This window comes from Eptesicus fuscus, chromosome 8 (assembly GCF_027574615.1).
Source record: "Eptesicus fuscus isolate TK198812 chromosome 8, DD_ASM_mEF_20220401, whole genome shotgun sequence".
Classification (NCBI taxonomy): domain Eukaryota; kingdom Metazoa; phylum Chordata; class Mammalia; order Chiroptera; family Vespertilionidae; genus Eptesicus; species Eptesicus fuscus.
Genome location: NC_072480.1, coordinates 79947074 through 80091252, shown reverse-complemented (window position 1 = coordinate 80091252; position 144179 = coordinate 79947074). Strand labels below are relative to the sequence as shown.

Genomic DNA, 144179 nt, shown 5'->3' with positions numbered 1-144179 from the left:
ATTATAACACGATTTTCCACAGTGCTACATGAGTAGACTTTCTGAAATGTGGATCTCAATTTTATTGCCTTACCAGATACTTAATAACATGTTTGTGGAGAAAAGGTATTAATAAATAAATGAATGGTTGAATCAATAAATAGTTTATGGCACTTGTGTCTATTCATGGGAACAAGAGAAAGTATAAAATGTGATTTGGTATTATTTTTTAAATAAATATATGTATTTATATTTTGCCAAATGTTATTTTCAAAATGTAATCCAGAATAAACATCTTATGCTTTGGTTGTTTTTTAATAACCTACAATTTTTTATATTTTAGAATGCAAATCATTTGTGTGGTGCTTGTTCTTCCATATTTGAATTTATTTTGAATTCATATTATTATATTTATTGAAATTTAATAATACAATATTCTAACTAATTTTACTAAGATTATTAAAATTCAGTGTCTCTGAAAAAAATTCTCATCACAAATTTTGTTTGACAATAATTTAATTAAAGCCACTCTTCATGATAACTTTTAATTACTCAGAAGATAATGAAAGATATGACTTGGCAGTACATTTCTTTATTTCATAAAAGAAAATTCTATTTTTGTTTTCAAAGTTTAATTTTTACTCACCAGATTTCTGAACATTTCCATCATCAATACTTCCTCCTGGTGAACCTATTTGAAATTCACAATCTGGAGGCCGATAGCCAGGAAAGCAATGGCAATTGCCCAAATTATTACATATCTGAAATATAAAAACATATAACCACTATAAATTATGTTAGGCTGTATATATTAGTATCATGTTAGTATATGTATATGCCTAAGTTCAAAAGAGTAAAATCATTATTTTTTAAAGTTTATTAAGAATATATTCTGTCCTATTCTTTTAATAAGGATACATTCTGAGAAATGCATGGTTAAATGATTTTGTCATTGGTTAACATCATAGAGTACACTTACATGATCATAGATGGTAGATAACGTAGTACACATCTAGGCTATATGGTATAGCCCATTGCTGTTAGTCTACAAGCCTATACAGCATGTTAATGTGCAAAACTACACAAGATCAAATCAGGCACAAGAGAAAATGATGCGATCAAGAAATGTGATAAACACAAGATGCATGAGGCTGCTGCCAGTATGTATGGCATACTGTTTTACAGCACACAATTTTTAATAAGTAGAAAGAGTACTGTCTAACATCATGATAAAAAGTACAGTGTAATAAATATATGTCAGTAATGTAGTTGTTTATTATGATTCTCAAACATTATGTACTGTATGTAATTGTGGTATTCTTTTATACAACTATCAACACATTAGATTTCTTTATACCAGCAACACTACAACATGTGAGTAATGCACTATGCTATGAAGCTCCCATGGCTAAGACAGCTGCAATGTCATGGGTAATAGTAATTTTTCAGCTCCATTTAATCTTATGGTACCACTGTCTCAGATGCTGTCATTGACAGAAATGTTGTTATGTGGTACATGACTGTAATATAAAAAATAGGTTAGAAAAAGTAGTGACAATTTTGACAACATAATAATGAATGACATCACTACCTACATGATAGTATATTTCTGGCCTCTACATTTTGATTGTTTTTAATAAGTACTTTATTAACATCTTATAAGTACTTTAATTAACATCTTTAATAAGTACTTTAATAAATATCTTATGCTTTGGTTGTTTTTTAATAACCTACAATTTTTTATATTTTAGAATGCAAATCATTTGTGTGGTGCTTGTTCTTCCATATTTGAATTTATTTTGAATTCATATTATGATATTTATTGAAATTTAATAATACAATATTCTAACTAATTTTACTAAGATTATTAAAATTCAGTGTCTCTGAAAAAAATTCTCATCACAAATTTTGTTTGACAATAATTTAATTAAAGCCACTCTTCATGATAACTTTTAATTACTCAGAAGATAATGATCTTCCTGATCATTTTAAAAAATTATTTTTATTTAACTATAGTCCTCCTACCTAATAATAGATAAATATGCAAATTGACCGTACCTTAGCTATGCCCACAATTGGCCAGGAGGCACGGGGTGGCAGGACTCAGGGTGGCCGGGGTAGCCGATTGGGCCGGCAGGACGCTGAGCTCGTGTCGCCAGCGGCGGTGCGAGCTCAGCCTCTGCGCCATGGCTGTGCTGCAGCATAGAAGGGGCCTCTGGGGCAGCGAGCTCACATCCCGCTGTGAACCATCAAAAGCAGGGGAGCTGTGTGCCTGTCCGCTCTGGCACCATGCCTTTCAGAAGCCTCCAACACTCCGGAGGCCTCTGAAAGGCCTGGTGCACCAGCGGACAGGCACCCAGCTCCCCCGTGATCGAAAGCGAGAGCGTGTAGGGAACCCTACACGTGCATGATTTAATCATGCACAGGGCCTCTAGTTGGTATATAATCTTATATTGGTCATATTAGTTTCAGGTGTACAATAGAGTGATTCGACACATTTTTAAACCTTACAATGTGACTACCCCACTAATCCCAGTAATCATCTGATTCAACAAAATTATGTGCATGGCATTCACAGAAGAAAGCATATCATTGGGTGATGTTAGAATTTTTCACAAATATTTATCAATTTATTTTCAAAATACTTGCTTTCCCCACTTCCATATTTAATTTCTTTAATTTCTACACAAAATATTGTGATAAAGTTACCATCAATTGACTTGACCACTTTAATTTCTTATCCCAGCCCTTTTTAGAAATTCAACACTATTATGAAACCATGTGTATTTCATTTTAAGTGAATATATTTTCCAAACTAACATAGATGCAAAAACTTTTTCAAATGAACTATAAAATAAAACTTTATGATAAGCTTGCATCACTAACAGTTTACATTCTGTGCAGTTTACATGTTATTTATGCTTTTCTGTTTGAATGGTTTACTACTAATTTTCATTTTAAAGTAAAATTTTGTGAAATTAAAAAATTAAAATACATAGACCTGAAAGAGTCCTCACTAACTTCCACCCCTGACTGTAAGCATTTTCTGCATTTCATTCATATATATTCATATATAAACATTGATACCCACATCCACAAACATACATCAACACACATTCCACACATTCATGGTTTTTTGCCAAACTAATATCACTAATATTATACCATGAACCTATTTTCCTATCTTTCTGTATAGACATAGGACTGGCATATTTAAAAAATAGACTCATAATATTAAATTGTATAGATATTTAATATAATTCTACAGATTCTGTGTCCTGTCCATTTACAGTCATACTGATAAATTGTTTGTATTTGAAGGTTATCCAAATTTTAAAACCTTTCCTCCTACATATAAAAAGTGATTTCAATAAAATGAGTTGGAATTACACCCTTGAATTACACAAAGCATTTTAAATATCCATACCTCTATCGTGGGATAATTAGTACACTGATTACAAATCTTTTAATATAAAGTTTTGAAATTAGGGTTGTAATATGATTTACTTATTTTAATTCTAATCCATAATTGTTTTCCCTCCCTGAATTAATTTGTGATTATAATACAGAGGTTTCAACCATTGTATTTTGACTAATTTAATGGAAGAAAAATGTGGTCAGCTAGAGCAGAAGCAATAACCAATAAATAATATTTTATAAATATTCCTAGATAAAAAATGACTTGACATATCAGACTGAATGTGAAAATTGACATTCTAATAGAAGAAATGAAAGAAAAACCACAAACCTTAGGTACTTGTCAGGTCAGCGACATTCTGCAGAAAGTAAGGGGAATTAAACTCGCATCACATTACTTACTCTCTGAAAGGACTGAAAGCAACAGAACAGTACAACAGAATTTACAAGTTTGGGAGAAGGGACCTGAAATGTCATAATCCTATGACAAGAAGGGGACATCTTTTGTAAGGTGGCAAAAATATTTGCATTGTTGATATGCAACATTTCTAAATGTATAACCTCTCACATACATTTTCTTTCTACTTTTTGAAAAAAATATTCCAGCACCCCACCCCTCCCATTAAATAGAAAAGCAATGTCATATTAGAAAGAACATATTTTCTAGAATAACAAATTGTATTATAATTTCATCTCTAACAATTTTTAGGAAAAAAAAAAAAAAAGCTGCCCTAGCTGGTTTGGCTCAATGGATAGAGTGTTTGCCTGTGGACTTAAGGGTCCTGGGTTCAATTGCGGTAAAAGGCATATGCCCAGGGTTGTGAGCTTAATCCCCAGGATGGGGCGTGCAGGAGGCAGCCAATCAATGATTCTTTCATCATTGATGACACTATCTTTCTCTCTCTCCCTCTCCCTTCCTCTCTGAAATCAATGAAAATATATATTTTTTTTAAAATAAGCTAATGCATAGAATCCCTCAGGGATCTCAAAGTCAAAGTAGCTACACAAAACACAAGTTAGAAGTGAAAGGTGAACAGTATGGAAAAGTACAAAAATGGGCAAGACTTAATTGTGTGTGCAGGATTAAATGCTTTTACATAAGTTTGGTACAAGGATAGAGGAATAAGGACAATAAAAAATGTTAGAATTGCAAGATAACTAGTTATAAAAAACAAAACAGAACAAAACAAAAAACACAAAACAAAACAGTAATACCCTAGAATTTCTTTTTTATTTGAGCAAGGAAAAATAAGGGAAGGAATTTAATAGTCATTCATTTAAAATGAAAGGAAATATATAAAGGGGTAATGCAGGAAATAAATAATAGGTGAAAGAATAAATAAACCATAATAAATCTAGACAACATAGATTTACATGGTTTAAACCATGATAAAAATGAATGAGCTATTAAGCTATGAAAAGACATAAAGAAACCTTAGATGCATACTGTTAATTGAAAGAAGCCACTCTGAGAAGGCTACATACCAAATGTTTCCAACTAAATGACATTCTAGGAAAGACAAAATTGTGAAGACAGTGAAAAGATTAGTGGCTGCCATAGGTTAACATGGGGGAGGTACAAAAAGGGGGAGCATGGAAAAATTTTAGTGAAAATAATCTGATGATAGGCACATGAAATTAAACAGTTGTCCAAACTCATAGCATATACAATACCAAAGGTGAACTGTAATGTAAACTATGGACTTTAGGTGATTATGATGTGTCAATGTAGGACCATCAATTGCAACAAATGCAGCACTTTACTGTAGAATGTTGATAATAAGAAAAGCAATGCATGTGTGGGACCAAGAGATATACGTAAAATCTCTGATACTTTCCCCTCAATTTTTCTATGAACCTAAAACTGCTCTAAAAATATAGTTATTTTTTGTTTTTTAATCCTTAACTGAGAATATTTTTTCCCATTGATTTCCAGAGAGAATAGAAGAGAGAGAGAAACATTGATGTGAGACACACATCAATTGGTTGCCTTCTGCATGCATTGAACCTGCAACCCAGCTACGTGCCCTTGACTGGGAATCAAACTCAGGGTCCTTTGGTCTGGGGGCAGACACTCTAACCACTCCTCAGTATTGAATTTTCAGCAGGGCTAAAAATATAATTTTGGTAATAAAAAAGGTAGTTCATGAATGAAAAATGAACAACACGAATTAACTGCCAACATATCACAATTAATGAAATTTCTGAACAACTACATGCTCATAAAATTGAACTGTAATCCTATATAATAAAAGCGTAGGTGGCATCACACCCTCATGTGATGCCCTCACATGACGTTGCCACAAGATGGATGACAGGGGAGGGCAGTTGGGGGCAACGAGGCCTGCAGGGGAGGAAAGTTGGGAGCAACCAGGCAGGCAGGAGAAGACAGTTGGGGGTGATCGGGCTGGCAGGGGAGGGCAGTTGGGGGTGATCAGGCCGGCAGGGGAGCAGTTAGGCATCAATCAGGCTGGCAGGGGAGTGGTTAGGGAGCAATCAGATTGGCAGGCAGAAGTGGTTAGGGGCAATCAGGCAGGCAGGCAGGTGAGCAGTTAGGAGCCAGCAGTCCCAAATTGTGAGAGGGATGTCCAACTGCCGGTTTAGGCTGGATCCTGCAATCAGACATCCCCTAAGGGGTCCCAGATTGGAGAGAGTACAGGCCAGGCTGAGGGACACCCACCCCATTCACGAATTTCATGCACTGGGACTTTACTTGTAAATACTAGAGTTGTTGAGATTCATTGAGATTTAAACACTGCTTCCCCTAGATTCAGTTAAATTTTATTTGACATTTTCATTACTTTTAAATAGTTTTCTTTTTAAAACATTTTAATTGTGAAATATAACATGTAGAAAAGTAAAAAATATAGAAATGTTGTTTTATTTATTTCTTATATGTCTTATTTCACAGTAAAAAACTTTAACAAAAGAAAAAATACATTAAAATCTAATATAAAAATTGAGCTTAAATAGTGATAAATTAAGAAAAATTTATATCCTGTAAAACAAAGTATCAATAATCTATAACTTTGTTTTGAGATCTTATGACAGATATTAAAGCTGAGGCTGACAACAGTTCATTGAACAAAGGAAAGCAAAACATCAGGCCAACAATTTTAACTGTAGAAAAACAAAACATAGCCCAGACAGGAGATCACAGTTAGATACCTGGTCAGGGCACATGGCCGGGTTGTGGGCTTGATCCCCAGTAGGGGGCATGCAGGAAGGAGGCAGCTGATCAGTGATTCTCATCATTGATGTTTTTATCTCTCTCCCCCTCTCCCTTCTTCTCTGAAATCAATAAAATGATTTTTTGTTTTGGGTTTAATATATATATTAAACATTATAAATGTTAACATTTATATATGATTTAACTTATATGACACTCTGGAAATGACAAAAATTATAAGACAGGAGAATATATTAGCGGTTTTAAGCCCTGGGGGGGGGGTGTGCAGGGAGGAAGAGTTAGTGTGACTATAAAGAGATAGAATGAGAATTTTGTAATGATGGTATAGCTCTGTATCTGTATTGCAGTGGTTGTTATACATTCTACACTTGTGATAACAGGGGCATGGAACTATGTGAACAAACTATACTCATGTTAATTTCATAGTTTTGATATTGTACTACAATTATTTAAGATGTAACCATTGGGGGAAACTAGGAGAAAGGTACATGGCACATCTCTATAATCTTTGCAGTTTCCTGTGTATATATAATTACCTCAAAATAAACAGTAAAAAGGAAAAAAAGATAACCAGTAAGATAAAAAAACAAAAACAAAACAACACACAAAGAATATAGCTACCCTTTTTGTTAACAGCCCATAAAAAAAAAAAAAAAAAAAAAAACCCTGAAGACAATGTAGTGGCATTTTATATCTTCTAAATCAATCACCTTTAAATTTATAAGTTGAATATTGACAAATTTGGTAAATATCGGATCATTCATATAATGTTGACTACATACAAAAGACCAAAATTATAAATTTTAAGAAGTGAAAATAAGATTAAATATGAAATAATGACAAATTTGTATTACCAGATTAACATAGATAAAGCAGTTGAGAAGAAATAAAATGTCAAATATTATTATTCAGCCATAAATTTTAGTTATGAAGAGTATGAGGATGAACAAAATATGTTAACAATATAAAATATGCATTTATTTGCATTAGGAAAGAATAAATGTTTTTAATTTAAACATGATACTAATTTATAAGTTGAGGGTGCTTACAATAAACTCAATACACAATTGGTGTATAATTGGTTTAATAGTGTTTGAATTTTCTTAGCTGATTTTCTTTATATTAGCTAGTTCTAGACAAGCTCAGTTTAAAAGTAATGTAGTCTCTCAATTCTCTCAAGCAGGATATACTTTTTACTTTGAATTATCCAGAAAAATAACATGCAGTTTAGAACTACAAAAAGAAAAGTCACTTACCCCATTTCCTTTGCATTTTGTAGTGGGATTACAGTTATATCTCTTTGAATGAATTTCTCTGCAGGTTTTATTTTCACAATACTGAAAAAAAAAATCCAAACATAGTATTTTGTAATCATTTGCAAATTTGATATGGAAAAAATTGTTATCTATGCATAACACATGCTCAAGTTGAGATTTTTTATTCCATATCTGATTTTAGTACAATGATACTGGCATACCAATACAAAATTCAAAACAATATTAAATTTAAGAAAAAAATATGAGGGTGTTTACTTTAACATGGCTTATGTAATGATGTAATATAATTTTGATTTTGGCTTTTACAATTGTTAATGTTTTGTTATAAATAATTGGTTAGATTAATGTTAATGATTTGCCCCTCAAAAATTGGAAGAAAATTTATTAACTTTGTTTGGCTTTCAAACATGAATTAATATTTTGGATTATAAATTATCATGAATCTTTGTTATAATAGTGATCAGAGTTATCTGGCAAGATAAATATTTTAACTTAATTTGTATCCATCCTAAAATCCTTGTTATGTCTAAGTGGTTAATCCAGTGGTAATTAGTCATGTGGACATGTGACTCTTTGCCTCCTTTATTTATTTTTTTATTAATTATCCTACTAGTTTATTTTCTTTTGATTTCCCTAAAAATACACAGGGAAAAATACCAGGACGTGGGATCATTAGAGCCATGTTAGAAGCTGCCTACAGAAATAAGTCAGTCAGAAAAAGTTAAGAACCATGTGATTTCACTCTTATGCGGGCTAAAAAATTAAAAGCAACTAATGAACAAACAAGAAAAACAAACAAAAACTCATAGACTTCAGTATGGAGGTTACCAGAGGGGAGGGTGGGGTGGGGCAGTAGCAAAGGGTAAAGGGGGTCAAATATATGGTAACGGAAGATGATCTGCATCATAAAAATGTACCGTTGAAACCTATATAATCTTATAAACCAGTGTCATCCCAATAAAAAATAAAAAAGAAGCTGCTTACCACAGCAAACAAGTTTTCCAAGGGGATAGGATTGTTGAGCCCAGATATAAGAATTGGCTAATTGATTCACCATGTCAAGGTTTCATTTTATTTTTAATTCAGCAAGTGTTGAATGCCATTTACATGCAACATACTGACTTACAATTGCTTTAACTCTCAGAGGCCTTGTGTTTTCTGAAATGTGTGCCCTCATACTTCCAGGCTAACTAATCCTCAGGACCATTTTTGTTCTCCCTTTATTTTATGCTCTTATGTATGTATAGATGATGCATGTATACATAAGCTTGTACATCATCACTGTAACAATGCTTTCCCAGAACAGGCTTCTTGTTTGCTTCTTCCAGTCCTCTCCCATTTACATTTTGGTCGAACAATAAGAAGATGATTTAAGAAATATGAAAGCTCAATTATGTTTCTTTGTGAAGCAGGGAAAATTGAAAACTCAAAATTAGAATTTTATGATTTAACACTGTTAGAATTCAAAGATGTAAAATTAAGTCACCTGTCAGTGCAATCTTATGCTTAAAACACATACATATTTCCTCAGATAAGGACTGATGACAGGTTAACTGAACAAGAGTTATTGGATAACTGAGATTTAGTTTAATTACCTTTTCAATATCATATGGGAAATAAGTGACAGTACCAGGTTGAAATCCATTCATTATAATTGTGATAGTCATCACTGAATATAGTATCAGATAATTACATACTTTATTAAAGCTAAAATATACAAACATGTTTTGTTACCATTTGTGTGCCACACACAGTACCGTCAGCCACATAGCCATAATCTCTTGTATCTGATCTCATTGATAATCCAGTAGGGATGGATAAGCATACATGCCCTTGAGTATATGAATAAACTGCATACTGAATATTATTTTTATAATTATTTTTCTGTGGCCAAACACAAGCTAATTTTCCACAGAGAACATCCCTAGAAATGAAAAGCAGAAAATTTCTCATAATGTCTTCTTTTAATGATACCAAGTTCCAAATAAGTGTGATATTACATGGGCAGTAGCATAAATGTTATTTAATTGATGGTATAAAGCCAAAAAAAAAAAGTCAAAATAACATCTTTGGTGTAAAACTTAATGCAATTTAACTAATTAGTTTTGTAGCTGAATTGAAAAGTACACACAGCTCAAATGTATAGACATGATGTTATTTCCTATTTCAGAAATAAAATTTGTTGGCTAGCCTCCAGTTGTATTAGAGCAATCCGATTTCAATACCCTTCCTTCCTTCTCTTTCATCATATTTTATTACATTTTGGGGTGAAATTCATCACCTGTCCTCACTTTACTGTAGATTGCCCAGTCTGGTCATTTGTTACTCAAGATTTTCTAAGAGTAGCTGATTGCCTTTATATACTCTTTGTATATCATTAGAGCCTCCTCTGATTATCATCTTTACTCAGGACAGCTCTGTAATATACAGACTTTTTATTTTTATCTCAAGATTATTCCAACATGTTGATATTTTCAATAGTTCTGTACTCCTCTCTTGAGAATTAAGAAATGTTTAAATCTCCTTTATACCACAGCATACCAAAGGATGTCCCATAAACAGTTTATTTTGCAATTTATAATCTATCATTGGATAGAACAATGGCTTCTCTAAGAGGCTTATAAAATTTTTAGTCTGTGGCTTGGAAATAATCTATGTTATTTCTTGCTCTTGGAATCACTCAGCTCTATCAACTCTCATCCTCAATGGAAACAACCATTTCTTAGGTATTGGTATGATCTGTTGAACATTTCATGATTATTTTTCCAAAAGTCTCCCCTTAGGAAATTTATCCACTTAGGAAATTAATTAATTTGTCTTAAAAGATCATTCTGGGTTCTTTAATATTGCAGGAATTAGCTTAACGACATCATTAAGTGAAGATTGAAATGAGCTTGAGAGACAAAAACCTAAATCTCTTTCCAAGCTTCTCTCCCTACCACATAATTTTTCTAGTTTCTCAGATCTAGATATTGACATAGTTTAATTGTGGCTCCATTCTATTTCTATGAATTACATCTTAAACCAGCTTTGCATGGCAGGTCTCTTTCTAGTGTGGCCATGGGGTACACAAAACTCTTTCTCCAAAGTCCACTCACTCAAATTTTGCATTTGTGGTTGAATTCTTGGTACTGCCTTTTCTTTTCTGTAAAGGGATCACAATCCACTTAGAGCAGATAGATTATGCTATTGACTTCCAGTCTCTTCTAGTGATTTTATTTCAGGAAAATTAATGTACTATCTTCAGCTCAGATGAAGTCCAGATAAATCATGCTTGCTAAATTTTATGGCACCTTCCACCTTTCTTTTTCATTCTTTCATAGGTAATCTTAGACCCAGGGCAATAGACATGCCCCTGGTCACCCAGGAGAGAGATGAAGTGTGGCTGGTTTACCACCATCTCCTGTCCCTGTTGGCATCCACTGTAGTGTAGCAGATCTGCCTGATCACTGGTGTTCTGTATTGTTATCTACAACAGGTATGGCTGATTATTCCTTGTCTTTTAGAGACTATACAGGGCCTCCTCATGAGATTTCCCCTCATCAGCACTCACTTTATGATTCCAGACCTTCTCTTTCAATGCATTATTCTTCTTGTGCTGAGGTATTTGGAAAATTCTTCATTCTCTACATGCCATACTTAATATAAATTTATGTGGTGACAGGTGAATGCTATCTTAGTCCCATCCAACTAGACACCTTCTCCAGACATTTATAATCTTCAAAAATCTCCTCAAAGGAACCAAATTGTTTTTAACCATGTTGAGTGTGGTTCTTACCTAAGAATTCAACAATTTTTTTCTGACTATGTCTTGTACGTTAAAAGAAAGTCCTGCTTCTCCCTGTATCACTTGACTGTATCTGAGTGTTTGTATATTCTGTCCTCCTCTCTTAGTTCTTGAATTGGGCTCTTTTTCTATTTTTAAGCCACGTTTTGGTATAACTGATCTCTAAAAATCTGTACACACTTAATGTATACAACTTGATGAGTTTGGGGTCAAGTACACACTCTGAAGCCATCAGTACCATCAGGGAAATAAACATACCAATCACTTTCCAAAGTTTCCTCCACCCTTTGTATTATAACAATTATTATTTTTTGTTGTAAGAACATTCAACATAAGATCTACCTTCATAGCAAATTTTAAGTATAGAATAACAAAGGTTTAGCCATAGAAACTATGTTAATAGTAGACCTCCATAACATATTTGCTACTATTTTTTCCAGTTTTATTGAGGTACTAGAGGCTTGATGCATGAAATTCATGCAAGGGGCTCAGCCCTCGCAGCCCCAGCTTGTCCAGAAGGTCGTTCCGCTGTCTGGTCTAATTAGCATATTATGCTTTTATTATTATAGACAGTTGACAAAATTATAAGATAGTTATTAAAGTGTAAAAAGTGATGATTTGATATGGATATACATTGTGAAAGAATTCCACACATCTAGTTAATTAACACATTCATCACTTTACATTTTATCCTATTTGTGTGTGTGTGTGTGAGAGAGAGAGAACATTTTTCTATTCTCTTAGCAAATTTCTAATATATAACATACAGTGTTGTCAATTATAGTCACAATGTTGTATATTAGATCCTCAGACCTTATTCATCTTTAGCTGAAAATTTGTATCATTTTACCAACCTCTTTTTATTTTCCTTTGGCAACCACTTTTCTATTCTCTGTTTCTATGCATTTGACTTATTCTTTTTAAGATTCTACATGTAAGTGATACTAACCAGTATTTGTCTTTCTCTATCTGGCTATTTCGCTAAGAATACTGGTTGATCTATGTTGCCACAAATCACATGATTTTCTCCCTTTTACAAGCTGAGTAATATTCTGCTAGAAAGATACCAATTTTGTTTTTATCCATTCATCCATTAATGGACACTTAGATTGTTTTCATACCTTGGCTACTGCGAATAAAGCTGCATTAAAATATCTTTGAAATGCTGATTTCATTTCCTTTGGGTAAATAGCTAGAAATGGAATTGCTGAATCAATTGCTGATAGCTATATTTCAATTTCCTCAACAAACTCTTATTTGTTTGTTTTTTAGGGGCTATACCAGTTTACATTTCCACAAGCAGTATACAAGGATTCTCTTTTCTCCACATTCTTGCTAATATTTGTTATCTAATGTCTTTTTATAATATCCATTCTAACAGGTGTGAACTGATATCTCATTGTGGTTGATCTGCATTTTACAGATGATTTGTTGAGCACCGTTTTTCTCTTCAAAGTTTCTACTTAAAAATCTGACTGTCTTATGTGTGCTGTCTTGTTGATCTTAAGATCTTCTTCTTGTTTTGAACCCTTAAAATTTTAATTTTAATGTGTCTTGATTTGGTTGACTTTGAATTCCTCTTATTTGGTTTCTCTAGTATTCCTGGGGATTATTATCCCCAGGTTAGGAATGTTAATGCTTTCAATCATGATGTCTTTGATAAGCTTTCTGTCCTGTTCACTCTTTCTTCTTCTGGTACTCTTATAATGAGTATTGTGCTCTTATTGATGGTGTTCCATAAATTCCTTAAGCTATCTTCACTCTCCACCTCCCTCCCTCCCTCCCTCCCTCCCCTTCCTTCCTTCCTTCCTTCCTTCCTTCCTTCCTTCCTTCCTTCCTTTCTTCCTTCCTTCCTTCCTTCTTTCCTTTTCTTTTTTTCTCTTTCTTTCCTTCCCCACTTCCTCTTTTTATTATTTCTCTTTCTTTCTTTCCTCTTGTCTCCTCTCATTTCCTCTCCTCTTCTCTTTTCCTCTCTCTCTCCCTCTCTCTCTCTCCCTCTGATTGTTTGAATTTTACTCTCCTGACTCCTAGTCATTAACCCTTTCTTCTGCTTGATCAAGTCTTTTGTTGAACCTCTTTATTGAATACTAGAGGCCCGATGCATGAATTTGTGCATTGGTAAGGTTTGGCCAGCTCACCCTGATGGGGGCCGGGCTGGCCAGGGGGAGGGGCCATGGAGTGGGCGGGGCAATCGGGGGCAGGGTCAGCTGGCTGCCTCAGTGCACATCATAGTGACTGGTCATTCCATCATTCTGGTCACTTGGCTTTTATATATATAGATTTCATTTTAGTTATTACATTACTCAGCTTGGTCAACCTCCTATCTGTTACTAATTTTGCAATTCTTTTATTTTTAATACTCCTGTGTAATTCAGGAAGTGTTGTTGTGGGGTAGGCACTTTCTTTCTTAGATTTCATAATTCCTTTTATTCTATAGCTTATTCCAGAACTACATATTCAGCTATTCATATGTATTGCAATATTTTATATGTCAGTAATGTGGAAAGAAACAAACAAACAAACAAGCTATTGTTCACACAATCATGTATTTTTAGTCAAAGCACTTGCTTTATGATCACTATCATGCATTGACTTAATAAAAATGCCATTTTAATTCTCAACATGTAGCATCAATTCCTGTTTTTTTGTTTGTTTTTGGCAGTTTGCATCCACTTCCCTCCTCTGATAATAAGCATCAGCCCTCTTTTAATCTAGACTCGTTAATTGAACAGTATCAGGGAAAAAATAAGGGAAATAGAAAAGTAAATTATATAGAAGGAAAATACATATGTTATTTCAAAATATTCTCCTGCCATATGATTTACTGTCCATTTACTATTTGGTGTCTCTTGATAAGAAATACAGAATTTAATGAAACAATCATTTTTATATACATACTTTGGTTCACAAGGTAATGGTTGTGAATTTTTAAAACCACAGTTTCCAAAGCTATCACGAAAAGAATTAATTTCTTCAAAACAGGCAAATGGAGCACCTTGAGCACCTTAAAATGCAAACACATTGGTTAAGTTATTATTTTTAATCCAAATTTAAAATTTTGTCAATAAAAAGCTAATGAATTGCTTATTGAATAATCAAAATATCATGATCTTGATTATACTTTCCCCCTATATTTACCTTATCAATTGTTTTACCTAATAGAAAGCAAAGAGATTTTATCTATTGCAGTAAATTATATTGTTAAAAATAATTTGCTTCTCCTCCCTGCAGTAAATTATATTGTTAAAAACAATTTGCTTCTCCTCTCTGTGGTCATGCATACTTCCTTGTCCAAAGGGTTTCAGACTTGATAATTTCTCTGCTTAATGAAATGAGATATTTGAAACATGTCACTTATGAGCAAAAACCTGTGACACAGCACCATACAATTGAAAGGGAACTTCCAACTCCCAGATTTTCCCCAAGAAACAAAGGATTTGTACTTCTTCCATTGTCCTAGTACATACAAGATACAGTTTGTCTTCTACCTTGTAGGGGATGTCAAATCATGCCTCTGACAACTGGATTCCTGCAAAGTTTACTGATATGACTGTTCCTGAATATTTCCAGGGTTAACTTACTGCTCTTTGTAGCACATGTCTGAGACCACCCACATACTAGTTATACTTTGCTTATTTAACCAGGTTAGTACAAAATCATTGTTGGACTGGATTAATGTAATACTTTCTGGGATGTCCAAATGTCTTCAACTACATTATGACTGAATAAACATTGTCCTGGAGTAAAACTCAAAATTAATACCATTATCTATTGCAAGCAAACTTTTTCTAATTCTCTTTTCAAATAGGCATAGATAAGAATATTTTTGCAAAGTTAATGACTATCCTAATATCACATATCTAAGGCCATGCTAATCTGCTCGAGCATACATATCACATCTGGCACAGTGGATACAATTACTTAATCTACCACTTTACGCATTTTCAGTAGATTACTATTATCTTTCAAGGAACATCTGGTTTATGCAGGTATCAGATTGAGTAATTAAATGTAGCTATTATATAGCCAATCACCTCTGCATCCTTTAGATCTTTGAAGGTAGCACTAATTTCTGAAAAAGGACAGTTACAGAGGCTTTCTCCTATAAAATTCTAGGACTGAGAAATAATTACCAAATTAATTTGTGGGGCTAGTAGACCCAATGTAAACTGAAACTTGGTAAGAACTCTATTCCCTGACCCCTATAAGTCCTCACTCTCATAGAGAGACCATGATGACACTGAGTTTCTGGGTATCCACATCAATTCAGACTCTTTGTCCACCAGTTTCCAAAATGTTTGGGTATTTCTCTTTCCCCAGTGAACAGATAAGCCAATTAAATGATTGTAGGTCATTTGTGGATACACTAGAAGCGTTGTTAACATGAATATTATCTAAGGTGTTGTAGAGTTTTCCTTTGGGGCCCTTAACCTCCCCTTAAGTCAATGAGTTTTGGTTTTGAAAATAGTCTTAGCTTCAGAATTTGGACATAAAATTATGGCATTAATTAAGGTAACTCTCTTCAGTCTCCTAATCATCTATCCTTTATTTCTTTTGATGGTACAAACTGGGTAATATTATTGTTGGTTGCCCACAGAACATATAGAATAGAAATCATATTCTATGAAGTATCTTCCTAACTATCTATAGACCAGGTATATATGTTTGATATTCTGTTCTTCCTTCTTATTAAAATAACTAGAGGCCCGGTGCATGAAATTTGTGCACTCGGGGGAGAGGGGGTGTCTCTCAGCTGGGCCTGCACCCTCTTGCAATCTGGGAGCCCTTGGGGGATGTTTGACTGCTGGTTTAGGCCCATTCCCTGAAAGGAGTGGGCCTAAGCCGGCAGTCGGACATCCTTAGTGCTGCTGTGGAGGCAGGAGAGGCTCCTGCCACCGCCACTGCGCTGGCCAGCCATGAGCCTGGCTTCTGGCTGAGTGTCACTCCCCCTGTGGGAGTGCACTGACCACCAGGGGACAGCTCCTGCATTGAGTGTCTTCCCCCTGGTGGTTAGTGTGTGTCATAGCGACCAGTCGTTCAGCAGTTTGGTCTATTTACATATTAGCCTTTTATTATATAGGATTTTATCTATCTTATTTCTAGAAGTCAAACACTACTATCTGGCCTTGTGTTGTCGTTTTAATTTATTTTTATTGATTTCAGAAAGAGGAAGGAGAGGAAAAGAGATAGAAACATCAATGATGAGAGAGAATCATTGATCGGCTGCCTTTTGCATGCCCCCTACTGGGAATCAAGCCTGCAACCTGGGCATGTTCCCTGACCAGGAATTGAACTGGTGACCTCCTGGTTCATAGGTTGACACTCAACCACTGAGCCATGCCAGCCAGGCTGTTTTTTGTTGTTGTTGTTTTTAAAAATCTTGTAATACATACTGATGTCAGTCATCCTCTTGGGGTAGTTGACTAATCTCATGTGTAGCTATGGAGCATAAGTAGCCTATTAGAGTGTGAAATGGGCCTCATTTGTGCCTGATTGGGCCAAAATGTCTAGTCCTGGATGTGTGTTGCTCTGGGAAGTGTGTGCCCAGGTGTGTGAGGTGTGTCTTTGCAGTTGAGACAATTCTGAAGGATTAAGGAGATAGCTGAAGAATAATGACACCTGGAAATATTTTCCTTGTCCACTGCACCTTATTTTTCTTTTAGCGTTCTTTTTTGTTTTTAACTTTAAACTATACTTAGCGAAATAATTTTTATATTTGTTTTGTGTTTACATATTCACTGTCTTTATCTCTTCATCATAAGCACCATGAGTACATTAACCAGGTGACTATGTTCCTCTTGTTGAAAATTACCAACTCTCTGCACACACACATTCAATATATATATATAGTGGAAAAATATGATTAATTTAATTAAACGTCTACAATTCCTTTAAAGGTCTAAATTAACTTAAAATAAAGCACAATTTAAATTAAACTATTTGTTAATTCATATAACTCATATATTAGACTGATTTAGAACAACCTTCTGTCATATAATTTTTGGTAAAATAAGAACAAGAAACAATGCGAACCAGAGGAAAAGGAAAATGGGGGAATGTGAAAGGGGACAAAAGGGGGGAATGGAAAGAGGCTTGACTTGGGGTGGTGAGCACACAATGCAGTATATAGATGATGTTTTATTGAGTTGTACACTTGAAATATATATGGTTTTATTAACCAAGTCACCCCACTAAATGCAATTTAAAAAAGAAGAAAAAATGCTTGCTCTGGATAGGAACCAAATAAATGAATAAAAGAGGAAGGAACTGCATCACCAGGTCAAATTTTTTACCGATTTGGGTAAGTTTTGTGAAGAGATCAGAGCATATATAGGAGGAGTAAACACACACAAAAGGCTAAGTCTTACCTAAACATCTTTATTTTAATTAGAACTAAAAATATGTCAAATGTCAACTAACTCATTTCTGGGTCAAATATTTATTTGTTTATTAAAATAAGGAGTATGCCCTTTTTATAGTAAAAATTCATGATTTACTGACTTGCCATTCTAAGCTCCATGTAAATTAGGAGTTGTAAACACAATTTTCACTCTGGCAGTTAATTACCAAATACAAAAATAAAACCATGAGGAAAAAAATAGTACAACACTACCCTGGAAAAACCTCAAACATTTCTACAAAAAATAACCTTATTTAATTCAAATTTAATTTTTACTGAGATTGTGATTCAGATTTTTCCACTTCTTGAGTTGTCTGACATGTATTATATCTAACAAAAAGATCCGATTTTGAAGTAATATATATATACAAGAAAGAGCAACACCTTTTCCAAATATGTTGGCACACTGATAATCAGTATTTTGGCATCGTCCCTTATAACAGAATGCAGTTCCCAAACTGCACAAGTGGCCATTCAATGCGTAAGTGTCAGGAACACAATCACTAGAAGTTCCATTGCAGTACTCTGTAAAATCACACTCTTGATCGGTACTCTTTCTACATGGAGTGCCTGCTACTGATATCTAGGAGAAAACAGAAAAAGAATACCATGTTCTGTAAATGACTATCTTCAATTATTTACTGAAGAGTTTTATCAGATTAGATGTGCCTGATCATTGATACTTGAGGGAGTCACAGAGTTAGTTAACCAAGGCAGTTAGTTCTCAGAAGGAAATAGGAGGTACAGTACTGGTATTCATTATGAAGCATGCAGAAAAGTAACTGTCTCAAAAGGATCCTTTGCAAACTGCTTTGTGTTCTACTTTGGGAGGTGATGACAGAAAATTGATATCTACTAGGTGTTTTGTCACCAAAAAGGTTTATTTGGTAAAGAGAATGGATTGCAACCCAGCACCTGCAGACATGACAAGCCATGTGCACACACTTTACCCAGTAAGACAAATTGGAGAGGTATTTATCCAAAGGAAGAGGAAGTTAAGGCCAAGTTAAAACCATAGAGCTTTATTATGAGCATAGAGTTCTTCCTAGAGCGTTAGTTCTTGCATAGTCTTGTGAATATGTACATGACTTCCATAGCCTTAGCTCCTCCCATAAACACTCCGGACTGATTATATTTTCTTTTTCTTCTTAAAATTGTTAAATGTTTTAAAATATTTATTGGTGAAAGTCTTACATATATCCTCTTTTCCCCCCACTGACCTCTTCTAGCTGGCCCCTGTCCCCGCCCCAGGCCTTCACCACCCTATTGTCTGTGTCCATGGGTTATGCATACATGCACTATTCAGCAACAAAAGAAGCAGTGAACTACACCACAATGTGGTTGAATCTCAAATGTTTTATACGAAGATGCCTAATGACAATGTTTACACATATTGTATGATTAATTTATGTTATATTCTTGCAAAATCAAAATTAGAGATGTGGAAAACAGATCTGTAGTTACAAGATTTCATTATAATAATTTCATCGTTGCCAACAATTCTATGGGTGAAGGTATGGATTAACTATCAAATGACACAAGGATTTTTGGAAAGTGATGATGAAATCTCTCATCTCTTGATTGTGGTGCTAGACTGCATATGTTTATAATAATAACTTAGAAGTATTCATTAAAATAACTTTAAGACATTGTATCTTAATTTAAAAGGTGGATAAAACTATATGAAATATTTATGATACAATTTATCAGAATTGGAATTATAAAATATTTTTCATTATGGAACTTTTTAATTCAAACATGTATCTTGAAATATCATATTAGTGCATGTATATTTTGCTTGCACTTATTAACTCTTGCACAATGTAAAGTAATTTATGTAACCATTCCAATACTAATAAATATTAAATTTGCCTTTATGAATTGCTATTGCCAACAGTCCTGTAATTAATATTTTTCCCTCAGCTTTCCATACATGTGTATGATTCTAGAATAGATAAATAAATAAAAGAGATAATGATGGTGATCACTTAATTTGACAACTTATACTCTATTCAGAGATATGAAAATATTCATAAAGGAATTATAGAAATCCAAAATTCCACAAACAATATCCAAGAATACCTGTTCCCATTCCTTAGCCAATATCTGACATTCCTAAATTTAAGATTGCTGTTTGAATGTCTGCTTTATGATACGGCATTATTATTTTTATTTAGGTTCACCTTAGTTTCTAAAAAAAGAGCAATGTACACATTAAACAATTATATTTACATTGTTGTAAATTACCTGGGCCCTCTATTTGCCTCTCTCTCTCTCTCTCTCTCTCTCTCTCTCTCTCTCTCTCTCTCTCTCTCTGTGTGTCTGTGTGTATGTGTGTATGTGTGTGATTTGCCTTTTACTTATCAATATGTGAGCATTCTTTGCATATTCTCTATGCTACACACTTGTCTGCTATTCATGTTACAATTTTTCACAATTAATAATTTACTATTTGTTTGACTTTATAATTTTCTTGAGTTGAGGTTTTGATATAGTAACGTATATGATTATACTACCGTTTATATAATTAATTTAGAAATTGGTAAACTGTGTTTTCAACACAAGAGAATAATCAGTACCAATCTGAGATGCTTTCTTTATTTCACAGAAGTTTTCTTTACATGCTTGTGGTTGTTTATGCATTATTTTGTTCCACTGAATTACTTTGACATTCTTTCATCAATTCTACATTAATTTAATCAACATAGCTTGCTATTATCACATTCAATTTCCTTTTTATAAATATTGGAAAGTTACCTGACATTCTGGTGTACAGCATAGTCCAGAACCACATTTTACTGAGCCTTTCAGTTTGCATGTGTTATAATCACAGCAATTCTTAAACTGACATTCCTAAAATATCAGAAGAAGAAATAGTATTCTAGTTCAGCCATTTAATAGCTCTTTTTTCTTAATCTCAACTTCTATTTAATACTCCTGCTGTGTTCAATTTTTTTAATAATACACTATACTATAGCTAAGAATATCCAAAGTCATATCCAACTATAAGAACTAAATACATAACATCTAAAATAGCAGTTGATCAGTGATATTAGTAAAATGTTTTATAGTTAAGTATTTATAATTATTAATAAATTGGTAAGTAATTAAGTTGGTAATTAATTTAACTGTCAACATGGAAATATATCTTTGGAGGGAAAAGGGTGAGTTTTCAAAAGAAAACTTGTCCCAATTGCCTTTTTAGTAATTTGTTTACTAAAGTTTCCCTTTGTGAATAAAGTTAGTAGAGGTAGACAATATATATAATAAAAATATATTTAGTATATTAACCAGAAGTTATGTTTTACTATAATGCAAATAAACAAAATAGGATATGTTGATACATACATATTTTTACAAGGTAAAATGGCAGTCAATTGTCATTGAAATTAGGTAATAATTAAAATAATGTTAAAAACTATTTTTCCATGTAAATGCATTGTATTTATAAAATTTTGAAGCATGATTACATTCTTAACACTTTTTTCTAATTTATTATTTGTTAGAATATTAATATGTTGACAGCACATTTTAGGTGTCTTTACTTATTTCATCATTAAGTACAAAATATCAGGACAGTAATTTGATTTTATCTTTTTTAACTTAAAACCATATATATATATACACATATATATACATATATATATTTTTTAAATGTATTTGTTATTCAAGTATAGTCAACATATACTATCATAATTGTTTCAGTCATACAACATAGTGATTTGACATATAACTTCATATGTGATCACCATAATAAATTTAGTAATCTTCTATCACCATACATGATTGTTAAAATACTGACTGTTTTTCCTATCTACATCCCCATATTATTTTGGGGGAATAGAGATAGTTAAAAAGTTTAATAGTATGAAAACAAGTGGTGGTCAGTTATTTTTGTAGGTCAACACAAAATTGAAGTAACTTCTGGGGAGTAATCATGGAAAAACTTTATTATATTTAAGTAGAGGGGGATTGTTAAATATTATACATTAATGATATTAAAGTAGACAAAATATGTGGTCCTATATGTTGAAAATAGCATGCTTTGAATATTTGGTTGATGGAACTAGAGTAGCCTGCATACCTATATTCAGAAGTGAGCAAATAGAAAATCATCCTGAAACTTGAAAATATAGGAATATTTGTGAATGATTGAAAAGAAATATTACAATGTTTCGACATTCTTGCAACCCACAAGAGATGGAAAAATGTGAACCAAATTCAGGAAAAGTTTGTAAAGAAAAAAGAGAGTGAGGTCATATGAGTTAGGCATTAAATTGTGTGGAAAAATAAATTTATTTAGCCAATATATTTAAAATCTCTCTGCTGGGATAATCAAACAGTGTGTGCAAACCAAGTTTTCATGACTTATCTTTGCAATTGAAGAGATGTGGGAAAGTGATTCATATATCTAATTTGTCCCCATTTTCATATCTTAGTTCTATATTGAATATATAATACTAGAGGCCTGGTGCACAAAATTCGTGCATGGGGTGTGTGTGTGTATGTCCCTCAGTGCAGCCTGCACCCTCTCCAAAATGGGACATCCCTCTCACAATCCAGAACTGCTGGCTCCCAACTGCTCTCTTGCCTGCCTGCCTGGTTGCCCCTAACTGCTTCTGCCTGCCAGCCTGATTACCCCTTAACCACTCCCCTGTCAGCCTGATTGATGCCTAACTGCTCCCCTGCCAGCGTGTTTGCCCCTAACTACCCTCCCCTGCCAGCCTGGTCACTAACTGCCCTCCTCTGCCAGCCTGATTGCCCCTAACTGCCCTCCATGCCGGCCTGGTCACCCCTAACTGTCATCCCCTGCAGGCCTGGTTGCCCCCAACTGCCCTCCTCTGCTGGCCATCTTGTGGTGACCATCTGTGTCCACATGGGGGCAGCCATCTTTGACCACATGGGATGACGGTCAATTTGCATATTTCCTCTTTATTATATAAGATACTTGCATATATAATCCCATATATACCAAGATAATCACTTATTAGAAACACAAGAAGTTGTGCTCAAATTTCAATCTTCATTACTCACCTCTTCACTGCCACAGTCACATTCTTCATTAAGTTCCAAAATCCCATTACCACACACTGATTGATTTTTATATAATGGTTGAAAATTTGGAAATTTCTGAAGACATTTAGCATCAAATTTTGAAACAAGATATCTATAGGCATGCATGCTACAGTTGCTAAAAATCTTTACACCACTGGAACCCCTAAAATGAAATTCCTCAGGTAAATAAACCAGGTTAATAAAACCACATCTAAACAATACTCCATATATACTGACATGCATTCCAAAATAGCTCAAATGAAATACTTGTACCTTAGCAGAGATTAAAGTCAACCAAGATTAAATTTTAATTTATCATTGCTTGTCTTTAACATTGTAAAATTACATTAAAAATGTATCTTCCCAAGAAAGAAATATGGTATAATAGTTAAATCTATCTATTATCCATCCATCCATATATACATACATCATACACCTTTCTCTCCACCTGATATGCTCTTCTCTTCTATACACAAAACTTCCTCCATTATTTCAGTCAGATGTTTGCTCAAATGTCACTTTCTAAAGAGGTCTTTCTTAACAACATTATCTAAAACTAGTGGCCCAGTACACGGATTTGTGCACATTGAAAGAAAATTAATTAGAAGTTGGCCAGCAGGACAGGACTGGACAAGAAGGGTCGGACATGCCCTGGAGCCAACCTCCCGTGGTTTCTCCCCAGTATCCATGGAGTGAGTGGGCTCCCTCCGGCAGGTGGGGTCCCTTGGCCTGGCCTGTGGGGATTGGGCTGAAACCAGCTCTCCAACATCCCCCAAAGGGTCCTGGAATTGCTGTCATACAGGATGTAGAATGCAAACGCAAGTGTGCAGTAAACCAGATTCGGGCTGACAGTCCCTCAGCAACAACATAACCCATGGCCGAAAGTGTAATCGCATGGCCCAGAAATGAACTGGCTCCCTCCTCTCTGGTTTCAGGGTGCATCACCTGAGAACCGCTGCTGCTAAGTCACTGCTGCTTGGAAGCTCCTGAGTTGAGCGTCTGCCCCTTGGTGGTCAGTGTACATCATAGTGACCAGTTGGATGGGGGAGGAACATTTAGCATATTAGCCTTTTATATGTAGACTAGAGGCCCAGTGCACAAAATCGGTGCACTGGGGAGGGGGGTGTGTCCCTCAGGCCAGTCTGCACCTCTCTAGTCTGGGACCCCTTGGGGGATATCCCAGGATCGGGCCTAAACTGGCAGTCAGACATCCCTGTCACAATCTGGGATAGATGGCTCCTAACCGCTCACCTGCCTGCCTGCCTGATTTCCCCTAATAGCTTCTGCCTGCCAGCCTCATCATCCCATAACCGCTCCCCTGTTGGCGTGATTCACACCTAACTGCTCCCCTGCTGACCTGATCACCCCCAAATTCCCTCCTCTGCTGGCCTGGTTACCCCCAACTGCCCTCTCCTTCAGGCCTGGTTGCCCCCAACTGCCCTCCCCTGATGGCCTGATCACCCACAACTGCCTTCCCCTGCCGGCCATCTTGTGGTGGCCATCTTGTGATGACGTGGGGCGGCCATCTTGTGATGACATGGGGGTGGCCATCTTGTGACAACATGGGGGCAGTCATCTTGTGATGATGTGAGAGCATGATGGTCACCTAGGCTTTTATTGGTATAGATTATGTCCCCTCTCACACTCTAATTCCCTTCAGTGAGATTTACCACTTTCTGGAGTTTTATATCACTTTGAAAAATTTGTTACTGAGATATTTCATCATGTACAACATACCTTTCCTATTTATGATGTGGAGTTGAACATAAAGAATAAAAAATTCATCACATCTATAAACAACCTCACAAATATATAATGTGAAATTAAATAGGAATAAAAAATGGCTTACACTGCTTCATGGTTCATTATGCATGTAGCTCTTGGACAAGAACACTCATTGTTGTTGTTATATGTTAGGCCTATTTTAAGGCCAAGTAATTGAGCTATGATAACTGAAAATCCTTCCAAAGTTATTGCATCTGTATACTAAAATAAAGAATATTGAAGAGAAAACCACTTTATAAGAAGAAAACAAAAGCAGGTAATAAATTAATACATTTTTATTCCTATGAAAATTGATATTTGATATCTTCTTTTCAGCATATTTTACAACACTTTATTTTGATATGTCATTGATATGAATATTCATACTAGTTAATTGATTATGAAACATAATATTATGTAAAACTACCAATATTCTCTGGTTTAAAAACTGGCATACCCAAATTCTGTAGACTTAAGCACTTAGAATTCTGATGCAATCAATATAAAACACATTGGGCTCAACCAGCGTGGCTCAGTGGTTGAGAGTAGACCTATGAACCAGGAGGTCATGGTTCAATTCTGGTCAGGGCATATGCCCAGGTTGCGGGCTCAATCCCCAGTGTGGGACATGCAGGAGGCAGCAGCTGATCAATGATTCTTTCTCATCATTGATGTTTCTATCTCTCGCTCTCTTTCCCTTACTCTCTAAAATCAATAAAAATATATTTTAAAAATATATAAAACACATTTATCTTCCTCACTAAAGCAATTAATCTAATTAATGAATATTAATTAATTCAGCATACACATGTGTCAAATACTAAGATAGAAGATGGGACTATAGTTGCACTCAAAAAATGGACTATGCTCACACCTGAAGCTTATATTATAGAAGAGGAGAAAGACAATAAACAGGAAATTCACAATAAACTTTCCAAATATAAAGAGATAATGAAAAGTACTCTGAAGGAATAGAAGTGTTCCCATAGAGAATTTTAAGGAGGAGTGTAACTATTTAGTTAAGGTAATGAGGAAAATGTATATGTGGAATGATATTTAGGCTGAGATACAAAACTTGGAAAATGATCCAGCTATATGAATAGGGGTAGGGTGATTATATGAGAACCTATTCAAAGGTTGTAGTATAATGAGTGAAGTAAAGAAATAACAAACACTAAAAGGAATAACAGAAGTTAGAGATATAGGGAAACCATGGTAAAATGATTAGGAATGAGAAGTTATTTAAAAAGGTTGGTTGCAGTGCATATTATTTTATTTTAATAAACTGTGACACCTTTCTCATCCCTTTAATGATTACAAGCAAAATTCTTAAAACTTCCCTAATTTTTCCACACCAGCTGAAATTTATACTAACATTTAAGTAACTCATATCTAAAAGGAAAAGAAAAAGATTGTGTGTACGTATGTGCCTATATGTGAATGGAAACATGGAATATCATCTAGGAAAGTAGAAAAACGAGTTAATAGGCTTCCTGTTATCCTGTAAGAGGAAAGCTTGAAAGAAAGAGGAAAATCTCAGTATCAGAATTTGATGGAAGGTTAAAGCCAGAACAGAACACAGATGCTCAACCAACTGAGCCACACTGACCTTGGCAGCACAGTGGTTTTCTTTGGTGTGGGTGGTCCGTGGGAGGAGGCATGATTCATAGGTGTCTTCTGAAGTGTCGATAATATTTTATTTCTTGATCTCTGTGATGTCTGTACCTAAGTATTAACTGTGTTATATACTATGACTTGTGCAATGTTCCCTCTATATGATGCACTTCAATAAAGCTTAGAAATGAACATGAAGTTATGTGCCAGGAGGAAAAGTTAAAAAAAGGAGAAAGAAGATTCAAGGGGTCTAGTTTATGCAAGGAACTGTTTAATTTTATTCAGTCTGTAAAACAATTTGTATTTATAATAAGTACATGTGCATTACTTGATAAAAATAAACATTTTAAGTAAAAGTAATTGTAGTAAAGTTATATGTTTCAATGTGTATCTGTCCTTTAAAAAGCTGTTGAAATGGTTCTGAAATGCTACATAAAATAAGAACAATTCAGAAAAACATGTAGTTAATGGGTAGACATACTTTTAACAATAGTATGAAATATATATGTAAATGGCAAACATAAATTCATAATTTTTTCTATTTCTTGAATTTGAAAGAGGCATACAAGAGGCTTTCAATTTGATCAAATGATTTGTCCTTAGAAAATCTAATGCAAATGTTAGTATCCCTTTATGCCTACCTGGCGAATGGATATATTAATGCTTGCTAATAATATTTTCTTATGTTTGAAATCTATACTTAAATAAGCTTCCTGAGATTAAAATAATGTGCCAACAAAATAATAATACATAGAGAAAAAATCAAATTATTATACACTACTTAACTATATATAATAAAACTTATAAAATATAATAGAAAGAACAAATATTACATACCACAGCAATATCAGCATCATAGCTTTTATTGCATATCATGCCAGAAAATGTTGCTCCCATATATTTAGGATGTATCCTGTAACTACATCATTATAACATAGATTTTTTATTAAAATAGTTATTCAGAAAAATGTATTTATTTATTTATTAAAATCTTCCATAAAATTTAAAATAATTTTTCAAATATAACTTTTTGATGTGGATAATATGTATTATACAAAATGCTCAAATCTATACAAATTATAATTTACTTCATTTTTTAAATACATTTTTATTGATTTCATAGAGGAAGGGAGAGGATGAGAGAGATAGGAACATCAATGATGAGAGAATCAATGATTGGCTGCCTCCTGCTGGGGATTGAGCCCACAACCCAGGCATGTGCTCTTGGCCGGAATCACACCTGGGACTCTTCAGTCTGCAGGCCAATGCTCTATCCACCAAGCCAAACTGGGTAGGGCTACAGTTTAATACAAATTATCTTTCTTAACCTAACTCCTAGTCTTGAGATAATTTTATTATCTCAAATTCTCCTCAGTTTTCCTTATTTTGTATTCATTGTTTTGATCACTAAAAGTTAAAACAAAAAGGACTTTTAATTTATGGAAGAAAAACATCTTGCCTCTCCTAAAGATAAGCATTTTTTAAAATTATATATTACCAAAAAACAAGTTCCTCTTTGCCAAACAGTACACACCAAGTGTGTTAACATATTTTAGGTAATATTAACAGAATAGTGTCACTCTTTGCATCATTAATAAGCTAAGGCTTACATGTATATATTTTGTGGTATAGTTGATATCATAAAAAATATGAAAGAAAAAACTTTTCATACCCCAAAATATACTGTTATGTAATTGATTCATTTAAAAAAATAATCATTTTCTAATTACACTATCACCTCCATTTTAACAGCCATGTTTTATTTAATGTTTTCAAAGGGACCTACGGGATGTTGAAAAAACAATAAATGCATTCAGTTATCAAATTAATAGAATTATTTATGTATATATTTTATTAATGTAGAACATTATGCTTACATAAGTAAGAATGTTATGTCATGGGGCCGTAGGATAAGATAATCCCTTTTCCATGCCAAAAATCTTTTTGATAATTCATCAACATCCCCGTTGGTAGAAATTTGGTTTTTATCTGACCACAATTCCAAGGAGGACAGTATCACAGTCAATTTTAATTGAGTAAACATCTAGAAATAAAATGTATGTTATATTTATTTAAGTAACAAATTATTACATCAGAATTAATAAAAATAAAGGAAAAGTTTAGTGGGTTATTTGTGATATTAAAGGCGTTTGAGACTTTTATTTGTTACAATAGAATGGAAATTATTTTTTTAATTTTTTCATAAAATTATAAATGTAAGAAAGTTAAAACTTACAGTGTTCACAAGGCCAATAATTTGGATAATTTTCTGGGTTACAGCCATCATTTCAGACCCCATATAATCATACTGAAAAACAAATTTTTTTGCAGTTTCTTTAAAATGTGAGTGATAGCAACTTTTTAGATGATTGTATCGTGATAATATCAGGAAGAAAAAACAGAACTTTTCAAACAATTTAAAGCATACTAATATAAAGAAGATAACATTTACAATAAAAGAAAACAACTAAAAACTGTACTTGGACATTCAAAAGACATTCTCACTTGTTACATATTTTATCTATCTATCTATCTATCTATCTATCTATCTATCTATCTATCTATCTATCTATTTGCACTTGTGCCCCATTTCCTCCCACTTTATCTATCTCCACCCAGCCTCTGAACCCCTGCCTCTGGCCATCACCACACTGTTGTCTGTGTTCATGGACTATGCCTATACATTCTTTGGCTAATCTCTTCACCTTCTTTCATCTGTTCCCACCATCCTCTATGTTATATATTTAAAAGACACTCTTGAAATCCTCAAGAGGTACTAAAGTGACTTTACATATTCTTAGTTACTATAAAGGGACTTCTTGAACTAGAAACTTTCTATTGACACAAGTGGCATCATATTTCTGGTTGTATGTTTACTAAATAAAAAGGAGCAAGTAAAGAAACATTAAAAATAATTGAAAAGCTCAAATATATCTATAGGAAAAAGACAAATTATAATGATGGAAAGCAAGAATTATGTGGATTGAAAGATTCAAAAAAGTTTGATAAGTAATAAAATGAAATAATGTAAAGGAAAAGTGGAAAGTTGATCTCCATAAATACTAAATTATTGAGAAGACATATACACCTTTTTTGAAGCTCAATGAATACATCTGGTCTTTGAAGTCATATTTGGAAAAAGCTTAACACCTCCATACAAGTTGCCAATTAGACAAATACAAAATACAGAATTCTACCAAATCTGAAAAATCTGTATATTTTGCTCATTCACAATTATCATGGTTATTAAAACTGATGTACTGCTTATAAATGTTGATAAAAGAAATAATGTAAAATTAATTACACATTTCTATTTGATGAATTAAAAATTGAGTGTATTTTAGACAAAATATTTTCCTTGTATTATCAAAATATTGTATTAGGAAAGTACTATAAAGGGGGTTGGCAAAAGTAGGTTTATAGTTGTGAGTATGGGAAAAACAGAGTTTATTATTGTATTATTATTATCATAACCTGCATGTATTTTTCCATATGAACAACTGTAAACCTACTTTTCCCACCCCTGTACATGTGAAATATAAAACACACAAATAAGAAAAATCCTTATTTATGACTGTTTGTGAATACTCAAGATCATCAAATGGTAGTAGAATTTTTTTTATACTAAAGGTCATCATACTTTGTAATACATCACTAGTTCCAAATGTTTATTTTATAAGGACAACATTCTGACTATATAAGGAAGAAGACATAGTAATGCTGAATTAGTATAAACTAATACATATCATCAAAATATGGAAAACAAAATTGGCACAATTTAAAAGAAAAATATAACCCCTCACAATAATAATACAAGATATTGACACAACTCTTTCCATAACTGATGGAATTAGAGGCCAAAAACAAAACAACATAGTAAAATATCTCATTCATTAACATGTATAGAGTACTGCATCCAACTAGGACAGACTATAATTAATCTTTTGCAAATCTTTTGAAACTTTAACAAAATTAGCCATATACTGAGTCGTAAAGAAGTAACAAAGCATTTCAAAGAATTTACATCATTCAGATCATGCTCTTTTACCCATATGGAATAAAATAAAATATGAACAACAAAAATATAATTTGAAAATCCTCAAATACCTTAAATCTAACCAATACAAATCTAAATTACCCAAGACTCCAACACACACACGCAAACACACACACACACACGCACACACACACACACACACACACACACACACTTCTTACACCAATTTGAAAATTATTTTTAAGAACACAGTATAGTTTTCTCAAAAAATGTTTGCCGTATGATCCAGGGATCCCACTTTTGGGCATATATAAAAAAAAACCCAGAAAATGAAATACTAGTTTGAAAAAATAATTCACCCCTATGTTCATTACAGTATTATTTACAACTAGAGGCCTGAAGCACAAAATTTGTGCAAGGCTGCCTCAAGCCCTCCCAGCCCCAATTTTGTTCGGAAGATCGTCAGGACATTGTTCTGCTGTTTGGTCTAATTAGCATATTAGCTCTTTATTATATAGGATACCCAAGATCTGGAAACAGCCCAAGTGCCCATCCAGAGATGAGTGGATGAAAAAGCTGGGGTACATTTACACAATGGAATAATACTCAGCCATTAAAAGAAAAGAAGAGAAAAAGAAGGAAAAGAAAACCTTACTTTTGCACCAGCATGGATAGACCTGGAGATTATTATGCTAACTGAAATAAGACAGAGAAAGACAAATACCATATGATCTCACTTATATGTGGAAACTAATAAACTGACAAACAAAACAGTTATGACTACATGGGACAGATTGACAGCTATCAGAGGGGAGTGGGGTTGGGAAGCTGGATGAAAGAATTTGAAGGGATTAGCCAAAGAACATATATGCATAACCCATGGACACAGACCACAGTGTGATGTTAGCTAGAGGGAAAGGGGTGTGGTAGGTGGGGAGGTGGGGTAAGGTGGGGTGGGGGGGTGGAATCGTGATGGAAAGAGACTCTACTTGGAGCAATGGGTGCACAATGCAGTGTTCAGATGTTGTTTTGTTAAGTTGTACACCTGAAATCTGCATGAAGTTTTGTGAACTGATGATGTCATCCTAACAAATTTAGTAAAAAAAAAAATACCTCTATTAGAAAATTTTAAATGAAAAAAACAAACACATAAATATTGATGGAAATAGACATATCAAAACTTATGTAACTACAAACAAAAACGTATATTTGTAGATCAAAAAATAAAAAAATTCAATTATAAGAAGAATAAGTTGTGAGGATCTAATGTATAGAATGGTGACTAGAGTTAATTATATGGTATTATATACTTGAAAGGAACTGAGAGTAGATCTTTTCTTAAAATATACTTTTGTCGATTTTAGAGAGACAGAAACATCGATGAGAGAGAAACATCAATTGGATGCCTCCTGCACGCCCCTACTGGGGATCAAGCCCACAACCAAGGCATGTGCCATGACCTGGAATTGAACTGGTGACCTCTTGGTTGATGGGTCAATGCTCAACCACTGGGCTGCACTGGCTGGGCTGAGAGTAGGTCTTAAGTGTTCTCACCATACACATACATAGACACACAAAAAAAAAAAGAAGGAAGAAAGGAAGGAAGGAAGGAAGGAAGGAAGGAAGGAAGGAAGGAAGGAAGGAAGGAAGGGAGGGAGGGAGGGAGGGAGGGAGGGAGGGAGGGAGGGAGGGAGGGAGGGAGGGAGGGAGGGAGGGAGGAAGAAAAAGAAAGAAAGAAAGAAAGAAGAAAGAAAGAAAGAAAGAAAGAAAGAAAGAAAGAAAGAAAGAAAGAAAGAAAGAAAGAAAAAGAAAGCTAACTATGTGAGGTGATAGATGGATTTATTATATTGATCTTGGTAATTATTCCACAATATATGTGTATATCAAATCATCATGTACACTTTCAATATATACAATTACATATTACAACTATTTGTGATAAAGTTGAAAAAGTATTAAGTAAATTTGTAAGATCGTAAATACCTCGTATGTTCAAAGAAAACATAAGACCAAAGAGGCTACAGCAAGGCAAGACTGTTAGAAAATGGGGTTAAAGAGATACTGGGCTGAGCTGGGGATGAAGCATGGAATAGACAGTGTAACACATTCTAGGGTAGTTTTAGCGTTTAGTAATAATACCTAAAACAAAGAATCTTTATTTGGAAATAATAAAACAATTCCAAATTTTTAATTTTGTGCTTTGAAATTAAGAAAAATTTCATTAAGTTTAAAGAAAGAAAAAGTGAGTGAGAGAGTGAGAGAAAAAAAGAGAGACAGGATTGAGGGTTGGAGAAAAGAAAAGAGGGAGGGGAGGAGGAGATGGTTTGACTTACCAAAGCTTTTTCCACTATAATATGCATTTCTAGATATTGGGGTAATAGTTTTGAAAGAGTTATTTCCTGGGGAAAAAAATGGATTGAGCAAATGATAACATACATTAAATTTGTTAAATACAAGAAGTAGTATGTAAAGAAGGCAAACAGAATGCATAAAATATCTTCATAAGGACTTTTTTTTGAGATTCAATTTTTTATTTGCATATATTGTAATAGATGGCAAGGGAATGCTCACTTTGATTTTAAGAAAACAAAAACAAGTACTTTAAAAAACTAATAATTCAGAGAAAATTTACAAATTATTCTTATTACAGAGTCACATGGACTTAAATATAAAAATTAGTTACAAACAAAAAAATTCACTTGAAAATATATTCTAAATTTAAATAATGCCAGTGAGCCTGTGAGAGTGATGAAGGAGTCTAGGTACTCTGTTTTCATACTAAATGAGAAAGAAAATGAGTAGAAATATACACATTCTATTGTCTTCAACTCATGCAAATCTACATTATTAAAAGAACTTTTGAGAATTTTTCATGAATTGTCCTCCTAAAGATTATGGGAACACCAACTGTGTCACAATAAAAATATTTCATTTATTCAGCAAAAAAAAATATGGGAAAATTTTGAGAACTCACAGTCTACACAGGAATTCAGGTATGTGACTTGTACTATCAACCACATGGGTGCACAGGAAAGAACAGAATGCACAATAGCAGAAATAATTCTGTAGTTCCAGGGCATAGGCTTTAAGTTCCTTCTGATGTGATCATATAATTCTTGACTGTGCCAGCAGTCAGCTATAGATCACCAGCTTATTACATCATCATTTGGCACTTTAATGGTAATTTTTATGTGAGCTACTAGTATATCTTAAACATATTAAAATGCTATTTCACATATATAAATTTCAAAGAAACCAAAATTTCATTCTTGACCCAAGCATATCATTCACTAAATGTAAGAGTAAGAAAGGTACAAATATTGGGTCTGTTACAAAATAGCCTAGGTTAAAACAAATAAACAAGCAAACTGGACTCAATGGGTAGAGCCTACGTTTAAATGTTTGCTTATACTTCCATAGGAAATTAAAATATGCTGGCATTCCATACACAAGGTGGGGCAAAAGTAATTTACAATTGTTCACATGGAAAATAATACAATATTTAATAAATAATAATACAAAAATAAACTGTGTTTTGCATACTAACAACTCTAAGCTTACTTTTGCCCAAATGTATAGGTTGTTGTCATTCCCTGTCAGTCTGTATGACTACATGTATATATGCAGTATTGTAGGAAAAAAAGTTCTCTTTATTTTTATCAACCCTTATTAGGCTTATAATAATGGTGATCATAAGATTTGTTATTTAAACTGAAATAATGTGCAGCAGGAATGGGGGCATTAAAATAATTTAAATTATTAAAATTGATATTTAGTTAAATTTTATTAGTTCAAATCTTTCTACTCAAAGTTATTTCTAAAACTATATATATGAGTATACAAAGCCAAAACTTTTTAAACCTTTTCATTAAAAATAACATATCCACATGGACAGCAACATCATGGCAGAATCAACATCAACAAGTTGGATAATTATAATGAAACAAAGGATCCCCTGTTCAATGCAGAGACATCTGAAAGAACCACACATCAGTCCATCTGAAAGTGGGCACATTGGAACAGTAAGGGAGGCAGGTTGGGGGAAGCAACACTCCTGCCTACAAGTCCATTGTGGTGAAACCTGGTGGCAGTAGTAGAGATGTAGAGGATTTATGATGGTCATTGCTGACAGAGAGAGAAAGCTGTGGTCTTGTGGTAGCCATTACTGATTTAAAGGCAAAACTTCAAATCCACATACCTACATCCTCTAGCCCACCCATCGCAGCAGAACCCAGTAGAGGTGGGACCTATTGAAGAAGCAGAGACACACATTGGTAATAGGAGGCAGTGCTGGGAGCTCCCAGGCCCAGAGCCTCACTACCCTCTATATCCCACCATAAGATGGCGCCCCACGACAGCAGCAACCCAGACACAGAGTGGACATCCAAGACACAGAGAAATACAGGGTATTTTCCATGACTGAGGTCACACCACGTCACCAAGATTCCAGTGCTATTAAGAGAAAACAAAAACTTGCACTATAGCATCATCTACTGAAAAACAAATGAAGGACCTCTGTTTAGAAGCCTGCTGAATTGTTAAAAGCAAAGAGTAACTAAAAAAGACTTCATTATCTCAAATGTACAGGAACAGAAGTAATCCATCAAGTATCATGAATAACCAATGTAAAAAGTTAACAAAGAAAGAAAATAAAGTCTCCAGAAACCAAACTCAAAGACAGGGAAGATTGTGATTCAAATGACAGAATCCAAGAATGCAGTTATTAAACAAACAAACAAACAAACAAACCTCAACAAGATATCAAAACACTCATAAAGGCAGTTCAGTGATCTCAGAAACAAAATTAATGACCAAAATATATACTTTACCAAAGCGATTGAAAGTATTATATATAAAAAAAAGAAACAGAAATTCTTGAGCTAAAGAACTCAATAAATGAGATGAATAATTAAAGCACGAGAAATAAAGCAGATCACATGAAAGATGTAATTAGTGCTCTTGATGATTGAAACAGAAATGGCTCAGGAGGAAGAAGAGAGACAACAAAAAGAAAAAAAGAAAAGAGTTCTACAAAAACTATCTGACTCCATTAGAAACAACAAAGTAAGGATAATGGGTATATCCAGAGAAGTAGAGAGGGAGAAGGGAACATAAAATGTATTCAAAGAAATAATTGATAAGAACTTCCCAAACCTATGGAAAGTGTTCAAATACAAAAGCCAAAAGAACACCTAATTAGTTCAATGCAAAAAAAAAAAATCTTCTTCAAGATTCATTATATGAAAACTGTCAAAAGTTAATGACAAAGAAAGAATTCTTAAGGCATCCAGGGTGTAAAACACTGTACCCTGCCAAGGAAATCCCATTAGGCTATCATCAGTTTTTTTTTAGTGAAAACATCGCAAGGCAGGAGAGAGTGGACAAAAATATTCAAAATATTGAAAGAGAGAACCAACCAGCCAAAAATAATATATCCAGCAAAGCCACCCTTTAGATATGAAGGAGAAATAAGTGCTTTCCCAGGCCAGAAAAATTGAGAGAATTCACCACCAGAGGACCTATATTGCAAGAAATGTTAAAAGAAGTTCTTCTAGCAGAATCATAAAGAAAAAATGGTACACAAACTTTGAGTAAATGACAGACAGAAACTTACAACTCTACTTCAAAAAGAGAGCATTAAACACTTAATTATAACATAAAATTTAAAGGGGGGAAAGCATTAAAAGTAACCTACTGCAATTTGGCAATGAACACACAACATAAAAAGGGATAATTTATGTATGTGTGTGTGTGGGGGGGGGATAGGAGGAGTGAAGGACACAAGTACAGGTGAATGGATATGAGGCAATAAGAAGAAAAAGGACTATGGTATGTATGAAACATTTTACAAAAACCTAATAGTAACCATAAAACAAAAATGCAGAGCTTAGACATGAAACGTAAACAAAAGAGGAAACAGAGAAAAAAGTCATAGGAAACCACCCAACTAAAGTTAACAGACAAAATCCCAAGAAGCTAGAAACATCAATCAGAAAGGATATATGCACCCCATATGTTCATAGCAGCACAATTTACCATAGCTAAGATTTGGAAACAGCCTAAGTGCCCATCAGCAGATGAGTGGATTAAAAAACTGTGGTATATCTACACAATGGAATACTATGCTGTGGTAAAATAGAAGGAATTCTTACCATTTGCAACAACATGGATGGAACTGGAGAGCATTATGCTAAGTGAAGTAAGTCAGTCAGAGAAAGATAAATATCACATGATCTCACTCATCTATGGGAAATAATGAACAACATAAACTGATGAACAAAAACTGATCCAGAGACAGGGAAGCATCGATCAGACTGTCAAACCTCAGAGGGAAGGTAGGGGAGGGTGGGGATAAGGAGGAGAGATCAACCAAAGGACTTGTATGCATGCATATAAGCCTAACCAGTGGACACAGACAACAGGGGGGTGAGGGCATGAGGGGGGAGGGGTTGGGAAGGTAATGGGGGGATGAGGACAAATATGTAATACCTTAATCAATAAAGAAATTAAAAAAAATAAACAGAAGAAAACACAAGAGGAAAAAAACAATGGAGATACAGAGCAACCAGAAAATAAAAGATAAAATGGCTGCAGTAAGTCTTCATCTATACTAATAAAAGGGTAATATGCTAATTAGACCAGGTCAACCAGACATCTTCTGGATGTCTGACTTCCTTCCGGACAAAGCCATGGTGGCTGGGGCTGAGGCAGAGGCAGTTAGGGGCAATCAGGCTGTCAGGGGAGGGCAGTTAGGGGGCGACCAGGCCAGCAGGGGGCCAGTTAGGGTGTGGCCAGGCCAGCAGGGAGGGCAGTTTGGGGGTGACCAGGCCAGCAGGAGACCATTTAGGGGACTACCAGGCCAGCAGGGGATCAGTTAGGGGGCAATCAGGCCAGCAAGCAGAGGCAGTTAGGGGCAATTAGGCAGGCAGGTAGAGTGGTTAGGGGCAATCAAACTGACAGGCAGGCAAGCGGTTAGGAGCCAGAGGTCCTAGATTGCAAGAGGGTGAAGGCTGGGCTGAGGGCCCCCCCCCCCCCATTCATGAATTTCATGCACTGGGCCTCTAGTATGTCAATAATCATGCTAAATAGAAATAGTTTGAACTCACAAATCAAAAGGCACAGAATAGCGGGATGGATAAAAAAACAATTTAAGACCCAATTATATGTGCCTTCAAGAGACTTATCTCAGCTCCAAAAACAAACATAGGCTCAAAGTGAAGAGGTGGAAGATGATACGCTAAACAAATGGCATTCAGAGGAAAGCAGAAACAATAGTACTTATATCAGACAAAGGAGATTTCAAAACAAAAAAGGTACCATGAGACAAAGATGGACATTTTAGAATGGTAAAGGGGACAATTCTTCAAGAAGACATAATCTCTCTCTCTCTCTCTCTCTCTCTCTCTCTCTCTCTCTCTCTCTAGGGGAAAATTTTTCAAGAAGACATAATACTTATCTCTTCCTCCCTCCCTTCCTTCTTCCCTCCCTCCCTCCCTCTCTCCCTCCACTTTGGCAGTGCCAAAATATAGAAATCAATTACTAACAGACCTAAAACAAAAATATGACACCAATACAATTATAATATGAAATGTGAATACCCCATGGCCAACAATATCTTCCAAACAGAAAGTCAGTAAGGAAATATTGGCCTTAAATGATACATTAGAGCAAATGAACTTAATTAATATTACTATAACTTTCCATCTCAAAAAGACAGAATACACATTTTTCTCAAGGGCACTATAGTCAGGAGTAAACTATATGTAGGTGTACACAACTAGTTTCAATAAATTTAAGAAAGTTGAAATTGTACTAGTATTTTCTGACTATAATGATATGAAATGAAAACCAACTACAAGAAAAGAGCTGGAAAAACCACAAATATATAGAGATTAAACAACATGTTAGTGAACAACTTTTGGATCAAAGAAAAACAAGGTATCAAAAGTTACATAGAGACAAATGAAGCTAAAAGTATAATATATAAAAAACTTGGGGGAGTCATCAAAAGCAGTACTAAGAGGAAAGTTTATAGCATTACAGGCCTACCTCGAGAAATAAACACAAAAAATCTCAAATAAGAAATCTAACATTATAACTTAAAGAATCAGAAAAAGAATAACAAATTAAGCCCAAAATCAGGAGAGGGAAGGAAATAATAAAGATCAAAATAAAAATAAATGAAATTGAGAACAAAAAGACAGTAGAAAAAAAATAATAAAATGAAGAGCTGGCAATTTAAAAAGATAAACAAAATTGACAGACCTCTAGTTAGACTCACTAAGAAAAAAGAAGGAAGACTCAAATTAATGAAATCTAAAATAAAGAGAAGATGCTACAATGGACACCAGAGTGGATAACCTATAAGAAATTGACAGATTTTTAAAGGGAAACAAGCTTCCTAGACTGAACAAAAAAGCATTAGAAAACCAAAAGACACCAATCTCTAGTAAGAAAATTGAAACAGTAATCAAAAACCTCCCAATAAACAAAAATCCAGGATTAGATGCCTTCACTGGTGAATTCTACCAAACATTAAAAGAAGATTTAATACCAATTATTTTCAACCTCATCCAAAAAATTAAGGAAGAAAGAATATTTTATAACTCATTTTGTGAGGCCAACATTACCCTATTGAAGATGGATAAAGCGGTAGAAAGAATTCATGGCCAGAAATTTCTCAAATTTAGTGAAACATATTTATTTAAACATCCAGGAAGCTCTATGAATTCCAGCTAGGATCAACTCAAAGAGATCCACTCAAAGACACATCATAACAAAACTGGTATAAAGCAAAAGAGAGAGAGAGAGAGAGAGAGAGAGAGAGAGAGAGAGAGAGAGAGAGAGAGAGACTTAAAAGAAGCAACAGAGAAGGGAATCATCAACAGAGAAGGGACTCATCATATATAAGAATCCTTAATATGTTTAATAACACCTGACTTTTCATCATAAAACTTGGAGTCCATAAGATAGCAAGTTAAAATATTCAAAGTGATGAAAAGAAAACACCTGTCAACCAAAAATTATATTCCAGCCTATAGATAAATTAATAGAGTTTAATGTAGACAAATGATTATTTGTTTTAGAAAGATATGTTTTGGTAGTAAAGTTATGTAACAAAAATATGTAAAAATATTAAAAAGTATTTTTCCCATGGAACAGTGATAACTGTTAGTAATAACTAACAGTGGTTCTATTCTTCCCCTATTTTTAAATTTTATTTAATAATATGCATTTTATTTAAATACAAGAATGAGAAATGCTACATAATACATCATAAAGCAATAAGTTTGCAATATATTATTGTATAATTTTTCATATTTTAGGTAGAATATGGGTGTTTTGTTTAAAGATATAGAAAAAAAGATACCAAATTTAATATTTCTACTCAACTGCTAAGCAGTTCTTTTTCATAATTAAAAAAATCTACAGAAGTAATTTCATGGTATGTCATAACTTCAGAATTATTATAGTTACCTGTGAGCTTAAATAATCTTTATAGGTCTGTTTTTTCTGCCAAATATTGCTGTAATTTTCTACTAACATTGGTATATCTGTATTGTTATTTTTTACTTGATAAATTATGTGCTCAAATCTTGCTGAAGATTCCAATGGTTCAATTCCATAGCTGATATTTTCAAACTGAAGGAATCCCCTGTATATTTAGAAAGCAATGGCAAAAAAAAAAAATCCTAAAAATGATCATATCAAAACTATAATATAAAATGTAAGAAATTATGAACTAGAGTAAGTAACATGTTTTAAAGCCACTTTTCCCTCTATTGTTTTTGTCTACCATTAATAACTTAACCACATTTGCCTTAATTTTTTTCTCACAGGTTAAAGAACTAAATAAATGCAAGTGTATTTTGTATTTTCTGTATAGAAATCACATTCATTCAAAATATATTACTTAAGGACAAGTAATAGCTGGGGAATAAGATGTTTGTTGGATATTTCAAGAAGAAAGTTTCCGTTCTTACAGAGGTTAGGATAAGGGAAAACAGGAATACAGAGTGAATATTTAAAAAGGTTGATATAAATGAAAACCACATTCAGAGAATGCCAATTTTCTGAGTTGACATGAGTAAATTTTATAAATTAGGCAAACTAAAACTAAAAGGCAGTTAAAGTGTATTATCTGTTCTGGACTCATCTTCCTCTGATAAACTTACCACCTTCCTCTTTCATCATTAACGATGAAAATCACTTTTCTTGACCCTTTACTTCCACCTCCCTTTCATTTGGCAACCATTAGCTTGTTATCTCTAGCTATGGGTCTGTTTGTTTTGCTTTGTTTATTTATTTTTGTTTTAGAATCCAAATATAAATAAAATCATGATATTTGTGTTTCTCTGTCAGACTGATTTCACTTAGCATAATACCCTCTAGGTCTATCTATGTTGTCACAAATGGAAAGATTTCATTCTTTTTTATTGAGTAATATTCCATTGTATATGTACCACATCTTCTTTAACCATTCACTAGAGGCTCGGTGCATGAAATTCATCCACTGGGGGCGGAGAGGGCGCTCAGCCTGGCCCGTGCCCTCTCCCAGTCCAGGACCCCTTGGGGGATGTTCAACTGCCGGCTTCAGTCAGACATCCCTCTCACAGTCTGGGGCTCTCGCAGTCTGGGACCCTTGCTCCTTACTGCCCGCCTGCAGCAGAGGCAGGGGAGGCTCCCGCCACCGCCACTGTGCTCACCAGCCATGAGCCCAGCTTTTGGCTGAGCAACGTTCCCCCTGTGGGAGTGCACTTACCACTAGGGAGCAGCTCCTGCATTGAGCGTCTGCCCCCTGGTAGTCAGTGCACATCATAGCAACTGGCTATTGTGGCGTTCGTTCTGCTGTTCGTTCTGCTGTTAGGTCATTTTGCATACTAGGGTTTTATTATATAGGATTGACTGATGGACACTTAGATTGCTTCTATTAATGCTGAAGTAAACATAGGAGGACATATATCTTTTCAAGTTGGTGTTTGTTTGTTTTTTTGTTTTGTTTTTTTCTGTGGATGAATACCCTTAAGTGAAATTGCTGGGTCATGTGGCAGCTCTGTGTTTAATTTTTTAAATTAAATTTATTGTGGTAATATTGGTTAATAACATTATATAGGATTCAAGTATACATTTCTATGATACATGATCTGTATGTTGCATTGTGTGCCCACAACCCAAAGTCAAATCTTGTACTGCCACCATATATTTGACCCCTTCACCCTTCACTGCCTCCCCCTTCACTCTGGTAAGCCACCATACTATTATCTGTGTCTATGAGTTTTTCTTTGTTTTTCTTGCTCATCTGTTCCTTTCAGTTTATATCCCACATATGAGTGAAATCATATGGCTCTTAACTTTTAAGAAATGTATATTTTTATTGATATCAGAAAGGAAGGGAGAGGGAGAGAGAGAGATGGAAACATCAGTGATAAGAGAGAATCATTGATCTGCTGCCTCTTGCATGTCCCCTACTGGGGACTGAGCCTGCAATCCGGGCATGTTCCCTGACCAGGAATCAAACCCTAACCTCCTGGTTCATAGGTTGATACTCAACCACTGAGCCAAACCAGCCTGGCTTGTTCTTAAAATTTCTCAAGATCCATCCATGTTGTCGCAAATGGCAGTATTTCATCTTTTCTTACTACTGACTATATTCCATTGTATAGATGTACCACATCTTCTTTTTCCAATCATCTATTGAAGGACACTTTGAGTTGAATAATACTGCAATGAACATATGGGTACATATATCTTTGAGAACAAATGTTTATTTTTTTGAGGCATATTCATATTGTTTTTCATAGCAGATGTACCAATTTATAATCCCACCAACAGTGTGCAAGGGTTCCCTTTTCTCCACATGCTCACCAGGACTTGATATTTGCCAATTTTTTTTTTTATGATAGCCATTCTAACAATTATGAAGTGATATCTTACTTTGGTTTTGATTTTCATTCCCCTGATGATTAGTAATGTTGAGCATCTTTTCATATGTCTGTTGACCACCTATATGTCTTCTTTGGAGAAATATCTAAGTCCTCTGAGGTACCTTCTTAATTGGTTGTTTTATGTCTGATACTGAGAGCACCTTAACTGTGAGCACAATATGTTCCTGTTTAAGTAACTAATTAATGTCATTTTCCATAACTATTTAAGATAATTGATAAATAACTCAGCTATAATGTTTAGGAAAATGTTCTAAACTTTCCTTTACTGAAATTGTCTTTTTCTGCACAGTATATTCAAAATACCTCCAGTCAGGTTTTCCTGGGGTGATTTCATTTGAAAAGGCAGTAACCACTAGCTACTAATACTTACATTTTTTAAAAAAAGAAGGTAATCAGAAAGAAAACTTTCATATATGGATTCCTCTTAAACCTTACTATATTTGTGTTTGCTAGCCACTAAGTTTCATTTTGAAGTACATCCTAAGTTTTCCATGTGTAAATATTCATATATATATATTACAGGCCCGGTGCACAAAATTTGTGGGGGTGGGGGTGTCCCTCAGGCCAGCCTGCACCCTCTCCAATCTGGGACCCCTCGAGGGATGTCCGACTGCCCATTTAGGCCCGATCCTGTTGGGATCGGGCCAAAACGGGCAGTCGGACATCCCTCTCACAATCCAGGACTGCTGGCTCCCAACTGTTCCCCTGCCTGCCTTCCTGATTGCCCCTAACCACTTCTGCCTGTCAGCATGATCACCCCCTAACCACTCCCTGCCAGCCTGATTGATGCCTAACTGCTCCCCTGCCAGCGTGTTTGCCCCTAACTGCCCTCCCCTTCAGGCCTGGTCACCCCTAACTGCCCTCCTCTGCAGGCCTGTTCCCCCCCAACTGCTCTCCCCTGCAGGCCTGGGTTCCACCCAACTGACCTTCCCTGCAGGCCCAGTCACCCCCAACTTCCCTCCTATGCCAGCCTGGTCACCCCTAACTGCCATCCCCTGAGGGCTTGATTGCCCCCAACTGCTCTCCCTTGCAGGCCTGGTCCCTCCCAACTGCCCTCCCCTGCTGGCCATCTTGTGCTGGCCATCTTATGTCCACATGAGGGCAGGATCTTTGACCACATGGGGGCAGCCATCTTGTGTGTTGGAGTGATGGTCAATCGGCATATTACTCTTTTATTAAATGGGATAGAGGCCTGGTGCATGAGTGGGGGCCAGGTGGTTTGCCCTGAAAGGTATCCCGGATCAGGGTGGGGGTTCCCTTGAGGTGTGGGGCGGCCTGGGTGAAAGGCCTGTGGTGGTTTGCAGGCAGGCCACGCCCCCTGGCGACCCAAGCAGAGGCCCTGGTATCTGGAATTTATTTACCTTCTACAATTGAAACTTTGTAGCCTGGAGCAGAGCCAAGCCTCCTGCTTGCTCTGTGGTGGCAGCGATTTCTGTTGGAATTTATGTATATCTATAATTGAAACTTTGTAGCCTGGAGTGGAGGCCTAGGCCAGCCAGGGCTGCAGAAGCTTTGCTTCCTCCATTGCCAGGGGCAACCCTTGTCTCCTGCTCTTTCCAGCTCTGTAGCTGCAGCCATTTCTGTTTGGATTTATTTACCTTCTATAATTGAAACTTTGTAGCCTTGAGTGGAGGCTTAGACCAGCAAAGGCAGGCGGAAAGCTTGGCTTCCTCTGTTGCCGGGGAAACCCAAGCCTCCCTCCTGCTCTCTGTGGCTGTAGCCATCTTGGTTGGGTTTATTTGCATATTTGCTCCAGATTGGCTGGTGGGCGTGGCTGGTGGGTGTGGCTTGTGGGTGTAGCAGAGTTAGGGTCAATTTGCATATTATGCTTTTATTAGGTAGGATATTTTATTGATTCTTTACAGAGAGGAAGAGAGAGATAGACAGTTAGAAACATTGATGAGAGAGAAACATCTATCACCTGCCTCCTGCACACCCTCCACTGGGGATATGCCTGCAACCAAGGTACATGCCCTTGACCAGAATCGAACCTGGGACCTTTCAGTCTGCAGGCCGACACTCTATCTATTGAGCCAAACCGGTTAGGGCTCCATGTGTAAATATTCTCTAAGATGTTATTACCTGAGACCAGAACATATGCTGAGTGTTGCAGCTGAATTTGGAAAGTTTGCAGCATATCCTTGGTAATGGCAATGCATCTGAAAGACAGTATGGAAAGGCAAATAAATTAATTCTTTATGAATAATATATGTATGGTAAAATATTATAGATGATTCAAAATGTTAGAAGATTATATATTATACAAATTTATTTATACATATTTTTAGGGAAAAACATTTTTTACTACTCTTCTTACTTTGTACCACCTAAGTATCCATGAATATTACCTCAACATTTTATCTTATTTCTATGTATAACAATTAACCTTTTAACATGTCATAATTATATGGAATAAAATATTTATTTAAACTGTAAACATAGAACAAACATATCTCAATGGTAATATGTCCATTTCAATAAAGCAACATCCTATATAATAAAGATATGCAAATGGTTGTTATGCCGTGAAGTGTAATGACCAACAGTGTAACAACCAGTTCACGGATCAGCAGGCGGGTGGGGCAGCTAGCTACAAGCAGGTGGTGGAGAGCTACAGGAGGGGGCAGGGCAGCAAACTAAGAGGGGGAGATTGGGGGTCAGAGGGACTACAGGAGGGTGGGGCAGTGGGCGGAGAGCTACAGAAAGGTGGCAGCAAGCTACTGGCTACAAGCAGGCAGCAGAGAGCTATAGGTGGGAGCAGGGCAGCAAGCTATGAAGGGGAGGTTGGGGGGCAAAGGGAGCTATAGGAGGACGGGGCAGCGGGCGGAGAGCTACTGGAGGGTGGCAGCGAGCTACTGGTGAGCTACTGGTGCACAGATTCATGCGCAGGGCTACAAGTATAATAATAAATGTCTAAGACATCTTACCTTAAAATATGAAGAATCAGTATGCAAAGATCCAGTTTCATTAAATGTATAAACCAAAAAGTCCTGGGATAAGAATGAGCTAAGAAACAACAAAATGTTTGAACAATGAATTTAATATGAATTAAACATTACACTAATAAAAGTAAATGTGAAGTTTATTAGGATCATATAATAATACTAAAGGACTGGTGCACAAAAATTCATGCACTGTGGGGGGGTCCCTCAGCCTGGTCTGCCCCCTCTCACAGACTGGGAGCCTTCAGGGGATGTCCTTGGAGTGGGCCTAAGCCACAGTCTGGCCTCCCTCTGCGGGAGGCAACAGGGCCAATCATGGGAAGGCGCTGCCCCCATCACCCTGCTGCTGCTGCCACTGCTGGCCACCGCGGCTGCCAGCCCTTGGCCCTCGCTTCTTGGCGCTGACCCCGCCACACACCCACTGATGGGTAGGGGGTGATCTGGAGCCAGGCCTGCTGGGGGAGGGGCTGTGGGAGGTTGAGGCACAGCCGGTCACACCCCATCCAGCCTCTGCAGAGGTGTGGCACTGAGTCTGAGCTTGTGCCACTGCCTCTGTGGCTGCCTCTGCAGAAGGGGCAGCACTGGGACCCGGACCAAGCAGCCCGTGCCGTGGTTTCTCCCGCACTACCTCTGGGAAAGGGGTGGTGGCAGCACCACCTCTGCTCCTGCTCCCGCGGAGGCACCACCTCCACTCCTGCTCCCGCAGCGGCACTGCCACCACTGCCGCTCCTGCAGCTGCACCTCTCCTGCACTGCAGGCCCTCGGCCTTCGCAGCTGCTGTGGCTTTGTCTGGATGGATGTCCGGAAGATGTCCGGTCTAATTAGCATATTACCCTTTTATTAGTGTAGATGTTTCAGTTAGAGTAATTTTAGTGTGGTGTATCAGGCTTTCTTAACACTGAAATAAACTCTGTGAATCCTCTGTATCAGATATCTATGTGTGTGCCTGTGTATGTCTTTATTCAACGAATTAGTTTTTGAGTGCCTACTATCTGACAGATCCTCTATTAGGCACTGGGATACAGCAATAAATAAAAGACAAAGCAATGGTCTTCATCATAGTGAGGGACATATTCTGCCAGCATGTTAGATGATGATAAATAAGAACTGGGTGACAGAGGTTTGTTGCAAAATGTGATAGGATGGCATGGGAGGCTCACAGATATTATGATACAGTAGATTATTAAAAATTAAAAACAAGCCTATGGATTTTCACAGAAATGTTATTCCAGAGAGAGTTAAGAGAAAATGCAAAGGCCTTGAGGCATAAGTATGTTTTGTGCATACAAAGAACAGCCTAGAGTGGAATGTGGATTAAAGACAAGAGATAGCAATAAGAGACAGTGCTAATGAGATAAGAAGTCACTGGAAGATTTTGAGCAGTAAATGAAAGATCAGACCAACATTTTAATAGAAATAGACTGAATGCTATATTGAGAATCATCTGCACAAAGAGAGATACCAGTTAGGCTGTTACAGTCATCCAGGCAAGATGTGTTGGTGGCTTGAAATAGGACGGTAGCAGTGATGGAGGTCCAATTCTGAATATAATTTGAAGTTTTGAAGGTGGAACACATGGGACTTAATCCATTGACTATGGGAGAGGGGGAAGAAAGATGTCAAGGATCACTCCAAGGTTTTTGTTCTGAGAAACTGGAAGAATAAAGTTGCCATTGACTGAAATGATTGTGGAAAGGATACATTTTGGGTGGATCAGAAGTACAGTTTAAATATGTTAAGTAAGATAACTCTATTAAACACTTGGTTATCAAATAACTAGTCAGGTAATTGAATATGGTGTTCACTGGAAAGGAAACAATTAATACATAAATTGTACTTGAAGCCCTGGGGCTGGATGAAATAGGCAGGTAATTGAATATAGCTAGGGGAAAGCAATGAGACTTAATAATTGCTCTCTGAGTTCTCTGAGATTGGAGACATAAAAAAAATCTGAAAACAGACAAACAAATACTGTTAAAGAGTAAGCAGAATGGTGTAAGAGTTAAACAAGGAATTGATAGTAATGAAGATATTTGTGGAGGAGACACTGATCAATTATACAAAATGTTGCCAAATTGGTTAAGAAAAACGAAGACTGGCATTCAGAAACATGAAGATCATTGATTCTCTTATCAAAAAACAATTTCAATGGAGTTATAGAGGCATTAAAGACCAACATGAGATTAATGGTCCTAGATTAGGTGAGAAGAGTCATGAATTAAATGAGGCTAATTTTCTCCAGACTTGGTCAACTATAAAGATGCAGGTGGACAAAATGCAGTTGTTATAAGTATATATTTTTTAAAAGGCAGGTGGAGAGAAGGCTCTTTGATTCAATTGATATGAAATGTTGAGAAAATACACTGACAGAAAGTATATGGATTGTTACTTGGAATGTAGTAGGGAATGGGATTAAATGTGAAATGGCATGAGAGGTTTTATGTGGAGAATGAAATGTTCTAAAAATGGTTTATGGTTCATGGTTGCAATACTACATAAAATTATTAAAAACTAGAGGCCCGTTGCATGAAATTCATGCATGGGGGTGTCCCTCAATCTGGCCTTCACCCTCTCCAATCTGGGACCCCTCAGGATCAGGCCTAAACTGGCAGTTGGACATCCCTCTCACAATCTGGGACCGCTGGAGCCTAACTGCTTGCCTGCCTGCCTGCCTGATTGCCCCTAACTGCTTCTGACTGCCAGCCTGATTGCCCCTACCTGCCCTCCCCTACCAGCCTGATGGCCCACAACTGCCCTCCCCTGCTGGTCTGGTCAACCACAGCTGCCCTCCCCTTCCATCCTGATTGCCTCCAACTGCCCTCCCCTGCCGGCCTGGTCACCCACAACGTCCCTCCCCTGCTGTGATCTGCCTCCTCTGCCAGGACACGCCTCCTCCACGCCACACAGAGCTGCGGGACCACTAGGCCTCACTGCGCAGAGCAGCCGCTGGGCCCCGACTCCACTGTGCATGTGGCCATCTTGTGGCGGCCATCTTGTGACAATGCACGAGGCCGTGACGCCACCTAGGCTTTTATTATATAGTTTTATTTACTTATGCACCTGGCCGAGTTTTATGATATATAAACTGTACCCTATACAATTCAAAATAAATACATATATAATTAATACATTCATAAGATATATGCTACTAGTTGAATTTACCACCAATAACCATTTGATGTGTTAACTATGTTTGAGAAACCATGAGACATATTTATTATCTGTCACAATTATTGGGTTCAGTGACTTTATACTCAATTAAAGATTTATAAATATACTAGAGGCCCGGTCACGGATTTGTGCACCAGTGGGGTCCCTCAGCCTGGCCTGTGCCCTCTCGCAATCTGGGACCTCTCAAGGGATTGCAGACTGCCAGTTTTGGCCTAATGACCAAAGGTCTGGCCAAAAACGGCAGTCTGAGATTCCCCAAGGGATGTAGCAGTAGCAGTGCGTGAAGTGGCTCCCACTCAGCCTGGCCCCGCTGTGCCTGCCACCGCTGCCACTCAGTAGCACTGCAGCAGAGGTGGGAGAAGCTCCTGCCACTGCTGCAGCTGTGCTCACCAGCCATGAGCCTGGCTTCTGGCTGAGCAGCGCTCCCACTATGGGAGTGCACTGACCACCAGGGGCAGCTCCTGTGTTGAGCATCTGCCCCCTACTGGTCAGTGCACATCATAATGACTGGTCAACTGGTTGAGCAGTCGACGGGTTGTAACAGTTGCTTAGGCTTTTATATATATAGATAGCTTATTTCTAAATTTGAAAATAAAAGCTGAATAATTTAATGCAACAATCATATAGATCTAAGATTCAAGGCATAATAAATCCTACATTGAAAATGGATTGATTAAACTTTCTTTATTTTTTCTTCATTATTATATTTAAACTAGAGGCTTGATGCATGAAATTTGTGCAAGGGGCTCAGACCTCACAGCCCCGGCTGCCTCGGCCCTCATGGCTGCCTTGGCCCTCGCAGCCACTGCAGCCCTAGCTTCGTCTGGAAGGTTGTCCAGAAGGCTGTCCAGATGGTCATTCTGCTATTTGGCTGTCCAGTCTAATTAGCATCTTATGATTTACTAGAGGCCCGGTGCACGAAATTCATGCACAGGGGCGGGGGACTGTACCTCAGCCCAGGTTGCACCCTCTCCAATCTGGGACCCCTTGAGGGATGTCCAACTGCCCGTTTAGGCCCGATCCCACCAGACATCCCTCTGACAATCCAGGACTGCTGGCTCCCAACTGCTCGCCTGCCTGCCTTCCTGATTTCCCTTAACCGCTTCTGCCTGCCAGCCTGATCACCCCCTAACCACTCCCATGCCAGCCTGATTGATGTCTATCTGCTCCCCTGCCAGCCTGTTTGTCCCCAACTTCCCTCCTCTGCTGGCCTGGTCACCCCTAACTGCCCTCCTCTACAGGGTTGATCGCCTCCAACTGTCCTCCCTTGCAGGCCTGGTACCTCTCAACTGCCCTCCCTTGCAGGCCTGGTCCCTCTCAACTGCCCTCCCCTGCTGGCCATCTTGTGGTGGCCATCTTGTGTCCACATGGGGGCAGGATCTTTGACCACATAGGGGCAGCTATCTTGATCTTGTGTGTTGGAGTGATGGTCAATCTGCATATTACTCTTTCATTAGATAGGATAGAGGCCTGGTGCACGGGTGGGGACCAGCTGGTTTGCTCTGAAGGGTGTCCTGGATCAGGGTGGGGTTCCTTTGGGGCGTGGAGAGGTCTGGGCAAGGGGCCTGTGGTGGTTTGCAGGCCAGCCATGCCCCTGGCGACCCAAGCAGAGGCCCTGGTATCTGGAATTTATTTACCTTCTACAATTGAAACTTTGTAGTCTGGACCAGAGCCAAGCCTCCTGCTCGATCTGTGGCTGCTGCCATTTCTGTTTGGATTTGTTTACCTTCTATAATTGAAACTTTGTATCCTTGAGTGGAGGCCTGGGCCTGCCAGAGTGTGTGGAAAGGTTGGCTTCCTCTGTTGCCAGGGAAACCTAAGCCTCCCTTCTGGCAGCCATCTTGGTTGGGGTTAATTTGCATACTCGCCCTGATTGGCTGATGGGCGTGGCTTTGGCTGGTGGGCATGGCTTATGTATTGGAGTGATGGTTAATTTGCATATTACTCTTTTATTAGCGAGGATTATTATAGATGGTAACAAAAAAATTTTTAAAGTAAAATCTAAGCTTTAAGGAAAAATTATATCTTACCTTTTTGTGAGATGCAGAGTATATGATTTTTTATCAATTGTAATGATATAAATCACCTAAAACAAAGCAAATCAATAAAAAAGGTTTAGTAAATAAAAAATATACAAAGTAAAACTTTTTCACTCATGTCAAAAAAAGACTAAATCCATTTTAACAATTTATATATTCTTAAGAATTTATTATTCTAAATAAAAGGACTTTATTATTATAATATATTCAGGATTAGGGAATTTAATCTGTAGGAATGGCTTTTTGAAAAGAAAAAAAACTGAAGGTCACATTTTGAAAAAAGTATAAGTTTAGCCTTACTATTACTGCAGATTAATCATTTCTATGTGAAAAAATATATACATTTTCTAGTGAAGATGAATGAGACATGGCTGCAGACTAACATTCTATGCTAAGTACAATGAAACAAAAACATATTTATAAATGCATAGGTACATACCACTGATGCCATTGTAATTAACGTTAACCTATATAATAAAGAGGTAATATGAAAATTGACCATCACTCCAACACACAAGATGGGCGTCCCCATAAGGTCAAAGATGGCTGCCCCCATGTGGACATATGATGGTCAGCAGGGGAGGGCAGTTGTGGGTGATCAGGCCAGCAGGGGAGGAAAGTTGGGAGGGACCAGGCCTGCAGGAGAGGGCAGTTGTGGGGGACCAAGGCCTGCAGGGGAGGGCAGTTGGGGTGACCAGGCCAGCAGGGAAGGACAGTTGGGAGGGACCAGGCCTGCAGGGGAGGGCAGTTGGGGGTGACCAGGCCTTTAGGGGAGGGCAGTTGGGGGAGGGGCCAAGCCTTCAGGGAGGGCAGTTGGGGGGGACCAGGCCTTCAGGGGAGGGTAGTTGGTGAGACCAGACCTGCAGGGAGGGCAGTTGGGGGTGACCAGGCCAGCAGGGGAGGGAAGTTAGGGGCAACTGGGCCTGCAGGGGAGCAGTTATGCATTGATCAGGCTGGCAGGGGAGTGGTTAGGGGGTGATCAGGCTGGCAGGCAGAAGTGGTTAGGGGCAATCAGGCAGGCTGGCTGGTGAGCAGTTGGGAGCCAGCAGTCCTGGATTGTGAGAGGGCAGTCAGACATCCCTCAAGGGGTCCCAGATTGGAGATGATATACTGAGGGACATACTCCCCGTGCATAAATTTCATGCACTGGGCCTCTTGTTATTAATAATAAGGAAGGAACGCAGGGAAGCTAAATATTATAGGCATGCCATTTGTATAGCTTTGCTAGGAAGCTACAGTTTAACACTCTTCAGGGAGCCACCAGGCTTTTTCCCACAGATCCCTGGGGTAAGGGACTAGAGGGCGAGAATGGACACATCCGCAGTAAAGTCTGGGTGACACAGGGAAGGCACTTGTCTGTCAGTCACACCTGGGAACAGGTCATTGGCCAGAGTAGATGTGGCCACTGCAAGTGCAGGAAGATTTGAGATATTTAGTCTATTAAACAAAGATGTTTACTCTCTTGGCTCCTGGGTCTCTTGGTTTGTGCTCTTGGTCACTCTTGGTTCTCTTGCATTCACCCACATTGGCCACAGCCATGTGGACCCCATACAATGGACAGATGGACTGCAACTAACCTAACGCTAAATTGGACACAATTCCAACATGGAACAGAGACTGGACAGTGGCTTTGCTTCTAGCTCCAATGAATCCACAGCTGCCCTTCTTCCAGGACTGGATTAAGGGAAATGGGACTTTGGAAACCCAGGGAAGTAAGTGGACACAAATGAAAAATCACGCATCCTCCCATGGGAGTCTCAGAAAAGTCTTTTTCTGGAGGTAGCATAAAGACCCCACTCTCAGCATTCAGTGGGGAAAGGGATACCCCATTTCTACGATAACACTACCAAATATACCTAGAGCCACTTCATAATCCTCTCCATATATAAACCACAAGGGGAAAAATATCTGAGAGAATGATGCTAGTGAGACATGCTGCAGCTTCAGGAATAAGAGCTTTAAAACAACATAGACTGAGTATAAATGTTCTCATCATCCTAATGTGGTGACATCCAGGAATAGGAGTGGCTCTAAGGATGTTTACAGAGTGAGTCAGTGGACTGTCTCCACAAAGGCAGACAGACCCCTCTGCTGGAAAATCCAAAATTTCTTTTCAAGACAAACTAATTTTAAGGAAGTTCTCTGGTTTTAAGGGAAGGCAGTCTGTGAGCTTGAGAGAGGGGAAACTCCCAGGAAGTACAAGAAGCCCACAAACTCAGAGACCAGATATCAAATAACCCAGAACTGAAAATGTGGGCATAGTAAGAAGCTAGGAAAATTCCTTGGCAAATAGAATGGGGAAACTGCAACAGTTCAGCAGAAGGACATCTCCTTAGAGATAACATCAGAGATAACATCTAGGCCTCAGTTGTATTTCAGCTTCAGGCTTAGAAAAGTAGCAAAACCAGGTGGGTGACTCCAGGACCAGCTATAATAACAAATGACCCCCTGCCCTAGTGCTGACCAATCCGTAGAGATCAGTTCCCTGAAAGAGTACACCTTGGAAACTGAAAATATTCTGGAACCCTCCCCTAAGATTCCCACCCACAAGAGAGAGAAAAAAACCCTCAAGACACAGATCCTGAGTGTGCTCTGCCTCGGGGGAGCATGCACATGCCCCTCCCAGACCCTTTCTTCCCCCACAGGCACAAATCTCCTAAACTCTAAGGTCCTCAGGAGACTTGCAACTAAGGGAGCAATGGGCAGCAGCACCTGGTCCCAGGCTAACCCCCTGAACCTATCTCCAAGGTCCCCTTTTTTTCTGACTTCCCAGTGAGCTAAAGCAGCCCTGTCTATGCTCATTTCTTTCCTATAATATTTTTAGAGAACCAAAGTAGCCCAGCCTAGGCTCTCCTATTGCATCTTCTATGCTAAGTCCCTTGCTTCATTGTCCCCAGCTTTAATAAACATACCCTCAATGTCACCTAGACTCATGTTGTGAAATCTTTTCTGCATGAAGTCAAGAACCCACACACTACCTGCTGGCTCTAGACAGACACACTCAGGGCCAAGTCCATTATCTGTTAACAGTCCTAGCAAGTATACCTTAGTCTTCCTTCAGAATTAGACCTTTTCCCCTCTTCTCTTTCCCAATTATAGAGGGTTTCATCAGTGCCCTCAGGCCACAGGCCTCTTTACCCTTTTTCCAAGAAACTAAAGATTTTGCATCATAAAGGAGGTAGAAGAGATGAGTTTGGGTAGAGTTTCTGAAGTGGCAGATATTCCTCCAAATGCTCAGAGTGAAATCTGTTATTATGATTTTCTACAAACTCCTAGACAAAATCAAGGAGTGTCTGAAAGTTAATAACAAAGGTTTGCAAAATTTATCCTGCATTACTTTAATATAACAATTAATAATGACATATTACTTAAAAATAAAAAAATACAGAACCAATCTCAGATATTTCCTCAGGAGGATGCTGTGACAACACACAGAAATGACAAAATCCCTACAAGAAAAAAATATGTGGAAAACATAAGCTTTAAATGCAAACAAATCATCTTAATATACATCTATAGTACACTGCATAATAAATATATAGAAACATACACACTGGAGTCAAATGCATTACCTGAACATAGTGAAGTTCAATTAAAAATCAGGCCCAAAAGATATCTAGAAAAAGCCCAAATATGCACACTTCAAAATTTCCCATGGGTCAATGGAGAAACAACAAGGAAAATTAAAAAAACATGTTATATTAAAATACTATAAATGCAGATTACATAACAGTTATGTAATAAAATGACATCAGTGTAAATCAGAGTAAGAACCACCCAAAATTCTCTTCTACATAAAATCAACATGAGAACTGAAAAAAATTGTTAGATCAATTCTCTAGAAATTAACTGAAGGTTTACAATATTCTGGGGCGTATTTATTCAATAAAAATAACTGATCTTAGTAAAAATATTAATATTTGGGAAATTTGAATTTGCTCTAGTCTCTTCTTTTATCAATTGAAAAATAAGAGAATGCATTTGCAGTGAATACCAGCAGACTAGCAACCTCTGAGAAAAGCAGAATGTGGCTGGAGCATTTTCAAAATCTCATTTCCAGAGAAATGCCAGAATTTGAGCTGCTTTGTGGTTCTTAGAAGATACACTTCAAGCTTGTATATATGACATAAATCAGATATCACCTACTGTCAAAATTCTTTTCCCAAAAGCATTTGCTGAAAACAACTACAGAATTTTTTTTTAACTTCACAGTTGCCTCATGCAATGAATCAATAGGGCAAACAATGGACCAACCAAAAAACTTAAAAGGACCATATAATTTCACCTATAAGTAGAACCTAATGAGCAAAATGACAAACAAATAGCAACAGACTCACAGATATAAAGAACAAACTGAGATCTGTCAGAGGAGAGGGTGATTGGGGAACTGGGTGAAAAAGGTGAGGAATTAAGCCAAGGGAAAAAAAAATAAAAAACAACCTTATAGACACAGATAATAGTATGGTGTTTACCAAAAGATTGGGGAAGGATGAAGAGGGTAAAGGGGGTATAAATGTTGCTGGAAGGCGACTTGACTTGGGATGGTAAACACACAATGTAATATACAGATGATATACTATAGAATTATATACCTGAAACCTATATAATTTTTTTAACCAATGTCACCCCAATAAATTCAATAAAAAAATTTTTAAAAAAGAAAAGCTTTATAATCAAACTAGAGGCCCAGTGCATGATTTTGTGCACAGGTTGGGTTCTCCTGGCCTGGCCCCAATTGGGGCAGATTGGGGCTTGGCCTGTTGGGAGGAGGAGACAGCGGGAGGTTGGCTGGCTGGCTTGCCCCAGTTGGGGCCTGATCAGGTATGGGCCAGTGGGAGGAGTGAGCAAAAGGCCTGCAGACCCTGCCCCTTGTTGGGGATGAGGGGGTTGATCAGGGGTCAGTGGCTGGGGGAGGTTGGCCAACCTCCCCTCCCCGATCAGGGTGGGAGAGGTTGTTCAGGGGCGTGGCCAGCTGGGGGGAGGGGCTGCAAGAGGTTGGCGGGCTGGCCCCACCCCTGATGGGCCTGGTTCGCATCATAGCAACCGGTCATCCCAGTTGTTCCAGTGGTCCAGTCGCTGGCTATATATATATATATATATATATATATATATATAGTCGCTGCATGTGAACATTTATATATATACTAGCGTTCCCGTTGCAGGAAAAATCCTGCAATAGGGTTTCCTGCTGCACTCTACCCCGCCCTGCCTGCTCTCCTCCCTTGTCCCCCGCCCGCCTTCTCCACCAGCCCCCCTGCTTTTCTCCCTTCTCCGCCAGCCCGCCCACTCTTCTTCCTTCTCCCCTGGCTCTGCCTCTGCTCCTCCCTTCTCCCCCGGCCCCGCCTCCACTACTCCCTTCTCCTCCCCCCGGCTTGCTTGCTTCTCCGCAGCTTTGCTCCCTTCTGCAGCTCTTGGCTTCTTTCTACGCTGTCCTGATATGCAAATTAGCCACCATCTTTGTTGGGGTAATTTGCATACTCGTCCTGATTGGTTGGTGGGCGTGGCTTGGCTGATGGGCGTGGGTTGGGCGTAGCGAAGGTGCGGTCAATTTGCATATTTGTCTATTATTAGGTAGGATATATATATATATATATATATATATATATATATATATATATATATAAATGTTCACATGCAGCTTTGGAAAGTTATGTCAAATGTTAAAAGGCCTCACACACTATGTGCATGCCCAAGGTTATGCACATGAATGATTAAGACAGACCTGAGAAGACCCTAAACTCTCACCTCTGGCTGACCTTGAGACTCTGTGCAAACAGGAACTGAAATGATAAGCGTAGTTGTGAAACTTCCTGGCTGAGTGACAAAATGCAGTGACAGAGCCTCAGCAAAACTGAGAGACTTATTGGCCATGCATTTGAAGAACTCTCTATCTTATCATTAGACAACCAATAAGATAACAGAATAGAGATATCAGTGGCTACACACACCAAAGAATACAGATATTAGAGAAACAGTGGAAAAATTCACAAAATAAACAACTAAAACAAATAACTAACAATAATATTTGAAGGGGGAAGAAAAATCTGATTTTGAGTTACTACAACATATTATTTGAAGTGATCAATTTCAGTTGTTAAAAAATTACCAGACATGAAAAAGACCATGAGAGTGTGGCCCAGGAAAAAGGCCACCAGTGAAAACTATATTGGGGGAAGATTAGATGTTGAATTTACAAAAAATTACTTGAAATTTGGTATTTTAAATAATTTCAAAGAGCTAAAGAAACATTGTGTGAATAAAGGAAGTATAATAATTTCTCATTAAATACAGAGTACCTATAAAGGCAAATAACTCATTAAAATAAATAAATAGAGGAGAACAAAATGGCGGTGGAATAGACAGACTTGTCCCGAGCCTTGTCCCGGAGCAGATAGAATGAGCAGCTGAAACAAATATCACCCACCCAGAATTGGCAAAGGAGACTCAGCTGGTGAGACAATTTGCAGTTGGAAAGGGCAGAGGACCCCTGGAGAAAGAGAAAACCAAGGATCTGGGCAGGAGAAAGCTGCCAAACCTCTGTACCCAGAGGGTCAGAGGGAAACTGCATGGCATTGAGCTGTGTCCCTTGGGACAGGCACAGCGTTTGACTGTGGAAAGGAGGTCTGAGGGACTGCTGGTGGCAAGGGATTCTAGATCTGGGCCCACAGTCACAAAAGACTGAGCCCAGAGGGGGCTGGCCAGAACGCATAGTCCTGGCAGGAGAGGAGCTCACAGAGCCATAGTCTTTCCCTGCTCTGTGGCCTGTGCTTTGCCTCACTGAACCTAGTTCATACGACCTTTTGGATATGGACACTCACCCGTGGCTGGGGTGCAGGAGAAAGTGCAGACTTGTGGAGTCAGGGGAGAGGCTGGGGAGAGGAAGGGTCCTGAAGAAGTGGCAGTGAGTCTGGCGTTGAGTTATGCCTGAGGCCCGGACTTGGACAGCCATTTTCTCCCGAAGAGATAGCCCCTCCCTCCAGTCTCCAGGCAAACAATACAGCCACACCCACAATACACCCTATTTGGTACAAAAAATTTTAAAAAATCTGAATAGTCCCTGAGAGTCCAAAGAGACTGGTCTAAAGAGAGGCCTTCAGTCCCAGCCACAGGAAACAGAAACCGCAGATAGTACAGAAGACTGTGGGATCTTAAGCCAGCCAAAGGAACAACACTTCAATTTTTCATTTTTATTTTATTTTATTATTATTTTGTTATCTCTCTTTTTTTCTTTTTTTTTTCCTTTTTCTGTTTCCTTTTTCTACTTTATTTTCTATTTCTTTTCACAATATTTTCCCATCATTTTATTTTATTTGCTATTTTTTATACCATTTTTAAATCAATTTTGATGTAAATTTATTATTATTATTATTTTCTTCTCATTCTCTTTCTTCTTATCCACTCATCCCCTTTGTACTTCCTCTATACTGAACTGAGGGCCTCCCCATATTCATCCAATTCTTAACCTTATTTTCTGTATATAAGCTCAGCCTCTACAGATTCTGCCCCCACCCTCTTTGCTGGGTATTTGGTGTTTGCATTTTTTTGGTTTATCTGTTTGTTCTGTGGTGTTTTCTCCATATGTATTTTTTCCCCTTTTTATTCCTTTTTATTTTTTCTCTTATCTATTTTTTTCTCTCTTCAATATTATTTGTGCTCTCTTTTCTCTCCCCTAATTCTCTTTTCTCAGGCGGTCACTTATATTGGGGTTATCAGTGTCATGACTACATTCGTGTTTTGTTCCCTTTCTGTCTTGTCTTGTCAAGGAGAATTTTATCCTGTTCTGCCAATTTGCTAGACAGCGAGCCACATAACCAGACACCTGGAGAGGAAATTCCATCCACGAACAGATCAATAACACCCCAGGCCCAACTACAGAGGCAGGAAGAAGGCAGGAGTGAAGGAGAGAGCATGAGTGAGTGAGGGAGCAAAAGAGGAGTGTGTGGTCATGGTGTGTGTGTGTGTGTGTGTGTGTGTGTGTGTGTCACAGTTAGATCCTGCAGGACCTTCAGGAGCAGGCTAACTTGGCTCGCCTAACTAGGCAGCCTCTGCTACCATTGCAAACAGTACCGGGAGGCCGGCTCTTTCTTAGAGGCCTCGTCTTTTTGAAGGGGAGAGCTGCTGTAACTGGGAGCCCAGTCTCACCTCCACCCAGGGTGCCCTCAGATAACACCTGGGACTCTACAGCCACCCCTGCCAGGGACCTGCTACATTGACTATAGTCCCACGATCACTGAGACTCTAGTCACCTTGGGTGCAGGCTCCTGTGAGTTCCAAAGCATGCTCCCCTCTGACCGTCATAACGCTTTAGCCAAGGGCACTATGACCACGTAAGCACCAGAATATGAGCAGCCTGCTCCTATCATGGGGGCAGCAGCCCCACAAGCAGCCTGTCACAGGCCAAAGAGCAGCAGCCTCACGTGGCCTACCCCTGTCCAAGGAGCAGCAGCTGTGTGAGTGGCACGCTCCCTTGTCCGAGGAGCAGAAACCACACGAGCAGCCTGCCCCGTCTGAGGAGCAGCAGCCACATGAGCAGCCTGCCCATGAATGAGTGGCAGCCCTGTGAAGCCCGCCCCTGTCTGAGGAGCAGCATCTGTGCACAGACCACGCCCTGCCCTTGTCCGAGGAGAAGCAGCCACATGAGTATCCTGCCCACATCCAAGGAGCATCAGCTGTGTGAGCAGCTCGCACCCATCCGAGGAGCAGCAGCTCCACAAGCAGTCCACTACCATTCGAGGAGCAGCAGCCACTGTGCAGCCCACACCTGTCCGAGGAGCAGCAGCCACATGCATCTCGCACCCATCTGACAAACAGCAGCCAGGTGATCAGCCTGCCCCCATATGAGGAGCAGCAGCCCTGCGAGTAACCTGCCCCTGTCCAAGGAGCAGCAACCTCATGAGCAACCCACCCCGTCTGAAGAGCAGCAGCTGCAAACAGCTAGCCCCTATCCAAGGAGCAACAGCCATGTGAGCAGTCCGCCTCCATCAGAGGAGCAGCAGCCTCATGATCAGTCATCCATGGAGCCGCAGCTGTGCGAGTAGCCCCGCCCCCAACAGGCAGAGGAGCCACCATTGCTGCAAAGAGCAACCACCAGAGGAGCCACTGCCAACTGAGGAGCAGCTGCTACTGCGACTGCCTGAGGAACACCTGCAGCCTGAGGAGCCACTGCCACCCAAGGATTAGCCCTTGCACGACTTGACATCTAGATCCATTGGTGAGATCAAAAATAGGTAGACAAAGAAACCCCCAAAGGAAAGAAAAGGAGGAATTGACAGAAAGTCATCTAGGTGAAACAGAGGCATGAAATATGTCAGAAAAAGAATTCAGAATCAGGGTCACACAGTTCATAAACTGGATGGATGAAAAAAACCAACAACTTATGTAAGAATCAAGAAGAAATGAAGAGTGATATAGCTGTAATAAAAAACACCATGGAAATTTTCAACAGTAGACTAGGAGAAGCAGAGGACCAAATTAGAAAATTAGAAGACAAGGAAGCAAAAAACACCCAAACTGAACTGCAATTGAGAAAAAAATTAAAAGACAGGAGAAGAGCCTAAGGGAGCTATAGGACAACATGAAACGAAGCAACATACAAATAATAAGGGTGCCGGAACAACAGAAAGAGGAACAAGAGTTAGAAAACCTATTTGAAGAAATAATGTCAGAAAACTTCCCTGATGTGGGGAAGAAAAAAGTCACACAAGCACAGAGAATGCCAAACAAGATGAACCCTAAAAGACCCACACCAAGACACATTATGATTATGATGGCAAATGTTCAAGACAAAGAAAGAATCTTAAAGGCTTCAAGAGAGAGACAGAAAGTTAGGTGCAAGGGATATCCAATTATATTATTAAATGATTTCTCAACAGAAACACATCAGGCCAGAAGGGAATGGAAGAAAATTTACAAAGTGATGCAAAGCAAGGGACTGAATCCAATACTTCCCTATCCAGCAAGGCTATCATTCAAAATTGAAGGAGAAATAAGGAGCTTCACAGACAAAAAAAAAGGCTTAGAGAGTTTATCACTACCAAGCCAGCAATGCAAGAAATGCTAAAGGGACTGGTATAAAAAGAAGAAATAAAAAGGTAAGAAGGAACACAGGCACAAAAAGTAAAAATGGATACAAGTACCTATCAATAATAACTTTAAACATAAATGGACTAAATGCTCCAATCAAGACATCTGGTGAGTGAATAGATAAAAAAAAAAAAAAAAAAAAAAAACATGACTCATCTATATGCTGTCTGCAAGAGACCCACTTCAGAACAAGGGACTCACACAGACTAAAAGTGAAGGGATGGAAAAATATCTTCCAGGCAAATGAAAATGAAAATAAAGTTGGGGTAGCAATACTTATATCTGACAAAATAGACCACAAAGTGAAGGCCATAACAAGAATAAGGAAGGCCACTTCATAATCCTAAAAGGATTGGTACAATAAGAGGATATATCCCTGATAAACATATATGCACCCAATACAGCAGCACCCAAATACATTAAAAAACAACAACAACAACAACAACAACAAAACTCCTGGAAGATATCAAGGGAGAGATTGACAACAATACAATCATAGTAGGGGATTTTAATACACCACCTACATTGCTGGATAAATCCTCTAGACAAAAAATCAGCAAAGAAACAGCAATCCTAAATCACTCACTAGATCAGATGGACTTAATTCACATCTTCAGAACATTTCACCCCAAAGCCACGGAATATATGTTCTTCTCAAGTGCACATGGGACATTTTAAAAAATAGACCACATACTGGGTCACAAGCAAAGTCTCCCCAAATTCAAGAAGATTGAAATCATATTAAGCATCTTCTCAGACCATAATGACATAATATTAGAAATAAACTACAATATAAAACAATCCAAAAAGATTGATGAACATCTAGCCAAGCTCACCAAGAAGCAAAGAGAGAGGACCCAAATAAACAAAATCAGAAATGAAAGTGGTGAAATAACAACAGACCCCACAGAAATACAAAGGATTGTTAAAAAATACTATGAACAACTCTACTCCAAAAAACTAGACAACATGGAGGTAATGGACATATTCCTAGAAATATAAAACCTTCCAAAACGCAATCAGGAAGAATCTAAAAATCTCAATAGGCCAATAACTATGGAAGAAATTGAAGCAGTCATCAAAAAGCTAAATCACAATGCAGGTTGAGCTAAGTCATAAAAGGTTTTCCAGATCCATATCTATTACTATGTGGACTTTGATCAACAACAATTACATGAAGTAGACTATTTGGCCCTGAGTGTTTTTATATTTACCTCACCCTTGTCTTAACTGTTTTTTGACCTAGGTTTTTAGATAACATTGCTTTTCAACTTTCACTCTGTTTATAGTCGATAAAGTAATTTTTGAGTGTTTCTGACTTTAAAAGTTTAAGTAGAAGTAATCTTTCCAAATAAGAACTTGATGTGTTAATCTATACAGGCAACCATGTAGATTAAATTCAATTATTTTTCAGTGTTTATGAAATCAAGCCTACTCTAAGCAAAATTCCTCAAACCTCCCCCAAAACCCTTAACTGGAGCTGAAATCGTTTAAAGCCTTTCTAACACATTCTGACTGAGATGCCCCATGGTTTCCCATGGTGGGTGCTCTCCCTCACTGGAGTGATGCATAAGCCTAACTTGCTTAACTGCAGGTGTGTTCCCCATGGTCTGTGGTAGAAAGACATTGAAAGGAGGTCAGCTCTTCTCAACTCAGGAGTTTCTTCCCAGCACCTATAGCTTCCACAAATATATTTTAGATAAATCTTAGAAGGTTGGACATCTTCATAAGTCCTGCTATATCCCCAAATCTAAGCCATTATTGCTTTAGTAGAATTTATGGTTATCATAATAAACTGGAAGTCCATGAAAAAAGGAATCTTTTGTATGTTTAATAATTTTAAAAAAGCTCTGGGTAACCAGAAATTAAAGGAAGAGAACAAGACAGATACAGGAGGTCTACTATGAGATATGAAAGAACATTCATCATAGTCTATCACAGTAAAAATGACTTCCATAATTGCATAAAGATAATTAAAAAAATGTAAATAGGTATTACATACTTCATAGGAAAAGCATTTCATGGCCTGCATAGTTGCTCTATGCTTTGCTACATGCAATTTGAAGTAAACAATTTAAAGTTTAATCATGCAATGGCAATGTAAAAATTCTTCTAAATAAATCAGGAAAAAATTTTATAAACAATTTTTCACTGAAGGTATTACTTGTAATGGAATTGTAGTCATAAATTAAAAATTAGATTCCATGTCCTGAATGTTGTAATTTTGATGCCCTTAGCGTAATATTTTAATCCTCTTTATCATTTATATCATGTATATCCATATCCTCCTTTAGAAGGTTAATCTGATCATTAAATAAGATTAGTATATAAAAATGCAACCTCTCTAAAGAAAATTATTTTATTGTTGTCTTCAATCATAATTCCACATATATTTTATTTTTATTGTTCAATAATAGAATAAAACTATGATAGGTTCCATTACAGAATGACACATCTAGAGTTAATGAATTCTTAATTTTTTACGTACTGTTACCTCAAAAATTATTCCTTTAACATGAATGTATTTTTCAGAGTTATCATATATTGGCCATACCAATTTAAGGACATGGAAATTTAAACCCCTGCATTATCACTTCTGGTTTGTAACATAAAACAAAACTATGCCAATTTGAAATATTAAAGACTAAATGCCTTCAATTTAATTTTTTTTTGTTTACAGCAGTTAAGCATTTTTAAAACTTTGCTTTCAATTAAGATTTTTTATTGTTATCTTTTTCATCATAATAAGACAAATGTGACATTTTTCTTTTTCCTTTTTCTTTCTTTGGCCATACTTCTAAGTTTGATGCTTCTTGGTCAAAATTTTTTGTTGGTCTAAATTTTGCTCAAGACAAATCTCTCCATTGCTGGACCATTGTTCTCCTTATATCATACTGATTTTTTTTTTCTGCTAGTATTTTCTTAAAAATTGTGAACAAGTATGTGAGAGAAATGAAGAGATGAAGGGAAGGGTACAGGAGTTAGCAATGGAGGTATAACAAAGGGAGGTTAAAAATATACTAAAATAAATTAGTACAGTGAAAACATTTTGCTTTACAAATTAATATAAATGAATATAATCTGACTTAGTACAAAGGTAAATTAAAATAGTCTTATAATTTTAAATTGTAAAAAAAAATATTTTCAGTCATTTACCTGCCTCTTTATACCTTCACTCTCACTTGACTTTATTTTATGTGGAACTGTCACCTGCAGAAATATTCCTTCAGAATCTGCAGAAAGAAAAATGAGTTTTGTTTTGTTTTTGCAACAATGATCTCAGTGAAGTATGGGTCCTTAACTGAGTCCACGGTGGCGTCTAAAATTGTCAATAAATTTATTTATATTTGCCCTCCCTCCTTCTTGGCCCAAAGCTTTCACTACAATGACACTGAACATGGCTAAGATGCAAATAAACAAAAATTAGACACTGCAGTTCTCTAGGACCATCTTTTCCCTTTAGATTGAACCACGTTGGATGGTTCCCTCTGCACTCCGAGGAATTAATTGAGAGCAGTACGCATACGCTTAAACCCAGTGGACACGGCAACTGAGCCAAGACCAGCTGAGTCTCAGCCCCCGAGACCTTGGAGAATGGACTCCTTGGCTAACACCATCAGTCACCTGCTCTGGTCCAATGTCAGGGATGGGTGGGAGTGGGAGGGTGGAGGGGCCTAGGGGGTAGGTCAGGTGTGTGTGTGTGTGTGTGTGTGTGTGTGTGTGTGTGTGTGTGGCAGGAGGGGAGAAGGGGAGGAGTTACACAGAGGAAGGAACCAGCAGGGGATCCAGAAAGGGGGCAGTACGGATCCCAGGGCAACAGGAAATTGTTCTCCAGAAAGAGCCCTGCTCTGCTCAGAGGCACAAGGAGAAGGAAGTCCAGGCTCCCGGGGTCTTACCCATGCGGGCATGCAGCCTTCCAAGCTCAGTGAGCAGTGCAAGGAGTAGGATCATGGCTGGGCCAGAGCTCAGGAACACAGCCAAGGCGGAAAGCCGTTGGGCAACCCTGTGGCTCTGGAACACAGCCAAGACTGAAAGCGGTTGGGCAGCTCTGGGGCTCGCGAGCGGGAGCACTCAGCACTATAGCCCTGGTGCGCAGGGCCCCGGGGTGAGGACTGCAGTGACTTTCTGCCTTAGCTCACCCTGAGGGATCCTGATTGGCTGAGCGACTGCCACAGGTTTGAGAAAGGAAACCTCAGCCAGGAGCCTTTGCGTTTTGGCACAAGTGGATTGTTGTGGGTAAATTTACATTATTTGAACCCTTCAGCATTGATAGAGGGGCAGATAAGCATGCCTGGCTTTTCTGTTCAAGTTCTTGGCAATTTGTTTGGTGTTTTTTTTTTTTTTTTTTCTATGTCACAGTTTTCTGGCATGTTTTATTTACTTTGGTGTAGGGTTAAAGAAAGTAGAAACCTTAATTATTTGTCTGAGACATTTCCCACTTAAATCGTGGTAATGCTGACTTAATTTGCCATCTTTGCAAACAAGGAAAAATCAAAGATTGTTCAACTTGATCCTGAATAAGGCAATTAACAAGCACTTTTCTTCAATTGTGTGCCTATTCTTACTGTATTATGCTATAATTGATTGAGGGGGAAATAAAGGGACACTTTAAAATGCAGCCTAAGTGTGTTTTGTTCACAATTACTCTGAACACTAGCAAGGAACCTGTAGAGATGGGAAGGGCAGCAAGACAAACTGAGAAAGGAAATGTGACCACATTGTAGAGAAAAGAGCATGGAATGTCTTAGAATTTTCTGACCAATATCTTTCACTGCACAGGCCTGAAACCTAACACAACTTCTATCCCACCTCTCACCCAAAGCTACTTTTATCCAAGTAAACTCCAGTGCAAGCACTGATTGTGTCAAGAGAGCCAAAAACAAATTCTGGTCAGGCCTAAAACTTGAACCTGGCAGGTAGCAGTACAGTGGGAAACTGATCCTCACAAGTTATTATTAAAATAATACAGGTCAGTGATCATAATGACCTGAAATAACACAGTGGCAGTGAGGATGAAGAGAAGTTACGATAGAGTCATCCTGATGTGTGTATATGTATTTACCACACAATTTCCCCTTTAAATTGGTATAATGAATGGATAGGGAAGGGGAATCACAAGTTATTGGAGAGATGTGGACTGTAGGTGTCCTCGCTTGAGATGGGAGCAGTTAGCATGGCCATGGGCATCTGAGGGCAAGCAGCTATGGTGGACAAAGGTATGTTCTCACCTTTGGATGGAACATTCAAAAGAGACTAAACTGCTCATGTCCTACTGAAGGATCCCAGCAGGTAGGAGAATCGTCAGACACAAGCCTACATACTTTCACTCTCAGGACTTATTTTGGTTTGTGAAACTGAGCCGTAAGGAAAGGAGAGAACAGCAGATGTTTTTCATGCTTGGGTTAAACCAGTTAATGGTGAGTGTCTTGGTAATACCCTTTTCCAACCTATGCCTTTCGGACCTTTTCGTTTAATCACTGTTGTAAAAGGTATTTGGAAAAATATAAATGTTAAACTTAACTGTTAATAAAAGAGGACTAATTTCACTATGTACAACAAGCATAGTATTTAATTAGTATAATAAGACATTAGTTACACTGTCACAACCTATGCCTGTTTTCCATGGACTTTATAAATCCATTTATTTTTTCTGAACCTTTTGTGATAGCTACATTAAAAATATTATAAATTGGTATTTATAAATGTCTCATTTGCACAGTTTCTATGCTTCATCTGGGTAAAAGAAAATCACCAACAAGGAAACAGAGGAAAAGAAAAATACACATATGTGAAGAAATAAATAATTACTCTTATTTGGTCTATTTTTATCTACAAAGGAGGAGTATTTCCAAGAGTTCTCTGTGCATATCCAACAGGTGTCCCGCATACACTTGATGTTCAAAACCAAACTCATTCTTCACTCCCCTCTGCATCATCCTCCACCAAACTGCTTCTGACCCTGCTATACAATGTCATTAGTGAAAGGTGTCCTTATCCATTGTGTCAAAATGTTTGTCTTTATATGTTGGTTTTTTTTGTTTGTTTGTTATTTGAGCCCAAGTATATCATATCCATCACTCATCACTTATTTGATTCTACCTTAATTACGTCTCAAAAAACTTTTTGATCTTTTCCTCTCTTCCAATCCTGTCCTCATCACATCTTTCCTATGTATTTCATACTCTCATAATTGTTTCACTCTTGTCCAGTTCCAGCCGAATCCTAGTGAAATTTAAAATTACATTCACATGTTCCCACTCATATATCAGAAAATGTAAACTGCTTATCAGGGAACATGAGGCATTAGTCTTGGCAAATGGTTACCTATGTAGATTTTACCTCTCAATGTTCATACATTTTTTAAAATATTTTATTGATTTTTTACAGAGAGGAAGGGAGAGGGATAGAGAGCTAGAAACATCGATGAGAGAGAAACATCGACCAGCTGCCTCCTGCACACCGCCTAACGGGGGATGTGCCCGCAACCAATGTATATGCCCTTGACCGGGATCGAACCTGGGACCTTTCAGTTCGCAGACCGACGCTCTATCCACTGAGCCAAACCGGTTTCAGCAGTGTTCATACATTTTAAAATAAGTTTTAAAATGGATTAAGAGCACACATTTAGCAATAGGTCCAGATTTACATTTTAGCCTTCCTATCTTCCTGCTATATCCATAAACATTATTTCAGTACTTTTTTCTTATACTCTACATCCAAATTGTCAATACATTCTGTTGTTGATTCACCTTAAATTTTATTCCTAAAACCATCTTTACTATCACTGGTCTGAAGTATTATCTTTTCTCTCCTGGATTATTTCAGTAGCAAAAGTGGAAAGTGGTTTTTCCACTTTTACTCTCTGTCCTTATTACAGACGACTTTTAACAAAATAGCCTTTAAAAGTGTATGTAACAATTCCAAATACAAGAATAATTAAAAATGTGGCACAGATCATACCACTAAAGCTACTCAAACAGACACCACCTTATAAGGTGCAACATACTGAATTCATCTTTTATTTGTATTAAGTGTTTCTTTGCAGCACACACGCATACACATATACTCATGCATTTAGAAAATGTATAATTTTCTAAGCACACACCTAAAATTACAAAACCTTCCATTAAATTTCCAAAACTATCATTGTGTATATTCACTTCTTGTGTACTTAGAGCAGAAGAACCATTTATAACTAAAAATATAAATTTCCAATTCCTCATCTTATAAAAAAATTATAATCTGTAATAAATTAACATAGATATCTATGTTAACATAGAGGTAACAATACCCAGTCTATGTTAACTACTGTAATTTTTTATGTCATCTACAACTATTCAAGAGAAAGGAACATTTACTGAACACTAACTACTTTAGAAAAGGGAAAATGATACCATAGTGCAGAAATGATTAAGAAATCAGTCATTTGCTATTTTATCTACAATTTAATTATCTACACCCTTTGCACCAATCACCATAAATTTAACTAATGTCCTATTCTCTCTGTCCGATCTACACTAATAAAAGAGAAATATGCAAATTAAACATCACTCTGCTATGCCCACCAATCAGGAGGGAATATGAAAATTAGAAGGAGAAAGATAACTCCCATTTGACCTAGTAATCCCACTTCTAGGAATATATCCCAAGAAATCAGAAACACCAATCAGAAAGGATATATGCACCCTTATGTTCATAGCTGCACAATTTACAATAGCTTAGATTTGGAAATAGCCCAAGCGCCCATGAGCAGATGAGTGGATTAACCCTTTGCACTCGCTTGCTTTTTTCTCAATTCCTTTATTCTACTCGGGATTTAATTTTTTAAATACCCCAGATTTTACAAAGCGTAGCAGTAGAATAAAAAACTGGAGTTTCTTCTCATACAAACTTATTTATTTGGATTTTTTTATATTTCAAATTATTGATACATTCAAAGATTATAAAAAGAGCTGCTACCGATGCTAACCGTGTCGAGTCACACTCGACATCCGAGTGCAAAAGGTTAGAAACTGTGCTATATATACAGAGTGGAATACTACAGAGATGTAAAAAAGAAAGAACTCTTACCATTTGCAACAGCATGGATGATAAATATCACATGATCTCACTCATTTTTGGAATATAATGAACAACATAAATGATGAACAAAAATAGAGCCAGATTCATAGAACCATTGAACAGATCATCCAACTTTAGAGGGAAGGCAAGGGAGAGGGTGGTAAGAGATCAATCAAAGGACTTGAATGCATGCATATGAACATAACCAATGGACTGAGACAGTACGGGAATGAGTGCATATATTGGGGGCAGGAGTGCCTGGGGAGAGGTCAATGGAGAAAAAAAAGGAGACTTATGTAATACTTTAAACAATAAAGAATTTTAAAAAAATGAAACCCAGAAAAAATATACAACTATTACATTTTTCAAATATCTCAGCACACTTTTTCCCTCCAGATCTTGGCATATTCCCCCACCCTACTAGGCATTCTTATTACTGAATGGTTCTAAATCAGCAGGTTTCTATCAGGTACACAAAACTCAGATGTCCCATTGTAATATTCTACACAACCACATAGATATTTAATCTTCCTGCATACATGCCCTCTTTTAGTCGTCTGTGAGATGATGAACAAAAAATTTTAAAAAAATGTAACAAAAATTAAATAGAAGCATTGCATTTGTAACTATCATTTTCATTATTAATACATTCTTATCTACTTAAATTATGAATTTACCTAAAAGCTCTAATGAAATAAATAGAAAATAACTCAAATGTCCATCAGTGGATAGAAAAACAAATTATGATATAAACATACACTGGAGTATTTTCAAACACATATAGGAACGAAGAATTGATAACGTTACAAGCTGGATGAACCTTGAAATCACTGTATTAAGTGAAGAAAATCAGACACAAAAGGTTATATATCATATGGTTCTACTTACATGAAATATCCAGAATAAGTAAATTCATAGACAGAATGAAGATCTGCGGTTGCCAGAGGCTGACAGGAGGGGGAATGGAGATCAGGTGCTTAATGGATCAGGGTTTTTATGTTTGGATGATAAACATGTTTTCGAACTAGATGGAGGTGGTGGGTGCACAACATTGTGAATATACTAGATATCACTAAATTGTTCACCTGAAAATGATTAATTTTATGTGATTGTCACCTGAATTTTTAAAAATGGCTCTAGTGAAATCTATCAAGAGTTTTAATGTGGTTATTCTGAATATTTACTTTACAATCAATGGGAAATCTATATATATAAAAAGCTAATATGCAAAGTGTCCTCTCAGGAGTTCAACTGGGAGACCAGGAGTTCGATCGCTTGCTATGACGTGCACTGACCACCAGGGGGGCAGAATGGAATGAAGGAAGGCCCTGGCTGGCAGCCGGCAGCCATCGGCCAGAAGGAAGGCCCTGGCAGGCAGCTGAAAGGCCCTGATTGGCCCCGATTGCTGGCCAGGCCTAAGGATGCTACCAGTGCACGGCCTCTAGTAACTTATATAAAGCTCTGCATATTTGTTTTTCAAATTTTGATTCTTGGGGACTAATTGCACTCCTGAAATGCTGGGCCAATTCAGATGTTAGTCTTTACCATATTTTTAAAATGTTGCTTACTGGACATCTTTTTCATTTCAAGTTATTTTTCTTGCAGGACCTACTTCACCTCTACCATGAGGGGATTATAAATCATGAATCTGCTTCTGACTCAGGATGATAATCAGAACACTTCTTAGACATACGGAATGGGACAGTGGTGGAAATTTAACTTAGCAGGATCAGTCATGGTTTCTTCCATTACCAAGCATTGAGACAGATGTTGGAAAAGAAAGGATCTCTCTACTCTTGTGAAATATTGTACTATGGACTAGATAGAAGCCAGGAGGAGCAATGAGCTATCACTTGTTTGAGACTGGCCAACAAAAACGTGAGGATATTCAATAGATTATAGAATAAGAATTTTATCGTTCTGTTTTCAAATCTTCACCTGACCATGAAGTTAGACTCAGCTTTTTATGTAAGCTTTATAGTATTTGTGTTTTCCTTTGCTTGGCCATTTATCAAGATGCAACAGGCCAATCGGTATTATACAGTACCAAAGGGTGGGGTGTGTGTGAGAGAAACATCAATGTGAAACGGGCACATCAATCAGTTACCTCCAGCACATGGCCATACCAAGGCCAGAGATCAAACTTGCAACCCAGTTGCATGCCTTTGAGCAGTAATCAAACCTGCAAACCTTCAGTGCCTGGGCCAATGCTCTAACCACTGACAACATTGGCCAGGGCCCAATTATAATTTTTTAAAATATATTTTTATTATTTTCAGAGAGAAAGGGAGAGGGAGAGAGAGATAGAAACATCAATAATGAGAGAATCATTGATCAGCTGCCTACTACATGCCCCAACTGGGGATCAAGCCCATAATCCAGGCATGTGCCCTAACCGGGAATCAAACCATGACCTCCTGGTTCATAGTTCAACATGCAACCACTGATCCACAGTGGCTGGGCAACAATTACAATTTTTTAAGTACATATAGACATATCTGAGTACTGGTTAGAAACACATTATTTACTGTTTTGTTTCCACAAAACAGTTGTTCAGACTATTGTCCTCTATATCTTTGCAATTGGATTTGTGTCTATTTAAATTGAAATTTTATTTTTAAAATGGTATAGATTCACCTAATTTCAGGAAAGGACTGGTGGGAACTAGCCTAACTTAAAGTAGATGAAGAAGAAAATAGTATTTTATGCATATAGCCAAATTGAAAGAGAACAGAGTATAAGACACTTGTGAGCATTTAGATGACAACAAAAGCCAAAGTCCATGCTATAACACATAATAAAATTAATGTAAACTAACATAGTATACTTAGCTGCTTCCCTGAAGCCCTCTTAGCAACATGTACTGTGAAATTTCACTCAACCAAATGTAGTGATTATCTGCATTTTAAAGAACTGTCCTTTGGGATGTAGGTAAAGGGCAATGGACTATTCAGAACATCCTTATTGCTCAATTCTACTAATTTGGAGACAAAGGTTAATAGAATATAGACATTTCTCTGTAGAGGACATACAGAGGGTCAACAGACACATGAAAAGATGCTATAGATACTCTTTACCAGATTAAGATGTTTTCTTCACTCCTAGAGTGTGTGGAGCTTCTGTACATGAATGTATATTGACTTTTGTCAAATGTTTTTCCTCCATCTTTTTAGTTGATCATATATACTATATTGTTGTTGTGCAATAGTCTGCTAATATGGTAAACTATAATGATGTTTTTCTAAGGTTGAGTCAACTTTGTGTTTCCTGAAAAAAGAAATACATACTTGGTCATGATGTTTACTATTTTTGTATATTATGTTTGCTAAAATTGATTTTGATTGGTTAAATTTGATTTGTTAAAATGCTGTTTACATTTGTTTTGCATCTATGTTTATGAAGCATATGGATCTGTAATTTTCTTGTCTTATATCTTAGCCTGGTTTTGTTAACAGGTTAATGCTGGCCTCATAGAATGAATGTAGAGTGTTTCATTTCCTTCAATTATGTTGAAGGTTTTGAGTGGAATTGTGTTGTTTCTTTCTGTAATGTTTTATAGATTCACCAGTGAAGCTATGTGGACTTCAAGATATTTTTCTAGAACAGATTTTTACTAACATTTTAGTTTCTTTAATATTTATGGTAATTCAAGTTCTTCTTGAGCAAACTTTAATAATTTCTTTCAAAAAATTTGACAATTTCATGTGAGTTTTCAATTCTATTGGCATGAATTTCTGTCAGCATCCTTTTATTGTATGAAGTCACAGTAATTATGGATATTCTCTTATTCCCAATACTGACAATTTATGTCTTTTTTTTCTTCAACAACCTGCATATATATGTATAAATTTATCAATCTTCCCTAAAAAATGCTTTGTGTTTCACTTATTTAGTGAAAGTAGATTTACAGTTGTTTGTATAGAAAAAGACATGGAGGTTATGATTATTACAATAGCTTTATTAACTCTTTATTTTGCATAATCACAACTGTAAACCTACTTTAGGCCACTCCTGTATATTGTTTCTCTGTTTTCTATTTTGTCATTGTTGTTGTTTTAGAATAGACTTTTTTTTTTCAGAGCAGTTTTAGGTTCACAGAAAAATTGAACACAAGTACTTAAGTTCCCAAACCCCTTTCAATCCTCTACATGCACAAACTCCTTTACTACTATCAATATTCTATACCACAGTGACACCATTATTACAATTGGTGAACCTACATTAACATATCATTATCACTAAAAGTTAATAGTTTACAATAGGGTTCACTCTTTGTGTTGTACATTTATTTGATTTTGACAACTGAATACTGGTTATGTACCCGCCATTATATTATCAGACATAACATAATAGTTTTACTTCTCTAAAAGTAATCTGCACTCTGCCTATTCATTCCTCCCTCCCTGTGACCCTGGCAACCATTAACATTTTTCTTGTCTACATAGTTTTGCATTTTAAGGATTTCATATAGTTGAAATCATGGTATATAATTTTCCACATAGAACTTTTTTACACTAAGTAATATAATATACATTTAAATTTCTCTATGACTTTTCATGGCTTTATGGCTCATTTCTTTTTTAACACTGAATAATATTCTATTATCTGGATGCAACACTCACCTACTAGGTTGCTTTTATACATACTTAAAATGTATATTTTTCAGTTGTTGAGTACAATAGTTTTCTCTGTCAAGTAGGCCATATGTTCATTATGTTCTTTAAATCCCTCACTAAATTTGATGATTTTTAAAGGTTTTTTTCCCTGACAATATTTATTTCATATATTTTGAAGCTATATTAAAAGTTATAAAAATATTTGTGTGTCAATTCTACTGGGCTAAGGAATGCCCAGAGAGCTGGTAAAACATTATTTCTGGATGTGTCTATGGGAGTGTCTCTGGAAGATATTGCATTCAAATTTGGAGACTGAATAAAGAAGATCATTCTCATCAATGCTCATAAGCAATATCTAATCTCTTGAGACTTTAAAGAAACCAAAAAGGCAGGGGAAGGGTGAATTCACACTATGCTGAGATTTCTAGACAATAGCACTTCTGGTTCACAGACTGGGACTTATGTAAGTTCCACCCTTATCCCCATTATTAGACTTTTGGACTTGAACTGAATTAAACCACCTACTTTCATGGTTCTCTAGTTGGCAGATGGAAGATTTGGGGACTTCTTGACTTCCATAACCATATAAGTCAATTCCTATAATAAACCTCATATAACCCTTGCTAATACAGATTTGGTAATTTTAAGGATGAGTTTTATGAATTGGTTTTGGGATTTCTGGAACTATTTCTTTAATCCTATTAAATGTAAAGATGCTAATGACTATTTTCAGTAGTAGAGAGAGCACCTAATCCAACTTTTTTTTTTTTTAATATATGGACCCACGAAGCAGAGATTTCTCATTTAAGGTTGCATTTTAGGGAAATACAAGAGCTCTAACAGTTTGTTTGGTTGGATGAAAACATGGATTAAAACATGGTCCACTATGAGCAAATTTGAAATGTCCAACCTCCTTAGATTTCATGTTAAAGGGATTCAGAAACTGGTTTTACCATCAAGAACTTTAAAGATGCAGAGGTGGTGATTCCCATACATACACATTTAACTCTTCTATGGTGTGTGCAGAAAACAGATGGATTTTGGAGAATACCATGAATTACATTAAGCTTAGTCAGGTGGTGACTCCAATTGTATCTACTGTACCCCAGATGTGGTTTCATTGCTTGAGCAAATTAATATATCCTCTGGTTCCTGGTATGCAGTGATTAATCTGGCAAATGTCTTTGTCTCCATCCTTGTCCTTAACATCCAGCAGAGAGTTTACTTTCAGTTGGCAAAGCCAGCAATACGTTTTCATTGCCCTACTTACCAGCCCTATATAGATTTGATCTTTCCCTTCCATAAGATATCATACTGGTCCATTACATTCATGACATTATGTTCATTGGATCAAGTGAACAAGAAGTAGCAACTAATTTAAACTTATTGATTAGACATTTGTTGTCAGAAGATAGCCTATCTCCATTTCCAGTAAAATTTCCATGGATTCACTGGTGTGGAGCATGTTGAGATATTCTTTTTTAGGTGAAAGATAATTTGTTGCCATAAAAAAATGCATAATGCCTAATGGGCCTCTTTGGATTTGGGAGACAACATATTTCTCATTTAGTATGTTACTCCAATTCATTTACCAAGTGACTCATGAAGCTGCTAGTTTTGCGTGGTGCCCACAACAAAAGAAATCTCTGCAGGGATCCAAGATGGCTGCTGATGGGACTGCAAGCTGCAAGTTAGTGTGTGAGTGAGAGAACGAAAAGAAATTGCGTGAACGTGCGGGGAGTGTCTGTATTTCTGAGTGAGGGACAGCTATATTCCACATGACTTTTGGGGACTGGTGGACCAGGTTCCCCTGGCCAGGCAGCCTCTACCACTACTGAAATATCTCCTGGAGTGGCCAGCTCTGCCGTGGAAACTGTGCTGTCTTGAAGAGGAGACCAGCTGTGATGGAATCCCAGCCTTACCTTCAACCGGGGAGACCTTGGTAAGCTCTCGGGACCCTTCAACAACAATGACCAGAGACCAGCTACCTCAGCTGTGAACCCACAAATACTCAAGACTCCAGCCTCCCTTACTGCAGGCACCAAAAAAGTCTGTCCAGGGGGAGACAGAGTGGTGTCAAATATGTTCCTTCTCACAGAGCAGATAGAAGAAAGCTGAATCAAATGACATCCACCTGGAATTGGTGAATTATACATAGCTGGTGAGGCAATACGTGGATGGAAAAGTCAGATATCGCCTAGAGAAAGGTGAGATCTGGGATCCAGGCTGGAGGGAGAAACATGCGCAGCAGGGATCAGAGTCTCAGAGGGAGACTGTGCCCCACAAAATCCGTGGCCATTGGGGAAGGGGGTCCGCAGGGCTGCTGGAAGAAGGGCATTCTAGATATTTGCCCACAGATGAGCAAATGTGGAAGGGGGAATGTGGTAGGGGGTCCACAGGACTTCTGGGAGAAGGGCATTCTAGATATTTGCTCACAGATGGGCTGGGCCCAGATGGGCAGCCTGAAGTTCTATACCGGCTGTGCAGTGCCAGAGGAAAAAGACGTGAGTCATGCAGGTCCATTGTCTTTTTTTTCTTTTTACCTCCTTGCTTTTGCTTGCTAAGTCTAGTACATAGGATCTTCCAATTAAAAACACTCACTGAGACTGCAAGGAAAAGTTGTCTTTGTGGAAACTGGGATCAGAATAAGAAGAGACGAGCAGGAAACCAGTTCTGGGGCAGTCCGTACCTCCAACCCAGTATTAAGAGTGGCAGGGAAAGAATAATCCAAAGGACTTGTACGCATGAATATTAGCATAACCAATGGACGCAGACCCTGGGGCGGTTGGGGCTTGCCCAGGGTGGGAATGGCTAGGGGGTCAATTGGGAAAAAAGGAAACATAAGTAAAACTTTAGACACTCACACACACACACACACACACACACACACACACACACACACACACACAATCTCTGCAAATGGTCCAGGCTAGATTGCAAGCTGTTCTGCCACTTGGGCCACATGATCCAGCAGATACAATGGTCTTAAAGTATCAGTGGCAGATAGGGATGATGTTTGAAGATTTTGGCAGGCCCTATAGGTGTATCACAGAGTAGGCCTTTTAAATTTAGGAGAAAGGTCCTGCAATAAATTGCGGATAACTGCTTTTCTTTACAGAAACAGCTCTTTGCCTGTTACTGCACCATAGTAGAGACTGAACATTTAACCATGAGCCACAAAGTTATCATGCAATCTCAACTGCTCATCATGAACTGGGTGTTTTCTGGTCCACAAAGCCATTAAATTAGAGTTAGAAATGGTAAATATGTAATCAGAATCAAGTGGTACCTGAAGGCACAGGTAGGTTATATGAAGAAGTGGCCCAAATACTATGGTCTCTATTCCTGCTACACTGCCTTCTCTATCCCAGCTTGCATTTGTGTCCTCTTAGGGGGTTTTATACCATTATTTGGCAAAGGAAGAGAAGATTTTGGCCTAGTTTACAGATATTTCTGTATTATATACAGGCACCACCTAAAAAATAGACAAGCTACTACACTATAGCTCCTCTCTTAGACATTCTTGAAGGACAGAGGAGAAATGAAATCCTCCCAAGAAGGAAGAAATTCAGGCATTGTACCTCATTGTACACTTTGCTTAATAAGAGAAATAGCCAGACATGTGATTATATATCGGTGTGGTTTGGCTAAATAGTCAGGAACTTGGAAAAAAACAACCATGAATGCAAGTGTCTAATTCGGGATGAAAGTATGTGTCTAGATCTCTATGAGTTGGCAAAAAAATGAAGATATTTGGGTTTCATGTGGATGCTCACTAAAGGTTAAGACCTCAGCAGAGGAAGATTTTAATAGTCAGATGGAAAGGAAGACTCATTCTGTGGATACTAGTCAGCCTTTATCCATAGCAACACCTATTATCACCCAATGAGTTCATGTGTTTATGATGGCAAGGGTGGAGGTTATAGATGGGCTCAGCAATATGAAATTTATATTCCAAGCCTGACCTGGCCACAGTAACTGATGATTTCTTAATCTGTCACCATTGAACTCTAGATATGACACCATTCCCCAGGATAATCAGTGAGCTAAACTAGTGGCATGCTGATTATGTTGGACAACTTTCATCATGGAAGGGGCAGTGTTTTTCTCCTTATTGGAATACAAACTTAGTCTGGATTCAGATTTGCCTTTCTTACATGCAATGATTATTATACCTTATCCACCTTATCCATCATCATGGTGTTCTACTCAACAATGTTTCTGATCAAGGAACTCACTTTACAGCAAAAAGAAATGTGGCAATGGCAGTGGTCAAGAAATTCACAAGTTTCAACCTCCTGAAACATATGGCCTGATTGAATGCTGGGATTTTTTTTTTTTTTGGACACTCAATTATGGTGTCAGCTAGGTGGCAATAGCTTTAAGTACTGGGGCAAGGTTCTCCAGAAGACTGTATATGCTTTGAAGCATTTGCCCAATATATGGCTCTTTTTCTCCGATAGGTAGGATTCATGAGTCCAGAAATTAGAGGGTGGGAATAGAAGTGGCACCACTCACAGTTATCCCAAGTGACCCACTAGCAAAATTTTTGTTTCCTGTTTCCATGACTTTGTGCTCTGCTGGTCTAGAGGTCTTAGTCTCATGGAGAAATGCTATCATCAGAAAACACAATGATTCCTTGAACTGGAAGTTAAGACTACCACTGGGCCACTTGGGGTTCCTCATGCCTCTGAATCAACAGGTAAAGGAGACAGTTAAGGTGGTTGATTTTGACTACCCAAAGGAAATTGGATTACTACTCAACAGTGCGGTAAGAAAGAGTATATCTGGAATACAGGAGATCTCTTAGAATATCTCTTTGTATTACTATGCTTTGGTAATGTAAAACTACAACACAATCAAGACAGAACTAATCATGGTCCAGACCCTTCAGGAATGAAGATTTGGCTCTTAAACCAGCTTAAGTATGTGCTGAAGTCAAAGGGAATTCAGAATGAGTTAATAAAATTAGGTATCTTGTAGCAATATATTTACCAATACATCTCCTAGGACAATTGAAATGGAGAAAATAAACAAATGGGACTATATCAAAATAAAAATCTTCTGGACAGCAAAAGAAACTATCAACAAAACAATAAGAGAACCCATTGCGTAGGAGAATATATTTGCCAATATTATATCTGATAAGGGTTTAATCTCCAAAATTTATAGGGAACTCATACAATTTAACAAAAAGAATATAAATAATCCAATAAAAAAATGGGCAAAGTCCTAAATAGACACTTTTCAAAAGTGAACATACAGAAGGCCAAGAGACATAAAAAAAAAATGCTCAGTCACTAATCATCCAAGAGATGCAAATCAAAACTACAATGAGGTACCATCTTACTCCTGTCAGAATGGCTGCCATCAACAAATCAACAAATGATGGTGAGAATGTTGAGAAAAAGGAATCGTTATACACTGCTGGTAGGAATGCAGACTGGTGCAGCCACTGTGAAAGACAGTATGGAGTTTATTCAAAAAGTTAAAAATGGAACTCCCATTTGACCCAGTAATCCCACTTCTAGGACTATATCCCAAGAAACCAGAAACACCAATCAGAAAGGATATATGCACCCCTATGTTCATAGCAGCACAACTCACCATAGGTAAGATTTGGAAACAACCAAAGTGCCCATCAGCAGATAAGTGGATTAAAAACCTTTGGTACATCTACACAATAGAATACTACACTGCTGTAAAAAAGAAAGAACTCTTACTATTTGCAACAGCATAGATGGACCTGGAGAGCATTATGCTAAGTGAAATAAGCCAGAGAAAAATAAGTATCACATGCATTTGCATTTGTGGAATATAATGTACAACATACTAGTAACCTGAGAAACAAAAATATATCCAGAGGCATTTAGAAGCATTGAACAGACCATCAAACCTCAGAGAGAGTGGTTGTGGGTAAGAGATCAACCAAAGGACTTGTATGCATGTATATAAGCATCACCAATGGACACAGATAGTAGGGGAATGGAGGCTTGTGCTGGGGGGTGGGAATGAATGGGAAAAGGCTAATGGGGGAAAAAGAGACATATGTAATACTTCAATAATAAAGAATTTTAAATAAATAAATAAATACATAAATCTAATAGCCACCTAATAGCCAACAGAAGCTATTAGACAGCTAAATTCTTAGAATTACCTTGAAGAAATTTTATATACCCAAATCCAGAAGTATATAGTTTAAATAAAGTTCTATTGCCATTATATTTATTTTTTTTAAAAAAAGGTAGTTATAAATATCAACTACAACATGACCAGTTACAGAAAGGAAGACTGTAGTGTCATGAGAATTTTCTCCTTATTTTGTTATGAATACACTTGACTGTATATCTACATATATTAAAGAAATACCTTTGTTTTATTTCCCCTTTTATTCTCTTATCATGTAACATAAGATGTATTGATTTTTATATTAGTATTTACATATTGTTAATATTACATCATAGTATTTAAGTTATGCCATATCTGGAGAAGAATAAACATCAGTCAAGGATTTTATCTCCTCTTCTGGGGAAGAAATTAGTGCATTTTTGGTTGCATGCAAAATAGTTATATCATGTTAGGCAGAGTTATGTTATGTACTTTATTTGGAGATTACGGTAAGTATGGTTAAAGGCAGTGATGGCGAACCTCTGACACGTGTGTCAGTGCCATTTCTGATGACACGCGGCCGCTGAGGATGAAACATTTATGTTATTTAAACTATAAGTATCGCGAAATAATGTTTTTTCCTCAAAGGGACACACTACCCAAGTTATGCTCAGTTTTTTGGCAAAGTTTGAAACACCAAGCTCAAAAGGTTGCCCATCACTGGTTTAAGGAGACGCATATGAGTGCCAAGTTGACAAGGGGTACTTGTGATAATTAATTAATTTGTGTGTCAATTTGTGGATGCCCAGATATCTGATAAAACATTATTTCTGGGTGTGTCTTTGAGTGTGTCTTTGGAAGAGATTAGTATCTGAATCAATAGACTGAGTGAAGATTATCCTCATCAATGCAAGTGGGAGTCATTTAATCCCTTGAGGGCCTGAGTGTAGCAAAAGTGGAAGAAAGGTAAATTTTCTCTCTGCTTGAGCTGAGGCATCCATCTTTTCCTCCCCTTGGACATCCATTGCCACTCTGTTCTTGTTTTTTGGACTCAGACTGAGACTTACAGTAGAGGCCCCCCAATTGTCAGGACTTCAGACTCGTACTGTATTACATCACCAGCTTTCCTTGATCTCCAGCTTATAAATAACAGATCATAGGACTTCTTGGCCTCCATAACCATGTGGGTCAATTCTTACAATAAATATCCTCATCTATATATCACTTATCTATCATCTATCTATCTAATCTATCTATCCATCTGTTATCATCTATCTATAATTATCTATTGTTTCTATTTTTCTGGAGAACCGTAACTAATGCATATTTATTATTACTAGAGGCCTGGTGAATGAAATTCGTGCACAGCGGGGGATATGTGTCCCTCAGCCCAGCCTGCACCCTCTCCAATCTGGGACACCTTGAGGGATGTCTGACTGCCCATTCAGGCCCGATCCCAGTAGGCCCAATCCCGGTTGGATCGGGCCTAAACGGACAGTCGGAAATCCCTCTCACAATCCAGGACTGCTGGCTGCCAACTGCTAGCCTGCCTGCCTTCATGATTGCCCCTAACCGCTTCTGCCTGCCAGCCTGATCACCCCCTAACCACTCCCCTGCGAGCCTGATTGATGCCTAACTGCTCCCCTGCCAGCCTGTTTGCCCCTAACTGCCCTCCCCTGAAGGCCTGGGTCCCCCACAACTGCCTTTCCCTTCAGGCCTGGTTGCCCCCAACTTCCCTCCTCTGCCGGCCTGGTCACCCCTAACTGCCCTCCCCTGTAGGCTTGATCGCTCCCAACTGCCCTCCTCTGCTGGCCTGATTGCCCACAACTGCCCTCCTTTGCAAGCCTGGTCCCTCCCAACTGCCCTTCCCTGCTGGCCATCTTGTGGTGGCCATCTTGTGTCCACATGGGGGCAGCCATCTTTGACCACATGAGGGCAGCCATCTTGTGTGTAGGAGTGACAGTCGATTTGAATATTACTCTTTTATTAGATAGGATTGTAGCTTTCTCTTAGTTTGATGATTTGATTTACATTATGAAATATTCTTCATGTCTATTAAATCTTTCAATGTTAAATTATATCAAATTTTCTTTTGATTGGCTATGGACCATCAGATAACAACATAACTACATAACTTTGCAATAAAAAATATAGCAGTGGCCTTTAATTATGGCATTGCATTTATTATATTGTAACCTTTCATCATCTCATGCCTGCTGATTAAGTTAGTTTCTACTGACTAACAGAATAAGCATGAGGTAATTTTTAAAATGTATAATATAAAAACTCATCTGTAGAATTAAATATATAAATGCTATATGATATATAAATAATATGATATAACATAAATTATATATGAGAATTCTAGTTTTTCTTGTCAGGTCAAAACAATAATATGCAGGTTTTGAATCTGAGGCAATCAGACAATACATGTACTTTTTCTTTTCCATTTTTCCTGTCCATTGAAGATAATTACTCTGAAAAAATAAAGGGGAAAAAGTCACCTGTATGCCCAATAAAATTAAAAATGATGGTTAATTCAACAAATAGCATAAGGGTAACCTCATTATAGAGTTCTATAATGTAATTTATTTTAACCAGTATTTGAATACATAAATGCTAAATAATTAAATCATTTGAAAAATTGTTAAAACACTGCAAAAATTTTTAAATAATGAATTGCCTAGCATTTATGTTTACTAATCCATGATGTAGTTTACACCATTGAAAAATATTCTCCAATTTGTCATTATATGCATCTATATGACTACCACCATTTAATATATATTTGTATTATTTATATTTATATTTATCTAATACATTAAATTTTATCTGTCTCTTCATCTCATCCTTCAAATATTTGATACTCACTATGATATTATGGATTCTCTATTTTCCAGGCTACTCTTGGGTTCACTCTCACTTTCAAGTTCCCTGTACATTTAAAAACAAATATAATCACTTAAAATTATATTTTTCTTTGAAAATTACAGTACAAAACTCTGCACTATATGTCTATACTGAAACAATTTTAAATTCCTTTCTGAGATCTAGGAGCAGCCACTATTTGAAACTGCTTTATCACTGAAATAATCTCTCACCAGTAATTAAGACTAACATGAGAAAAGAAAAACCACAGTAATATAAGTTTACCTGAAAATGAACTTAGATAATTTTTATATTTATAACACTATTAGCTAAACAACTTTAAACTATTTTGACATTTATCTTCTGCCCTGTTTCTTTTATTTATTTAATTTTTTTTCAATTGCAGCTTACTTCCAATATTATTTTGTATTAGTTTCAGGTATATGGCATAGCAGTTAGACCATCATATATTTTACAGTGTTCCCCACAATATTCCCAGTACCCACCTAGCACCATACATAGTTATTACAATATTATTGGCTATTTTTCCATGCTATACTTTACATTCCCATGACTATTTTGTATCTACCAATTGTACTTCTTAATCTCTTCACCTTTTTCACCTAGCCCCCAACCTACATCCCTCTGGAAACCATCAGTCTGTTCTCTTTATGAGTCTCTTTCAATTTTTATTATTTATTTATTTTGTTCTTTAGATTTCACATATTAGTGAAATTATATGGTATTCATTTTTCTCTGACTTATTTCACTAACTACTCTCTTGGATTTCTCTGTTACCTTTTAATAAAATAGTGCATGCAAAATTCTTTGAAATATATAAATATAAAAAATAAAGTAGTAATGGTTAATATATAGTTAATAATTAAGATAAAATAATAAAAAGAGGTAAACAAACATTTATTAGAAGTAATCTTGACTTAATTTTACCCCTAACAGAGTCCAAGTTGTTATAAGATTAAAATTTTTGACATTTAAAAAAATTATGTTCATTATATTAATCCTTAATATATTAGGAAGTATTAAATTTCCATATAAAGATAAAATTAAATCTGAATTATTACTTGTAACATTATCATAATGTTATTAATTAATAAGTTACTATGGATATTAACAAATTATAAAAATAATAAATCTTATATATAAAATCAATATACTCATCGCTTGTATAGTCCTCAGTTTTCCATTTCTTTCTTTGGAAATAAACTTTTACCAGGGTTACTATCATTATACAGAGAATAACACAAAAAGGAATGAGTAGGAAAAATGGCCATCTCGAAGGTTTGGAAGGATAAACATTCTCAACATAGAGTCTATCTAGGAAAGAAAACATCAGTGATTTAAAAGTAATTATGAGGAATATAGCAAAGACATGTTTGTATTTCAATATAACTAATAGAATAAACTTTTAGATGGCCGCCTCCATGTGGACAAAAGATGGCCGCCAGAAGATGGCCAGCAGGGGAGGGCAATTTTGGGTGATCAGGCCAGCAGGGGAAGGTATTTGGGAGGGACCAGGTCTGCAAGGGAGGGCAGTTGAAAGCGACCAGGCCTGTAGGGGAGAACACTTGGGGGGCGGGCAGGCTTACAGGGGAGGGCAGTTGGGGGGAATCCAGGCCTGCAGGGGAGGGTAGTTGGGGGGGCCAGACCTTCAGAGGAGGGCAGTTGAGAGGGAACCAGGCCTGCAGGAGAGGGTAGTTGGGGGGAACCAGCCTGCAGGGGAGGGTAGTTGGGGGCGACCAGGCCAGCAGGTGAGGGCAGTTAGGGATGACTGGGATGGCAGGGGAGGGCAGTTGGGACTGACCAGGCCTGCAAGGGAGGGCAGTTATGGGGGACCAGGCTGGCAAAGAAGGGCATTTAGAGGTGACCAGGCCAGCAGAGGAGGCAGTAGGGGGCAACCAGACTAGCAGGGGAAGACAATTAGGGGCAACCAAGCCCAGCAGGGAAGGGCAGTTAGGAGTGACCAGGTCAGCAGGTGAGGGCAGTTAGGGGCAATCAGGCCAGCAGGGGAGCATTTGGCGTCAATCAGGCTAGCAGAGGAGTGGTTAGGGGGTGATCAGGCTGGCAGGCAGAAGTAGTTAGGGGCAATCAGGCAGGCAGGCAGGCAAGCAGTTGGGAGCCAGCAGTCCTGGATTGTGAGAGGGATGCCCAATGGGATTGGGCCTAAATGGGCAGTTGGGCATCCCTTGAGGGGTCTCAGATTAGAGACGGTGCAGGCTGGGCTGAGGGACACCCCCCTGTGCATGAATTTCATTCACCGGGCCTCTAGTTTACTAATAGTTTTGAACAGTTTCCTACAGTTCTTTCTACCACACATCATCCAGTGCCAAAGCTATTGCCACACATATTTAGATACTTGTTATATAAGTACACCTTCTGGTATCAAATTATTTTCATTTATATATGAGAAAGATAGATATATAGATGTGATAGATGATGCTAGATGCTAGATAGATAGATAGATAGATAGATAGATAGATAGATAGATAGATGATAGATGGAGCTGTGTGAGCAACTACAAATTTAGTAACTTAAAACATTCATTTAAAATTGATCATTGTGTGGGTCATGAATTTGGGAAGGGCTTAGATGTGTAGTTGTGGTTTTGTGCCTCAATGTAATCAAATTCATACAGAGCAAATGAGTTTCAATAGAATAAGTGGTCCAAGAAAGAGAACCAAGAATTTGCATTCTAAGAGACCCAGTCAGAATCATTAGGAAGACTATGGAAGTCCCAGAATCTCACTTCTGAACATTTTATTGATTAATCATATTACTAAGCTCAACCTAGATTCTAGCAAAGGAGTAGTCTCCTCTGCTCATTGGGGAAATGGCATGTGTGTGCACGAACAGAAGCAATTGATTTCAATTGATTTAAACAAAGCTGCTACCTGTTGATTGTTGCTACTAAAATGGAAACAGCTCGATAAGGCGTAAATGTTAAAATTTAGTAATCTATTACATATATGGTCTTAAACAATGAAATGAATGTGGAAATGTTAAGAACTACCTCTGGCACAAAATCTGAAAAAACCTGCTTTAATTGTATGCAAATTTAGGTTTTTATATAAAGTCTGGCCCTATGCATCCCTGGATATGCTGGCTTGCTCCAAGGTCCATTCCTGCAGTGAACAAAAACAATTATAGGATACTACATTCCCCCAGTTGATTGACTTTTTGTCTTCTAGTTAGATTTATCCAATGGAAGTCACTAGATACAATTTAGAGTATCAGAAGAGTGAACTACCCATGATATTTATCCCATTTCCTCTCCTACATCACTACTAATGGCTGTGAATGCTCCATATCTCTACCTCATGCTGGACAGTACCTCTCCTTGTGGTTTACATACTAATATATAGATTTGACCAAAGTTATATGTCATGCCACAAGGCTCAGATTCAGGTTCCAGAAATGCCACCTCCTTTTATTGTTCCAGTAGGCCCAAGAAGTTATTGATTTCTGCTGTTGTTAATCTCTGGTTTGCTTCACCATTCTCTGATTGGTTTTTATCTCTGCCATTATGTCTTACCTGATGCCTTATATTAAATTCCTTCTGTATAAAAGGACTAAACTGATTTCTATTTTCCTGCCTTGGCCCTGACATACCTCATCTACAATATATATTAACTATGTTCTATTACATTACTCTCTGTAAGTAAAACGTAAGTTAAATAGATCGTCAAACCTTAGAGGGAAGGTAGGGGGAGGTGGGGTTAGGGGGAGAGATCAACCAAAGGACTTGCATGCATACATTATATATAGCCTAACCAATGGACACAGACACCAGGGGGGTGAGGGCACGAGTAGGAGGGTTGGGGAGCAATGGGGGTATAAGGACACATATGTAATACCTTTATCAATAAGAAAAAATATAGCTATATATGATTTGCTATTTGATGTTCAAACATAATCTAAATATAAATTGCTAGACAAAACAGTATTTATTTCTTTAATTTAATAAGTTAAGATGTGTTTTAATTGTATTTTCAATTTTCTATTAATACTTACCACGATTAAGGCCTTGGGACCGTGCAACTGGAAAATTGCCACTGTCAATACTCCCACCAGGAAATGCTTCTTTTTCATCTTGGCAATTCGGAGGTAAATAGGTGGGGTTACAGTGGCAGTTTTTTTTATTATTGCATACCTGAAAACAGAAAAAATATCACTTTATAATATAAGTAGTTCAAATTATTTGTGTACAAGTAGAATTTTAAAATAATACTTAAGTTAGATAAGACCAATTTTATTATGTGGTTTATGAGTACATGAATGAATGTGTGTGTGTGTGTGTGTGTGTGTGTGTGTGTGTGTGTGTGTGTGTGTGTAGCTGTGTGTTTGATTTCCTAGGATCACTGTCAATGTTCTCTATTCTTGTGTGTCATAGTACTGATACTTACACCGTGATTGTTGCATTTTTGTGCAGTACAGTCATAACCCAAGTCATTATCTATACACTTCTGTTGCCTGCATATCTAAAAAGGAAATAAGCCAAAGTAAGTTAGCTGAAATGTCATCTGGATTTGTCATCTAATTAAGAGATATTGGTTTAAGAATAAATATTATATACTAACAGTAGGTAATTTATAGTGCTACTATGTTTTTATCACTAGACAAGACTCTGATTATCTGAGAGTAAACAAAACATTAAAAACAGTTTCCCTGCTTTTTCTGGGATGGAAGGTACAGACGTGAAATAAATAAAATCAAAGATTAACATGTGTTAACTAGTATAATGAAAAAACAGTTACATTAAAAATAAATACAGGGAATTTACTAATATATGAGAACAGTAAAATATTATGGAGCACTAACATTGAACAGAAATTAATCAAGCATAGAAATGAAAGACAGGTACTTGTAGAAAAATAAATAATATTTAAAATGTTCCTACATTGGAAATAGTATGGAACCTTTGAAAAATATTAAGGGCAATGTAGCTGTTAGACAGAAAATAGCCATTGAATGATTGATTAATATTTGAGTTCTACAATGTGCTTTGCCCTGAAAACACACACACACATACAAAATCCTATTGTTCATATGACAGTAAAAGATATAGAAACACAAACACAGACAAAAAAAAATCCCTAAGCATGATGTGACTGAAGTTCTTATGACAGGTTTGTGTAGGACCCTCTGATCTCAATCAGAAAGTTGGCCTATTACCTATAAGCAATTGGTTTCATTTAGAGATTTAATTGAAAATGGGAAGCCAATAAAAGTAGGTTTTGGAAAAGAAGATGGTAAGGCAAAAGAAAATGTAGAGAGATAAAGTAGAATGTCATTTATTCCAGAAAAATAACCATAGAGTGAAATTGAGTGATATTGGTTTAGATGGAAACCAGTAGTTGTATTTGAGATATAGTTAAAAAGTTTAATCCACCTAAATTTAGTGATAAATATGATGGAAAGAGAGATGGGTCAATGACAATAAGGTTTCTAGCTTGTCTAACTCTTTTGGTTGTGGTACAATTAATTGAGATAGGGAAAGCTGAGCATAAAGTTCAAAAGTTTACAATATTTTTTAAGACTTCTTTCAACTTACAATATTAAGTAATACTATGATTTAAAAATAATGTTTGTTGCACTCATAGAAAGCCTTAGGGTAACTGATAATAAACCAAATAACACATAATTGAAAATATTATTTTTATAAAAGTTTTCTAAATAATATTGGAAATATTTATTTGGGATTATTTTCTCTTGAAATATGTATGACCATATGTACTAAATTTTAAGGTCAGAGAGTGAATAGAATCTGCTCACACAGATTTTGCTAAACATTACTGAGCATGGGGAATACATTATTGATAGTGTCTGATAATTATAGCAACACATAACTCTAAGACTTAGAAAGAAATATACTGATGACAAGTATAGTCAGGTTATTTTGAGTGGTTTTGGAAGTAGTCTAAAAGTTCTGGATAGAGACTAGTGTTCCTGTAGTTAAAAACATATCTGTTCTGTTAGAATGATCCCTTAACACCTATCTAGAACTTAGGCAGAGAAGTTAGATATATAATTATCAGAGTTGTTGTCCAGAAGAAGATAAACCTAATTCTCAGAATTGTTAAACAAATTCTTTGAGCCACACTAGAAAGTTGATATTGTTTCAGTGCAATGAAATTATTTTTTTCTGATTTAGCCTGTTTACTTCTGTTGCACCATGTAGGAAGGCTAGGGAGAAACACCATCCAAGGTAGGAATCTACAAAACTGCAAAAGTTATTTATCTCCACATAAGAATAATATAATGAAAATAATGGTTCTTCATTAAACTCTCTTAAACATATATCTTTTTTAAATTTTTTATGAGACAAGAAATATAATGCATCTTCTTATTCTTGTCACTTAGGCATAGTAGGTTTCTGTAGAAACCTTCTTGTATGGAGTGCCTAAAATGATGAGTAACACAAACAAAAAAGGTATACATATTCTTTTAAAATAAATATATGTTTGTTACTGGAGATAAAGTAAAAGTTATTTTTAAGCTCCGAAAATGTGAGACTATGTGATTTCTCAAAAGAATCAAATACTGAAGCCAGCATTATTCCAGTGGCCATCAGTGACCAGACATATAGGATTTAAATAATAATGTGTACCCTATGAGCAGGTTTTACCTAATCTTGAAAAAAAAAATCTGGAGAGTAAAATAGTGCACTAGGAAGTCCCAAGTCCTATTCTCCCTTGGAAATATTTTTTAAAAAGGAGGAAGAAAGGAAGGAAGGGAGGAAGAAAGAAAGGAAGGAAGGGAGGGAGGGAGAGTGGGAGAGTGGGAGGGAGGGAGGGAGGGAGGAAGGAAGGAAGGAAGGAAGGAAGGAAGGAAGGAAGGAAGGAAGGAAGGAAACCTATAGGAACTTTGGAAGCAGTCTAAGATTTAAAGCAACCAAGTAAATCCCAACCAAGAGAAAGCCAAAAAGGTAGAAACCTTTGTGGCATTTTTGTTCACCCTTGTGTCGTTCCTTTGGCATGCACAGTTTTGGGCTGAAGAAGCTGAGTTCCCAATTCCCTCCCTAAACTGAAGGGAGCATAAGAGACCATATTTTCAATATTACATCTGAGAAGTTCCTAAGGACTTGTCTCATTTACCTAATTTAAATCTCAAATGGAGAGAAGCAGTGGACACAGCTCAGGAAAACTAAGACTTTGCAGACACCTGGGGCAAGAGATTATGGGTGGAGACATACAATAGATCATCTAAGGCCCCAAAGAAATGCTTGCATGAGACTATTTGGAATAATATGACATTTAAAACATTCATAAATGTGGGAAATCAAAAAAGTCACACAGAGGGAAAAGTTATTACAAAGTTTTTTAAATGCCTGAATTTTATGTGAGAATTTGGGATGACAATTCTTCATTTAAAATTTTATTCCTAATTTTTAAAATTAATATTAGTAAAGTTATGTTGTAATAAGATTTTATTATGTATGACAAATCTATATATATAAGAGCCCAGTGACCATTACTGTGGAACAACCAGAACGACCAGTGGCTATGATGCGCACTGTGGCAGCCAACCAGCTTGATCCAGGCCCCGATTGCCGCCCCCCCCCCCCCCCCCCCCCCCCGCCCCAGGCCGACCCAGCCCCTGATCAGCCCCCAACACCCCGATTGGGGGTGGGGCCAGCCACCAACCACCCATGGCCCCTCCCCCTGACTGGCCCCTACCCCAATCGGCGGCCCCCAGCATCTCTATATCACTGCTTGGCTCCCTGGTGCATGTACATTTAGTTTAAGCACAAGAAAATAATTATCAATCCCTTCTGACCCCAACCAGAGTCTCCAGAGGGCTCTGCTAATACTGCAGCCAAGGTTTGGAATTCTCCCCCCATGGCCCACAGCCCCAGGAGACCTTCCAAGTTAGCCAAAAAGGCAACCTAAGCATTAACAGAATGGCAGCCCTTTGCAGAGGAACATAGAGAGGCTGGGTGGAGATTTTGTGAAATTGCGGTGCCGTGCAGATTAGATGAGCTTTCAATCTCTCTTTAAATGGGGCAGCGAAGAGGACCCACAGGCTGCCAGGAGCAACAGTGAAGGGTAGGCACATTCAAAAACAGAAAAACTTTTAAACAAACAGACATGAAGATCATATTGGGAAACTGAGGGTAGTGCCCCAGGAAGAATGTAAAAATCATTAAAGGGCCATCATTCATCTTGATATACATTTGCAAACAACACATAAACAACTTCATCTCAGGGCATGTGAAATGCAAAAGAGTTCTGTTGTGGGTTTTCTTTTGGCCATCCTTAAAGTATAATTAGATCTAGCTGGGGGAAAGCTATAGCTTCCAGGATTAGACACCCCAGCTGGCCCATCATTGACTGGACCCCATTGGGGCAGGCTGGATGGACCCCACCTGTGCACGAATTCATGCATGGGGTCTCTAGTATTTCCATAAGATTAGGTGAAAATAATATATTATAAACATGTATACATTCATAATGATTTACAATTAAAATGTGAAAAATATTAAGATTTCATTTATTCCTGGTTACAACCAAAACATAAATTTTTACTTCTCATTTCCAAAATAAATATTCTGCTCCTGAGTCAATTATATTTTGCCTTTCCCTCTGTTCTTCATCAAGTAATTTAATGCATTATACTTCTTATTAGATGAGAGAAAATTTGTAACTTAAAATTTAGATTTGAGAATAATTTAAACCAGCTTTGTTGTGTATTTATTTATATATGCATTACTGACATGTATTTCATAGAGCAAAAATTTAGGAAGCCAGAAATTGTGATACATATCCATATGTATTATCCTATATAATAAAAAGGTAATATGCAAATTAACCCTCATGCCTTCACAAGATGGCTGCCTACAACCAGGTTGGCAGTGGTCTTAGTGAGGGACTACCAAACGACTGAACAAGCAGGCTGTGTAGGGTGACCAGGCTGGCAGGGGGGTTAGTGAGGAGTGACCAAACAACTGAACAGCAGGCTATGTAGGATGACCAGGCCAGCAGGGGGGCCAGTTGGAGGCAACCAGACTGGCAGGGGGGGCAGTTTGGGGTGACCAGGCCAGCAGGGGCTCAGTTAGGGGAGACCAGGCCAGCAGGGGGGTGCAGTTGGGGGCGATTAGACTGGCGGTGGGGGAAGTGTGGGGCGACTAGGTTGGTTGGGGGGGCAGTTAGGGGCAACCAGGCTGGCAGAGAGGGGCAGTTGGGGGTGACCAGGCTAGCAGGGGGGGCAGTAAGTGGAAACCAGGCTGGCGGGGAGGGGGGCAGTTAGGAGCGACCAGGCCAACAGGGAGGGGGCAGTTGGAGGCAACCTGGTCGGCAGCAGAGCACAGTTAGGGGCAATCAGACTGGCTCACAGAGGCAGTGCGGGGCAATCAGGCCAGCGGGGGCAGGGCAGTTAGGGGCAGCCAGGCAGACAGGCAGGTGAGCAATTAGGAGCCAGCAGTCCAGGATTCTGAGAGGGATGCCCGGCTGCTAGTTTAGGCCCAATCCCCAGCCTAAACAGCAGTCGGACATCCCCAGAGGTCCCAGATTGGAGGGGGTGCAGGCTGGGCTGAGGGGACCCTCCTCCCATGCATGAATTTTATGCACTGGGCCTCTAGTTGAATAATAAAATTAAATAATAGAATGGGATGTTCTTGTAAAAAATATGCAATTAGTATAGGTACATAAGTATGTTATATATTGATGTCCTAAAAGAATCTATATACAATGTCTGTAGATTATATTACATTCTCAGAGAGAGAGAGAGAGAGAGAGAGAGAGAGAGAGAGAGAGAGAATGGATAGAATGTTCATAAAAATAGAAAGAGTAGTTACACCTCATTTATGTACCTTCTATTAATTTTTGCTTTACTCTATTCATTCTATACTAGAGGCCTGATGCACAAAATTCGTGCAAGAGTAGGCCTTCTGTCCTCCGGCTGCTGGCACCAGCTTCTCTCCAGCCGCCAGCAGGCACCTGGAACCCGGGCTTCCCCTGCAGCCCCAGCTTCGTCTAGAAGGTCATCCGGAAGGATGTCCAGAAGGACATCTGGTCTAATCAGTATATTATGCTTTTATTATTATAGATTATTATAGACTAGAGGCCCGGTACATGAAAATACATGCACTGGAGGGGTTGGTCCCTCAGCCCGGCTTGCTCCCTTTCACAGTCCAGAAGCCCTCAGGCAGGAGGCAACCCCGTGATCAGGGGAGGGCAATGCTCCCATCACACTTCTGCTGCTGCCACTGTTAGCAGCATGAGCCACAGCCGGCCCTGGTTACCTGAGCCTCGGGTTGGCCCTGGCTGACTGGGCAGCCACCATCAGAGGCTTGTCTGCACCTTGGGTCAGCCCTGGGTAGCTGGGCAGCCACCACCTAAGGCTTGCCTTCACCTCAGCTGGTCCTGCTTGCCTGCACCCCAGTCAGTGGAAGGTACAGGAGGACCCAAGGCCCCCAGTGGGGCTGAGGGGACTGGGCACTGCCATCTTGTGTCTATGGGCACTGCCATCTTGTGAGGCCATGACAGTCAATTAGCATATTCCCTCTTTATTATGTAGGATTATTCTTATCACTAAAATGGTAATATATTATTTAACAGTTATTTTAAAGTAATTATATCATAAGATAGGTCATAACATTAGAAATACTCTGTGTATTATAATTTAACAAAATACAGTGAATGAACAATGTGATTCTCAGATCAGTTATTGCAAAAAAATTTAAAGAAAAGAGGCAATAAAATATTCATGGTGATATCATATATGCATGAAAACAGATTATGTATTTTTTCTTTTTTAGTTTTTTCTTATTTAAAATTTTTATATTTTCTTATTTTTGAAATTGAATATGTATTTAAATTATAAGGAAAATACTAATCATGCATGTAAAAATAGAGTATAAATTAGAAAGTCATTTGAGACTAAAAGCATACATACCTTATTTGTACCACAAATAGTTCCATCTTTTACCCACATCTTGTGGCTATCAGCATGGTCATATTTATATTCCAATGAGACACAGATATTTCCATTTATATTAGCATAAATAATAATGGCTTGTGGAACTTCAAGTATATTTTCACCTTCATGTTTACATATTAATTTTCCACACATCACATCACTATAATTTACAAATAAATAAAAATCATTAGTTTTAAACACAAATAAATATTAGAATATCATTTCTAAAGCAAAAATATTTAAATAAAGCTCTGAAGTTTTGAAAAAAATTATATGCAATTAATTGTGAAACACGAAAAAATGAGGGTTTTACCTGCATTGATAATAATGGAACATTTTAGTAATGATGAACTGCTTCCTAGATAACCTGATAATTTTTGTAATGATTATTTTACTTTTTTGATTCTTAGACATAATCAATTTCCAGTTTATTCTATCTTAAAAAATTAGCAAAGTTTATCCTTTTCAGTTTTTTAAACGTAATACCTACTCTCACCATTATGGGTAAAAACTTTGAAATATTTTACGTAATAAATATTAACATGTAATCACTAAAATACATCATAATGATAGCACTGTGAAGCACAAAAATTATGCAAGTTACCAGAAAATAAGAAAAAGCATTAATAATCTCCAATATTTATAGGGAACTCATACAATTTAACAAAAGGAAATACACAATCCAATAAAAAAATGGGCAAAGGACCTAAATAGACACTTTTTGAAAGAGGACATGCAGAAGGCCAAGAGATATATAATAACATGCTCAGAGTCACTAATGATCCAAGAGATGCAAATTAAAATGACAATGAGGTACCATCTTACATCTGTCAGAATGGCTATCTTTAACAAATCAACAAATGACAAGTGATGGTAAGAATGTAGAGAAAAAGGAACCCTCATGCATTGCTGGTGGGAATGCAGAGTGGTGCAGCCACTGTGAAAAACAGTATGGCATTTCCTCAAAAAATTAAAAATTGTACTCCCTTTTGACCCAGTAATCCCACTTCTAGGAATATAACCCAAGAAATCAGAAACACCTATCAGAAATAATATATGCACCCCTATGTTCATAGCAGCACAAATCACCATAGCTAAGATTTGGAAACAGCCTAAGTGCCCATGAGCAGATGAGTGGATTAGAAAACTGTGGTACATCTACACAATGGAATACTACATTGCTATATAAAAGAAAGAACTCTTACCATTTGCAACAGCATGGATGGACATGAAGAGCAATATGCTAAGTGAAATAAGCCAGTCAGAGAAAGATAATATCACATGATCTCACTCATTTGTGGAATATAATGAACAACATAAACTGATGAACAAAAATGAATCCAGAGAAAGAAGCACCTAACGAACTGTCAAACCTCAGAGGGAAGGCCGGGTAGGCTGAGGGGTCTGGAGCATAAGAGATCAACCAAAGGACTTGTATGCATGCATATTAGCATAACCAATGGACACAGACAGTAAGGTGCTGTGGGGTGGGAGCAGGCAGGGAGAGGTCAATGGGGGAAAAGGAGATATATGTAATATTTTCAACAATAAAAAATTTAAATTAAAAAAAGGCGATTTCACCTTCGGCCATGGGTTATGTTGTTTCTGGGGCACTGTCGCCCAAATCTGGTTTACTGCTGAGCTGAGGTGACTGCAGATGCCCTTTGAGCCATGGCACTGCCCCAGGTACAGGCAGCCAGGGAGGGACTGCACTGTGGGAGGTTAGCTCCAGGGCCTGTCTGGCCTGTCTCACCCAGTCCTGCCCCATCAGCCACCTTCTAATTAATTCCCTTTCAATGTGAAGGAATGTGTGCACTGGGCCACTAGTTTTATATAATGAAAAAAGAAAACCAAAAAACCAAGAACAATAAACTGTTTACATCCATTACTTCTATTTATCTAAACTCCTAAATATTTGCTAAGCTAAATTTAACATCTCTTTATCTTTAAATTTAGTACTTTTAAAAGTAAGAGTTCAAGGGTCAAAGTGACATTAATAAACAAAGTAAACAAATTATATACTGTGGAGTTATCCTATGTCCATTATTTAAAGTATTTGCAGTATTTTAACAAAATGGATATCATCAAAATTATGTCTAATGGATTACTGTCCATATCTGCTTGTGGCACATGTTATACCATAAAATTTTTATTTGGTCCATGAGTTCTGTTAGAGGTCATAAAGTCTACCACACATCCATTTCTACTTCAGTGGAGTCAACAAATTCTCCTGCTCTAGAGAGACTAATCCCAGCCCAACTATATACCATGTTCTCTAAATAACGTTCTACTCAGCATAAAATCTTAGCAATAGTAAAATATAGATACATTAGAACAGCTTTTCGGGGTGGGAGTACCAATTTTCTATGACCTGGTTTTTTGCCTTTTTTGCAAAAGAGGAAAATTTAAGAGAGAAAAGTAGCCCCTGGCATTCAAGTGAAGGTCTGATGTTACAGCAAGGCCTTGAAATTGATACAAGCTAAGTTGCACTCATTGTTAGACCACGGTATTTACCTGTTAAACACAGGCCAGTATAAGAATATCAACTTTAAGTAAAACCATTCAGTGACTATGTAGATCAAGAAAGAAAAAGTCCACACCATAAATCATCTCTGAACATAAGAAGACAAAAAATAAATATTATCCAAGCAACAAAATTACCAAACATCCCTCTCATCCAGCCAATATGAGTGACTATTGTTGTATTACAAACTAGAGGCCCAGTGCATGAATTCATACACCAGTGTGGTGTCTTGGCCTGGCCTGTGGGGATAGGGCCAAAACTGGCTCTCCAACATCCCCCAAGGGGTCCCGGCTTGTGAGAGGGCGATTCTCGGGGGACACAACCTGGAATCGGGCTCCCTCCTCTCTGGTTTCAGGTGCATCACCTGAGAACTGCCGCTGCCAAGTCACTAAGCTCGGCAGCTGCAGTGTTGCGTGTCTTCCCCCTGGTGGTCAGTGTATGTCATAGCTACTGGTCAAAGCATCTGCCCTCTGGTGGTCATTGCGCATCCTAGCTACCAGTTGGATGGTCGGATGGTCGCTTAGGCTTATATGTATATAGATTACAGCTTTAGCTTCACTCTCTAGTCTTCCTTCTTCACATATGATTTATTAAGATATCCAATCACAGAATTACTTTCACTTCCTGAAAACATCTAATTCAGAGCATTGATCCACTTCCTGAAACCCTACTGAAAATTACTTTAACACAAGCTCAAGTCCTATAATAAGTCTCTAAAACTCTGGAGCTAAGATGTTTCAGTTTCCCATAGTGTAAAGTCTCACTGACTGGAAGCTGTAAGAAACTAAACTTGTTCAATTGCAGGTGGGTTCCTTGTGGTTTTTAGCTGGAAGGTATTAACACAGATCTTAACTTAAGAATCATTTATACAGTTAAGAAGTAGGTTGAAGTTGGTTCGAGTTAGGTTAGAATTCTAATCTAACACACACACACACACACACACACACACACACACACTGAAAGCTTTGGAATATAACCAGAGAGGGATGAATTGAATGTGATAATTGAGCCATAAGAATGGAACTCCGTATGAGACATTTTGGATTGTGGCTTTAAAAAAAAATCCACAAAAACATATTAAATCTTCTTAGCTTGAAAAATCAAAAGGCAGAATTAGAAGATGAGCCTAATATCAATTTGGTGACTGAAAATTAAAAGGAACTGAGCACTAAGATGTGTATATGAACTTCACCCTAAATCCTTTCTGACCACTGAGCTAAGCATGTACAATGAACACTCCAGGGAATTATTAAAGTGCATCTTAAAGATAAAGAATACTATTTTCAGCTGCTGCTCGTAGAGAGATATTATTTATGAGTCTAGCTATGTTCAATCCCTTCCATATCAAAATTCTACAGCCGTCTGAAATGCATAAAAATAACACAAAGTTTCATTGTATATTATTCATAGTATTTATTATAAAATAAAAAATGCTAGGCATATAAAAAATTAAAATGTGACATAGTCAAGATGCAAATAAATCACTAGATACCAATATCAAAATGACCCAGATACAACAATTAGCAGAGAAGCACTTTGTAGCAACTACTATATAAATTACCAGGGATTTAAAGGAAAACATAGTCATATTAGTTAGAAGGTTTTCTTTAGTCAGTATATATGCTTTAGCAATTATAAAACACACTTCTGTGTATTTTGGATTTGAGTATATGGAAAAGCAATTTATAAATGTACTAAGATGTACTTTATGGCGTGCATCTCATATGTCCGTCCCATTTTAAGTGCTTTTCATAGACTACTGAAACTCCCCACCGGCACCAGACCAATAATGTTAGTGAAACTAGTATTTATATTTTATATATGTGAAACATATGTCCAATGTCATACAAGTAGATAAGTGGTATGGTTAGGATTTGAAACCATGGTGTCTAGCTGTACAGTACATGTTCTTGAGCACATGTTCTTAAACACAGTACTTTACTACTTCCTGGGTAGTAAAAATGCATGTGTTGTTCTCATTTCATTACTATAAGAATGGTTATCCTTTGTAAAATGAAAGTGACCGCATGAAAAATAAAAATAACCAGTCAATGTAACTAATGGATAATCAGTTAATCTGTGTGTAAATTAAACAGCTTATGGGAAAATACAAAGGGTAATTTGGATATATGAGAAACAAGCACAGACATTCTGTATTTCAAATAATTCTAATTTGATTAAATGAAGTCTTTATGGCCAGGTGAAATTTTTATTACACATAACCTTATGTGGTGGTATTTTCAAATTTAAGGCAAAAAATAAAGTTTCCTAGATAGATTTTGCAAAGCATACTTAGGATCACACTTCTTGAATCCTGAAGCATCAGCACCACAGTTGCCAGATCTGTCAGTCATAGAATTAAGGTATTTAAAACACTCTGAAGGAGCCATAGGTAAAGCTGAAAAGGAAAAGTATGGTTAGTCACAGTGAACTTATATTAATTTTAAAATAATTAACAAATGAATTTAGCATTTTAAAATAGTTTATAATATATATTGCACAAAATAATGTTATACTATAAATTGAAAATAAAAACTAGGTTTAAGATCACATAAAACCACTTCAATGAAATATTTAGAAGTTAAAAGTGTTCTTACTATCCAAATACCTTAGATATAAACATTGCACTCAGTTTATTGTTTTTAATTTTTAGTAAGTTTAGAAATACATGTCTGTAAGAAATCTAAAGATTATCTTATTAGTCAATAATTTGTGTTTGCATGAATATCTTTTCCAGTCAAGCCAGTGAACTTACATCTTTGGTTTTTATCATAATTTCTTCAGAACAAAAAGTATTGAAGTCACTATTGATTCATTTTCACATTTGCTATCCAAACCATACCCAGAATGTGTTTAATTCTCTTAAGGTACAACCTACTTAAAAGGCAGTTTACTTAACATAACCCTCCATCATCAGTTCTTCTCTAGGATTAAGTCAAAAGTTTTTGATAGAAAGATTTAACCACTCCATTATGACACACCAAAAGAGAAGCCCCAGGAAACACATTAGATCTCTGTTGAAACTCCTAACAGAGGTAGCGAGCAGAACATAAGCAGGTGATTTTATCTAGAGGTCATTTGCAAACCTGGCATGGGTGAGAAGTCAAAAGTGTCAGCCAAGCAAGAGAAGCAGGCGATCGTTGGTGGACATAAAATATGACAAAGTTGGAGATCTTTCATAACTATAGTGACAAAACGAGAGTCTCAAGGGGCATTAACATATAGTTTAGTCCCCTTTCACGGCTTGTTCCTGATTCTAAAGATGTAAAAAGCAGGAGATTAATTAAAATATAAAGAGATGACTTTTATAAACCAGTGCAGATTCTTCTGCACTTTCTGTGCTCTGGTAACAGGGATAGGAACTTTAGTAAATATACCACTCTTAGAAGAAAAAGACACATTACAGTAATATCTATACAAGAGAAGCATTTAGACTGAAAACAGGGCTCCTCAAAGGTAAAAATTAAAGGTAAAAATATAAAGTAAAAGAATCTTTTAAAAATAATTAAGAGAACCATGCTGCATATATACTGAAACATCTAAAGGCTGTAATCCTTTAGAAACCTCAGAGGACGAGTGCACTCTGCCCAGCTCCAAAGTACCAGTATTTTCCAGAGGGGTGCTTTTACACAGGTCTAGTGCCATGATTTTTAGGTTGGGTGCTCCAGTTTTTGTGGCTGCTGCCCAAGGGATGTCCTTAAATCATCTGGCTCTGGTGGCCACAGGAGCTTTCATTCCTGGGTGGTATGGAATGGTGACAATCAGAGAGTTCTTGGCTCTACCACTCCCAGGGCACTGGACAGATAGCCGACTAAAACACGTGTTCACTCTCTCTGTGAAAGAGAGACCTCTTGGCTGTTCCTGGAGCTTTGGTCTGAGGTAAAGGCATTGGGTTTGGCATACATCTAGAGATTTACTGATGCTCTCTGAGGAGATGGAGGATAGTGGACATCATCTTTGAGCTTTCCCTGTGCTTTGTCTCAGCTCTCCAGTATCTCTCATAAAACAAACAAACATTTTACCCTCAGAATCACATTAGCTAATCCCTTAATTTTGATAAGTAGATAGAATGCAATTATACATATACATATAGAAAAAAATAATTATATTTTTTACAGATTTTGTTTCTCTGGTGGAATCCTGGGTAAAACAGTTTATAGGGTAAATGGAACTGTGATCTTTTAGTTTGGAAATATTCTTATACTAGAGGCCCGGTGCACAAAATTCGTGCACTGGGGTTGGGGGTCCCTCAGCCCAACCTGCCCCCTCTCACATACTGGGTGCCCTCAGGGGATGTCCTACTGATGGCTTAGGCTCACTCCCCATGCTCCTTTGTGGGAGGCAACCGGGCTGATCAGGGGAAGGCAGCAGCCCCATCACCCCACTGCTGCAGCCACTACCAGTCACCACAGCCACCAAGGTGTTTCCATCAACACGGACTCCAGTCCCTTCACCAAGAAAAAATGACAACTTTCTATAGGCATTTTCAATATGTGTCTTTCATAGGATATGCTTTTTTTTTTTAATCCTCACCTGAGGGTATGTTCCCATTGATTTTTAGAGTGTGGAAGAGAGAGGAAGAGACAGAGCGAAACATCAATGTGAGAGGGACACTTTGATTGGTTGCCTCCTGTATGAGCCCTGACCATGGGTGCCAGGCTGGGGGGCATGCAGGGACCCCTGGGCTGCACGCAGCGGTGGCCGCCGGGGGTCTCCACACACCCCAGAGGCCAGCAGCCAGCCCCCCATCGTGTGCACCAGGCTGGGGGCATGGACCCAAACTGACTCTTGGTGCTGGAGCATTCCCAAGCGGCTGGGGCACTATGGTGACAGGGGATGTTTCCGTCCCACCCCTCCCCCAGCCCCTTGGCTCCTGCACCTATAGGCTCAAAGTGGCCAGGGGGCGTTCTGGGACCCCTGCCACTTAGGACCTAAGCAAGGGGCCTACAGGCTCGGACTGGCCTGGGTCCTGAGGATGTTTGTGGGACCCAGCCCCTTGGTGCCTGCACCCTTAGGCTCCAAGTGGCCAGGGGGCATTCTGGGACCCTGCCGCTCAGGACCTAAGCGTGGGCCTACAGGCTCTGATAGGCCTGGGTCCAGAGGATGTTTATGGGACCCAGGCTGCTCAGGACCTAAGCGCAGGCCTACAGGATCTGAGCGGCTTGGGTCTGGAGGATGTTTCCCAGACCCCAGACCTCTGCAAGTGTTTGGGGGCAGGAACATTCCCGTGTCGCTAATGTTCCCACCCCACCAAGGCTCCCAGTGGCCAGGGGGTGTTCTGGGCCCCTGCTGCTCAGGACCTAAGCGCGGGCCAAAAGGCTCTGAGCGGCCTGGGTCCAGAGGATGTTTACGGGACCCAGGCTGCTCAGCACCTGCATATGCAAATTAACCGCCATCTTGTTTGCTCTGATTGGCTGTGGGCATAGCGAAGGTGCAGTCAATTTGCATGTTTGTCTATTATTAGGTTAGATCTCCTCCATGGTAGCCCAATGCCAGCAGCTTTTCAGTTAATGAAACGGCCTGACCTATTTTGAACTTTTGTAAAAGTACCATACTCAGAGCACATAGTTGATTTATGACAACTTTTCAATCATGAATAGAACAAATAAACATAAGATCAGCAAGAAAATACAAAATTAGAACAATATTACCAATAAATGAGACATACAGATATCTACAAAGCACTCTATTCAACAATAGCAGAATGCCTATTCTTCTCCATGCATTTGGATATTCTTCAAGATAGACCATACATGAGGTAAAGAAAATTTAAATAAACTTAAAAGACTTGAAATTGTACATATTATGTTCTCTGAATAAAATGAAATTGAATTTAAAAATCAATAATAATAGTACATAAGAAAAATGCAAGAATATGGAAATTAAACACACCTAAATAAAAGAAATAAAAATGAAACCTTATGAGAAATTAGAAAATACGTTGAGATGAATGGAAATAAAAGCCTGGCATACAAAAATGTATAAGAACCATTGAAAACAGTGCTTAGAAATTTATAACTACAAATAACTAAATTAGGAAATAAAAATGATTTAAAATCAATAATCTAGCATTCCATCTTAAGGTAATGAAAAAAATCTAAACATAAAGCAAACAGAAGGAAAGAAATAATATTATAGCAGAAATAATAAAATAGAGAATAGACAAATGATAGAGAAAATCAATATCAATACAACAAATAGTTTATTTGAAAAGATCAACCACATTGATAAATTTTAATTATTAACAGAAAATTTCCCACAAAAAAGTGTCTGAGTGCAAATATCTTCACTAGTAAATTCCATAAAATTTTCAAACAACTTAATAGAGTGCATCAAGACTTCCAAAAAATATGAATAGGAAATACTTCAATGAATCATTCAGTGAGACTTGATAGTAAAACAACCCAAAGATATTTCAAGAAAGAAAAATTTGAGAATATTCCTCATGAATGTAAACATAAAAATCCTCAAGAAATTTACAGACTAATAACCCTCATGAATATGAATTTTAAAAAGACAACAAAATACTTATAAACTGAATTAGACAGAATATTAAAAACACTATAAATACCAAGTGGGTTTTATTTCTGAAATGCAAGGATGGTTCAAAATACAAAAATAAATCTGTCAATTAGTCATATACCAAAATACAAGAATGAAAGGGAAAAAAATCCACCACATGATCATGTTAATTGATGCAGAAAAAACATTTCACAAAAGTCAGCACCCTTTAATTATAAAAAACACTCAACTAACTAGAAGTAGAAGGAGAGTACTTAATATAATAAAGGCCATTTATAAAAAAACATCACACAATTGAAATAATACTCAATGGTGAATGACTGAATGCTTTTCCTCTATGATAAGGAACAAGAAAAGTATATCAGCTTTCATCCTTCTATTCATCACAGTAATAGAAGGCCTGATTATTAGACCAATGGGCAACTAAAAGAAACAATATACATCTAAGTGTTGGGGAGTATGTGGAGAAAAGGGAACCCTTGTGCACTGTTGATGGGAATGCAAACTGATGAAGCCATTGTGGAAAAAAGTATGGAGTTTCTTCAAAAAATTTAAAAATGGAACTGCTTTTTGACCCAGTGATCTCACTTCTGGAAATGTATCTTAAGAAATCCGAAACTCTAATTCAAAAGACTGCATGAACCTCTGTGTTCATTGTAGTGGTATTTACAATAGCCAAGATCTGAAAATAGCCTAAGTGCACTTCTGTAGATGAGTGGAAAAGTGGTATGTTTACACAATGGAATACCACTCAGCTGTAAAAGAATTAAAAATAGGAAATCTTACCTGTTGCAACAGCATGAATGGACCTGGAGATTATTATGCTAAGTAAAAAAAGCCAGTCAGAAAATGACAAAAAATACCATATGATCTAAATAGACACTTCTCCAAAGAGGACATATAGATGGCCAAGAGCACAATAAACTAACAAACAAAATAGAAACAGATTTATGCATACCAAGAACAGACTGACAACTGTCAGAGGGGAGGTGGGTTAGGGACTGGATGAAAGAAGGTGAAGGGATTAAGAAAAATAACAAAAACATATAGTATAGGGAAGGCCTAGGAGGAGAGGTGCAGAATGGATGGAGTCAATGGGGAAAAATGGGGGACATTTGCAATACTTTCAAAAAATAAAGATAAATAAATAAAAAATACTATCTGGTGATGGCCAGAGGGAAAGGGATAGGTAGAGGTGGGCAGAAGGAGGATAGAGATGGAAAGAGAATTTGCTTTGGACAGTGGGTACATAATGCAGTGTATTGAGTTGTACTCTTGAAACCTGTATAGTTTTTTATAAAACCTGTATAGTTTTGTGAATCAATGTCACTCTAATAAATTTAATTAAAAGTCTACTTAAAAGATGTTTTTTTAAAGTTGTGACAATAAATGTAGTTATAATGATTTGACTTTGGTTGGTGAGCACACAATGGAATATACAAATCATGTATCATGAAAATGTATACTTAAATCCTTATTAACCAATTGTACCCTAATAAATTTCATTAAAAATAAAATAAAAATTTAAAAATATGTTATTAATGTTAAATTGTATATGTGTCAAACATACAATCACATTTCTTCCCCTCAGACTCTTCTAGTCTTAGGCAACTATTAATCTACTTTCTGTCTTTATACATTTGCCTATTATGCATATTAATATAAATGAAATCAGAATTTGTGGTCCTTTGTGACTGGCTTCATTAGCTTGCCATATATTTTTAAATTTATCTATTTTTAACAAATATCAGTACTTTGTTAAATTAATATTTGATTGCATAGTAATATTCCATATTTGCTTTACTCATTCATCAGTTGATGAACATTTGAGTTATTTCTACATTTTGATTAGTATGAATAATGGTGCAATGAATATTTGTATACAAAGTTGTATGGGAACATGTATGTTCAATGGTCTTAGGTATATACCAGAAATGAAATAGCTCTGCTTAACATTTTAAGGAAATGCCAAACTATTTTCTAATGCTGCTACACCATTTTTATATTCCCACCAGCAATGAATAAAAGTTCTGATTTTGCCACATTCTTACTAACACTTGCCATTGCCTGTCATTTTAAATTATAGCCATCCTCAGAGGACCTGAACAGACACCTCTCCCAAGAAAATATACAAATGGCCATCAGATATGTGAAAAGATGTTCAACTTCACTAGCTAATAGGGAAATGCAAATCAAAACTACAATAAGGTATCACCTCACATCTGTTAGAATGGCTATTATCAACAAGACAGATAAAGTGTTGGAGAGATTGTGGGGAAAAAAGGAACCCTTATTCACTGCTGGTGTGAATGTCAACTGGTACAACCATTATAGAAAACAGTAAGGTGGTTTCTGAAAACACTGAAAATAAAGTTACCATATGACTCAACAATCCCTCTTCTGGGTACCTGCCAAAAAAATAAAAACATTAATTCACTAAGCTATATGCATCCCTATGTTCATTGTGGCATTATTCACAGTCGCCAAGACATGGAGACATTCTAGGTGTCCTGCGATAGAGGATTGGATAAAGAAAATGTGGCACACATATACTATTATTACTCAGCCATAAGAAGAGACAACATATTACTGTAATTTGTGACATCATGGATGTACCTTGAGAATGTTATGCTAAGTGCAATAAGTCAGTCAGAAAAAGCTAAGAACCATATGATTTCACTCATCTGAGTGATATAAAACTGAAACTTATGGACATAAACACCTGTGTGGTAGTTACCAGAGTAAAAGGGGTCTTAATATATAGTGACAGAAGAAGATTTGACTTTTTGGGTGCTGGGCACACAGTGCAATATATAAATTTTATAACATAGAAATCCACACCTGAAACCTGTATAATCATATTAACCAATGTCATCCTAATAAATTTAATAAAAAATTACATCAAAAAATCACAATTATATATCAACACCTATTTCTTTTCAGTTTCCAGAAAAATGCATATACAGGAAATAAAAATAAGACAAATACCTTCACCAAATGATTCTGTACATTGTAATGTCAGACTCTTACATGATCCATTTAGGCAGAGCCATTTATCCTGTTCACATGGATGACCATCCTGAACATAAAAGTCCTCTTGACATTCCGCAGATGTTCCATTGCAATATTCAGTGAGATCACATTCACGTAAGGTACTCCTACATGAAGTTCCTTTTGGTGAAAACTGATGGTGTGAGGTAAATTGTAGTGAATAGAGCAGAATGTAAACATATAGATATTATAAAGAATGATAACTTTACTTATATAGGTAATACCAAAATTTTAAGAAAACTCTTACTTTACACTTGTTACAGCATAATCCTATTAAACATTCGAAACCGGTTTTTAGTGCACATGTGGTACTGTCACAGCAATTGTCTTGGATTTGATCACACTCCTGAAAGGCAAAACAAATGCTCTTAAATATCTTCCAACTTTTATTTACATTGGATGCGTATTTTAATGATGTAAACATCATATAATACTAGCATATATTATATATATTATAGACAAATGCTTAACATACATGTTGGCAAACAAACAAACAAAAAATAAATCCACTTATTTACTCACTAGAGGCCTGGTGCATGAAATTGGTGCACGGGGAGTGTGTCCCTCAGCCCAGCCTGCACCCTCTCCAATCTGGGACATCCCTTTCACAATCCAGGACTGCTGGCTCCCAACTGCTCACCTGCCTGCCTTCCTGATTGCCCCTAACTGCTTCTGCCTACCAGCCTGATCACCCCCTAACCACTCCCGTGCCATCCTGATTGATGCCTAACTGCTCCCCTGCCAACCTGTTTGCCCCTAACTGCCCTCCCCTGCAGGCCTGGTCACCCCTAACTGCCCTCCCCTGCAGGCCTGGTCCCCACCAACTGCTCTCCCCTGCAGGCTTGATTGCCCCCAACTGCTCTCCCTTGCAGACCTGGTCCCTCCCAACTGCCCTCCACTGCTGGCCATCTTGTGTCCACATGGGGTCAGCCATATTTGACCACATGGGGGCAGCCATCTTGTATGTTGGAGTGATGGTCAATTTGCATATTACTCTTTTATTAGATAGGATAGAGGATTGGTGCACGGTGGGGGCCAGCTGGTTTGCCCTGAAGGGTGTCCTGGATCAGGGTGGGGGTTCCCTTGGGGCATGGGACAGCCTGGGTGAGGGGCCTGTGATGGTTTGCAGGCTGGCCACGCCCCCCAGCGACCCAAGAGGAGGCCCTGGTATTTGGGATTTATTTATCTTCTATAATTGAAACTTTGTAGCCTTGAGTGGAGGCCAAGGCAGGCCAGGGCTGCGGAAGCTTGGCTTCCTCCATCGCTGGGGGCAACTCAGGCCTCCTGCTCTCTCCAGCTCTGTGGCTGCTGCCATTTTTGTTGGGATTTATTTATCTTCTATAATTGAAACTTTGTAACCTTGAGTGGAGTCCACGGCCAGCCAAGGGTGTGTAGGAAGTTTGGCTTCCTCCATTGCCAGGGAAACCCAAGCCTCCTGCTCTCTCCCTGGCCACAGCCATCTTGGTTTGGTTAATTTGCATACTCACTCCTGATTGGCTGGTGCACATGGCTTGTGGGTGTAGCAGAGGTATGGTCAATTTGCATATTACTCTTTTATTAGATAGGATGCTTGTTAATAGAAATTAATTAGTTCCCTACAATGTGCTAGACTGTGTGTTTTTTCTGTCCCTAGAGTAGGTTTGACTATTTTGGTAGTAGGGTTTTCTGAAATCCTGGAGGCTACCAAAGCCAGCCTCCAGAAGCTCTCTGGCTCTTATAGACAGAAATAGTTAAATGCAAGACATGAAATGAAAGTTACAACTTAACAATTTCCTTATGATTAGTTCTTACTCATCCTTTATGAATCTACTATATTTTAATAAGTCAGTAACTTTTATGAGCTATTCATAATTTATTTTACTTTGAATTCTCTAAATATGAAGAACTAGAAATTGATGTTTTTTAACATGACAAATTATCAACTTTATATCACTCATCCATATTTTATGATGTCTTCCATTTTATGCTATAATTCATCTATGCCCAGTGATTCTGTTTTTTTTTAATTCTTCAAACTTATTGTGACCTTTATTATTTTTTTTGTTGTTGAAATTATTATAGTTGTCCCCCATTTACCTCTTCTACCTCCTCCACCCAAATCCTTCCTCCCCTCCCTCTGGCCCTAACCATGGGCTTATTGTCTGTGTCCATGGACTATGCTTATATGTTCTTTAGGGAATTTATTACCATGATTCTGTGTTTTTATTTATTTATTATTAGGTTTAATAAAAGCAGTATATAAAAAAGTAGGAAGCTGGAGAGATAATACATTTACACACACACACACACATTTTTTAAAATTCCCAAGGATTTTAAAAATGATAAAATGATTGATTGGGCCAAATATTTCAATAAGTTACACAAAAATAAATCATAGATTTCAGTGATCTTAACATGACTCATAGTATGATACTTAGTAGGGCACATTAATTTGCAGTGTTTTCCAGAACTATTCTGCCTAATCTGTATCATTGCTATTACTATGTACATGGGATTCTGGTTATTAATCCCATGTACGTAGTAATGGGATTAAGCTATATAACAGGAATTTGGGACATAATTATATGATAGTTAAGAAAGCCAAAAGATACTGCTGTTAATTTTTATTTAAAAATGTCATGGTGTTTCCATTTAGATCCAAACAAGGAAAAACAGGTGGCTGCTGTGAATAATTTCTTAAAAACATATCCTAAACCAGTTACCTAAAAACACACTTTTTCATACTGAGGTGAATACATGTGAATGATCTTAGCTATTACAGTATGGAGCATTGAATTCCATTCAGATTTTCTTGAGTCTCTCATGCCTATACCACTCACTCACAGTGAGTCTCACAATTTCTCTTTCCCTCGTCGTATTCCCTTTTTCTATTCTCTTACCACTTCCCTCTGATACAACAGCTTTTTGTAAGATTTCTGTGAGTATGAAAACCAGCTTTTATGGATTATGTATGGTCCAAATCTTTTTGAGTTGAATATTGACCTGGGTTAAAATACTCAAAGCCAGAAATGCACCTCCTATGTTTTCTTTCTCAAACTTTTATATCTCTCTGAATGGCAGAGGATTTTAGGTTCAGAAAAAATATAAGAAAAATACACAAGAGGGACAGTTTAAACTTGGGTCAACTCAGCTATAGGATTAATGACGTTGAAAATCACTTATACAGATACTATACAAACCACTAAATCTATACATGAATATATAAGTGCCTTCATTAGTTTATTAAAATCCCTATATGCTTTCTTAAAGTTTTTGCAGAAAAGTGAGTGTGATAAATTATGAGAAGTAACAGTATCACTATAAAATTAAATATTTGTATGCAGTATCACTATAAAATTAAATATTTGTATGCAAATCACTATAAAATTAAATATTTGTATGCTTTCAAATTAATACCTACATCTGCAGTCCCACAGTCACATATTTCTCCTTCTTCCACTTGTTTATTACCACAAACTGCAGCTTTATATGATGGATCTAAACGTGGATGATTTCGAAGACACTGGGATTTTGGCTTTGAAATAAAATGTGCAAAATCTTCCATGCTGCAGTTACTAAAGATCTTCACACCACTGGAATGACTAAAAATACATTAAACTTCAAATTTTTATACAAGCATTTTATCAATCAATTGCCTACCCTGGGAATAAAGCTATTTAATATTCCACCACAGAAAAAATACTCAATTTTATTAGTGTCAACTATGCAAAAATATACAGTAAACATTTTTAGTAGGAATAAATAACTAATCAATAAAATTTTGTTGGATCTTATACTGGTTATTTATGACATCATTTTCTCTTGCAGCTCCTATCTAACAGAGTGGTCCATTTCTGTTTCATTTTTGCTTCCTTTTCTTTTCATGACTTCTAAATATTGTAATACTCTTTTATTGACAAAAGAGATTGGGCTTCTCCACTTCTTCATATTTACTCATAGACAATCTTTTCAGTTCTAGGTTTAAAATTACACCAGAACCTAACAACTCAGATATTTGTTTTCTTAACTCCAACTAACCACCTAAACTCCAGAGTCCCATACCCAATGCCTTATTCAGTATTTACAGAGATACCTTTTCTAAGCACACATCTAGCATACCACCCCCTTACTACTCTTTGTTCCTTTAGTGACATTGATTTTTCTTCAACATATTTATAAAAAATGGGAATATTAATTATTTATTGATTGATTACCTTGTCCTACTAGTTTTTTAGCTCTAGAGAAAAGGCATTTTCTTTTTTAAAAAAATACATTTAATTGATTTTAGATAGAGGAAGGCAGAGGATAGAGAGGTAGAAACCTCTATGAGCGAGAAACATAATCAATAGGCTGCTTCCTGCACGCCCCATACTGGGGATCCAGCCATTAACCCAGGCTTGTGCCCTGACCAGGAATCAAACCATGACCTGGTTCATGGGCTGATGCTCAACCACTCAGTTATGACAGCCGGGTGGGAAAATGCATTTTCAATTTTTTTGTTTACTAGCACAAAGCTAAGAGCTCAAAATTCACTAAAAAAAAAAAAAAAAAAAAAAATGAATGAGTGCATGGTTAAAACTGTTGTATAGTAGATTTTTGGTTGCAGTTTCACTATAATTTTAATTATTCTAAAACTATTAACAAGTAAAAAGAATATAATCATGGAGGTCTGTAATTTGATGACAGATATAGATAATATGAAGTTATTGGTTTTTAAAGCCATAGACTCAAATCCTAGTCATTCAGATTATTACAGGAACATGATATTTCCATGAGGATTACAAATTAGAGAGTTTCGAACAAACTACCAATTTTGATATTTTTTGTTATTGTCACATCCTGGATGAACATACCCTTCAGTTATATTAACCATAATGAATTAATTTATTATTACATTGCCAACAATTCAGATGAATTTTATCTAAGTACCAGAAACCAAAAAGAGAGAAAGAAATAAAGATTTAATATTACTGAGAACCAGGCAAGGCAAGGTGTGTTTGCTATGTGTGAACTGGTCCATAGGGCATATATTTTTTGGTGATTTAATTTTTCATTAGAAAGAAAATATCAATAATAATCCTATCTAACAATAGAGTAACATGTAAATTACCATCACTCCGCTACGCCCACAATTGGGCGGTGGGAGGCTGGGGGGCCGGACTCGGGGTGGCCTATCCGCCATTGAGAGGCGCGGATCCGCTGCTACTGAGGGGGGCTACCCTGCTGGTGAGAGGCTCAGGGGGCGGGGCTCCCGCCCCCTGCGCCTCTCAAAGGCCAGATCCGCGGCCACTGAGGGGGCCTGTGGCGGACACCCAGCTGTGCCTCTCAATGGCAGGGTAGCCAGGTGTCCGCGGCAGCCCCCCTCAGCGGCCGTTGAGAGGCGCAGGGGGCGGGAATCCCGCCCCCTACGCCTCTCAACAGCAGGGTAGCACCCCTCAGCGGCCCGGGACCATCAAAAGTGGGGGAGCTGGTGCCTGTCAGCTCAGGCACCAGGACTTTCAGAAGCCTCCGCCAAGCCCGAGGCTTCTGAAAGGCCTGGTGCACCAGGGGACAGGCACCCAGCTCCACCGCGAAAAGCGAAAGCGTGTAGGGGACCTTACACGTGCATGATTCAATCATGCACTGGGCCTCTAGTTATATCAAATTGGATAATTTCTTTTCAGCTTGAATCTTTGAACAGATTTTCTGGATATTTCTATTCCCCATTCTCTCATATTTTCTTAATTATAGAACCTCTGATATTCAGTTCAGTATATAATTCCCTTGCATGAATGGCTACATTTTTTAGCTTCTTGCAAAGTTAGGAGTGGGTTGATATAAAGGTTAAGTAATTGGTTTAAAATTAAGCTATAAGTTTAACTTCCAGAAAGTAATGATGACAATCATGCTTCTAAGTGACCCTTTATTCTATTGGTGACTATAAACTTAGTTAAGTTAATGCTGTATTTAAAGCTTCCATCATAAGTTATGACATTATCTTGGAAATGAAAGCCACTATGCAGAAATCAATGTGAAATGTCACACATTTAAGAATGTTTTTATTCCAACTAACATACTGAGAGGACATGTTCTTAAAACAAGACAGCTTTTTTCTTTCTCTAGCAGCCAGTTTTAGGGAATCCCCATTTAACTGCTGGTGTGAAGTAATTGAGAAATATTGGTGCAATAGATGGATTTGCCATGGGGATTTACCTAGAATCCCTGTTTGTGTTATTTACTTGCACTATCTGGATTTCTTAGCTTGTTCTAAAATAGACTCTTTTGGTCATCAGGTAGATTCATATGCCCACTTGATATTATAATTCTGTGTATCTGAATAAATACAAATTATGATGAAAATATTCAACTTCAGTAACATAATAACTTAGTGTTTCCTACATGCATGCTAAAGTCTACAAGGGTCCAATGGTCCACCAGGAGCTGAAACAGTACTCTGGGGGTCTGCACTACAAATATTTGATACTTGTCAGAGATTCCACATAAAACCTAATCTACCAGGAATATCTTTAGTTTTTATTGGACCTTAATGGACATACAAACCAAAGAATAAGACAATGCCCTGTCGGTACATCATCATCTGCCAAAAGAATCCTTGTTGCCATAAGATCACTTATTAATCCAGTTTAACAATCATTCCATAATAGTTTGCTATAGCCACTTCTGGGATAACTATTCTTAGATGGGTTCCTCCCAAATTAGAGCCTGAGATAAAAATTTGAATGCAAGTACCTCTAGGAACTGATTGTGGAAGCAGGAGTGAGGGAATGGGGAAAGTGGGATGTTATCAAGTTTGTTGCTGTAAGATATCTGAAAAGCAGAAAATGCCTCCAAAATTGTCCATCAGAGAGATAAGAAGCTGGCTCTGGTCACTGACTGGATAATGGATTCTCTAATCCCTGATTATTTGGTCCTAATTTTATAAAATCTCAGAGTATACTCTAAGAATAATGATGGTAAATGCAACTTCTCTGTTTTAAGGCATAAAAAATGATACTGCAAAAGGCCTCCTTTGATAACAAAGGAAAAGCTGAATAACAGCATCTATGAAATCAATAAATGCCAAGACTTCAGTCTGAGCCAGGGCAGAATGAAGGAGATTTATGCAGACAAGACCATATTAATCAATCATTCTTGTACAGTGATCACAAGCCAGTATTTGCCTTATCTGCTCAGGCTTAAATGCTAAAATCATGCAAGTAAACGTAGTGATAAATGTAGGGGTTAGATCATATATGACAAAGCAAGTGTGACATTAGATTGGGAAATTTTGAAATAGATATTTGGGACTTGGATTATGCATTTTGATCTGGAAATCATGGGTCACAGCTTACATTCGACCATTTAAAATTATTTCAACTTAGACTTCAAATACACCAAACTTATTTTCATATAAACTACTAGAGGCCCATTGCACGATATTCGTGCAAGAATAGGCCCCTGGCTTCACTCCCAGCCACCTGGGAGCCGGCAAGTCCCCGCTTCTGTCTGGAGCACCACTCCAGTAGCTCCTTTCACCACTCCCCTTCCCCTCATAGCAGGCTTCACTCCACTCTGCGCCTGCATATGCAAATTAACCACCATCTTTGTTTGGGTTAATTTGCATATTCACTCTGATTGGCTGTGGGTGTAGCGAAGGTACGGTCAATTTGCATGTTTCTCTTTTATTAGGTTAAGATATGTGTAAAGCATATACAAGTAAAGCATCTTACATTGCTTCTGGGTTCATTATGCAGACAGCTCCTGAACATTGGCATTTGTCAATGTCATCATAAGCTATTCCCATGCTAAGGCTCAGCAACTGAGCTATAATGACTGCAAGTGATTCCAGACTTAAGGTTTTGGGGTGCTGAAAAAAAACACACACAAGTGCACACTAATATTTTAGAAGATAATTCATTTACTGGGAGAATAATGTAATTATTAAAAATAGTGACATGACAAAAATGGAATAGAGGCTTCTAATATGTAACCACAGAAGTGCCATCCATGTTGACTCAATTTGTTACAGGTACCATTATCAATATGAAAAGAACATAATAGTGATATCTGAAATTTTACCAAAAATTAAAAATGTAGTTCATTTGATGGCACGAAAACAAAATAAAAACTGCTCCAGTAATATAATTATATATAATAATAATTATAGTCATATTTATACTAACCAAAAAGATTTAAAGATATGCACATATACAGTGTCAAATTATTAACAGATTGTGCTAATTTATAATTTGATTATTTAGAGATAATACTTTATATCAATGTTTTTACATGATGTTTCATAAAAAAACATAAATTCACCCATTAAATTAATTTATATTACGGTAATAATGACTGATAATGAGAATGCTGACTTTCCTTCTGGATTCATTATGCAGACAGCTCCTGAGCACTGGCATTTGTCAATGTTATTATAAGCTATTCCCATACTAAGGCTATTTTCAAAACCAAAATGCCTTTATCATTTTCTTTTTGTAAATGTAAGATGCTTATATAGAACATTTGACCATACTAGAACATATGAAGTTTAAGAAAAATCCACACATCACACTAGGTCTTCAAATATATCTAATAACACCTTTGTGAATATACTTCAAGATAGGTTTCCAGGAATACATTTTGGTATATTCTGTTTGCTTCTCTAAATCAACTTTCCATCATTTTCCACCTTGCTCTCTAGTCAGGAATGGCACCAAAGGATAATATCAAAAGGTTCTTTTCCCCCTGCTTTACTTTGGTCTAATGGGGAGGTCAGGGTAAGATTCTGTTATCCTTCACCTGGGCCCCATAGAGCATTTTAGTGAAATTGATAGTTCCCAAAGTTTTATTTTAACCTGGTTTATAATTATGTTAACTACATAATTAAGAAAAATGATCAAAATCTAAGCTTGAAATCAAAAGTAATTACTTATTAAATATTGAACACATGCAAATTTATGAGAATCTTCTAAGCCTAAAATAGACTACTATATTAATTTTCTAAAATGGATATTTTGAACTCGAGATGAAATGCCAAAAATTTTATGTGTATGAAGTTCAATGAGGACTTGCTATAGTTCAAACATTTCTTTCAGCAGCAGGTACAAAGATTATTATGTTCATTATGCAAATATTAAATACCTAAAAATTAATAAAAATATTGAACTATATATAACCTAAACAGCATTTTATTTATATATCTTAGCCAACATTATACCAACCAGAGCAATGCCTCCTCCATATTGTCTATCACACATCTTTCCTTGAAAGGTTGCACCAACATAATCTGATTTTTCTCTGTAACTTAAATTAAAAAAATCATATACATTTGTAAAACTAAACATAATTAATATTGTATTTGCCAAATATAAATATGTATTTAAATATTTATATAATATACTCATAGATAGTTCCATGTAACATTAAAGTAACAAAGCATAGGAAGTGACTGAATGCTTCTTTTGAAAACAATAGAATAGATTTTAAAACAAATACTATAAAGTGTATTGTCAGATGGATTTTTAAAAAATGAAGATTCAGTTTTGTGTAGTATTCACTAAAAATGAAAATATTCGTAAAAGATAAAAGTAAGATAATTAAGTAAAATATCTTAAAATTAAGAAAATAAGGCAATGTAGTTGATAATAGGAAGAGTTATCTTATAGACTGAAGTTTCCCTTTATTAAGTTTGAATTAGCTTGCCAGAGTCATGCAAAGTTATGCCATAATTGAGGGGCAGACAGTAATATAAAAGATTATGATTTAAAAATATATAGGGTGTCCCAAAAAATGTATATACACACTTTGAATAATAATAAAGGCAGTGTTTATTAAAATATATTTCATTGTCAAAATTGAGCTATCAACTATTAAAGTGTATAAATTTTTTGAGGGGGGCTCCTGTATGTATTATTTTATTTAATATAAAATATATATAAAATAGTATATATTTTAATATTTAATATTTAATATTTTAATATATATAAAATATATATAATATAAAAAGTATAAGATGCTCTATTTAATAAGATTATTGTTTTTTATTAATGTAAAAAACAATAATTAATAAAAAACAATAATCTTATTAAATAGAGCATCTTATACTTTTTTAAAAGGAAGCATAGTGTGAATATGGTATATTAGAGATGTTTAAATATACAATTGTGCTTCCATTTCCTTGTTATTTATTATTTTATTTTATGGAAATAAAGCATAAAAAGAAGCCCAAATTACTATATTTTTAGAATTCAGGTACATTTCTTCAGATAAATATTATCAGTGTTTTATGTATAGTTAGGGACACTATACTATAAGGTAAGAAGGCATATGGTAACAAGTTTGAAGGAGTAAATTTTAGATACAAACAAATAAATACAGTGAAATCAATAATTCTATAAAACCCATGTTTTGAAAAATAATATTCACATGATGTTGTACGTAAGAAAAATGACACAAGATATCTTTCTCTAAAGACCTTTGAACTGTCAGAAATTAGGTCAAATGTGTGTTTTTTATATAAGATTTAGTAATGCCAAGATATGCTTACACAAGTAAAAATGCCATATCATGTGGACGCAAAACAAGATAAGATCTTTTCCATTTTAAAAATTTGTGTAATAATTCATTAACATCTCCTGTTACTGGCATTTTATTTTCATCTATCCAAAGCTCCAGTGAAGACAGAATTATTGTAATATTAAATGAAGTAAAAATCTAAAATAGAACACATAAAGAAAATATATTCAAATATCATGGTCTAAATAGATTTGGAAATTAGGTGTGAAAATAAACACTATTCTGATGACAAATATTAAACAACTGAACTATAAGTCTGTTTTGAATCTTATAATATAAAAAATACATACTACTAATGAAATATGTTGTAATTAATGTTTGAAAAGCCTGTCCTTAAGCAAGCCCTAACTCAAGTGCTATATTTAATTTAATCCTTACAATAACCTAATTAGGTTTCTACAATGATTATTATTTCTATTAAATAGTTAGAAAACAAATTTTAAATGGTTATATACTTTTCCTTATTCACACAAGATATGTATTCAGGCAGTGTCATAAAAGAAACTATGGGAATTTTTTAAGTATCACAAGCAAATGCAAAAGTTCTAAAGAGCAAACACTTACAGCATTAGTCAATCCAATTAATTGGAAAATTTTTTGAGTGACAACAGCCGTATCCGAACCCATATGATTATACTGAAAAAGATAATTACACATTTTAAATCTAAATATATATTGCTTAATATTTAATTATTGCTGTGCTGTTTAAATTATAATATAGTGAGTTTGAAATGTTTTAACTACTATTTTTTGTTTTTAAATATAAATTATTATAGAAATAATATGATATTTATTCAGTGTGAGAAATAGGATATAATAAAAAATACAAAAACACCTTACAAACTCCAAAAGTAGAAGAGAGGGACAGTTTCAAAGTCATTTTACAAGGCCAGCATTACCCTGACACCAAAAACCAGACAAAAACACCACAAAAAGAGAAGATCACAGGTCAACATCTCTGAGGAACATAGATGCAAAAGTCCTCAAAAAAACGTTGGTACACTGAGATCAACAGCACATTAAAAGGATCTTACACCAGGTACAAGTGGGATTTATTCCATGGTTGCAAAAATGGTTCAACATTCACAAGCCAGTTAATGTGACAGACCACAAAATCAAGGGAAGTATCACATAATTATCTCAATTGATACATTTTACAAAATTCACCATCTTTTCAAAATAAAAACTCAACAAAATATGTATAAAAGAAACATGCCTCAACATAATAAAAACCATATATAACAGACCCAAGGCCAAGATCATCATCAGTGATGAAAAGTTGAAAACTTTTCCAATATAATCAGGAACAAGACAAGAATGCTCAGTCTCACCACTTTTATATAACATTGAAATCTTAGGCAGAGAAAGTAGGAAGAAAAGTAAATAAAATACATGCAAATGGCAAAGGAAGAAGTAAAACTGTCACTATTTGCAGATACCATGTTATAGAAAGCCCCAGACTCATCATAAAAAAGCCTGTTAGAACTAGTAAACAAGGGCAGTAATATTGCAGGATAAAAAACAAATATATAAAACTATGTTTCATATACTAATAGAAACTATCAGAAAGAGAAATTAAGAAAATAATTCCACTTACAATGACATCAAAAATAATAAAATACATAGGAATAAATTTAAGCATCGAGGTGAAGGATGTATACACTGAAAACTATAAGAATTGAAAAAACACACAAATTAATGCAAATATATTCAATGCTCAAGACTTAATATTGTTAAAATGTTTCTACTACACAAAGTAATCTACAGATTTGATGCAATCCTTATTAAAATTTCAATGTCAATTAGGAGTCATAGAACATTTAGGATGGGGCGAAGATGGTTTGAGAGATTTATAAGTAAAAGCTTCAAAGTGTTTGATGTTACTTATAAGTAATTTTTTTAAAGAAATTGAAAATCCCAATGTGATAAAACTATATACTCATTGACTACAAAAATTAAAAAGAAATATAAAACCAATGGTTAGCAAGTATGAGGAAAATAGCATTTTCAGTTTTAACTTAGAGAGGTAAAAAGTTATAACCTTTTCATAAATCGATAAACAGAATATAAAGTCTACAAAGGTGTGTCACTTCATTAGGTGTGTCACTGAACTTGGATATCTAATACTATACTCTGCTTTCCTTGATGTTACTATGGATGAAGTTACATGGTTATGTGTCAATTATATATCAACTAAAGGCCCAATGCACAAAATTTGTACAAGGGCCTTGGCCCTGGCCCTGCATGCTGCTGCTGTGGCTGGGGGGGCCTCTGCTGTCTCTGCCATGGCCCCTACCTGCTGCAGCTTTGTCTAGAAGGAAGGACCTTGGGTATAATTAGCATATTATGCTTTTATTATTATAGATAAATCTGAAGAAAGTAGAAAAAATATAAAATTATAAAAATAACTAAATGGACATTCTTGAGTTGAAAAATACAATAACCAAAATAAAAACTTCATAAAAGGGGTGTTTACCAGCAGAAAAAAGAATAATTGAACATGATAGTATATCAACAGAAACTATACAACATAAAAAAAAACACACAAAAAACAAAAAGAAAAAACAAAAAAATATTACATAAGACAGAATTTATATAATATGATCCTTAGAAGGGAACACAGATTGAAAAAAGCAAAAAACAAAAGAAAATGTACTTAGCTAGTTTGGCTCAGTGGATAGGTGTTGGCCTGTGGACTGAAAGGGTCCTGGATTCTATTCTGATCAAGGGCACAGGCTTGATCAGTTGGGCTGCAGGCTGCTCCAGGCCCCTGACCAGGGTGGGTGCAAGAGGCAACCAATTGATGGGTTTTTCTCACATCAATGTTTCTCTCTGTCTTTCCCTCTCTAAAAAATCAATGGAAAAATATCCTCAGTGAAGATTAAAAATAATAATAATTTTTAAAAAGAGCAAGCAGTTGCTTAAAAAAAAAAAAAAAGAAAAGCAAACAAAGAAAACAAAACAAAAGCCTTTAGTAAATAATGGCCAAAACTCCACAAATTTAATGAAAATATTTAATCTACACATTATATAGGTTCAGTAAACCAAGTAAGATGAAATCAGACATTCACACAGACACATCAGAGTTAACTAACTGGACAAAGGTCATAATAAAATAATAAAATAAATTTTTAAAGTGAAAAGAAAAAATAATCCTACCTAATAATAGACAAATATGCAAGTTGACTGTACCTTCGCTATGCCCACGATTGGCCAGGAGGCGTGGGGGGGCGGGACTCAGGGTGGCCGGGGTGGCTGATTGGGCCAGCAGGACGCTGAGCTCACATTGCCAGCAGCGGCGCGAGCTCAGAGTCTGTGCCATGGCTGTGCTGCAGCACAGAAGGGGCCTCTGGGGCAGCGAGTCCATGTCCCGCCTCAGACCATCAAAAGTGGGGGAGCTGGGTGCCTGTCCTCTCTGGCACCAGGCCTTTCAGAAGCCTCCCCCACGCCAGAGGCTTCTGAAAGGCCTGGTGCACTAGCGGGCAGGCACCCAGCTCCCCCGCGATCGAAAGCGAAAGCATGGGAGCTGGGTGCCTGTCTGCTCCGGCACCAGGATGGCAGGTTAGACCTAGAGGACCCTACATGTGCATGATTTAATCATGCACTGGGCCTCTAGTGTATCACATAAAGAAGAAAAATAATGCATAACAAGATTAAGAGATGACTTCTCATCAGAATCAATGGAGAACAGGTAGAGTTACAAATTTTAAGTGCCAAAAGAAAATATTCTCAATCAAGAATTCTATATCCAGCAAAATTCTTCCTCAAAAGTAAAGGTAACAGAAAGGCATTCCCAAGTTTAAAATAATAATAATAATAACAGAGCTGCATTGCTAGAAATAAAAAATAATAATTAAAAAATCCCTTGAGCTGAAACCGGTTTGGCTCAGTGGATGGAGCGTCGGTCTGCGGACTGAAGGGTCCCAGGTTCGATTCCGGTCAAGGGCATGTACATTGGTTGCGGGCACATCCCCACTGGGGGGGGTGCAGGAGGCAGCTGGTCGATGTTTCTCTCTCATCGATGTTTTTTGCTCTCTATCCCTCTCCCTTCCTCTCTGTAAAAAATCAATAAAATATATTTTTTAAAAATCCCTTGAAAAAAAAATCCCTTGAGGTTGAAAAGAGATGACAGAAGATAATAACTGTTATGTACACAAAGACAGTCAAGAGCTCTGGTAATGAAAATTGCAAAGGTAAATATAAAACACTATTTTTTCTCCTCCTAATAAAAAAAAAATTCAAAAAACAATAATTTAAATTTTGACATTGTGAAGACATCTAATTTAGACAGAATGGTGTAGACTGTTGTCTCCTAGTTTCTCCCAGCTGAGCAAAGCTATGAAAAACTATAAACCCTGAAATAATATACCCAAAAAAATGATTATGGGAGTTTTCCAAAGAGTGGAAATCAAAGGTACCTGTACAGGTATGCTAGGATCAGAGGAATAACATAGCTGCCCAACAATTCCCAGCACCACATCCACTGGGAAAAAGTAGCCCAGGTAGGGATGAAGCGAGAACCCCACTAACATTCTGATGCCTAGAGTAGTAATCTGTGCCCTATAGCTTGGTGTCTTCTCATGACCCAACTTGAAACAACGGGTTGCCTGGACCTAGAAAGAGCCATTGCTCCTGCTGGCAGTATCAGTGTAGCTCTGATAATATAAAACAACTCCACTCCCTGATGTTCAATGTCTCCTACTCCCATAAAGAAACATTAGGCAGAATAACCCTAAAAAGGAACTTCCACTCCCACAAACAGCATTGAGAATGTAAACAGGAATCCCACTGGCACTGAGTAGGCCAGGAAAACACTTCCTACCTATGCAGGCCCATCATCTACAATCCCCTATGCAGAAGCAGCAGGAGGACAAGGAAGGCTACTACTCCTGCAGGCAACACAGTCAGGTAGCAGTGGCATCTACAAAAGCACCAAGCGAACCAAGATTAAAAGAACATCATGAAGGCTCTGAAAACTTTTGCCATTAAATACAACCACATGACTAGGTCAATACTGATGTGCTAATAAAATTAAAATAAAATAAAAAATAAGTAGAATACAGAATCTCATAACATAGTAGTCAAAATGTCCAGAAAACTGTTGAAAATCACTTGCACCAAAAAGGAGTAACCACTACTTATGAAAGTGTCAGGAAGATGAAACTGTTAGATGCCTGAGGCAAGAGATTATAGGTGAAGATATGCAGCAGGCCATGAAAGGAACTGAGGAGAAGCTTGGGTGTTTATGACTCTTTGGAAAATTGAGATATTCAAAAGCATCCCTGTATATGGTGAAATAAGAAAGCTCATCAAGACATATGCTCAGTAAAGACCTAAGAACATCCTAAACTTCCACCTCACGTGACCCCTAACTTGAGAGCAAGCTTAACTAATCATTAAAGGACTGCCCTGGCATAAAACCAATCTGCAAAATCTGAAAGAGGTGTTTATTTTTTCAAATGCTGAATTTTCAACCAAAATCACAAGATTCCTCAGTCAGGTGTTATACTAAAAGTATCATAGACTAGGGGCTTACAACAACAAATGAATCTCTCTGTTCTGGAAGCTGATAGTCTAAGATAGAGTCTCCAGCAGACTTGGTGTCTGGTAAAAATCCTCTTCCTGGTTCATAAATGACCATCTTGCCCTCTTGGCAGAAAGGTGAAGGAACTTTCTGGAATCTCTTTTATAAGGGCCTTAATCTCCTTGATAAGGGCTCCACCTCGATGACTCAAATCACTCTCAAAGGCCCTGCCCTCCAAAAATCATCACATTATATTAGGTTTTGATATGCATTTCATAGAAACACATGCATTGTTTATATCATGAGGCCAAGAAAGAAAGAAACAAATAAATAAAAAAGCATGACCCAAAGGAAGAAGATAAATTGGGAGAAACAATCCTTGAGGAAATGCAGACATACCAAAGTCTTTAAAACAACTGTCAAAAGTATGCTCAAAGAGCTAAAGGAAAACACAGACTAAGGGAAATATGGAAAATTACATAGAAATAAAAGTACATCTAACCAAAAAATATAGAAATTATAAATAGAAACCAAATAAATTCTGGAGTTATAAAATGCAGTCTTTGAGGTGAAAATTCACTGGAAAGATTCAACAACAGATTTGAAGAGGCAGGGCAGAGAATCAACAAACTTGAGGAGAGGATAATTGAAATTATCCTATCTAATAAAGAGGTAATATGCAAATTGACCATCATGCCCTCGCACAAGATGGCCACCCCCATGTGGTTACAAGATGGCCACCACAAGATAGCCGGAAGGGGTGCGAAGTTGTGGGCAATCAGGTCAGCAGGGGTGGGCAGTTACAGGTGACTAGGCCAGCAGGGGAGGGCAGTTGGGGGCGATCGGGCTAGCAGTGGAGGGCAGTTGGGGGGGACCCGGCCAGCAGGGGTGATCAGGCTGGCAGGCAGAAGTAGTTAGGGGCTGATCAGGCAGTCAGGCAGGCTAGCATTTGGGAGCCAGTAGTCCTGGATTGTGAGAAGGATGTCCCCCAGATTAGAGAGGACATCCCCCAGATTAGAGAGGGTGCAGGCTGGGTTGAGGGACACCCCCCCCCCTGCCCCCAGTGCACGAATTTTATGCACCAGGCCTCTATTAAATTATAAAGTTTAAGGACCAGGAAGAAAAAAAGAGGGACTTCTGAAATATCATTAAGCAGAAACAATATATAAATTATAGGAGTCCCAGAAAAAAAAGAGAGATTATTTGAAGAAACAAATAATTACTAATATAAATTGACATAAGTCAAATAAATCAGAATATACTTACCAAATTTTTTTCAACTACAACATGCATTTCTATATAATTAGAGAAATCTGTAGGTGACTGAAAAAAAATCCACATGAGAGTTAAAGAATTACTTAAATATATTAATATTTGTCACTATGTCATGAATTCATTGTTGAAAAATCCAAATTCATATATACATAAATAGAACCAAAGCTAGGTATCAAAGAATCATTTTCAGAATATTTCGTTGTCACCTCTTTCACAGCTGATCAACTATTTAATTTACTCAGAAAGTAACTTTCCTTTACTTTCCATTTTCTATATTCTCATTGGTTTTGAGCTATCTATATTATTTGCTTTCCTGAAAAAACAAACAAACAGGCAAACAAAACCCTTCCACTGACTCCCATTACAAAAGGTGTGATTTTTTATTAGCTTAAATAATGCTATTATCCATTACTATGTGGTATGGTTTTATCTATGATGCTGAAAGTGTAAGGAACATTTCTGTGTTTAGAGGGATGATATTTTAAATCACTGCAAAAAAAGGTGAGCAGCAGAGATTCAAAATGAGCAACTCTCAAACTGCAAAATAGATACCTCAAAATGAGTTTCTGGGTATGATGTCATCCACGTAGATCATAGTGATTAAGTTAGGCAAAAATGTAAAACCTGATGAATTCTGTTTTATTATTTATGTGACTTAGACTCTACCAAAATACAGGGATAAAGAAATAATTACCTTCATGATTATTGTTACATGAAGATAACCTAGGAGGAATGCACTAGGGAAAACTTGTAAGACAGCTTTGTGAACTCTTTAAGACTATAGGGTCAATAACTCAAAATATCTTGTTACTAGAATAGCATAATTTCAAACAATGGACAGATCTCTAGAAGCAGAAAAGGAGGATAAAATTTCAGAAATTGAGGAAACTTTTATTATATTTATTTTAATGTATACAAATTTTCCACTTCACATTAAAGTTTAAAACCATCCCATATTAGTAAAACTATTTTCTTTAACATATTAAATTTAGCATTGGAGAATAAGAACTATGGGATTTAATAGAGATCAGAAAAAGTGTGATTACAGTAATTTAAAGAAAAAAGAAAAGTTGAGAATGATCAGTAAGACAAAATTAGGGCTGATTGAGCACTTATTTTTGCCCACTATTTCTTAGCCTAACCTTGGAGATTTCAGGGTTTTGTTTTAACAAATGCAGATGAAATCCCCTATGGTCTAACTGTTTTTTTTGTTTGTTTGTTTGTTTGTTTTTTATCATTTCCATTAAAACTTAAGCACAAAATATTGCATGATAGTTTGCTTATAAGACTCAATCTTTTCATTCAAGTCCCTAAATAAGGAAATAATACCACTTTACTGGAGGATAAAAATAAATACAAATTAATTGAGATAACAATGTACTAAAGGATTGAAGGATCCAAAACCATTTCTTTGTTTTAACCAACATGTGTTAGTTGTCTAACATTCCCTGAAGTAATCCTTGTTCATTTTCTCTTTGAGATTGGGATTGATTATACTTAGTTAATAATATATTCATTCATTTAATGAACAATAAACCTATAGGGTAAAGATACAGTCTATTTTAGCCAAATATATTTAAGACAAGAGTACATAAAAGAATGCCAGGAAATGTGTCTGTTGAAGGGTGAGCAGGTCCAAACAACCTCAAAAGCCATTTTATATAGTAAGAGAATGTGATTATATAAGGAAAAAAATGCTTAGCTAAGTATTATGTAAAGACTAGAGGCCCAGTACATGAATTTGTGCATGGATGGGGTCCCTCAGCTAGGTCAGTGATCGCGGGGGGGCGGGGCGGGGGAGAAGAATTGTGGGAGGGTGGCTGGCCAACAGGGCTGGGGGACAGAGGGACTGTGGGAGGTTGGCCTGCCACAGGAGGTTGGCTGTGGAAGCACACTGACCACCAGAGGGCAGCTTCTGCATTGTGCCCCCTGGTGCTCAGGGTGCATCATAGCGACTGGTCAACTGGGCCTTTGGTCATAAGGGCCGCTTAGGCTTTTATATATATAGATGGTAATGGGCTGAATCCTTTCCTCCTAAGATTGGGGCAAGACAGATATATCTCTTTTCACCTATTTAACATTATACTGGAGGTGCTAACCAGAACAATTAGGCTATTAAAAAATGAAAGTTATCCTAATTAAAAAGGGAGAACATAAACTATCTTTAGTCAAGTTGACATGACTTTATAAATAGAAAATCAGAGTCCAATTAAAAAGCTAATAATTTCAACAAATTTCTAGAAGACAAAATCAGTACACAAAGTCAATAATTTCCTAACACTAATAATGAGAAATACAAATTAGAAATACAAATTAAATGTGCAATAGCATTCAAATAATAAAACTTTTAAAAATAAATTTAACAAAATAAGTTTACTTGAAGACTGAATGATGCAAAACAATGCAGAAAAATATTAAAGAAAATCTAAAAAACAAAAAGCTATTCAATATTAATAGATAGAAATAATTAATATTGTTCAATGGCAATATTTCTCAGAGGAATCTACAGAGTCAATACAATCCCAGGTGGCATTTTGAGGAAATTGAAATAAATTTTAAAATTCATTTGGAATTTCATAGTAACAAAAATAGCCAGAACAATAACTAAAAAGAAGAATGCACTTACTGATTCCAAAAATTGATTCAAAGCTTTAATAGTAAAAAAGGTGTGGTTCACAAAATGCAAGTTTCCCAATATTGTTATTACAAAGTCAGGCAGAAACACTAAAACTTGTGAAAGAAATATACAAATAAATTTTGTAGCCCTTGTGAGATGCTTAATTTATCTGTCACTTGACCTTGCCACATGCATACATATATGCACACATACATGCACACACACACACACACATACATGTTGGTTCTGGAAAATTATCAACCTTATAAAAAAAACTTATCAACTATAGCTGTATATCAGAGAGGGTTGAAAATCAAACTAATCTCATTCTATGAGTAGATTAGTTACAGCACAAATTGAATTTCCAACATCACATGATGTCTACTGTTAAAGTGAGGGTATTAATTGGGAAAAAATGAGAACCTGAAAATTGGAATGGGGACATATGGGAAGACTGATGAATCTGTGGTTACTGAACTCCTAAAGTCTGGAGTCTTCTTTGCCAGCAGAAGCAGCTTTTCAGTCCTTGCATAAGGAAATTAACCCTGCATCTTGAGGAAAATGTGATGGCTGCCCCTGAGGCAGCTGTCTTAGAAGAAGACCCTAGTGATTCTCCTCAGCAAATATCTTCAATATTAATGTAAATGTCATTTGTATTTGTTATATCAAAATTTTGACATAATGGGTATGGAGAAAGGAGTGAACCTGAAGACAATGAAGGTCTAGATCAGTGATGGGCAACCTTTTGAGCTTGGTGTTTCAAACTTCGCCAAAAAACTGAGCATAACTCGGGTAGTGTGTCCCTTTGAGGAAAAAACATTATTTTGTGATATTTATAGTTTAAATAACATAAATGTTTCATCCTTGGCATGCGGCCGCCTCAGAGGCCGCGTGTCATCAGAAATGGCACTGACACGCGTGTCAGAGGTTCGCCATCACTGGTCTAGATCATAGGGTGGAAAAGCAGTGCCACTAACAGTTAAAAATAACAATTTATAGTTCTATAAATTTGAATGACTAGTTTTAAGACTTACATATAAGTCACAAGGTTTCTGGCACATCCAGTACATCTATCTACCTATCTATCTATCATATTAACTAATATAAGTAATTTGTCAGAAAAATATTGTTTTTATTGATGAATAGTAATAGCCCATACAGTTACTCAAATAATCACCTACCTGTACACTTTGTATTTTATAGGGCAAGTCTCTTGGCTCGATACCCTCTTCAGCATATAAAAAAGCACCTGTATTCTTATGATTTACTTGATAAATCACATGTTCAAAACCAACTGAAGGTTCCAAGGGCTCAATTCCATAACTTACATTTTCAAACTGTAGTAAGCCCCTACAAATTTCAAAACACATTTTTTAAAAGTACATTAAATGCCATTTAGTCAAGTTTTAATTTAATAGCATGTAGATAATTTTCAGTCTTAGTTTTAAGTGGTAAAGTGGGAAAAAAATTCCTAAGTATCCACAAACTTACTGAGTGGCACTGAATAGTAATGCAATCAGTATTAGCGTACCTATTGATATTTCATGGTCTACAAATATATCAAATATCTTAATTCAGAATAAAGGTAGGAGGGATTATAAGAATTTTCATATTATGCTTTTCCAGAGACAGTTTTCCACAATAAGGCATGGCTCACGTTAGAACCCCTGAACATAATTTAAAAAATGTTTTAAGTTATTTCTGAAATAATACTCCATTTTCTCATTATAAAATTACTAGAGGCCCAGTGCATGAAATTCGTGCACGGAGGGGGGTTGTCCCTCAGCCCAGCCTGTACCCTCTCCAATATGGGACCCCTCAAGGGATGTCCAACTGCCCGTTTAGGCCCAATCCTATTAGGATCGGGCCTAAACGGGCAGTCGGACATCCCTCTCACAATCCAGGACTGCTGGCTCCCAACTGCTTGCCTGCCTGCCTTCCTGATTGCCCCTAACCGCTTCTGCCTGCCAGCCTGATCACCCCCTAACCACTCTGATGCCAGCCTGTTTGCCCCCAACTTCCCTCGTCTGCCGGCCTGGTCACCCCTAACTGCCCTCTCCTGCAGGGTTGATCACCTCTCAACTGCCCTCCCTTGCAGGCCGGGTGCCTCCCAACTGCCCTCCTTTGCAGGCCGGGTGCCTCCCAACTGCTCTCTCCTGCTGGCCATCCTGTGGTGGCCATTTTGTGTCCACATGGGGGCAGGATCTTTGACCACATGGGGGCAGCAATATTGTGTGTTGCAGTGATGATCAATCTGCAGATTACTCTTTTATTAGATAGGATAGAGGCTTGGTACAGGGGTGGGGGCCAGCTGGTTTGCCCTGAAGGGCGTCCTGGATCAGGTGGGGGTTCCCTTGGGGTGTGGGGCAGCCTGAGCGAGGGGCCTGTGGTGGTTTGCAGGCCGGCCACGCCCCCTGGCAACCCAAGCAGAGGCCCTGGTATCTGGAATTTATTTTCCTTCTACAATTGAAACTTTGTAGCCTGGAGCAGAGCCAAGCCTGCTGCTCCCTCCGTGGCGGCAGCCATTTTTGTGGCAGTTAATTCACCTTCTACAATTGAAACTTTGTAGCCTTAAGTGGGTAAGCCCCGCCAGGGTGTGCGGAAAGCTTTGCTTCCCCTGTTGCCGGCGGCAACCCTGGCCTGCTCTCTCCAGCTCCAATCTGCCGCCATTTGTTTGAATTTGTTTACCTTCTATAATTGAAACTTTGTAGCTTGAGTGGAGGCTTAGGCCTGGCCAGGGCAGGCAGAAAGCTTGGCTTCCTCTGTTACCTAGGAAACCTTGCTCTCTATGGCTGTAGCCAACTTGGTTTGGGTTAATTTGCATACTCGCTCCGATTGGATGGTGAGTGTGGCTTGTGGGCGTGGCTTGTGGGTGTGTCGGCGGTATGGTCAATTTGCATATTTTTCTATTATTAGATAAGATATATCCCAACCTGAGTCCAGTACATGTGCTAAGGATCACCATAGAATTTGGATACCCTTCAATATTCCCTTGGTAGTAGCAAAAATTCTGAAAAACAAAAGATAAAATACATTCATTTCTATTAGAATAACTCATGTTAAAGGTACTATTTTCAAATATTTAATCCAAATGTTAATTTGTGCATATGTGTCAAATGCTTATTGTTTCTAAAATGTATTTAAAGGATTATTAGATGAACATTTGGCTCAATTATCCAAATATGTTCCCACAGGTCCAAAAAGAATTAGTACATTTTCATATTTTTCTTGTTATAAATTAAATATGACAATCTTGGTCATTAGGAACAAGGTAATAATCTTCCAAAACTTATTTTTTCATATTCTATTGACTTAATTTTGCAAAACCAAATAAAATGAATCCAAGAAAAATGTTTTCTTTTCAAAATTATTTGAGTGTGAAAGCAGAGTAGCTTGCATTTGATTAACTCCCTCACCAATTACAAATATAAATTCTGGAAAAATAATTTTAAAATCCAACTACAAAGACAGGCAGGAAAAAAGTGAGAGAAAGGAATCAACACTAGAAAGAAAAACATGATATTTGGTTTGAATTTATATCACTTGAGGGCACCCCCAAGGCAAGGCAATACAAGGTAGCTAAAGTTCCAACAAAGAACCCAATCTTACTGACCATGGTTTCAAGTTCCTAGAAGTGGAGGTGCATATCCAGGAAAGGAAGGAGGCACAGAGTGAGACCCCAAAATGTGTGCTATTGATTCAGGTGTAAGTTCTTCATTTACATCTGAACTGAGAACATGTGAAAGAGATCTCAAGTAGCTTAGCAGAAACTAAGGCCAGAAAAGCCAGAAATGAGAAGACATTTTGGCTATTTCTGAACATGGGAGGGTAGATTTAAAAATGGCACCAGCAGAGCTCATTGTCTGGAGGAATAAGAATGAAAGCTCTTTAGACACAAGAATCACAAACTCAAGAATGTATCATTGGATATGGCCAGTATGATTTTAAAATATTAGCTGTGCCCTGCTGGCATAGCTTAGTGGTTGAAAATCAACCTATGAACCAGGAGGTCACCGTTCGATTTCAGGCATATGCCCAGGTTGCTGATTTGATCCCCAGGGTGGGACATGCAGGAGGCATCTGATCAATGATTCTCTCTCATCATTGATGTTTCTGTCTGTCTCTTCCCCTCCCTTCCTCTCTGAAATCAAACTTAAAAGAAGTAAATAAAATATTAGATGTGTGAATGTGGCTCATAGTCAAGAGAAAAATCAGAAAAAGAGCTAATCCTAAAATATTCCATGATTTTGCAATTATTAGAAGAAAAAGAAAAAGAAAGAAAGAAAAGGAAAGGAAAATAAAAGGCAGCCCTAGAGGCAGCAGAAGGTAGTAGCTCCTATCTTCTACTACCTAATAGTCACATGGTCAGACTCTGGCAGGCTAAAGATAACTTATGAGTTGAGTTTTTAGAGGCATAAGCTCCCCATCTTCAAACTATCTAATTCAATATTAAACTACTTCAATATTTTCTAAAATGCAAACTTCTGCTCAGTATTCCTTTGGGCCAGTGCTGTCAGACTCAAGGAAAAACATTGGGAATCCAGTAACAACAGTATCAGCGAGAACATAAGTGATGGTGGCTGACTCCCTTGCTATGGCAAGTTCTGAATAGCTTTTGCTTATTCTCATTTGTTTGGTTTTTGTTCATTTCCACAAGATATAAGCAACTCAATACATCATAATAAACTGATGGAAACCAAAAATAAAGAGAAAAATCTTAAAATAAACTAAAGAAAAGTAGCATATAATATTCACAGGAATAATAATGCAAATAATAATATATTTCACTATATATTTCTTTAGATAGATATAGATATAGATATAGATGATATATAGATATAGATATAGATATAGATATAGATATAGATATAGATATAGATATAGATATAGATATAGATAGAGATATATAGATGTGTAGATTTAGATGTATAGATGTAGGTATATATAGGTAGAGAGCCAGATTAAAATGCTTAAATAGAATGAAAGCTCTGGCTCCTAAAATTATGTATTAAGATAAATTATTCTTTAAAATGAAGATGTGGGGAATTGACTTCAGTATGACAACATGAAGAGCGCCACAAATCTGCTGCCTAGCAAAATAAATGAAAAGTATAAATAAACAACCATTTAATCCTCTAGAAATGGTCAAAAGGAAAACTGTCATAAGAGAAAATGAATAAACAGCTCTTCAATGAAACTTATGAAAATTCAGGAAGAAAAGTGGAAGCCCGTGTTAATTTGAGCCAAAACAGACCCTCTTTCCCCACCTCCAAGCTCAGTGAGATGTAGCAGGCTGCTGTGAGGATAATATGACATCCTCTTTTACAGTTAACTGTTAGTTTACTTTTTTAGTAAGTAGAAAGAGTATACTCTAAAATAATAAAAAGTATAGCAAGTAAGCACATAGATCAGTAATATAGCCATTTATGATCATTATCAATTATTATGTACTGTGCATCATTGTATGTGCTATACTTTTATACAACTAGGTTTATTTACACAATAGGTTTGTTTACATGAGCATCACCACAAACACATGAGTAATGCATTGCCTACAACATTATGATGGCTATGGTGTCACTAGGTGTTAGGAATTTTTCAGCTCCATTATAAGCTTATGGAACCACCATAGTATAGGTGGTCAGTTGTTGACCGAAACATCGTTACATATCACATGACTATACTGGTTACGTTCGAGGCCTTCAACAAGTTACTACATTCAGGACATTAATAAAGCATTCTTTGCTTTGTCTTTTTGATTATACATTTATCTTTCATAGTTACCTCCTGGGAGGTAGGAAGTAGAGTTAGGTATTAGGTATAGCAAAATTATGTAAAATTTAGGCATGGAATATTGTGGTTGTATATTTCTTTGTCTCTTTGATTCTCTTTTCTCTCTTATACTCACACACATTTACATGCCACACACACACACACACACACACACACACACATATATGTGTGTGTGTGTGTGTGTATGTGTGTGTGTGTATATATATATATATATATATATATATATATATATATATATATGGCTATGTATTATTAAACATCTGTACGGACTATTCCATATATAACTCACATATATTTGCCCAGTATGTTCAGCAAAATGTAAAGCAATTATTCACATCTATTATTTTTTCTGTTAAAATCTTCATCTCTATAAAAAATGCTTTAATTTCAGATTATTAGTAGATTCTCCACATAGAAAGCAGTAATGCAAATGGAAAAAAACAACAGGAATTGATAGGACAGGGCAAAGGTAAAAATAAAAATGGCATTTCAGGCATGGGTAATTCATGCAATTCTATGAACACTTCTCTATTATTCTTTCAATAAACTATTGACATGCCTGGCTAGCATGGCACAGTGGTTGAGCATTGAATTTGTCAGGGCACATGCCAAGGTTGCAGACTGGAACCCCAGTGGAGGGCATGCAGGAGGCAGCAGATCAATGATTCTCTCTCATCTTTGATGTTTTTATCTATCTCTCCTTCTCCCTTCCTCTCTGAAATCAATAAAAATATATTTAAAGAACTATAGACATTATACAATGAAAATTTAATACATTCCTAAATGTGCTTCCAATTCCATATGTATTCACTAGGTCCCTGAAAATACTTCAGAAAAGTATTTGAATTCTCCTTTTCTTCCCTGATTTAGCTTTCCTAACATAAGTCATGCTTTTTCATTTAAAGTACGTAACAACATAGTCAACCCGTTGGCCATACAAGCACATATGTATATCATCATTAAATAATAGCTTAAAAACATCAGAATCATTTTTGGTTTGGATAATCATCTGTTTAATAAGGTTTACTGAATATACACATAAAAAATAAATGGTTAAATTCATACCAAAACAAACATAACTTCAACTCTTTGTACTCCAGCAACAAGCAGACACTAAGAAAGGTGATCATAGAAACTCACCTAATAAAGGTAAAACAGACACTAAAATTCATACCTGAATCTGCTGTTCAAAAGGCTTCATATATCCTGTGCCATTATAACCATAAACTCTAAAACTAGGAGGCAAGAAAGCTCTGCAAAATAGAGAGGGTGTTTAATGAAAAATTTGTTTCCTAAGCTTTTATTTTTAAAATATATTAATTTTGTTACTAGAGGCCCAGTGCACGAATTTGTGCACAGGTGGGATCCCTAGGCCTGGCTGGTGATCAGGGCCAATAGGGGCCAGGCCAATCAGGGCTGGCCAATCTGGGCCTACAGGCCAGGGGGTGGGATGGGGAGGGAATGTGGCAGGTTGGTCGCCGGCCCCAAGGAGGGAACCAGCCCTCAGTCCCTCGGGAATGGGGCTGAATCCACTGCCATCCACCCCCAGCTCCTTATCCCAACCTGGGGCCCAAAGGCCCTGGCAGGGTCGGGAGAGAAGGCGACAGTCTCCGGGCCAGGCACAGAAAGAACAGATACTGGATGCTGATGCCTCTGTCGGTGCCCCACCACCATGAGGTTCCCCGCCTACCCCTCCTCATTCCCTCACTTCTGTGCCACCACGACGTCAGGGAGGTAGGCCAATTGGGGCCTGCCAGCAGGGGAAGGGATGGGGGGAGGGACCACCGGTGGTTGGCCAGCTGCGGGAGGTTGGCTGTGGGAGTGCACTGACACCAGGGGGAAGCTCTTGGCTGGAGCGTCTGCTCCCTGGTGGTCAGGTGCATCATAGCAACTGGTCTACCAGTCATTCTGGTCATTCTGGTCATTTGGTCATAATGATCGCTTAGGCCTTTATATATAATTTATTTATTATAAATAAGTAGGTTAACAAGTGAGAGAGAGAGATTCTCTGATTTTGTTCTCATTTTACTCAAAGATCCTATTTGCCATTTCTCCCCTCACACACTTTACACTTTACTGTCACACTGTCCTTCTAGCATTTTTGTTTTTAATACAACAGGCAAGCTTTTGTCTCAGGGTATCATATTTCCCGGCTTATAAGACGACTTTTTAACCCAGGAAAATCTTCTATACACCCAGTTGTCTTATACGCCGGAAAATATGGTATTTATACAAGTTATCCCTGGTATGTTCTTCAGCATGGCTCATTGTCTTATTTACTTCAAGTCTTTCTTTATATATCTTCTCAGGGAGGCTTATATTAATACGTTTATTTAAAAAAATGCAAATTTCCCAATTATCAAGCACTAGATTTCCAAAAGATATTTTTAATTTTCTCTGTAGTTTTGCTTAAATATTTTAACACTCTTCCTATCTGCTTATTTATTACTAGAGGCTTCTGAAAGGCCTGGTGCCGGAGCAGACAGGCACCCAGCTCCACCGCGAAAAGCGAAAGCGTGTAGGGGACCCTACATGTGCATGATTCAATCATGCACTGGGCCTCTAGTAATAAATAAGCTCCCATGCTTTTGATGGTCCGCAGCGGCTGAGGGGGGCTACCCTGCTGTTGAGAGGCGCAGGGGGCGGGAGTCCCGCCCCCTGTGCCTCTCAATGGCTGCTGAGGGAGGCTTCGGTGGACACCTGGCTACCCTGCCGTTGAGAGGCACAGCCGGGTGTCCGCGGCAGGCCCCCTCAGCGGCCTCGGATCTGGCCGTTGAGAGGCGCAGGGGGTGGGACTCCCGCCCCCTGCGCCTCTCAACAGCAGGGTAGCCCCCCTCAGTGGCAGCGGATCCACGCCTCTCAATGGCCGGATAGGCCACCCCAAGTCTCGCCCCCCAGCCTCCCGCCGCCCAATCGTGGGCATAGCGGAGTGATGGTAATTTGCATGTTACTCTATTATTAGATAGGATATCATTATTAGAATCATCTACTAACCATATGAACTCAGAGATTCAGATTCATTTTGTTTACTAATGCATCTCAAGCACTTAGAAAAATATCTAGAAAGTAGCAAATGGTCAATAAAAACTGAACTAATATGACATCAATTTAACAGATTAGATGTACATCCCAGATTAAAGTATATTATTTATAAATGATAAAATATGTTTAAAAGGCTCTATAAAGAGAAAGATAGGTGTAGGTATCCCGTTTTCATTTTCCCACACAAGTATAACATAAAGATTGTGACTGCCATGGCAGTCTGGATTCATTAAAACAGGTCCAAGAACCAAGCCACTGACAAGCAGAGTGAACATTTTTGTCTTCTTGTATAACAAAAGAAAATGACCCATGGAGAGGTGGGACTCCAGAGAAAATAACAATTCTGAGTTGAAAACTGTAAAGAAATTTAGCAGGTGATATGCAGGCACTGTTTTGTGGCAGAAAAAAGAAAGAATACAAATGTCCATGTTTGCCCCAGGGAGGAAGCCACTATTTGGAAGCCTAGAAACAAGCAGGACTTTTGGAGTCATACAGGCATGGAATAAAAATATTATACATTGAAATGCATCAAAACATAATCTTTTCCTGTAAAATCATCTGCCAAATTTTGATGCCACACAGAGAGGCCAAAGAGCTAAGTAAACTTAAAATTTTTAAATTGACAATACAGAATTACTGAATATATTTTATGTAATTTAAACATGATAAAAGAAAAAATAACACCTAAATATATTTTAAAAGACTAATCAAGACTAAAATAAAACTTTCAAAGTATCAAGAAAAAAAAGATGTTACCATTAAAGTAAGACCAATAAGATTGATTGCTACTTGTCAATAGAAATGAAGAAAGCCAGAACAATGAAATGATAATTTTAAAGAATAAGGTCATTTTTTTAAAAAGACGCCCTAAAATTTGTTCCAGCAAACTAGAGGCCCGGTGCACAAAATTCATGCACACGGGGGTCGGGGGAGGGGTTGTCCCTCAGCCCAGCCTGCACCTTCTCCAATCTTGTACCCCTTGGGGTATGTTCAACTGCCGGTTTAGGCCCACCTGTGGGATTGGGCGTAAACCGGCAGTCGGACATCCCTCTCACAATCCAGGACTGCTGGCTCCTAACCACTCACCTGCCTGTCCGCCTGATTGTACCTAACCGCTTCTCCCTGCCAGCCTAATCGCCTCCTAACTGCTCCCCTGCCAGCCTAATTGATGCCTAACTGCTCCCAACTGCCCTCCCTTGCTGGCCTGATCATCCCCAATTCCCCTCCCCTGACTGCCTGATCATCCCCAACTGCCCTCCCCTACTGACCTGATCTAGCCCCCAACTGCCCTCCCCTGCCAGCCTAATTGCCTCCAACTGCCCTCCCCTGCTGGCCCAATCACTCCCAATTGCCCTCCCCTCAGGACTGTTGGCCCCCAACTGCCCTTCACTGCTGGCCATCTTGTGGCAACCATCTTGTGGTAGCCATCTTGTGATGATGTCACATGAAGGCATCGCGTGATGGCGTGGCGAGAACTAGGCTTTTATTATATAGGATATAAAATAATATTGACTTTATTAAAAATAATAGTAATCTCTCATTGGGGTTTAAAAGTAAGCAGGATTATGATACATTAAAAAAAATGATAGGTAGAAAAGGCAACTGGAATAAAAAAGTTAAATGATTGCCATAGCCGGCTTAGCTCAGTGAATAGTGTCAGGCTGCAGACCAAAGGGTCCCGGGTTCAGTTCCAGTCAAGGGCACATACCTTGGTTGCAGGCTCTTCCCCAGCCCCATCCCTGGTCAGGGCTCATGTAGGAGGCAACCACATATCGATATGTGTTTTTATCACATTAATGTTTCTCTCTGTCTTTCCCTCTCTTCCACTCTCCCTAAAAATCAATGGAAAAATATCCTCGGATGAGGATTAACAAACAAAAAAATTTTTTAATGATTTAAGAATATAGGGTAATTGGTAAAAGTAAAAGTGTTTTTTAGATACAATAACTCAGGCATTAATATCTTAATCTAGAGAAACTACTGAAAGAAGAGTAAAAGGATGTATAACAAAAAATTTGAGAGAGGAGACATGGTATAATATAAAAAATAGATTCATGAATTACTACATCATCATTAATTATATTACTATATATTCTATACCTTTTTTTCTAATATAAGAAAGAGCTAAAGAAACCAAATACTATTACTGCATTATTTTTAATATACATTTTTATTTATTTCAGAGAGGAAGGGAAAGAGAGGGAGAGAGAAAAACATAAATGATGAGAATCATTATTCAGCTGCCTCCTGCATGCCCCCTACTGGGGATAGAGCCTGAAACCTGGGCATGTGCCCTAGATCAGAATTGAACCCAGGACCCTTCAGTCCACAGGCCCATGCTCTATATACTTAGTGAAACTGACTAGGGCTATTACTGAATTTTAATTCAGGTCTTCTTATATTTCTAAGCAATTATACTTTGATATTTCACAATATATTAAACATTCAATAAATATTGTGCTTGTGATACTGATAGTTATTCATAGGATGCTTTAGGCATGACCACTGGCTCACTCTCATGGGCATCACTTGGCATTCCAAAATAGTGGCTGACTGTAAGATTCTATCTGGATTTTCCCAATATATCTCTTGCAAAAATGTAGCATTTTTTTTTCCTTAGGAAGAAGTAATTTTGAGTCTTCCTTCAAACTGATATCATCCATTTTACATAAAACAATATTTTCCAAGGTTTATAATGTATGAAAAGATTGCTACTATGAATTCTAGAAATGGTACACATACCCCTCTCTCTCTCTTTTTAAATTTGGTAACTAGAGACCTGGTGCACAAAATTCATGCACGGTTGTGGGGGAGTTCCCTCAGCCCAGCCAGCACCTTCTCCAATTCGGGACCCCTTGGATAATGTCCAACTGCCCAGGATCAGGCCTAAACCGGCAATCAGACATCCCTTTCACAATCCTAGACTGCTGGTTCCTAATTGCTCACCTGCCTGTCTGCCCATTCACCTCTTACTGCCCCCGCCTTGCTGGCCGAGTTGCCCCTAACTTCCCCCCTCCTGCAGGCTTTGTTGCCCCCAACTGCCCCCACTGCTGTCCTGGTCACCCCATGCAGCCTGTTTGTTCAGTCATTTGGTTGTTCCTCACTAACCCCCATGCTGGCCTGGTCGTCCTACACAGCCTGCTGTTCAGTCAGCCCTCACTAATCCCCCTGCTGGCCTGGTTGTAGACAGCCATCTTGTGAGGGTGTAAGGGTCAACTGGCATATTACCTCTTTATTATATAGGATGTCACTTGCAGACTTCTGCCTATCATTATTTTTGAAAGATTATTCTTATCATTTAAAAAAGGACCATTAAAATTTTGATGTTTCTTTATTCCTTAGTATTTTGTGCTTATTTTCCCCAAATTTATTAGCTGGCATGGAATTGAATTTGGCTAATTACAATTACATTCTAAGTCTGTAAGACATTCTGACATTGCATGTAAACTCTAAAAAATTACCACTATTCTTTTCACCTGAAAATCCTCTATGTTCTTTCGAATAAAATTGAATATAAAGAAGCTAAAAAACAAGTCATCAAGTTTTGATAAAGATAGAAAATCATCAAAATTCATCCCCTATGAAACAACATGGATAACCAAAACAGAAATCTGGTTCAACAGGAAGGAGAAAGGTGGGAGCTTACACTGTGGATTCAGGTTGTTTAGTATATAAATTCAAGATTTACTATATAAACTTTAAGATTTTTTAAAGGATAAAATAAAAGACAATGAAAAGCCAGTAACTTGAAACATTTACAAATGCAAAATAATGACATTCTGAATAAGTATAAATGACTAGAGACCCAATTCATGAGATTAATGCAAGAGTAGGCCTTCCTTCCCCCAGATGCTAGCACCGGCTTCCCTCTGGCATCTGGGACCCAGTCTTCCCTCACAGCCCTGGCTTTGTCCAGAAAGTCATCTGGAAGGATGTCTGGTCAATTAGCATATTATGCTTTTATTATTATAGAGTAGTGGCCCAGTGCACAAAATTCATGCACGGTGGGTGGGGGGGACCTCAGCCTGGCCTGCACATTCTCCAATCTGGGATCCCTCTCACAATCCAGAACCATTGGCTCCTAAGCGCTCATCTGCCTGCCAGATGCCCCTAACTGCTCCCCTGCCAGCCTGATGGCCCTAACTGCTCTCTCTTCCTGCCCTGATCTCCCTAACTTCCTAATTGCTCTCCCCTGCCAGCTTGATCCCTCTAACTGCTCTCACCTCCTGGCCTGATCTCCCTAACTGCCTATCTGCACTCTCCTCCTGGCCTAAACCCCCTAACTGCCTATGTTCTCTCCCTTCCTCTCTGCACCTTCAGCTCCAGTACAGGAGTGCTGAGAGCTCTCCACCAAGGCCCCACCCCCATCCTGATGCCCACTCCGGGCCAGGCGGCGCAGCAAGCCTGCGCATGCCTCCACCAGGGGAGGCCACCCCCTGAGACAGCCTCATGTCCCAGTGGTGTAAGTCTCCACCCCCGTCCCCGCCCACCAGCTCCTGTGTGTGCACAGCCTGGTCATGTCTGTGATACTGTTAGGACCAATTAGCATATTACCTCTTTATTATATATATGATTATAAATAGAACAAAGACAGGTAGTAAAATAATGTAGATCACCTACTTTTGCATCAGGTTCACAGTATATGTTTTCCCATCGATTACAATGTTGTAAGACACCTAGTAGGAGCGTATATTAAAAAAACACACAAAGCAAAGTGAGAAGAATATTAAAAGGGAAAACTATCATTTTATATTGACAATAATTGCACTCTAAAACACACTACTACAATAAAAAGAAAATATAATTTAATATTGATGTATTTCAATTTCTGCATGCTTAAGTACATTGTTTTAACCATTTTCTTCTCTTAATATCTGAAAATTATTAATGAATCTTAATTTCTGAAGGATATTTCATTTGGGTAAATTACTCTTCAATGCAAATTTATTTAAAGTCAGACAATTAAAGCTTTAATTTCATTGGATTCTCATCCCCATTGTTGACTTTGAGAGTCTATCAGTGTACTACTAATTTCAACATAGATGATATTTGATGTCTGGCTGCCTTTAAGATGTCTTCTTGGCTTTGGTATTCTGATTTCACTGTCAAGATGTTACTTGATTTTTATATACTATGTGATGTGGTACTTGATCTAAGGATTCTTTTAAAATCATTTCACAGTTAATATATGTTTAATACAATCTCTTCAGGTTTTTTGTTTGTTTGTTTGTTTTTTGTTTTTTCAGGAATTCCAATTATTCTACACTTGACCCTCTAATTCTATTCTTTTTTTTTTTCCTTAAGCTATTTTTATGTTGAATCTACTTGAGTCTCTTCAGCTGTCTGGTCTACTGTTGATTCTTGATTTTTTTTTTTTTTTTACTTTCATATTATTTAACATTTAGAATTTCCATTCAGTTATTTTTAAAAATGGAAATTTCTCCTATGGTTTTTAAAAAATATATATTTTAATTGATTTCAGAGAGAAATCAAGGGTGGGGGGAGAGAGAAAGAGAGAGAGAGAGAGAGAGAGAGAGAGAGAGAGAGAGAGAGAGAGAGAGAGGAGAGAGAGAGAAACATCACTAATGAGAGATAATTGTTGATTGGCTGCTCTCCTGTATGCTCCACATTGGGTATCCAGCCTGCAACCTGAGCATGTGACCTGACTGAGAAATTGAAACATGACCTCCTGGTTCATAGGTTAACACTCAACCACTGAGCCATGCCAGCAGGGCTGATCTTTATTTATTAACTAGAGGCCTGTGCACAAAATTCATGCACGGGGAGTGGTGTCCCTCAGGCCCAGCCTGCACCCTCTCCATTCTGGTACCCATCGAGGGATGTCTGACTGCCTGTTTAGGCTCGATCCAGGTAGGATCGGGCCTAAACCGTTAATCGGACAGCCCTCTCACAAAACAGGACTGCTGACTTTCAACTGCTCGCCTGCCTGTCTGCCTGATTGCCCCTAACCACTTCTGCCTGTCTGCCTGATCACCCCTAACCACTCCCTGACAGCCTGATCAATGACTAACTGCTCTCCTGCCAGCCCAATTGCCCTTAACTGCCCTCCCCTGCCAGCCTGGTCACCCTTATCTGTCCTCCCCTGCAGGCCTTGTCCTCCCAAATGCCCTCCCCTGCTGGCCATCTTGTGCTGGCCATCTTGTGGTGGCCATCTTGTGTCCACATGGGGGTGGCCATCTTTGACCACATGGGGGCTGTCATCTTGTGTGTTGGAGTGATGGTCAATTTGCATATTACTCTTTTCTTAGATAGGATTACTAGAGGCCCGGTGCAAAATTTAAATAGTTAAATTTTGTTCCTCATAAATTTGACAGGTGCAGAAAAGTTATTTTTTTCTGCCAATCTTATTTTATTTTATTTATATTTAATCTAGTAATGATTGGTTTAAGATATTGCCCTCTTAATACATCTGTGTATGTTTCTAATATAACCAAACAATTGCATATATTTTTTGTGTAAAAATAAAACTTTTAAAATACTGCTAAATGTCTTCACCTCCTTTTCCATGAAAGAGAAATTTAATGTCTACTTTAATTAAATTAAAAATTCTCATAAATATACATTTCTTTTAAAATGGTATATTGAATATTTTAAGGTTGTATTATCTCCATTAGGGTGACAAGTGGGTAGTTGCTAAGAAATATTTGCATTCAATTTACCAGAACATTTATTATTCAACTAGAAAGAAAATTAAGGTTGGGTGTATCAAAAAACACTTTTCACTTCTTTAGAAATAATTCTAGAAATTAGTAAAAGAGATACAAATCCAATTATTTCAAAGAAAAAGACATTGGACCAAAAAGAACCTAAATGGCATAAAAAAACAATCTTAATGATGAACATATTTGCAATAAAATTTTTTAAAAATCATCACATAACACTTCATTAAATCAAAAGATCGTCATCCCACGTAAGGAATCCTTAGGCTTACTTAACAACAACAATTTCCTCCAAATTTAGCCTGTTGAGAGAGTGAGGAAAGAACCTCTGGATGGATCAGGTCAATGATTATTCAAACGCTCAAGGAGGAAACAAATTTAGAAGATGGGACTTGGGGCTTTGATAATAAACATCACCGCACAATATGTCTATGAAACATTATTAACCTAGGCTCATTTTCAAAAGGATGTTTTTGTGGGATTTTTTTTGTCAAGAAAAATTGGGTATAAATATAAAATTTAGCAAGTGTGCATGGATAAAATATGCCAGATTTACTTCTCAAGAATGTAATAGTCACATTGTTTTTAGATTCTGAAGAAAGATTAGTGCTTAATTACATTTGATTCAACTCCATCTCTTGATATTGAGCGTTTTTTCTCCGGAATTATAATTTGCACAGGTAGTAGTTCAGAATCTGTAAGATGCAAAATGTTTTGTTAGAGCAACACACATTACCTCATGTCTCCTCCTCTAAAGTCATCATAGTCTGTACACCGCCACTTATTTTGGCTATCATTTTCAATACCCTCAATCTGTAGTCTTTCTGGAATTACAAGACTTTCTAAAGAGGAAGAGGTTTATTGAGATAGGAATACTGACCTGTGCACGGTAATTCTGGGGCAATAGGAGCAAGCATTCTCAGTACATATAAACTTGGGTCCTTTTGACCTTCCAATGACAATGTCCAGGGGTAAAAAATGCAGAGCAGTTTATAATACACTAACCCTGAGGCATTCACTCAAGCCTTGCATGGCATCTCCCCTCCCCCATCCCGCCCCCTTCCTCCCCCCCCCCCCCATGGTCCCAAGATGAATGGGAAAGCCCCCTGGCGAACAATGTGGATGTTGTCTGGGGAAGGTGGCAATGTGGGAGTGGACTGGTGCTCACAGAGTGGGAGCCCCCACAACAAAGCCCTTTCCCAGAGATAGCCAGCCCCTCCGAGGAAACCCAGAGGAAAGCTGACCTTCCTGACAGGTCAGAGGGGCGGGCCCAGGGGATAGTGTACTTACAACTACTGTCTGTCTGGAGCCCGATGAGCCCCATGAGCAGAAACAGAAACCTCAGCATGGCTAGATGTCCCGTATCCCCACCGCAGTAATGGCAGTTGCCTTGGCAAAAGGCGGTTGGAAGCGCGAGGAGAACCCGAGGAGAACCCGGCAGAGCAAAGATGGGAGGGAACGCGCTGTGATCTGTGGAATGTGGGCGGTCTTGGCCCCTGAATCCAGGCAGTAGGAGGTTTTGACTCATTTGGACGCCTCTTTGGGGGCAAAACAAACAAACACACAGCAGAATCACTTCCAGATGTTAGCTAATGAACAGGAAGATTCATATACTTAAGTGAACTGAAGTTATACATACATATATTATTTTCCACAAATCACAGGCGCATAGCTCCACTAATATTCAAGTGAATCAGCAGGTGTAATTAGCACCTACTTAGATTAAGAAATAAAATGTAGAGCCACCAATGCCCCCAAATTGTCCCCTGACAATCATTACTTCTAACAGAATAGATTCGTTTTGTCTGCTTTGGAACTCCACATGAATGGAAGAAATCGCCATGTACTCTTTAATGTTTGAGATCTTTCATTATAATGACTATACTTTCCAAACATGTTGTAAATAGCAGTAGTTTTTTTGTTTGTTTGTTTTGCTGGCACTATTACACATTGAATGAATATAACACCGTCTGTTTTTCCATTTTATTGTTAAAATATGGTTCACTTAGAGTTGTGGCTATTAAAAATCATAGTTGGTTATTTTCTTTCTTATACATGTCATATGGTGAACATATGAATTTTTATTGAGTATATTACTAAAGTGAAGTTGCCTGATCACAGACTGTGATCTTAGTGGCTACTTCCAAAGTGTTTTACATGCTGAGAATTACACTTTACATCAATGCCTGTAGTATTTTCCGTTTTATTCATGTTGGTGGACCTATAGATGTCCTGCATTTTGGTTTTAATTTATATTTCATCATTGCTAATTAAGTTAATTTTTAATTATTAAGTTAACAATAACAGTTTTATATGTTTATTGACCATTTACATAGCTTCTTTTGTACATGCCTATTTGAGACGTTGGTCCATTTTTAAATTGAGTGGCCTTGTCTCTTTCTTATTATATGTAAAAGCTAGTAATGTGGTCTAGATTTGATTCCTTTGTTAAATATAATAATTGCAAATATCTTCTATACCAAGGCCTATTTTCAATGCGTTTTTATAGATTCATATTTATATTTAGTAATTTACCTTTTTATCAATTTGCTGGAATTTTTATATGTATCCTGCCATGGATATTGAATTTTATAAATTGAAATGACCATATAGTTTTCTCCATTTTCTGTTAATATTGTGAATTAAAATTATTGTTTTTCCAGTGTTGAAACAAACTTGTATTCCTAGAATATACCTTATTTGGTTATGATGTATTATCCTGTTTAAATTTTGCTGGATTGATTTAGCAGCATTTTGTTTAGGATTTTTGCATCAATATATATAAGAAATATTTGTCTGTAATTTTTATTGTCATGTATTATCAAATTTTGTATCAAATAGATGATGGTTTCATTAAAATATTGGGAAGTATTATCGCTTTCTTTATTCTTTGAAAGAGTTACTATGATTTGAATAATTCTTTATTTATGTTTTTTATAATTTGGAAATGGAGCAATTTAGACTTAGAATTTTCTCTTTGAGAGAGTTGGATTTCTTCTTACCTATGAATACAATTTTTAAAAAGTATTCAGATAGTCTCTTTTTCTTTGTGATGAAATGTCTACATTAACTACTTAGATGTATTGGCCAGTTATTTATAACTAGAGGCTTGGTGCACAAAATTTATGCATGGGGTGGGGGTGTCCCTCAGCCCAGCCTGCACCCTCTCCAATCTGGGACCCATCGAGGATGTCCGGCTGCCTGTTTACACTGGGATTGGGCCTAAACGGGCAGTCGGATATCCCTCTCAAAAATCCAGGACTGCTGGCTCCCAACAACTCGCCTGCCTGCCTGCCAGATTGCCCCTAACCGCTTCTGCCTGCCAGCCTGATCACCCCCTAACCACTCCCTTGCCAGCCTGATCAACACCTAA

At 37.4% G+C, this 144179-nt stretch overlaps 2 protein-coding genes across 5 annotated transcripts in view; both read right to left on the bottom strand.

The window, feature by feature from the left end:
* The window catches only part of LOC103288285 (disintegrin and metalloproteinase domain-containing protein 18), an 85020-nt gene extending 20373 nt beyond the window's left edge, over positions 1-64647 (bottom strand). For 2 of the 3 annotated variants that reach the window (XM_054720312.1, XM_054720313.1), the window contains exons 1-18: positions 64557-64647; positions 63817-63893; positions 50569-50624; positions 45353-45431; positions 44508-44584; positions 39958-40135; positions 32814-32879; positions 28720-28791; positions 28361-28527; positions 27321-27402; positions 24955-25091; positions 23085-23268; positions 20808-20903; positions 18435-18633; positions 14549-14654; positions 9598-9787; positions 7843-7923; positions 626-740 (exon numbers count right to left, since the gene is read on the bottom strand). In XM_054720312.1, the coding sequence (XP_054576287.1) occupies positions 626-740; positions 7843-7923; positions 9598-9787; positions 14549-14654; positions 18435-18633; positions 20808-20903; positions 23085-23268; positions 24955-25091; positions 27321-27402; positions 28361-28527; positions 28720-28791; positions 32814-32879; positions 39958-40135; positions 44508-44584; positions 45353-45431; positions 50569-50624; positions 63817-63893; positions 64557-64611 (2017 nt within the window). In that variant the 5' untranslated portion in view covers positions 64612-64647. The remainder of the gene's footprint in view (positions 1-625; positions 741-7842; positions 7924-9597; positions 9788-14548; positions 14655-18434; positions 18634-20807; positions 20904-23084; positions 23269-24954; positions 25092-27320; positions 27403-28360; positions 28528-28719; positions 28792-32813; positions 32880-39957; positions 40136-44507; positions 44585-45352; positions 45432-50568; positions 50625-63816; positions 63894-64556) is intronic. The other variant, XM_054720314.1, reaches the window with a different exon arrangement.
* Positions 64648-81607: 16960 nt separating this feature from the next.
* On the bottom strand, positions 81608-142170 carry LOC103288286 (disintegrin and metalloproteinase domain-containing protein 2). 2 transcript variants are annotated; one of them, XM_054720310.1, is made up of 21 exons: positions 142097-142170; positions 141425-141501; positions 138747-138802; positions 132259-132337; positions 128225-128301; positions 126473-126641; positions 122666-122722; positions 116440-116511; positions 115847-116013; positions 114522-114603; positions 113034-113170; positions 108746-108926; positions 105593-105691; positions 105283-105478; positions 98065-98170; positions 93225-93408; positions 86735-86809; positions 86343-86481; positions 83489-83648; positions 82317-82379; positions 81608-81922 (listed from the first exon to the last, which is right to left on the bottom strand). In XM_054720310.1, coding segments are annotated over exons 1-21 (2235 nt in total). In that variant the 5' UTR covers positions 142155-142170; the 3' UTR covers positions 81608-81921. The 2 variants fall into 2 exon arrangements, with proteins under 2 accessions (XP_054576285.1, XP_054576286.1); XM_054720311.1 differs by having other exon boundaries at positions 105325-105478.
* Positions 142171-144179: the final 2009 nt, after the last annotated feature.

Bases quoted from the DNA above. Each gene is read 5' to 3' on its own strand.
- LOC103288286 (XM_054720310.1), bottom strand. From the start codon at position 142,154: ATGCTGAGGTTTCTGTTTCTGCTCATGGGGCTCATCGGGCTCCAGACA. The intron at 126,642-128,224 runs GTTGGGATATAT...TGAAATTTGTAG, and splicing joins AGCACATGTACTGGACTCAG to GGGCTTACTACAGTTTGAAA. The intron at 86,482-86,734 runs GTAAGTATCAGT...TTCTGTTTTCAG, and splicing joins AAAAATGCAACAATCACGGT to GTATGCAATAATAAAAAAAA.